Raw genomic sequence first — 144,179 nt, forward strand, 5'->3', positions numbered from 1 at the left:
ACTGTGTAGAGTTTTTTGTCCTCCAAGATTATCAATAGCTGTCTCCCTAAAATCATCATATAAGGTACATTCGAAGAAGAAATGGAATGAATTTTCACAAGGAGCATGCAACAAGGAGGATGAGATAAATTCATGCTATCATCGTTATTTGACATGGAAAACAAATTTCTTCTATGTATTTATATTTTTCTTATTTTTCTTGTTTTAATTGAATTATAACAAAAATGAAAATGATCACACCACTTGACTTGATTGAAAGAAACTAAAGTTCTAAAGATTGTTAACAATAGTAAAATATTACATCATAACAATATAATTATTGCAAAATGACACAGGAAGCACAACTATATTCTTACATATAAATTGATATGATTAATAATCAATAATACATGGCAATTGCTTGCACAAAAGAAATCTTTTTTGTTTTAAAAGTTTCAAAACATGTTTGCGGACATAAAACCAGATGGGTTTCACAATTAAACAAAGGGAATAAACAAGTTATGATTGCAATACGCATGGGAATTAAAAATAATTCTGTTTATACTTTAAGTTTTTAGTATTGTCAATATCAATTTATTCATTTGAAATATTTGAATACAAACTGTTAAAGAGTTATCTGTTTCTGTAAATTATATAAAGATAACATGTAGATTGAACATTTACTGGACATTAATTAGTTGGGGTTTTGTTCATTTCATGACATGATTAAATTGGTACAGTAAAGTAAATATCATTTTGGTAGAAATATTAATTGTTACCAAAATTGCAGATCAAACTGTACTTTACTTCAAATATTCTACACACCCTTTATGTAATAATTCAGTTGAAAAAATACACCTCATGCTATCTAATCTGTCAACATTGACAATCAAAATAACAACTGTTCACAATCACAACAGCACAAGTAGATATAGAGGTCTAATATTTTATTGGAATGCATTTGAGTACATTACAATTTACATCAAATACGATGCAAATACTGATGCAAAATTCTGATTTGTTACGATTGTAAATTCTCAGTAGGTTACAATTTGATACATTATATCAACATATCAATTTAGTTAGTTTCCGACATATATGGTCAAAAGGTCAATATTTCGACTTCAAATACAACCCGCAAAGTTATTTAAACTCACAATAAATAGTGTGGCTTAATGGTGTGTAAACAATGAATTATTCTTTACTAGACCTCAGTAGCATTTGTATTAAGTCTGTTCAGCTGCCATAAACTGCACTGGGAGTTACCAGGTGGTCATGGATATTTTAAATTGAAATCACAACAGAACGGCCAGACTTAAATTTATATCGGTAAGGAGACCAGATAACAGTAGAATAGTTTGTCAATGATAAGAATAAGAATAATGTTCAATACTTACGATAAATGTACCGGGATGGTTAAATTGTCACAGTTTGTCCGGATTGCGTGCCTTGTTGACATCTCCATGTGTTTCATGTGCTATCTAGCGTTCACCTTCTGCTCTCCAAGCCTCGCTTTCAAACCGGAAGTAGCGAAGTGTGAAAAAGGTCAATATGCAGTGTCTTTAGTGTGAAAAATTCCGCTAACAGCTTCAGTAGCAGAGCCATTAGTGATGTCATTTGATTGTGACGTCATTTAACCAATGACGTCACAATGGTCTGCAATGGTCTGCATCACCCAAGCGATATCTCCTGTGGGAGCCAGTTTTGGATGAAAAAGGTTACTATTCGATAGTGATTTATGAACACATGCTCATGACATGGTCGGAATCGTACAATTGACTCTGCTTTATGCAGAGATTTCTATTGGAAAGGGTTTTGTGGGGGATATGGAAAGGGTTTTGTCGCTTTATTTACAAAGTAATTAACAATGATTAATCTTTGTGCTCATAGAAAACAATTGATTAAACAGGAGCAAGCAGGATTCAGATCTGGATTTTAAAGTAAAGATTTGTATGCTCCAATCCTGTGACGTCATCTTTTGTTCTTTGGGGGTTATTGGTATTGACCTGAATAAACTTTGCTGATCTTTTGTACTGAATACTCAATGCTCAATGACAGAATAAAGTTCACGTCAGCGCTGATGTTTCTTTTTTAATCTTTATAATAAACTGTGCCCCTACTGACATGGGTATTATATACTTCATAACAATCTGTGTCCCTGCTGACATAGGTGTTATATACTTCATAACAACCTGTGCCCCTACTGACATGGGTATGATGTACTTCATAACAAACTGTGCCCCTACTGACATGGGTATTATATACTTCATAGCAATCTGTACCCCTACTGACATAGGTATAATTATTTTGGTATTATATAATTCATAACAACATGTGCCTCTACTGACATGGGTATTATATACTTCATAACAATCTGTGCCCCTACTGACATGGGTATTATATACTTCATAACAACCTTACCCCTACAGACACAGATATTATAGGTTTAATAGTAACATGTACCTCCACTGAAGTATGTCTTTACAAACATTGTAATAACCGTAATTTGTGAACTATTTGTTCTCTGATAAGCTCTTAAAAGCATCTGCATTGTACCTCCATGGCATAACATGTCATACCTGAATAAACTTTACCTAATATAGTTCCATATCGTTGGATTCGAACCCACATACCGCGTGTCATTTCGTTAGTGTGTAGGAAAATGTGCAAGCTTTTGGATAACAACTAGTGTTTCATTGCATTAGCAACGTTTTGATGTATATTCTTACACCCTTCTCAAGCTCCATTACAACCAAGTCATAAGAGGTATACATGCATGAAATGTTGTGATAAGCAGCAGATTAATAATAACAACAACAGGTACTTGATAACAAATAACACAGTGATATTTTGAAGAGGCAAGATGTACATTAAGAATTAGGGTTACGATGTTGTTATAAGCCTAATAGTTCTTATCCTTACGGTTGTACGTTTTCTGATTTACTCACCGTATTCAAGAATGTCAGTCAACTCGGACACCAATTCTGCATCAAGCACAGAAGGTAAACATTTTGATGTCATCCTTTACAAATATTAGACATCATTCCTTAGAATATGTAATAATGTTGTTGTGTCCACTTCTTTATAAGTGGGCAATAGAGCCAATATTTGCTTTTGCTCGATATTTGAAATATATTCTTGATTTGTTCTGACATTTGTTATCCTTGTTTGTCGGTATCTAAGTCAGATAAATCGCTCCTCCTCGGGGATGCTTGGGACTGTGAGATCAGGGGAAAGGGTCGCCCACAGTCATACTTTCCCTTACCTTTTTTCCCAGGTCTTACAATCGCAAGCATAACCGAGGGGTCGTGTCATATCCAAGAAATAAATACGTAGCACTGTTTAAGGCAGACTGTGCATTTACTGACCTGAAAGCTGTCATTGGTTCTGTTGATGGATGGGAAACTTTCAATGGGAAGTATGATATGAAAAGCGTTTTTAAATACGTTATTAAAAAGATATTTATCAAATGTAAGTAAAAGCCGCAAAACCCTTTCGACATTCATTAAACAAATCTACAATTTAGATTAGCAAGTCTGATGCACGTCTCTCATTGTTGCATATATTGGAGCCATCTGTATTTAACCTAATATTGTTGCTATGACGACAAGGTAAACCGTTGGGGTTCGGAACGTTTCTGTTGTTGGTCAGCATTTAGGAGATTAGTCGGTTGTTCGAACCTTACCAGCCGGATTGTGTTAGTTGTGCAGAGTTGGGTTTGTCAAGGAGATGCTATCGACTATATGTAAAGGGTGTTGACAGGATCAGCAACCCTGAAGAGTCCTTTGCTTGGATGAAGTCGGCTGGCCTGAAACGTGAAACAGAACTTCAAGGTTTTCTGTTTGCTGCTCAGGACCAGTCACTTCCCACTCGAAACCGTCAATCTGTGATTTTGTATCAAAATGGAAATATGTAGATTATGCAATCAATGTAACGTTACTGTCCAGTGGATGCTCAGATTTGGCACAAACACAGATTCTTAAGTGACATGATTGAATGGCTCGATTCTTTATACCGTCTACGCCATGATTGTGGTTTTGACACATGTAACGACCCAGAATATGTAGAGGGCGTCATGGGAAATTATAAATACAAAATTCTTTTGGAAAGGCCCGTACACAGCCTCAGGCCTATCCAGGCCAACAAACCTGTTCTTATTCTTTTTTATAAATCTAATGAAATCATTTATGTCATTGAATTTTCTGTTCCTTTTGACACCAATGTGCAAATATGCGGACCTCGATTCTGAAATGTCACGATTGCATCCCAAGAAACAACTTGTCCGACTCCCATTTCTCGGTGCCAGAGCAGCTCTTCCTTGGAGAAGGCCCTGTCTGGGCTGCGTGTAGAGGGCACTGACCTGATGTCGAGCGTAAACCAGCCTGATTGTGCTATCACCCAAACCCTCACACAACGAGACATGCACGGACGCACACACGCACGTCGCTATGCAGTAATCTTGAAAGCGACGTTAAAACCCATTTCACAGATTAAACTTGAAGAAATAACCTGAAATAGAAAACCGAGCTTAATAGACCGTTACGAGACAAATTGTACAAAATCACAATTCCAAAACTGAAAAGGACCTTTCATATATAGGACTGATTTTATTCTTTATGTTGACAATTAAACATCTGTATGTAATTTTAAACATAGCCATCCAAAGATGCTACTAAGTATCATTCAACCTACCTGTGGGAATTCTGGGTAAAAACAAACGGCCCAAGGAAACTATACTTCCCGTAAGAGGTGATAAAATGGATCGGTGGACAAGCTCGGTTACATCGCTGATTGCATGTCATCGTATCCCAATTTCGTGGATTGATGCTGATGATGATTATTATTATTGTTAGTCTGGAACTACACTCTTTGATTCAAAGGGTTACGAAAATATAATATTGTCTAAACAAATGCATGATGACCGCTACATTAGTACTGCAATACTTTCTGTTTGAGTGAACTCAATCAGACAATCCTGGTGTGAATGTGTCCCAAGCCACAGATGTTATCATACGAGGCAACTAACTGAATCTGGTGGTAAGGTTTTGTGACTTGGATGACTCTCATTTTACATGAATCGAGACAGCGTGAGATGTTATTTATGGCATTAAACATTGGTGTGTCTGGTCCATGCACGATTATGTAAACACAGCCATGATAAAGCTAAAATGTGTGTCAACAACAAATAAAACTGAACGGTAACATTGGGGTTACATGAAGCGCATGTCACACACATATCTATAGTCTGGACGTTAATTTAAGGTACCGACGTTTACTACAATATCTGCAAAACTATTGGACCTACTCCAGTCAAAGTTGGTATGAGATTATCAAACAGTCATACATAACTGGATATTACATTTAAAGACATTCGGTGCATGAATAAAAAATCTGTCTATTTACCTATCATTATATTTCATCAACAACCAGACCTGTTCGTCACAGGTGAAACGAGCATTTATTGAAACAGCCATCTGCATAATGCTACCCCTGAGTCACAGGGCCATATGACACAGTTGAACCAATCAACTCAACTCGAAAGGTTGCACGGGCATCACGCACGCACGAAAACGGTGTTAGCGTTGGGCGTCTTCCAGACTATATATGGGATGAATATATAAACATTCAGAAACCATTCTGAAGTCTCCACTTTCATCTGACGAACTTAAAACCTTTGACTAAAAGAGAACACGGTAGATCTCTATTGGTTATCAAGTAACAAAGATGAAACTATTGTCACAAGCACTGAGTCATAACAAGATATGCAAACAAAATCAAAACAGTATATAAATTACCATCTGCCGTTGATCAGTCAGAATATGGGTCAGGATATCAGAAATACCTCTTTCTTTTAATGATATCATTTTTATTAAACTGTACATGACACACTTTCTGAGGTTTGCAGCTTGATCATTTTAGAATACCATCGTTGAACATAGTTTTTACTGCTATTCACAATAGTGGGATGGAAAGTGGTCCTCACATTCAAGACTCTTTGCAATCTGAGGCAAAAGACACACACATGTCATTGTCTCATAATGGATTGTCCTTATCAAAGTATTAGAACTGATATAGCTGATAAGCTCCAGTCCTGCATAGAGTCTGTTGTCATAAGCAATCATCCTTCTTGAGGAGTAATCATTTTGTTTGAACAACCTGCTGGTGTTGGTGCTGGTCTTCGACAATGGCCTCATCATGATGTCTGTCTCAATGGTAAAGTAAAGTACATCGCTGGTTGGGAAAGGTACAAATCTTGTTAGGGAACCATGCAGGTTCCCCAATTTTTATATCGTGTCGTTGTCCAATAATCCTCTGCCCAAAATGCGTTCTAACATTGTCTGGGCGGTATAGGAAGTAAGACTACATCTTCACATCTTTGTGTCTCTGGATTACATTGGCGAAAACACTAACATATCGTGTCTGTCTTTTATGAACCACATATGTGCATTTTGTTTCCATACTCCGACCCGTTAGGTCAGCCACGTCTTCCTGTATGATGTAAACTCGTGTCACCTAATGTATCCCATACTGCCTGCCAGTGTAAGATTTCGGGTGTATTTGATTTATTTTTGTAATAGAAAGAGTGTGATAATAATGATCGGTTTGTACAAGTCATAGGTGGAGAACCTTTTACAATGAGTTGTGTTTTACGCTGCTTTGACCTTTTGCAGTTGTAATAGGTCGCGACAGCTTCATGTGAGAGGAAAGCGCAAGTTTAGACAACAAACCAACTATCATCATGTCTGATATCTAGAAAGTGCAATATGCCAGTGTAATTTATTGTTAGACGATGATTGTAACTGTATTATTCGTTTCTGTTGAGATTCAGTAGAAGTTCATTGCATTGTATTTGGACAATGATTAGTTGTCAGAAATGTAGTACTATTTAATGTTAGCAGTGGTGAGGTTCTTTCAGTGGCATTTAGAAGTTGTAGTGATGAAGTAAGACGAGTTCTATGGATGATCAACTTCTTTATTACAATATGTACGACGTTTCGGTGCGCTGCTAGGCAATATGAAGTATATACCCATATTTGATGGAGGCTAATAATGACACGAAGAAATGTGATTCGATGATGCTATATTTGACATTGGTATCATAGTTGTCTTTTGGGCCTTATGTTTGCAGTATATCGGCGACTGTGTTCATCCTAGTAACATTGTCACATGCGAATTATATTGGGTCATATATCCCTATTCCCGTTTTACCAATCACCAATAATCTTTGCCCATCAATGTTGCAAGTTCCTCGTTATGTGGTTTATAGAACCTGTCCAGGGTGACACGTGTCCCTGCCATCATGTCCCCAACTGTCCGTCCATACTTCCTTGGACCCGCTGTTTTCAGTGTCGTGATCTTGCTCAGAGCCGCGTCAGGCAGAGATTCTGGAAGTACATAGTTACAGGGAGTCATGACAGAGCCTGTCATTCATGAGGTTCTAGAATACAGCGAGTCATGACGAAGACCGATAGGAGGGTCTGGAAATAAATATACTGAACCGCAATAGAAACATCCCCATGGATAGATATATGAGAAACCTTATTCGTCCAAACACTGTAATCATACTTTGAGACATATTAAAAAGATGAAACTTGGCAGAACTGATCTTCAAGTTTGAAATTAAAGTGTCAAATGTTCTTAAAGTGAAGCACTACACTAGTCTCTGAGAAAATGGCATCACAAGTCGGTATCTCGTGTGTCCGACAAGTGCATTCATGACAGCCGTGCAACGTCGATACATGGAATAGAATAGGCGGTTGATGAAGGTTATATGCACTTGAGCCCACACTCTGAGGAACGCCTAACGCAGTTCAGCTGCAGTTGTCGGCCTTGATTGGACGTCATTCAGCCGACTTTGAATCTGGTCACACAGGTGCTCAATGGGATTTAAATCGGGACTGAGGGCAGGACACTGCATGGTTCTGATGCCATTCTGCTGGAGGAAGTCCCTTGTTGCTCTCGCAGGGGGTGGGGGGGGAGGGCGTTATCATGTTGAAACTCGTGGTTGCGGTACCGAGCTACTGTGACACCATTGCCTCTCCCTGGACCGATGTTCTGGCACACCACAGGGCCGACCCTCTGTGCAAGACTAATTCCACCCCATACCATAATACTCGGACCACCCCACGAGTCTCTCTCAACAACACAAGCATCCGAATAACGCTCCCAACGGCGTCGCCAGACTCTCTCTCTCTCTCTCTCTCTCTCTCTCTCTCTCTCTCTCTCTCTCTCTCTCTCTCTCTCTCTCTCTGCTGTTGAGATACAGTAACGGCTCTCATCTGTGAAGAGGACTCTTCTCCACTGCTGGTGGCGTCAATGGTGGGGCTGTGTTGCCCACTGAAGACGGTCCCAGCGATGACATGGCGTCAGAACGGGTCCTCGGTGTGGCCTGTGACAATGGAGGTGTCTTCTCGTCAAACGTCGACGCACGGTGTCCACATTAATGTGTCGCTGGTGTGTCCCCATTAATGTGTCGCTGGTGTGTCCCCATGGTACGTCGAGCAGTTTCCGCAGCAGTAACAAAGCGATCTTGAAGATGCTGTCGCACAATCTGAGGATCCTTACGTCGGGTGGTGGTCGGTAATCTGTAGTGTTGGTGGTCTTGTACCGTTGCTGCAGCGGTTTGTCCAGCTTGCAATCGTCCAATGGCTTGGTGTCGTTGTTTTCTTGTCAATCTTGGCTTGTGGTAGCAATTCAATAACGAATGAATGTTATCCAATCTGGGTGGATTTTCATAGGGCAAGAAATGGGGGAACGCATGTGCATTTCAGTTTTCACGGAACTCACGTGCATTGGGTTACCATGGCCGTAGCCGTGATGCGTTTGGGCGATCGGTTTTATTGTCATCTGCTTTGTTTTTTTATCATCAAATTTCATTTTTCCGGACAAGGCAAGTTAAATTTTAGAAACTTTGACAAAAATTACCCAGATATTTCAATGACAATTTTTTATGCAATGTTACTTGGGGTGACGTTTCTTTTGCGGTTCAGTATAGTTACAGCAAGTCATGACGAAGACCAACAGGAGGTTCTGGAAGTAAATATTTAGAGCGCGTCATTAAACAGACATGAGGATCTGGAAGTGTACAGTTACAGCAAGTCATGACGAAGACCGACAGGAGGTTCTGGAAGTATATAGTAACAACGAGTCATGACGAAGACCAACAGGAGGTTCTGGAAGTAAACAGTTACAGCGAGTCATGGCACAGACTGACAGGCGGTTCTGGAAGTAAGTAGTTACAGGGAAGCATGACGAAGACCGACAAGAGGTTCTGCAAGCATACAGTTACAGCGAGTCATGAAGAAGACCGACAGGCGGTTCTGGAAGTGAATAGTTACAGCAAGTCATGACGAAGACCGACAGGAGGTTCTGCAAGCATACAGTTACAGCAAGTCATGACGAAGACCGACAGGAGGTTCTGCAAGCATACAGTTACAGCAAGTCATGACGAAGACCGACAGGAGGTTCTGCCAGCATACAGTAACAGCGAATAAGGACGAAGACCGACAGGAGGTTCTGCAAGCATACAGTTACATCGAGTCATGACGAAGACCGAGAGGAGGTTCTGCAAGCATACATTTACAGCGAGTCATGAAGAAGACCGACAGGAGGTTCTGCAAGCATACAGTTACAGCAAGTCATGACGAAGACCAATAGGAGGTTCTGCAAGCATACAGTTACAACGAGTCATGACGAAGACCGACGGGAGGTTCTGCAAGCATACAGTTACAGCGAATCAAGACGAAGACCGACAGGAGGTTCTGCAAGCATACAGTTACAGCGAGTCATGACGAAGACCGACAGGAGGTTCTGCAAGCATACAGTTACAGCGAGTCATGACGAAGACTGACAGGAGGTTCTGCAAGCATACAGTTACAGCGAGTCATGACGAAGACCAATAGGAGGTTCTGCAAGCATACAGTAACAGCGAGTCATGACGAAGACCAACAGGAGGTTCTGCAAGCATACAGTTACAGCGAGTCATGACGAAGACCGACAGGAGGTTCTGCAAGCATACAGTTACAGCGAGTCATGACGAAGACCGACAGGAGGTTCTGCAAGCATACAGTTACAGCGAATCAAGACGAAGACCGACAGGAGGTTCTGCAAGCATACAGTTACAGCGAGTCATGACGAAGACCGACAGGAGGTTCTGCAAGCATACAGTTACAGCGAGTCATGACGAAGACTGACAGGAGGTACTGCAAGCATACAGATACAGCGAGTCATGACGAAGACCAATAGGAGGTTCTGCAAGCATACAGTTACAGCGAGTCATGACGAGGACTGACAGGAGGTACTGCAAGCATACAGATACAGCGAGTCATGACGAAGACCGACAGGAGGTCCTGCAAGCATACAGTTACAGCAAGTCACGACGAAGACTGACAGGAGGTTCTGCAAGCATACAGTTACAGCGAGTCATGACGAAGACTGACAGGAGGTTCTGCAAGCATACAGTTACAGCAAGTCACGACGAAGACCGACAGGAGGTTCTGCAAGCATACAGTTACAGCGAGTCATGACGAAGACTGACAGGAGGTTCTGCAAGCATACAGTTACAGCAAGTCATGACGAAGACCGACAGGAGGTTCTGCAAGCATACAGTTACAGCGAGTCATGACGAAGACTGACAGGAGGTTCTGCAAGCATACAGTTACAGCGAGTCATGACGAAGACCAATAGGAGGTTCTGCAAGCATTCAGTTACAGCGAGTCATGACGAGGACTGACAGGAGGTTCTGCAAGCATACAGTTACAGCAAGTCACGACGAAGACCGACAGGAGGTCCTGCAAGCATACAGTTAAAGCGAGTCATGACGAAGACTGACAGGAGGTTCTGCAAGCATACAGTTACAGCAAGTCATGACGAAGACCGACAGGAGGTTCTGCAAGCATACAGTTACAGCGAGTCATGACGAAGACCGACAGGAGGTTCTGCAAGCATACAGTTACAGCAAGTCATGACGAAGACCGACAGGAGGTTCTGCAAGCATACAGTTACAGCGAGTCATGACGAAGACCGACAGGAGGTTCTGCAAGCATACAGTTTCGGCGAGTCATGACGAAGACTGACAGGCGGTTCTGGAAGTAAATAGTTACAGCGACTCATGACGAAGAACGACAGGACGTTCTGCAAGTAAACAGTCACAGCGAGTCATGACGAAGACCAACGGGTGGTTCTGGAAGTATATCGTTACAGGGAGGCATGACAAAGTATATATATGCATTATCGGTATCATGACAAGGAGCAGTTCGGTAGCTCTATGGATGAGGTGTTCGCCCGCCATGCTGAACACTGACCAGCCTACCAGAACGCTGTATTTTATGACTCCGATAAAGATAAATGTTCATTAAGGTAATGTTACGGGCTATTTACATCTAATGGCATTTGTACTGGTTATGGCCATTATTTTTTCTTGTCACTCACTCAAGTCATAGACATCCGCATCCTTCTGTACGAAACAATAAATCTATAGCACTGCGGCTTGTAGGGGCGGTCGGGTAGCCTAGTGGTTAAAGCGTTCGCTCGTCACGCCGAAGACCCGGGTTCGATTCCCGACATGGGTACAATGTGTGAAGCCCATTTCTGGTGTTCCCCGCCGTGATATTGCTGGAATATTGCTAAACGCGGCGTAAACCCATACTCACTCACTCACTCACTGCGGCTTGTAACAATCGAGTCTGGACTAGACCATTGGACCATTGGTTGACACTATGAGCAACGTGCCTTCCAGTCGGGGTACAATGACGTGCAAACAAGAAATTCACCTAGCCTGACAATCCATCCAGTTTTGTCTCGTGTTACAGGTCAATGCATGTTGGGGACATGTTCTAACCAGAGTTCTCATTGGGTCGGTCAGCTAGCAGATCTGTTACGAGCTATAGAGTACTAGCGACCTGTTCTAACCTAGATCCACACTGGGTCGACAAGCTATCAGATCAGTGTTGCGATATAGATTTCGATTTGATTTCTATCCTGGGTCTCCACGGGGTCGGCCAGCCAGTTCTATTCTATCATTGGTCCCCACAGGTTCCACAGGCATGTGGATGTCTATTAAATTCCTGTGACGAAAGTAGATAGCAAAATACTCACTGAGATTCAGAAAATTGAAGATTTCTGCGAGATGTTTTGTTTCATTACTCGTGTAGTCCTCGAACGTTTGGACGTGGATCTGGTTGCTAGGGAACACTTTCATCCAATCCATCAGAAACACGTGGTAGATCCCGCGTCGTAGATCAAGCTGGCGAAACAAAGTCAGTTTTAATCATTCAGCATAATTTAACATATTTGCAGCTAACACGAAGTCGACACATTGGTGGAAATGTGAGCGGTCTTATGTCACTTGCGCGTGCGTGCCTGCGTGCGTGCCTGTGCACGTGTTAACAGACAAGACAACAAAGGTAAATTACTGGCACTGGTGGAAAAAATATGTCACAGAGTGATTGTGGCTATCCATGTGCATCACGTCCTGTGATGAGTGGTCACATAATCAAACTAACGGAAACAGTGTACATATTGTACACATTGTACACATGTTTGTTTGTGTGGACTGATGGGATTGGTTGTGTACACGGGTGCTGATGGACTGTATGGGGCATCGAGTATTCTTCACAGCGTACACAGGTTGATGGTAACTTGAATTAAGGGTCACGATATCTTTGACAACGAATAAAAATACATAGGCAGCATAACACGCATCGTATCTGACAACAGGTGACGTGCAAAGATGTCTCAAAGAACGCGGGGTCGCACTTTCACAGTACCCTCTTATGAGCAAAGCGAGGCAGGTGTTTGCTTCACAGATACCAGATATTCTCAAAAGCGAATTTGACCACCACGTTATATGAACCCTGTACCACTGTGATTGGTCTTGTATTACAACTGTCTATGTACTCCTCTGAGAAGTCTTGTATTACAACTGTCTATGTACTCCTCTGAGAAGTCTTCTATTACAACTGTCTATGGACTCCTCTGAGAAGTCTTGTATTACAACTGTCTATGTACTCCTCTGAGAAGTCTTGTATTACAACTGTCTATGTACTCCTCTGAGAAGTCTTGTATTACAACTGTCTATGTACTCCTCTGAGAAGTATTGTATTACAACTATCTATGTACTCCTCTAACGAGTATTGTAATATAACTATCTATGTACTCCTCTGAGGAGTATTGTATTACAACTATCTATGTACTCCTCTAAGAAGTATTGTATTACAACTGTCTATGTACTCCTCTGAGGAGTATTGTATTACAACTGTCTATGTACTCCTCTGAGGATTATTGTATTACAACTGTCTATGTACTCCTCTGAGAAGTATTGTATTACAACTATCTATGTACTCCTCTAAGAAGTATTGTATTACAACTGTCTATGTACTCCTCTGAGGAGTATTGTATTACAACTGTCTATGTACTCCTCTGAGAAGTATTGTATTACAACTGTCTATGTACTCCTCTGAGAAGTCTTGTATTACAACTGTCTATGTACTCCTCTGAGAAGTCTTCTATTACAACTGTCTATGGACTCCTCTGAGAAGTCTTGTATTACAACTGTCTATGTACTCCTCTGAGAAGTCTTGTATTACAACTGTCTATGTACTCCTCTGAGAAGTCTTGTATTACAACTGTCTATGTACTCCTCTGAGAAGTATTGTATTACAACTATCTATGTACTCCTCTAACGAGTATTGTAATATAACTATCTATGTACTCCTCTGAGGAGTATTGTATTACAACTATCTATGTACTCCTCTAAGAAGTATTGTATTACAACTGTCTATGTACTCCTCTGAGGAGTATTGTATTACAACTGTCTATGTACTCCTCTGAGGATTATTGTATTACAACTGTCTATGTACTCCTCTGAGAAGTATTGTATTACAACTATCTATGTACTCCTCTAAGAAGTATTGTATTACAACTGTCTATGTACTCCTCTGAGGAGTATTGTATTACAACTGTCTATGTACTCCTCTGAGAAGTATTGTATTACAACTGTCTATGTACTCCTCTGAGAAGTATTGTATTACAACTATCTATGTACTCCTCTTAGAAGTATTGTATGACAACTATCTATGTACTCCTCTGAGGAGTATTGTATTACAACTGTCTATGTATTCCTCTGAGAAGTATTGTATTACAACTGTCTATGTACTCCTCTGAGGAGTATTGTATTACAACTATCTATGTACTCCTCTGAGGAGTCTTGTATTACAACTATCTATGTACTCCTCTGAGAAGTATTGTATTACAACTGTCTATGTACTCCTCTGAGAAGTATTGTATTACAACTGTCTATGTACTCCTCTGAGAAGTATTGTATTACAACTGTCTATGTACTCCTCTGAGAAGTCTTGTATTACAACTGTCTATGTAATCCTCTGAGGAGTATTGTATTACAACTGTCTATGTACTCCTCTGAGAAGTCTTGTATTACAACTGTCTATGTACTCCTCTGAGAAGTCTTGTATTACAACTATCTATGTATTCCTCTGAGAAGTCTTGTATTACAACTATCTATGTACTCCTCGAAGGAGTATTGTATTACAACTGTCTATGTACTCCTCTGAGAAGTATTGTATTACAACTATCTATGTACTCCTCAAAGGAGTATTGTATTACAACTATCTATGTACTCCTCTGAGAAGTCTTGTATTACAACTGTCTATGTACTCCTCTGAGAAGTATTGTATTACAACTATCTATGTACTCCTCTGAGAAGTATTGTATTACAACTGTCTATGTACTCCTCTGAGAAGTGTTCTATTACAACTATCTATGTACTCCTCTGAGAAGTCTTGTATAACAACTATCTATGTACTCCTCTGAGAAGTATTGTATTACAACTGTCTATGTACTCCTCTGAGAAGTATTGTATTACAACTATCTATATACTCCTCTAAGGAGTATTGTAATATAACTATCTATGTACTCCTCTCAGGAGTATTGTATTACAACTGTCTATGTACTCCTCTAAGAAGTATTGTATTACAACTGTCTATGTACTCCTCTGAGGAGTATTGTATTACAACTGTCTATGTACTCCTCTGAGGAGTATTGTATTACAACTGTCTATGTACTCCTCTGAGAAGTATTGTATTACAACTATCTATGTACTCCTCTAAGAAGTATTGTATTACAACAGTCTATGTACTCCTCTGAGGAGTATTGTATTACAACTGTCTATGTACTCCTCTGAGAAGTATTGTATTACAACTGTCTATGTACTCCTCTGAGAAGTATTGTATTACAACTATCTATGTACTCCTCTTAGAAGTATTGTATTACAACTGTCTATGTACTCCTCTGAGGAGTATTGTATTACAACTGGCTATGTACTCCTCTGAGGAGTATTGTATTACAACTATCTATGTACTCCTCTGAGGAGTCTTGTATTACAACTATCTATGTACTCCTCTGAGAAGTATTGTATTACAACTGTCTATGTACTTCTCTGAGAAGTATTGTATTACAACTGTCTATGTACTCCTTTGAGAAGTATTGTATTACAACAGTCTATGTACTCCTCTGAGAAGTCTTGTATTACAACTATCTATGTACTCCTCTGAGGAGTATTGTATTACAACTGTCTATGTACTCCTCTGAGAAGTCTTGTATTACAACTGTCTATGTACTCCTCTGAGAAGTATTGTATTACAACTGTCTATGTACTCCTCGGAGGAGTATTGTATTACAACTATCTATGTACTCCTCTGAGGAGTCTTGTATTACAACTATCTATGTACTCCTCTGAGAAGTATTGTATTACAACTGTCTATGTACTCCTCTGAGAAGTATTGTATTACAACTGTCTATGTACTCCTCTGAGAAGTATTGTATTACAACTGTCTATGTACTCCTCTGAGGAGTATTGTATTACAACTGTCTATGTACTCCTCTGAGAAGTCTTGTATTACAACTGTCTATGTACTCCTCTGAGAAGTATTGTATTACAACTGTCTATGTACTCCTCTGAGAAGTCTTGTATTACAATTATCTATGTACTCCTCTGAGAAGTCTTGTATTACAATTATCTATGTACTCCTCTAAGAAGTATTGTATTACAACTATCTATGTACTCCTCTGAGAAGTCTTGTATTACAACTATCTATGTACTCCTCTGAGAATTCTTGTATTACAACTATCTATGTACTCCTCTAAGAAGTATTGTATTACAACTATCTATGTACTCCTCTGAGAAGTATTGTATTACAACTATCTATGTACTCCTCTGAGAAGTATTGTATTACAACTGTCTATGTACTCCTCTGAGAAGTATTGTATTACAACTATCTATGTACTCCTCTAAGAAGTCTTGTATTACAACTATCTATGTACTCCTCTAAGAAGTATTGTATTACAACTATCTATGTACTCCTCTAAGAAGTCTTGTATTACAACTATCTATGTACTCCTCTAAGAAGTATTGTATTACATCTATCTATGTACTCCTCTGAGAAGTATTGTATTACAACTGTCTATGTACTCCTCTGAGAAGTATTGTATTACAACTGTCTATGTACTCCTCTGAGAAGTGTTGTATTACAACTATCTTTTTACTCCTCTAAGAAGTCTTGTATTACAACTATCTATGTACTCCTCTAAGAAGTATTGTATTACAACTATCTATGTACTCCTCTAAGAAGTCTTGTATTACAACTATCTATGTACTCCTCTAAGAAGTATTGTATTACATCTATCTATGTACTCCTCTGAGAAGTATTGTATTACAACTGTCTATGTACTCCTCTGAGAAGTATTGTATTACAACTGTCTATGTACTCCTCTGAGAAGTGTTGTATTACAACTATCTTTTTACTCCTCTAAGAAGTCTTGTATTACAACTATCTATGTACTCCTCTAAAAAGTCTTGTATTACAACTATCTATGTACTCCTCTAAGAAGTCTTGTATTACAACTGTCTATGTACTCCTCTGAAAGGTCTTGTATTACAACTATCTATGTACTCCTCTGAGGAGTATTGTATTACAACTGTCTATGTACTCCTCTGAAAGGTCTTGTATTACAACTATCAATGTACTCCTCTGAGGAGTATTGTATTACAACTGTCTATGTACTCCTCTGAGAAGTGTTGTATTACAACTATCTATGTACTCCTCTGAGAAGTGTTGTATTACAGCTATCTATGTACTCCTCTGAGAAGTATTGTATTACAACTGTCTATGTACTCCTCTGAGAAGTGTTGTATTACAACTATCTATGTACTCCTCTGAGGAGTGTTGTATTACAACTGTCTATGTACTCCTCTGAGAAGTATAGTATTACAACTATCTTCGTACTCCTCTGAGAAGTCTTGTATTACAACTATGTATGTACTCCTCTAAGAAGTCTTGTATTACAACTATCTATGTACTCCTCTGGGAAGAATTGTATTACAACTATCTATGTACTCCTCTAAGAAGTCTTGTATTACAACTATCTATGTACTCCTCTGGGAAGAATTGTATTACAACTATCTATGTACTCCTCTGAGAAGTGTTCTATTACAACTATCTATGTACTCCTCTGAGAAGTCTTGTATTACAACTGTCTATGTACTCCTCTGAGAAGTGTTGTATTACAACTATCTATGTACTCCTCTAAGAAGTCTTGTATTACAACTATCTATGTACTCCTCTAAGAAGTCTTGTATTACAACTATCTATGTACTCCTCTAAGAAGTCTTGTATTACAACTGTCTATGTACTCCTCTGAAAGGTCTTGTATTACAACTATCTATGTACTCCTCTGAGGAGTATTGTATTACAACTGTCTTTGTACTCCTCTGAGAAGTGTTGTATTACAACTATCTATGTACTCCTCTGAGAAGTGTTGTATTACAGCTATCTATGTACTCCTCTGAGAAGTATTGTATTACAACTGTCTATGTACTCCTCTGAGAAGTGTTGTATTACAACTATCTATGTACTCCTCTGATGAGTGTTGTATTACAACTGTCTATGTACTCCTCTGAGAAGTATTGTATTACAACTGTCTATGTACTCCTCTGAGAAGTCTTGTATTACAACTATCTATGTACTCCTCTAAGAAGTCTTGTATTACAACTATCTATGTACTCCTCTGGGAAGTATTGTATTACAACCTCTCTATGTACTCCTCTGAGAAGTGTTCTATTACAACTATCTATGTACTCCTCTGAGAAGTATTGTATTACAACTGTCTATGTACTCCTCTGAGAAGTATTGTATTACAACTGTCTATGTACTCCTCTGAGGAGTATTGTATTACAACTATCTATGTACTCCTCTGAGACGTGTTGTATTACAACTATCTATGTACTCCTCTGAGACGTGTTGTATTACAACTGTCTATGTACTCCTCTGAGAAGTATTGTATTACAACTGTCTATGTACTCCTCTGAGAAATCTTGTATTACAACTATCTATGTACTCCTCTGAGAAGTGTTGTATTACAACTATCTATGTACTCCTCTGAGAAGTGTTGTATTACAACTATCTATGTAGTCCTCTGAGAAGTATTGTATTACAACTATCTATGTACTCCTCTGAGAAGTCTTGTATTACAACTATCTATGTACTCCTCTGGGAAGTATTGTATTACAACTATCTATGTACTCCTGTGAGAAGTGTTGTATTACAACTATCTATGTACTCCTCTGAGAATTCTTGTATTACAACTATCTATGTACTCCTCTGAGAAGTCTTGTATTACAACTATCTATGTACTCCTCTGGGAAGTATTGTATTACAACTATCTATGTACTCCTCTGAGAAGTGTTCTATTACAACTATCTATGTACTCCTCTGAGAAGTATTGTATTACAACTATCTATGTACTCCTCTGAGGAGTATTGTATTACAACTATCTATGTACTCCTCTGAGACGTGTTGTATTACAACTATCTATGTACTCCTCTGAGACGTGTTGTATTACAACTGTCTATGTACTCCTCTGAGAAGTCTTGTATTACAAGTATCTATGTACTCCTCTGAGAAGTGTTGTATTACAACTATCTATGTACTCCTCTGAGAATTCTTGTATTACAACTATCTATGTACTCCTCTGAGAAGTATTGTATTACAACTGTCTATGTACTCCTCTGAGAAGTCTTGTATTGCAACTATCTATGTACTCCTCTAAGAAGTCTTGTATTACAACTATCTATGTACTCCTCTGAGAAGTCTTGTATTACAACTATCTATGTACTCCTCTGAGAATTCTTGTATTACAACTTTCTATGTACTCCTCTGAGAAGTGTTGAATTACAACTATCTATGTACTCCTCTGAGAAGTATTGTATTACAACTATCTATGTACTCCTCTGAGAAGTATTGTATTACAACTGTCTATGTACTCCTCTGAGAAGTATTGTATTACAACTATCTATGTACTCCTCTGAGAAGTCTTGTATTACAACTGTCTATGTACTCCTCTGAGAAGTATTGTATTGCAACTGTCTATATACTCCTCACTGAAGTATTGTATTACAACTATCTGTGTACCACTGCCACTTGTTTTATGGGAAGATAATGTCTAAACACCCTCTCGTACCTCTTCCGTCAGGGAATTAGCGATCGTGTAGTTGTAACAACATCCCCGGAGAGACTGCGACGCCAGACAGTTGTTGAATTTACCGATTTCTCTGTTGACCAGGTCGTGGAAGTCTTGTTTTGACACCATCCTTCCTAATATAGCCGACTTAAAAAAGTAGTAGGAGTAGAGTCTGAAACAAAGATGTTCATATTGTCTCTCATTTTTTCTCTCGTAGTGTCTTGTTGTCTCTCTCAGAATCGCTTATTGTCTTGCATAGTATCTAGGTGATTCTCTCAGAGTCGCTTATTTTCTTGCATAGTCTCTAGGTGTTTCTCTCAGAGTCGCTTATTTTCTTGCATTGTCTCTTGTTGTCTCTCTCAGAGTCGCTTATTGTCTTGCATAGTCTCTTGTTGTTTCTCTCAGAGTCGCTTATTGTCTTGCATAGTCTCTAGGTGTTTCTCTCAGAGTCGCTTATTGTCTTGCATAGTCTCTAGGTGTTTCTCTCAGAGTCGCTTATTGTCTTGCATAGTCTCTAGGTGTTTCTCAGTGTTTCTCACAGTCCTTCATTGTATCAGAGTCTCTCATATTTTCTCTGTCTTGCATAGTCTTTCTATCATCGTCTATCATAAACTAGCATTATTTGTCTGTATCTCGGCCAGAGTTTCATCGTCTACAGTGTGAACTATGTCTTGTAACTGAATTCTACATGTATATTTTACCAGTCTGTACCTGTCTGTAGGGTTCGTGACTTGCCTGGTGTATGTATACACTGGACTGTACCTGTCTGCAGGGCTCTTGACTTGCTTGGTATGTATATATTTTACCAGACTGTACCTGTCTGCAGGGCTCTTGACTTGCTTGGTGTATGTATACACTGGACTGTACCTGTCTGCAGGGCTCATGACCTGCTTGGTGTGTGTATATTTTACCAGACTGTACCTGTCTGTAGGGTTCGTGACTTGCTTGGTGTATGTATACACTGGACTGTACCTGTCTGCAGGGCTCATGACCTGCTTGGTGTGTGTATATTTTACCAGACTGTACCTGTCTGCAGGGCTCATGACCTGCTTGGTGTGTGTATATTTTACCAGACTGTACCTGTCTGCAGGGCTCATGACCTGCTTGGTGTATGTATACACTGGACTGTACCTGTCTGCAGGGCTCATGACCTGCTTGGTGTGTGTATATTTTACCAGACTGTACCTGTCTGTAGGGTTCGTGACTTGCTTGGTGTATGTATACACTGGACTGTACCTGTCTGCAGGGCTCATGACCTGCTTGGTGTGTGTATATTTTACCAGACTGTACCTGTCTGCGGGGCTCATGACTTGCTTGGCGTGTGTATATTTTACCAGACCGTACCTGTCTGTGGGGTTCCTGAGTGACAGGATGATCTTGGCCCGAGGGTTCAGATGGTGAATGATGTCAGCATTGGTCACACAAGGCTCGGTACACCCTTCGTTGCCAGGCAACATATCCCAAAAGTCAATGTAGGAGAAATATCCCGGGGTGGCATCACCTGTACAAACATATGTATATGTATCCATATTTAGACTGGTAGGTACAGTTTCAAAAATATTTCTATTAAACTGAGTGTTGTAAATGGCAATGAAAGGTTACAATGTATCTATCAACATATATATTGTATCTATCAGAGTGACAGTTCTGACGAACTGTGTATCTATCACTATAAGAGTTGTAATTACCTGTGTATCTAGCAACATATAAATTGTAATAAACTGTATATCTATAAATATCAGAGATGTTTTGAACCATGTATCGATCAATATAAGAATGGCCATGAACCATGTATCGATCAATATAAGAGTTGTTATAAACTATGTGTCTATCAATGTAAGAGTTGTTGTGAACTGTGGATCTATCAATATAAGAGTTGTTGTGAACTATGGATCTATCAATATAAGAGATCTTGTGAACGATGGATCTATCAGTATAAGAGTTGTTGTGAACTATGTATCTATCACTATAGGAGTTGTAATAACCTGTGTATCTAGTCACATATAAATTGTAATAAACTGTATATCTATCAATATCAGAGATGTTTTGAACCATGTATCGATCAATATAAGAATAGCCATGAGCCATGTATCGATCAATATAAGAGTTGTTATAAACTATGTGTCTATCAATGTAAGAGTTGTTGTGAACTATGGATCTATCAATATAAGAGTTGTTGTGAACTATGTATCTATCAATATAAGAGTTGTTGTGAACTATGGATCTATCAATATAAGAGATCTTGTGAACGATGGATCTATCACTATAAGAGTTGTTATAAACTATGTGTCTATCAATGTAAGAGTTGCTGTGAACTGTGGATCTATCAATATAAGAGTTGTTGTGAACTATGGATCTATCAATATAAGAGATCTTGTGAACGATGGATCTATCACTATAAGAGTTGTTGTGAACTATGTATCTATCACTACAAGAGTTGTAATATATAACCTGTGTATCTAGCAACATATAAATTGTAATAAACTGTATATCTATTAATATCAGAGATGTTTTGAACCATGTATCGATCAATATAAGAATGGCCATGAGCCATGTATCGATCAATATAAGAGTTGTTATAAACTATGTGTCTATCAATGTAAGAGTTGTTGTGAACTATGGATCTATCAATATAAGAGTTGTTGTGAACTATGGATCATAACAATATAAGAGATCTTGTGAACGATGGATCTATCAATATAAGAGTTGTTGTGAACTATGTATCTATCACTATAAGAGTTGTAATTACCTGTGTATCTAGCAACATATAAATTGTAATAAACTGTATATCTATAAATATCAGAGATGTTTTGAACCATGTATCGATCAATATAAGAATGGCCATGAGCCATGTATCGATCAATATAAGAGTTGTTATAAACTATGTGTCTATCAATATAAGAGTTGTTGTGAACTATGTATCTATCAATATAAGAGTTGTTGTGAACTATGGATCTATCAATATAAGAGATCTTGTGAACGATGGATCTATCACTATAAGAGTTGTTATAAACTATGTGTCTATCAATGTAAGAGTTGTTGTGAACTGTGGATCTATCAATATAAGAGTTGTTGTGAACTATGGATCTATCAATATAAGAGATCTTGTGAACGATGGATCTATCACTATAAGAGTTGTTGTGAACTATGTATCTATCACTATAAGAGTTGTAATATATAACCTGTGTATCTAGCAACATATAAATTGTAATAAACTGTATATCTATTAATATCAGAGATGTTTTGAACCATGTATCGATCAATATAAGAATGGCCATGAGCCATGTATCGATCAATATAAGAGTTGTTATAAACTATGTGTCTATCAATGTAAGAGTTGTTGTGAACTATGGATCTATCAATATAAGAGTTGTTGTGAACTATGGATCATAACAATATAAGAGATCTTGTGAACGATGGATCTATCAATATAAGAGTTGTTGTGAACTATGTATCTATCACTATAAGAGTTGTAATTACCTGTGTATCTAGCAACATATAAATTGTAATAAACTGTATATCTATAAATATCAGAGATGTTTTGAACCATGTATCGATCAATATAAGAATGGCCATGAGCCATGTATCGATCAATATAAGAGTTGTTATAAACTATGTGTCTATCAATGTAAGAGTTGTTGTGAACTATGGATCTATCAATATAAGAGTTGTTGTGAACTATGGATCTATCAATATAAGAGATCTTGTGAACGATGGATCTATCACTATAAGAGTTGTTGTGAACTATGTATCTATCACTATAAGAGTTGTAATATATAACCTGTGTATCTAGCAACATATAAATTGTAATAAACTGTATATCTATTAATATCAGAGATGTTTTGAACCATGTATCGATCAATATAAGAATGGCCATGAGCCATGTATCGATCAATATAAGAGTTGTTATAAACTATGTGTCTATCAATGTAAGAGTTGTTGTGAACTATGGATCTATCAATATAAGAGTTGTTGTGAACTATGGATCATAACAATATAAGAGATCTTGTGAACGATGGATCTATCAATATAAGAGTTGTTGTGAACTATGTATCTATCACTATAAGAGTTGTAATAACCTGTGTATCTAGCAACATATAAATTGTAATAAACTGTATATCTATCAATATCAGAGATGTTTTGAACCATGTATCGATCAATATAAGAGTGGCCATGAGCCATGTATCGATCAATATAAGAGTTGTTATAAACTATGTGTCTATCAATGTAAGAGTTGTTGTGAACTATTGATCTATCAATATAAGAGTTGTTGTGAACTATGTATCTATCAGTATAAGAGTTGTTGTGAACTATGGATCTATCAGTATAAGAGTTGTTGTGAACTATGGATCTCTCAATATAAGAGATCTTGTGAACGGCTATCAATATGAGAGTTGTTATAAACTATGTATCTATCAATATAAGAGTTGTTATAAACTATGGATCTATCAATATAAGAGTTGTTATAAACTATGTGTCTATCAATGTAAGAGTTGTTGTGAACTGTGGATCTATCAATATAAGAGTTGTTGTGAACTATGGATCTATCAATATAAGAGATCTTGTGAACGATGGATCTATCACTATAAGAGTTGTTGTGAACTATGTATCTATCACTATAAGAGTTGTAATATATAACCTGTGTATCTAGCAACATATAAATTGTAATAAACTGTATATCTATTAATATCAGAGATGTTTTGAACCATGTATCGATCAATATAAGAATGGCCATGAGCCATGTATCGATCAATATAAGAGTTGTTATAAACTATGTGTCTATCAATGTAAGAGTTGTTGTGAACTATGGATCTATCAATATAAGAGTTGTTGTGAACTATGGATCATAACAATATAAGAGATCTTGTGAACGATGGATCTATCAATATAAGAGTTGTTGTGAACTATGTATCTATCACTATAAGAGTTGTAATAACCTGTGTATCTAGCAACATATAAATTGTAATAAACTGTATATCTATCAATATCAGAGATGTTTTGAACCATGTATCGATCAATATAAGAGTGGCCATGAGCCATGTATCGATCAATATAAGAGTTGTTATAAACTATGTGTCTATCAATGTAAGAGTTGTTGTGAACTATTGATCTATCAATATAAGAGTTGTTGTGAACTATGTATCTATCAGTATAAGAGTTGTTGTGAACTATGTATCTATCAGTATAAGAGTTGTTGTGAACTATGTATCTATCAATATAAGAGTTGTTGTGAACTATGTATCTATCACTATAAGAGTTGTTGTGAACTATGTATCTATCAATATAAGAGTTGTTGTGAACTATGGATCTATCACTATATGAGTTGTTGTGAACTATGTATCTATCACTATAAGAGTTGTTGTGAACTATGTATCTATCAGTATAAGAGTTGTTGTGAACTATGGATCTATCACTATAAGAGTTGTTGTGAACTATGTATCTATCAATATAAGAGTTGTTATAAACTATGTATCTATCAGTATAAGAGTTGTTGTGAACTATGTGTCTATCAGTATAAGAGTTGTTGTGAACTATGGATCTATCAATATAAGAGATCTTGTGAACGGCTATCAATATGAGAGTTGTTATAAACTATGTATCTATCAATATAAGAGTTGTTATAAACTATGGATCTATCAATATAAGAGTTGTTATAAACTATGTGTCTATCAATGTAAGAGTTGTTGTGAACTATGGATCTATCAATATAAGAGTTGTTGTGAACTATGGATCTATCAATATAAGAGTTGTTGTGAACTATGGATCTATCAATATAAGAGATCTTGTGAACGGCTATCAATATGAGAGTTGTTATAAACTATGTATCTATCAATATAAGAGTTGTTATAAACTATGTGTCTATCAATATAAGAGTTGTTATAAACTATGTGTCTATCAATGTAAGAGTTGTTGTGAACTATGGATCTATCAATATAAGAGTTGTTGTGAACTATGGATCTATCAATATAAGAGTTGTTGTGAACTATGGATCTATCAATATAAGAGATCTTGTGAACGATGGATCTATCAATATAAGAGTTGTTGTGAACTATGTATCTATCAATATAAGAGTTGTTATAAACTATGTATCTATCAGTATAAGAGTTGTTGTGAACTATGTATCTATCAATATAATAGTTCTTGTGAACTATGTATTCATCAATATAAGAGTTATCCTAAACTATGTATCTACCAATGTAAGAATTGTTGTGAACTACACTAAATGCCATTATAGTGAGACGATACATTAGCGATAGGGCCGTGAAAGTACAGCGAAAGAAGTGCGGTAAAAATGGCTCGTAAACTGCACGATGTATCGAGTTATTGGCGCATACACTGGGCATTAGTGGCGTACGAGTGATGCGAATGTGACGTCTTAGTGGCCCGATAATTGTACAAAAGTTGTACACAACAGTTGAGATGTGTGCGTGTTTGTTGGAAGCATGACACTGACACACGTGGTTTTTCGAATATGAAAAGGAAACAGCTCACATCTGTAACTATTATGCTCACACAAAAACATTTTTGTATAATGTAATAACGCTTGCAGTGGTACGGTTTGTAAAGCAACGTCTACGGGCCGTGGGAAGGCTGCATACTGGAATGCTGCCAGACATTTTGGTGTTAATCAAAACATCGACAATTCCTGGGTTGAGACTAATTAGTCGTTGAACCGTAGTCTAGCGATACGCCAAATCTTGCTTCTACGGCAACGTCAGGCACGCCTAACTAGAGTAGACAGCATCTGAGGTTCTGAAGACAAGATTGGAACAGGATGCTGTTCACAGATGAGTCCAGGATTCAACTGGACAACTCTGATGGAGCACCGTTACGTTTTTCCGTTAGTATATATACGGGCGTAGGCGATATACCAATGTATGGCTGCCCTTTTGCTCAGTTTAGCTACAGAAGCAGTTATCTCTCCTTGTACCACTCTAAGAATTGCACCTAGCTTGTTGACATGGGTAACGACCGTAACTTATACAGGCTATACAAAACTGACTGCAATCATAAAGAAACGATAGTTATAGACGATGATAAACCACAACAATATTTTTTGAAAATAAGCAAGATAATTCATGCTCGCTGTATAACACACGTGGTTTTTTTAAATGTGAACAGCAAACATCTCACATTTGTTACTATAATGCTCATGCAAAAACAGTTTTGTATAACGCTCATGCAGTGGTACGGCGCCGTCTACGTCAACGTCTACGCGCCGCGGGAATGTTGCGTACGGGAATGTTGCCAATTGTAATAACGGTCGTTGTATAAAACAGTGAGTGAGGGAGTCTGGTTTTACACGGCTTTTATCAATATTCCAGCAATATCCCCATAAATGGGCGTCACGCATTGTACCCATGTGGGGAATCGAACCCAGGTCATCGGCGTGTCGATGCGAACGCTTTTACCACTAGGCTACCCCTCCGCCCCCGCGGTATAACATCTGACGTGAGTCGCATAAAAAACCACGTATTTCACTCGCGATACAAGAGATAAGGTACAAGCAACAAACTCACTTGTGATATAAGGATTCACAGTGTTGTGTTTGTGCTTCTTCTGTATGAAGTTGGCGCTCTTCTGCAGCAGATTCAGATACGTCTCGAAGGAAGAACACGATTCCCCTGAGATAAAAGACGACATGAATTGACAACAGATCTACGTGGCCTATACTACAGTTACAGTTAAAGCCAATACTAGAATTCTACATTTACGACAAACATGAAAAGAATAGCAATCATGAATTGCCTTTCACAAAAAAGAACATCTAGTTTGTAATTACAAACATTGAATATTTGAATATTTCAAAGTAATTTCTCTTTAAAAAGTTTACTGAAGATACATCCCTTATGACGATCTTTTTCCCCCAAACAAAGAATGAGTGGGCCAAACTCGCTATGGTGAAGACACACATAACCATGCACAACCGGGACACAGCCTTGAACATAGCTAAACTAGCTATAGTCAATACACAACAGACATACCCGACCCGTGAAGATCCGGGGTTGAATAAGTCTTCAGCAACCCATGCTAGCCGTAAAAGGCGACTTCGCTTGTCGTAAGAGGCGACTGACGGAGTCGGGTGGTCAGGCTCGCTGACTTGGATGATGCATGTCATCCCAATTACGAGGATCGATGCTCATGATATTACTAACTAGATTCTCTGGTCAAGACTCGATTATTTACAGACCGATATCATACAGCTGGAATATTGGTGAGTGCGGCGTTAAACACTAAACCAAACAACCATAGACATAACCATTCCTGACAATGAAGGGAACACAGCCCACCTCGCTCTCGTCAAAACACACATGGATATACCTAGTCGTGATATGAAGCGAACACAGCCCACCTCGCTCTCGTCAAAACACACATGGACATACCTAGTCGTGACATGAAGGGAACACAGCCCACCTCGCTCTCGTCAAAACACACATGGATATACCTAGTCGTGATATGAAGCGAACACAGTCCACCTCTCTCTCGTCAAAACACACATGGATATACCTAGTCGTGATATGAAGGGAACACAGCCCACCTCGCTCTCGTCAAAACACACATGGATATACCTAGTCGTGATATAAAGGGAACACAGCCAACCTCGCTCTCGTCAAAACACACATGGATATACCTAGTCGTGATATGAAGCAAACACAGCCCACCTCGCTCTCGTCAAAACACACATCGATATACCTAGTCGTGATATCAAGGGAACACAGCCCACCTCGCTCTCGTCAAAACACACATGGATAAACCTAGTCGTGATATGAAGGGAACACAGCCCACCTCGCTCTCGTCAAAACACACATGGATATACCTAGTCGCGATATGAAGGGAACACAGCCCACCTCGCTCTCGTCAAAACACACATGGATATACCTAGTCGTGATATGAAGCAAACACAGTCCACCTCGCTCTCGTCAAAACACACATGGATAAACCTAGTCGTGATATGAAGGGAACACAGCCAACCTCGCTCTCGTCAAAACACACATGGATATACCTAGTCCTGATATGAAGGGAACACAGCCCCAACTCGCTCTCGTCAAAACACACATGGATATACCTAGTCGTGATATGAAGGGAACACAGCCCACCTCGCTCTCGTCAAAACACACATGGATATACCTAGTGGTGATATGAAGCGAACACAGCCCACCTCGCTCTCGTCAAAACACACATGGACATACCTAGTCGTGACATGAAGGGAACACAGCCCACCTCGCTCTCATCAAAACACACATGGATATACCTAGTCGTGATATGAAGCGAACACAGTCCACCTCTCTCTCGTCAAAACACACATGGATATACCTAGTCGTGATATGAAGGGAACACAGCCCACCTCGCTCTCGTCAAAACACACATGGATATACCTAGTCGTGATATAAAGGGAACACAGCCAACCTCGCTCTCGTCAAAACACACATGGATATACCTAGTCGGGATATGAAGCGAACACAGCCCACCTCGCTCTCGTCAAAACACACATCGATATACCTAGTCGTGATATCAAGGGAACACAGCCCACCTCGCTCTCGTCAAAACACACATGGATATACCTAGTCGTGATATGAAGGGAACACAGCCCACCTCGCTCTCGTCAAAACACACATGGATAAACCTAGTCGTGATATGAAGGGAACACAGCCCACCTCGCTCTCGTCAAAACACACATGGATATACCTAGTCGCGATATGAAGGGAACACAGTCCACCTCGCTCTCGTCAAAACACACATGGATATACCTAGTCGTGATATGAAGCAAACACAGTCCACCTCGCTCTCGTCAAAACACACATGGATAAACCTAGTCGTGATATGAAGGGAACACAGCCAACCTCGCTCTCGTCAAAACACACATGGATATACCTAGTCCTGATATGAAGGGAACACAGCCCCAACTCGCTCTCGTCAAAACACACATGGATATACCTAGTCGTGATATGAAGGGAACACAGGCCCACCTCGCTCTCGTCAAAACACACTTGGATATACCTAGTCTTGATATGAAGCGAACACAACCCACCTCGCTCTCGTCAAAACACATGGCTATACCTAGTCGGGATATGAAGCGAACACAACCCACCTCGCTCTGGTCAAAACACACATGGATATACCTAGTCGTGATATCAAGGGAACACAGCCCACCTCGCTCTCGTCAAAACACACATGGATATACCTAGTCGCGATATGAAGGGAACACAGCCCACCTCGCTCTCGTCAAAACACACATGGATATAGCTAGTCGTGATATGAAGCGAACACAGTCCACCTCGCTCTCGTCAAAACACACATGGATATACCTAGTCGTGATATGAAGGGAACACAGCCAACCTCGCTTTCGTCAAAACACACATGGATATACCTAGTCGTGATATGAAGGGAACACAGCCCCAACTCGCTCTCGTCAAAACACACATGGATATACCTAGTCGTGATATGAAGGGAACACAGCCCCACCTCGCTCTCGTCAAAACACACTTGGATATACCGAGTCGTGATATTAAGCGAACACAACCCACCTCGCTCTCGTCAAAACACATGGATATACCTAGTCGGGATATGAAGCGAACACAACCCACCTCGCTCTGGTCAAAACACACATGGATATACCTAGTCGGGATATCAAGGGAACACAGCCAACCTCGCTCTCGTCAAAACACAGATGGATATACCTAGTCGTGATATGAAGGGAACACAGCCCACCTCGCTCTCGTCAAAACACACATGGATATACCTAGTCGTGATATGAAGGGAACACAGCCCACCTCGCTCTCGTCAAAACACACATGGATATACCTAGTGGTGATATGAAGCGAACACAGCCCACCTCGCTCTCGTCAAAACACACATGGACATACCTAGTCGTGACATGAAGGGAACACAGCCCACCTCGCTCTCATCAAAACACACATGGATATACCTAGTCGTGATATGAAGCGAACACAGTCCACCTCTCTCTCGTCAAAACACACATGGATATACCTAGTCGTGATATGAAGGGAACACAGCCCACCTCGCTCTCGTCAAAACACACATGGATATACCTAGTCGTGATATAAAGGGAACACAGCCAACCTCGCTCTCGTCAAAACACACATGGATATACCTAGTCGGGATATGAAGCGAACACAGCCCACCTCGCTCTCGTCAAAACACACATCGATATACCTAGTCGTGATATCAAGGGAACACAGCCCACCTCGCTCTCGTCAAAACACACATGGATATACCTAGTCGTGATATGAAGGGAACACAGCCCACCTCGCTCTCGTCAAAACACACATGGATAAACCTAGTCGTGATATGAAGGGAACACAGCCCACCTCGCTCTCGTCAAAACACACATGGATATACCTAGTCGCGATATGAAGGGAACACAGTCCACCTCGCTCTCGTCAAAACACACATGGATATACCTAGTCGTGATATGAAGCAAACACAGTCCACCTCGCTCTCGTCAAAACACACATGGATAAACCTAGTCGTGATATGAAGGGAACACAGCCAACCTCGCTCTCGTCAAAACACACATGGATATACCTAGTCCTGATATGAAGGGAACACAGCCCCAACTCGCTCTCGTCAAAACACACATGGATATACCTAGTCGTGATATGAAGGGAACACAGGCCCACCTCGCTCTCGTCAAAACACACTTGGATATACCTAGTCTTGATATGAAGCGAACACAACCCACCTCGCTCTCGTCAAAACACATGGCTATACCTAGTCGGGATATGAAGCGAACACAACCCACCTCGCTCTGGTCAAAACACACATGGATATACCTAGTCGTGATATCAAGGGAACACAGCCCACCTCGCTCTCGTCAAAACACACATGGATATACCTAGTCGCGATATGAAGGGAACACAGCCCACCTCGCTCTCGTCAAAACACACATGGATATAGCTAGTCGTGATATGAAGCGAACACAGTCCACCTCGCTCTCGTCAAAACACACATGGATATACCTAGTCGTGATATGAAGGGAACACAGCCAACCTCGCTTTCGTCAAAACACACATGGATATACCTAGTCGTGATATGAAGGGAACACAGCCCCAACTCGCTCTCGTCAAAACACACATGGATATACCTAGTCGTGATATGAAGGGAACACAGCCCCACCTCGCTCTCGTCAAAACACACTTGGATATACCGAGTCGTGATATTAAGCGAACACAACCCACCTCGCTCTCGTCAAAACACATGGATATACCTAGTCGGGATATGAAGCGAACACAACCCACCTCGCTCTGGTCAAAACACACATGGATATACCTAGTCGGGATATCAAGGGAACACAGCCAACCTCGCTCTCGTCAAAACACAGATGGATATACCTAGTCGTGATATGAAGGGAACACAGCCCACCTCGCTCTCGTCAAAACACACATGGATATACCTAGTCGTGATATGAAGGGAACACAGCCCACCTCGCTCTCGTCAAAACACACATGGATATACCTAGTCGTGATATGAAGGGAACACAGCCCACCTCGCTCTCGTCAAAACACACATGGACATACCTAGTCGTGACATGAAGGGAACACAGCCCACCTCGCTCTCGTCAAAACACACATGGATATACCTAGTCGTGATATGAAGGGAACACAGCCCACCTCGCTCTCGTCAAAACACACATGGATATACCTAGTCGCGATATGAAGGGAACACAGCCCACCTCGCTCTCGTCAAAACACACATGGATATACCTAGTCGTGATATGAAGCAAACACAGTCCACCTCGCTCTCGTCAAAACACACATGGATATACCTAGTCGTGATATGAAGGGAACACAGCCAACCTCGCTCTCGTCAAAACACACATGGATATACCTAGTCCTGATATGAAGGGAACACAGCCCCAACTCGCTCTCGTCAAAACACACATGGATGTACCTAGTCGTGATATGAAGGGAACACAGCCCCACCTCGCTCTCGTCAAAACACAGATGGATATACCTAGTCTTGATATGAAGCGAACACAACCCACCTCGCTCTCGTCAAAACACATGGCTATACCTAGTCGGGATATGAAGCGAACACAACCCACCTCGCTCTGGTCAAAACACACATGGATATACCTAGTCGTGATATCAAGGGAACACAGCCCACCTCGCTCTCGTCAAAACACACATGGATATACCTTGTGGTGATATCAAGGGAACACAGCCCACCTCACTCCCGTCAAAACACACATGGATATACCTAGTCCCGATATGAAGGGAACACAGCCCACCTCGCTCTCGTCAAAACACACATGGATATAGCTAGTCGTGATATGAAGCGAACACAGTCCACCTCGCTCTCGTCAAAACACACATGGATATACCTAGTCGTGATATGAAGGGAACACAGCCAACCTCGCTTTCGTCAAAACACACATGGATATACCTAGTCGTGATATGAAGGGAACACAGCCCCAACTCGCTCTCGTCAAAACACACATGGATATACCTAGTCGTGATATGAAGGGAACACAGCCCCACCTCGCTCTCGTCAAAACAAACTTGGATATACCGAGTCGTGATATTAAGCGAACACAACCCACCTCGCTCTCGTCAAAACACATGGATATACCTAGTCGGGATATGAAGCGAACACAACCCACCTCGCTCTGGTCAAAACACATGGATATACCTAGTCGTGATATCAAGGGAACACAGCCAACCTCGCTCTCGTCAAAACACAGATGGATATACCTAGTCGTGATATGAAGGGAACACAGCCCACCTCGCTCTCGTCAAAACACACATGGATATACCTAGTCGTGATATGAAGGGAACACAGCCCACCTCGCTCTCGTCAAAACACACATGGATATACCTAGTCGTGATATGAAGCGAACACAGCCCACCTCGCTCTCGTCAAAACACACATGGATATACCTAGTCTAGATATGAAGGGAACACAGCCCACCTCGCTCTCATCAAAACACACATGGATATACCTAGTCGTGATATGAGGGAACACAGCCCACCTCGCTCTCGTCAAAACACACATGGATATACACAGTCGTGATATGAAGGGAACACAGCCCACCTCGCTCTCGTCAAAACACACTTGGATATACCTAGTCGTGATATGAAGCGAACACAACCCACCTCGCTCTCGTCAAAACACACATGGATATACCTAGTCGTGATATGAAGGGAACACAGCCAACTTCGCTTTCGTCAAAACACACATGGATATACCTAGTCGTGATATGAAGGGAACACAGCCCCAACTCGCTCTCGTCAAAACACACATGGATATACCTAGTCGTGATATGAAGGGAACACAGCCCCACCTCGCTCTCGTCAAAACACACTTGGATATACCTAGTCGTGATATTAAGCGAACACAACCCACCTCGCTCTCGTCAAAACACATGGATATACCTAGTCGGGATATGAAGCGAACACAACCCACCTCGCTCTGGTCAAAACACACATGGATATACCTAGTCGTGATATCAAGGGAACACAGCCAACCTCGCTCTCGTCAAAACACAGATGGATATACCTAGTCGTGATATGAAGGGAACACAGCCCACCTCGCTCTCGTCAAAACACACATGGATATACCTAGTCGTGATATGAAGGGAACACAGCCCACCTCGCTCTCGTCAAAACACACATGGATATACCTAGTCGTGATATGAAGGGAACACAGCCCACCTCGCTCTCGTCAAAACACACATGGATATACCTAGTCGTGATATGAAGCGAACATAGCCCACCTCGCTCTCGTCAAAACACACATGGATATACCTAGTCGTGATATGAAGGGAACACAGCCCACCTCGCTCTCATCAAAACACACATGGATATACCTAGTCGTGATATGAGGGAACACAGCCCACCTCGCTCTCGTCAAAACACACATGGATATACACAGTCGTGATATGAAGGGAACACAGCCCACCTCGCTCTCGTCAAAACACACTTGGATATACCTAGTCGTGATATGAAGCGAACACAACCCACCTCGCCCTCGTCAAAACACATGGATATACCTAGTCGGGATATGAAGCGAACACAACCCACCTCGCTCTGGTCAAAACACACATGGATATACCTAGTCGTGATATCAAGGGAACACAGCCCACCTCGCTCTCGTCAAAACACACATGGATATACCTTGTGGTGATATCAAGGGAACACAGCCCACCTCGCTCTCGTCAAAACACACATGGATATACCTAGTCGTGATATGAAGGGAACACAGCCCCACCTCGCTCTCGTCAAAACACACATGGATAAACCTAGTCGTGATATGAAGGGAACACAGCCCACCTCGCTCTCGTCAAAACACACATGGATATACCTAGTCGCGATATGAAGGGAACACAGCCCACCTCGCTCTCGTCAAAACACACATGGATATACCTAGTCCTGATATGAAGGGAACACAGCCCCAACTCGCTCTCGTCAAAACACACATGGATATACCTAGTCGTGATATGAAGGGAACACAGCCCCACCTCGCTCTCGTCAAAACACACTTGGATATACCTAGTCGTGATATGAAGCGAACACAACCCACCTCGCTCTCATCAAAACACATGGATATACCTAGTCGTGATATGAAGCGAACACAACCCACCTCGCTCTCGTCAAAACACACATGGATATACCTAGTCGTGATATCAAGGGAACACAGCCCACCTCGCTCTCGTCAAAACACAGATGGATATACCTAGTCGTGATATCAAGGGAACACAGCCCACCTCGCTCTCGTCAAAACACACATGGATATACCTAGTCGTGATATCAAGGGAACACAGCCCACCTCGCTCTCGTCAAAACACACATGGATATACCTAGTCGTGATATGAAGGGAACACAGCCCACCTCGCTCTCGTCAAAACACACATGGATATACCTAGTCGTGATATGAAAGGAACACAGCCCACCTCGCTCTCGTCAAAACACACATGGATATACCTAGTCGTGATATAAAGGGAACACAGCCCACCTCGCTCTCGTCAAAACACAGATGGATATATCTAGTCGTGATATGAAGGGAACACAGCCCACCTCGCTCTCATCAAAACACACATGGATATACCTTGTCGTGATATGAGGAACACAGCCAACCTCGCTCTCGTCAAAACACACATGGATATACCTAGTCGTGATATGAAGGGAACACAGCCCACCTCGCTCTCGTCAAAACACACATGGATATACCTAGTCGTGATATGAAGCGAACACAGCCCACCTCGCTCTTGTCAAAACACACATGGATATACACAGTCGTGATATGAGGGAACACAGCCCCCCTCGCTCTCGTCAAAACACACATAGATATACCTAGTCGTGAAATGAAGCGAACACAACCCACCTCGCTCTCGTCAAAACACATGGATATACCTAGTCGCGATATGAAGGGAACACAGCCCACCTCGCTCTCGTCAAAACACACATGGATATACCTAGTCGTGAAATGAAGGGAACACAGCCCACCTCGCTCTCGTCAAAACACACATGGATATACCTTGTCGTGATATGAAGGGAACACAGCCCACCTCGCTCTCGTCAAAACACACATGGACATACCTAGTCGTGACATGAAGGGAACACAGCCCACCTCGCTCTCGTCAAAACACACATGGATATACCTAGTCGTGATATCAAGGGAACACAGCCCACCTCGCTCTCGTCAAAACACAGATGGATATACCAAGTCGTGATATCAAGGGAACACAGCCCACCTCGCTCTCGTCAAAACACACATGGATATACCTAGTCGTGATATCAAGGGAACACAGCCCACCTCGCTCTCGTCAAAACACACATGGATATACCTAGTCGTGATATGAAGGGAACACAGCCCACCTCGCTCTCGTCAAAACACACATGGATATACCTAGTCGTGATATGAAAGGAACACAGCCCACCTCGCTCTCGTCAAAACACACATGGATATACCTAGTCGTGATATAAAGGGAACACAGCCCACCTCGCTCTCGTCAAAACACAGATGGATATATCTAGTCGTGATATGAAGGGAACACAGCCCACCTCGCTCTCATCAAAACACACATGGATATACCTTGTCGTGATATGAGGAACACAGCCAACCTCGCTCTCGTCAAAACACACATGGATATACCTAGTCGTGATATGAAGGGAACACAGCCCACCTCGCTCTCGTCAAAACACACATGGATATACCTAGTCGTGATATGAAGCGAACACAGCCCACCTCGCTCTTGTCAAAACACACATGGATATACACAGTCGTGATATGAGGGAACACAGCCCCCCTCGCTCTCGTCAAAACACACATAGATATACCTAGTCGTGAAATGAAGCGAACACAACCCACCTCGCTCTCGTCAAAACACATGGATATACCTAGTCGCGATATGAAGGGAACACAGCCCACCTCGCTCTCGTCAAAACACACATGGATATACCTAGTCGTGAAATGAAGGGAACACAGCCCACCTCGCTCTCGTCAAAACACACATGGATATACCTTGTCGTGATATGAAGGGAACACAGCCCACCTCGCTCTCGTCAAAACACACATGGACATACCTAGTCGTGACATGAAGGGAACACTGCCCACCTCGCTCTCGTCAAAACACACATGGATATACCTAGTCGTGATATGAAGGGAACACAGCCCACCTCGCTCTCGTCAAAACACACATGGACATACCTAGTCGTGACATGAAGGGAACACAGCCCCAACTCGCTCTCGTCAAAACACACATGGATATACCTAGTCGTGATATGAAGGGAACACAGCCCCACCTCGCTCTCGTCAAAACACACTTGGATATACCTAGTCGTGATATGAAGCGAACACAACCCACCTCGCTCTCATCAAAACACATGGATATACCTAGTCGTGATATGAAGCGAACACAACCCACCTCGCTCTCGTCAAAACACACATGGATATACCTAGTCGTGATATCAAGGGAACACAGCCCACCTCGCTCTCGTCAAAACACAGATGGATATACCTAGTCGTGATATCAAGGGAACACAGCCCACCTCGCTCTCGTCAAAACACACATGGATATACCTAGTCGTGATATCAAGGGAACACAGCCCACCTCGCTCTCGTCAAAACACACATGGATATACCTAGTCGTGATATGAAGGGAACACAGCCCACCTCGCTCTCGTCAAAACACACATGGATATACCTAGTCGTGATATGAAAGGAACACAGCCCACCTCGCTCTCGTCAAAACACACATGGATATACCTAGTCGTGATATAAAGGGAACACAGCCCACCTCGCTCTCGTCAAAACACAGATGGATATATCTAGTCGTGATATGAAGGGAACACAGCCCACCTCGCTCTCATCAAAACACACATGGATATACCTTGTCGTGATATGAGGAACACAGCCAACCTCGCTCTCGTCAAAACACACATGGATATACCTAGTCGTGATATGAAGGGAACACAGCCCACCTCGCTCTCGTCAAAACACACATGGATATACCTAGTCGTGATATGAAGCGAACACAGCCCACCTCGCTCTTGTCAAAACACACATGGATATACACAGTCGTGATATGAGGGAACACAGCCCCCCTCGCTCTCGTCAAAACACACATAGATATACCTAGTCGTGAAATGAAGCGAACACAACCCACCTCGCTCTCGTCAAAACACATGGATATACCTAGTCGCGATATGAAGGGAACACAGCCCACCTCGCTCTCGTCAAAACACACATGGATATACCTAGTCGTGAAATGAAGGGAACACAGCCCACCTCGCTCTCGTCAAAACACACATGGATATACCTTGTCGTGATATGAAGGGAACACAGCCCACCTCGCTCTCGTCAAAACACACATGGACATACCTAGTCGTGACATGAAGGGAACACAGCCCACCTCGCTCTCGTCAAAACACACATGGATATACCTAGTCGTGATATCAAGGGAACACAGCCCACCTCGCTCTCGTCAAAACACACATGGACATACCTAGTCGTGACATGAAGGGAACACAGCCCACCTCGCTCTCGTCAAAACACACATGGATATACCTAGTCGTGATATGCAGCGAACACAGTCCACCTGGCTCTCGTCAAAACACACATGGATATACCTAGTCGTGATATGAAGGGAACACAGCCCACCTCGCTCTCGTCAAAACACACATGGATATACGTAGTCGTGATATAAAGGGAACACAGCCCACCTCGCTCTCGTCAAAACACACATGGATATACCTAGTCGTGATATGAAGGGAACACAGCCCACCTCGCTCTTGTCAAAACACACATGGATATACACAGTCGTGATATGAGGGAACACAGCCCCCCTCGCTTTCGTCAAAACACACATAGATATACCTAGTCGTGAAATGAAGCGAACACAACCCACCTCGCTCTCGTCAAAACACATGGATATACCTAGTCGCGATATGAAGGGAACACAGCCCCAACTCGCTCTCGTCAAAACACACATGGATATACCTAGTCGTGATATGAAGGGAACACAGCCCACCTCGCTCTCGTCAAAACACACTTGGATATACCGAGTCGTGATATTAAGCGAACACAACCCACCTCGCTCTCGTCAAAACACATGGATATACCTAGTCGGGATATGAAGCGAACACAACCCACCTCGCTCTGGTCAAAACACACATGGATATACCTAGTCGTGATATCAAGGGAACACAGCCAACCTAGCTCTCGTCAAAACACAGATGGATATACCTAGTCGTGATATGAAGGGAACACAGCCCACCTCGCTCTCGTCAAAACACACATGGATATACCTAGTCGTGATATCAAGGGAACACAGCCCACCTCGCTCTCGTCAAAACACACATGGATATACCTAGTCGTGATATGAAGGGAACACAGCCCACCTCGCTCTCGTCAAAACACACATGGACATACCTAGTCGTGACATGAAGGGAACACAGCCCACCTCGCTCTCGTCAAAACACACATGGATATACCTAGTCGTGATATGAAGGGAACACAGCCCACCTCGCTCTCGTCAAAACACACATGGATATAGCTAGTCGTGATATGAAGGGAACACAGCCCACCTCGCTCTCGTCAAAACACACATGGATATACCTAGTCGTGATATGAAGCGAACACAGCCCACCTCGCTCTCGTCAAAACACACATGGATATACCTAGTCGTGATATGAAGGGAACACAGCCCACCTCGCTCTCATCAAAACACACATGGATATACCTAGTCGTGATATGAGGGAACACAGCCCACCTCGCTCTCGTCAAAACACACATGGATATACACAGTCGTGATATGAAGGGAACACAGCCCACCTCGCTCTCGTCAAAACACACTTGGATATACCTAGTCGTGATATGAAGCGAACACAACCCACCTCGCTCTCGTCAAAACACATGGATATACCTAGTCGGGATATGAAGCGAACACAACCCACCTCGCTCTGGTCAAAACACACATGGATATACCTTGTCGTGATATCAAGGGAACACAGCCCACCTCGCTCTCGTCAAAACACACATGGATATACCTTGTGGTGATATCAAGGGAACACAGCCCACCTCGCTCTCGTCAAAACACACATGGATATACCTAGTCGTGATATGAAGGGAACACAGCCCACCTCGCTCTCGTCAAAACACACATGGATAAACCTAGTCGTGATATGAAGGGAACACAGCCCCCCTCGCTCTCGTCAAAACACACATGGATATACCTAGTCGCGATATGAAGGGAACACAGCCCACCTCGCTCTCGTCAAAACACACATGGATATACCTAGTCCTGATATGAAGGGAACACAGCCCCAACTCGCTCTCGTCAAAACACACATGGATATACCTAGTCGTGATATGAAGGGAACACAGCCCCACCTCGCTCTCGTCAAAACACACTTGGATATACCTAGTCGTGATATGAAGCGAACACAACCCACCTCGCTCTCATCAAAACACATGGATATACCTAGTCGTGATATGAAGCGAACACAACCCACCTCGCTCTCGTCAAAACACACATGGATATACCTAGTCGTGATATCAAGGGAACACAGCCCACCTCGCTCTCGTCAAAACACAGATGGATATACCTAGTCGTGATATCAAGGGAACACAGCCCACCTCGCTCTCGTCAAAACACACATGGATATACCTAGTCGTGATATCAAGGGAACACAGCCCACCTCGCTCTCGTCAAAACACACATGGATATACCTAGTCGTGATATGAAGGGAACACAGCCCACCTCGCTCTCGTCAAAACACACATGGATATACACAGTCGTGATATGAAAGGAACACAGCCCACCTCGCTCTCGTCAAAACACACATGGATATACCTAGTCGTGATATAAAGGGAACACAGCCCACCTCGCTCTCGTCAAAACACACATGGATATATCTAGTCGTGATATGAAGGGAACACAGCCCACCTCGCTCTCATCAAAACACACATGGATATACCTTGTCGTGATATGAGGAACACAGCCAACCTCGCTCTCGTCAAAACACACATGGATATACCTAGTCGTGATATGAAGGGAACACAGCCCACCTCGCTCTCGTCAAAACACACATGGATATACCTAGTCGTGATATGAAGCGAACACAGCCCACCTCGCTCTTGTCAAAACACACATGGATATACACAGTCGTGATATGAGGGAACACAGCCCCCCTCGCTCTCGTCAAAACACACATAGATATACCTAGTCGTGAAATGAAGCGAACACAACCCACCTCGCTCTCGTCAAAACACATGGATATACCTAGTCGCGATATGAAGGGAACACAGCCCACCTCGCTCTCGTCAAAACACACATGGATATACCTAGTCGTGAAATGAAGGGAACACAGCCCACCTCGCTCTCGTCAAAACACACATGGATATACCTTGTCGTGATATGAAGGGAACACAGCCCACCTCGCTCTCGTCAAAACACACATGGACATACCTAGTCGTGACATGAAGGGAACACAGCCCACCTCGCTCTCGTCAAAACACACATGGATATACCTAGTCGTGATATGAAGGGAACACAGCCCACCTCGCTCTCGTCAAAACACACATGGACATACCTAGTCGTGACATGAAGGGAACACAGCCCACCTCGCTCTCGTCAAAACACACATGGATATACCTAGTCGTGATATGCAGCGAACACAGTCCACCTGGCTCTCGTCAAAACACACATGGATATACCTAGTCGTGATATGAAGGGAACACAGCCCACCTCGCTCTCGTCAAAACACACATGGATATACCTAGTCGTGATATAAAGGGAACACAGCCCACCTCGCTCTCGTCAAAACACACATGGATATACCTAGTCGTGATATGAAGGGAACACAGCCCACCTCGCTCTCGTCAAAACACACATGGATATACCTAGTCGTGATATGAAGCGAACACAGCCCACGTCGCTCTTGTCAAAACACACATGGATATACACAGTCGTGATATGAGGGAACACAGCCCCCCTCGCTTTCGTCAAAACACACATAGATATACCTAGTCGTGAAATGAAGCGAACACAACCCACCTCGCTCTCGTCAAAACACATGGATATACCTAGTCGTGATATGAAGGGAACACAGCCCACCTCGCTCTCGTCAAAACACACATGGATATACCTTGTCGTGATATGAAGCGAACACAGCCCACCTCGCTCTCGTCAAAACACATGGATATACCTAGTCGCGATATGAAGGGAACACAGCCCACCTCGCTCTCGTCAAAACACACATGGATATACCTAGTCGTGAAATGAAGGGAACACAGCCCACCTCGCTCTCATCAAAACACACATGGATATACCTTGTCGTGGTATGAAGCGAACACAGCCCACCTCGCTCTCGTCAAAACACACATGGACATACCTAGTCGTGACATGAAGGGAACACAGCCCACCTCGCTCTCGTCAAAACACACATGGATATACCTAGTCGTGACATGAAGGGAACACAGCCCACCTCGCTCTCGTCAAAACACATATGGATATACCTAGTCGGGATACGAAGCGAACACAGCCCACCTCGCTCTCGTCAAAACACACATGGATATACCTAGTCGTGATATGAAGGGAACACAGCCCACCTCGCTCTCGTCAAAACACTCATGGATATACCTAGTCGTGATATGAAGGGAACACAGCCCACCTCGCTCTCGTCAAAACACACATGGATATACCTTGTCGTGATATGAAGCGAACACAGCCCACCTCGCTCTTGTCAAAACACACATGGATATACCTAGTCGTGATATGAAGGGAACACAGCCCACCTCGCTCTCGTCAAAACACATATGGATATACCTAGTCGTGATATGAAGCGAACACAGCCCACCTTGCTCTCGTCAAAACACACATGGATATACCTAGTCGGGATATAAAGCGAACACAGCCCACCTCGCTCTCGTCAAAACACACATGGATATACCTAGTCGTGATATGAAGCGAACACAGCCAACCTCGCTCTCGTCAAAACACACATGGATATACCTAGTCGTGATATGAAGCGAACACAGCCAACCTCGCTCTCGTCAAAACACACATGGATATACCTTGTCGTGATATGAAGCGAACACAGCCCACCTCGCTCTCGTCAAAACACACATGGATATACCTAGTCGTGATATGAAGGGAACACAGCCCACCTCGCTCTCATCAAAACACACATGGATATACCTAGTCGTGATATGAGGGAACACAGCCCACCTCGCTCTCGTCAAAACACACATGGATATACACAGTCGTGATATGAAGGGAACACAGCCCACCTCGCTCTCGTCAAAACACACTTGGAAATACCTAGTCGTGATATGAAGCGAACACAACCCACCTCGCTCTCGTCAAAACACATGGATATACCTAGTCGGGATATGAAGCGAACACAACCCACCTCGCTCTGGTCAAAACACACATGGATATACCTAGTCGTGATATCAAGGGAACACAGCCCACCTCGCTCTCGTCAAAACACACATGGATATACCTTGTGGTGATATCAAGGGAACACAGCCCACCTCGCTCTCGTCAAAACACACATGGATATACCTAGTCGTGATATGAAGGGAACACAGCCCACCTCGCTCTCGTCAAAACACACATGGATAAACCTAGTCGTGATATGAAGGGAACACAGCCCCCCTCGCTCTCGTCAAAACACACATGGATATACCTAGTCGCGATATGAAGGGAACACAGCCCACCTCGCTCTCGTCAAAACACACATGGATATACCTAGTCCTGATATGAAGGGAACACAGCCCCAACTCGCTCTCGTCAAAACACACATGGATATACCTAGTCGTGATATGAAGGGAACACAGCCCCACCTCGCTCTCGTCAAAACACACTTGGATATACCTAGTCGTGATATGAAGCGAACACAACCCACCTCGCTCTCATCAAAACACATGGATATACCTAGTCGTGATATGAAGCGAACACAACCCACCTCGCTCTCGTCAAAACACACATGGATATACCTAGTCGTGATATCAAGGGAACACAGCCCACCTCGCTCTCGTCAAAACACAGATGGATATACCTAGTCGTGATATCAAGGGAACACAGCCCACCTCGCTCTCGTCAAAACACACATGGATATACCTAGTCGTGATATCAAGGGAACACAGCCCACCTCGCTCTCGTCAAAACACACATGGATATACCTAGTCGTGATATGAAGGGAACACAGCCCACCTCGCTCTCGTCAAAACACACATGGATATACCTAGTCGTGATATGAAAGGAACACAGCCCACCTCGCTCTCGTCAAAACACACATGGATATACCTAGTCGTGATATAAAGGGAACACAGCCCACCTCGCTCTCGTCAAAACACACATGGATATATCTAGTCGTGATATGAAGGGAACACAGCCCACCTCCCTCTCATCAAAACACACATGGATATACCTTGTCGTGATATGAGGAACACAGCCAACCTCGCTCTCGTCAAAACACACATGGATATACCTAGTCGTGATATGAAGGGAACACAGCCCACCTCGCTCTCGTCAAAACACACATGGATATACCTAGTCGTGATATGAAGCGAACACAGCCCACCTCGCTCTTGTCAAAACACACATGGATATACACAGTCGTGATATGAGGGAACACAGCCCCCCTCGCTCTCGTCAAAACACACATAGATATACCTAGTCGTGAAATGAAGCGAACACAACCCACCTCGCTCTCGTCAAAACACATGGATATACCTAGTCGCGATATGAAGGGAACACAGCCCACCTCGCTCTCGTCAAAACACACATGGATATACCTAGTCGTGATATAAAGGGAACACAGCCCACCTCGCTCTCGTCAAAACACACATGGATATACCTAGTCGTGATATGAAGGGAACACAGCCCACCTCGCTCTCGTCAAAACACACATGGATATACCTAGTCGTGATATGAAGCGAACACAGCCCACCTCGCTCTTGTCAAAACACACATGGATATACACAGTCGTGATATGAGGGAACACAGCCCCCCTCGCTTTCGTCAAAACACACATAGATATACCTAGTCGTGAAATGAAGCGAACACAACCCACCTCGCTCTCGTCAAAACACATGGATATACCTAGTCGCGATATGAAGGGAACACAGCCCACCTCGCTCTCGTCAAAACACACATGGATATACCTAGTCGTGAAATGAAGGGAACACAGCCCACCTCGCTCTCATCAAAACACACATGGATATACCTTGTCGTGGTATGAAGCGAACACAGCCCACCTCGCTCTCGTCAAAACACACATGGACATACCTATTCGTGACATGAAGGGAACACAGCCCACCTCGCTCTCGTCAAAACACACATGGATATACCTAGTCGTGACATGAAGGGAACACAGCCCACCTCGCTCTCGTCAAAACACATATGGATATACCTAGTCGGGATACGAAGCGAACACAGCCCACCTCGCTCTCGTCAAAACACACATGGATATACCTAGTCGTGATATGAAGGGAACACAGCCCACCTCGCTCTCGTCAAAACACTCATGGATATACCTAGTCGTGATATGAAGGGAACACAGCCCACCTCGCTCTCGTCAAAACACACATGGATATACCTTGTCGTGATATGAAGCGAACACAGCCCACCTCGCTCTTGTCAAAACACACATGGATATACCTAGTCGTGATATGAAGGGAACACAGCCCACCTCGCTCTCGTCAAAACACATATGGATATACCTAGTCGTGATATGAAGCGAACACAGCCCACCTTGCTCTCGTCAAAACACACATGGATATACCTAGTCGGGATATAAAGCGAACACAGCCCACCTCGCTCTCGTCAAAACACACATGGATATACCTAGTCGTGATATGAAGCGAACACAGCCAACCTCGCTCTCGTCAAAACACACATGGATATACCTAGTCGTGATATGAAGCGAACACAGCCAACCTCGCTCTCGTCAAAACACACATGGATATACCTTGTCGTGATATGAAGCGAACACAGCCCACCTCGCTCTCGTCAAAACACATGGATATACCTAGTCGCGATATGAAGGGAACACAGCCCACCTCGCTCTCGTCAAAACACACATGGATATACCTAGTCGTGAAATGAAGGGAACACAGCCCACCTCGCTCTCATCAAAACACACATGGATATACCTTGTCGTGGTATGAAGCGAACACAGCCCACCTCGCTCTCGTCAAAACACACATGGACATACCTAGTCGTGACATGAAGGGAACACAGCCCACCTCGCTCTCGTCAAAACACACATGGATATACCTAGTCGTGACATGAAGGGAACACAGCCCACCTCGCTCTCGTCAAAACACATATGGATATACCTAGTCGGGATACGAAGCGAACACAGCCCACCTCGCTCTCGTCAAAACACACATGGATATACCTAGTCGTGATATGAAGGGAACACAGCCCACCTCGCTCTCGTCAAAACACTCATGGATATACCTAGTCGTGATATGAAGGGAACACAGCCCACCTCGCTCTCGTCAAAACACACATGGATATACCTTGTCGTGATATGAAGCGAACACAGCCCACCTCGCTCTTGTCAAAACACACATGGATATACCTAGTCGTGATATGAAGGGAACACAGCCCACCTCGCTCTCGTCAAAACACATATGGATATACCTAGTCGTGATATGAAGGGAACACAGCCCACCTTGCTCTCGTCAAAACACACATGGATATACCTAGTCGGGATATAAAGCGAACACAGCCCACCTCGCTCTCGTCAAAACACACATGGATATACCTAGTCGTGATATGAAGCGAACACAGCCAACCTCGCTCTCGTCAAAACACACATGGATATACCTAGTCGTGATATGAAGCGAACACAGCCAACCTCGCTCTCGTCAAAACACACATGGATATACCTTGTCGTGATATGAAGCGAACACAGCCCACCTCGCTCTCGTCAAAACACACATGGATATACCTAGTCGTGATATGAAGGGAACACAGCCCACCTCGCTCTCATCAAAACACACATGGATATACCTAGTCGTGATATGAGGGAACACAGCCCACCTCGCTCTCGTCAAAACACACATGGATATACACAGTCGTGATATGAAGGGAACACAGCCCACCTCGCTCTCGTCAAAACACACTTGGATATACCTAGTCGTGATATGAAGCGAACACAACCCACCTCGCTCTCGTCAAAACACATGGATATACCTAGTCGGGATATGAAGCGAACACAACCCACCTCGCTCTGGTCAAAACACACATGGATATACCTAGTCGTGATATCAAGGGAACACAGCCCACCTCGCTCTCGTCAAAACACACATGGATATACCTTGTGGTGATATCAAGGGAACACAGCCCACCTCGCTCTCGTCAAAACACACATGGATATACCTAGTCGTGATATGAAGGGAACACAGCCCACCTCGCTCTCGTCAAAACACACATGGATAAACCTAGTCGTGATATGAAGGGAACACAGCCCCCCTCGCTCTCGTCAAAACACACATGGATATACCTAGTCGCGATATGAAGGGAACACAGCCCACCTCGCTCTCGTCAAAACACACATGGATATACCTAGTCCTGATATGAAGGGAACACAGCCCCAACTCGCTCTTGTCAAAACACACATGGATATACCTAGTCGTGATATGAAGGGAACACAGCCCCACCTCGCTCTCGTCAAAACACACTTGGATATACCTAGTCGTGATATGAAGCGAACACAACCCACCTCGCTCTCATCAAAACACATGGATATACCTAGTCGTGATATGAAGCGAACACAACCCACCTCGCTCTCGTCAAAACACACATGGATATACCTAGTCGTGATATCAAGGGAACACAGCCCACCTCGCTCTCGTCAAAACACAGATGGATATACCTAGTCGTGATATCAAGGGAACACAGCCCACCTCGCTCTCGTCAAAACACACATGGATATACCTAGTCGTGATATCAAGGGAACACAGCCCACCTCGCTCTCGTCAAAACACACATGGATATACCTAGTCGTGATATGAAGGGAACACAGCCCACCTCGCTCTCGTCAAAACACACATGGATATACCTAGTCGTGATATGAAAGGAACACAGCCCACCTCGCTCTCGTCAAAACACACATGGATATACCTAGTCGTGATATAAAGGGAACACAGCCCACCTCGCTCTCGTCAAAACACACATGGATATATCTAGTCGTGATATGAAGGGAACACAGCCCACCTCCCTCTCATCAAAACACACATGGATATACCTTGTCGTGATATGAGGAACACAGCCAACCTCGCTCTCGTCAAAACACACATGGATATACCTAGTCGTGATATGAAGGGAACACAGCCCACCTCGCTCTCGTCAAAACACACATGGATATACCTAGTCGTGATATGAAGCGAACACAGCCCACCTCGCTCTTGTCAAAACACACATGGATATACACAGTCGTGATATGAGGGAACACAGCCCCCCTCGCTCTCGTCAAAACACACATAGATATACCTAGTCGTGAAATGAAGCGAACACAACCCACCTCGCTCTCGTCAAAACACATGGATATACCTAGTCGCGATATGAAGGGAACACAGCCCACCTCGCTCTCGTCAAAACACACATGGATATACCTAGTCGTGAAATGAAGGGAACACAGCCCACCTCGCTCTCGTCAAAACACACATGGATATACCTTGTCGTGATATGAAGGGAACACAGCCCACCTCGCTCTCGTCAAAACACACATGGACATACCTAGTCGTGACATGAAGGGAACACAGCCCACCTCGCTCTCGTCAAAACACACATGGATATACCTAGTCGTGATATGAAGGGAACACAGCCCACCTCGCTCTCGTCAAAACACACATGGACATACCTAGTCGTGACATGAAGGGAACACAGCCCACCTCGCTCTGGTCAAAACACACATGGATATACCTAGTCGTGATATGCAGCGAACACAGTCCACCTGGCTCTCGTCAAAACACACATGGATATACCTAGTCGTGATATGAAGGGAACACAGCCCACCTCGCTCTCGTCAAAACACACATGGATATACCTAGTCGTGATATAAAGGGAACACAGCCCACCTCGCTCTCGTCAAAACACACATGGATATACCTAGTCGTGATATGAAGGGAACACAGCCCACCTCGCTCTCGTCAAAACACACATGGATATACCTAGTCGTGATATGAAGCGAACACAGCCCACCTCGCTCTTGTCAAAACACACATGGATATACACAGTCGTGATATGAGGGAACACAGCCCACCTCGCTTTCGTCAAAACACACATAGATATACCTAGTCGTGAAATGAAGCGAACACAACCCACCTCGCTGTCGTCAAAACACATGGATATACCTAGTCGCGATATGAAGGGAACACAGCCCACCTCGCTCTCGTCAAAACACACATGGATATACCTAGTCGTGAAATGAAGGGAACACAGCCCACCTCGCTCTCATCAAAACACACATGGATATACCTTGTCGTGGTATGAAGCGAACACAGCCCACCTCGCTCTCGTCAAAACACACATGGACATACCTAGTCGTGACATGAAGGGAACACAGCCCACCTCGCTCTCGTCAAAACACACATGGATATACCTAGTCGTGACATGAAGGGAACACAGCCCACCTCGCTCTCGTCAAAACACATATGGATATACCTAGTCGGGATACGAAGCGAACACAGCCCACCTCGCTCTCGTCAAAACACACATGGATATACCTAGTCGTGATATGAAGGGAACACAGCCCACCTCGCTCTCGTCAAAACACTCATGGATATACCTAGTCGTGATATGAAGGGAACACAGCCCACCTCGCTCTCGTCAAAACACACATGGATATACCTTGTCGTGATATGAAGCGAACACAGCCCACCTCGCTCTTGTCAAAACACACATGGATATACCTAGTCGTGATATGAAGCGAACACAGCCCACCTCGCTCTCGTCAAAATACATATGGATATACCTAGTCGTGATATGAAGCGAACACAGCCCACCTTGCTCTCGTCAAAACACACATGGATATACCTAGTCGGGATATAAAGCGAACACAGCCCACCTCGCTCTCGTCAAAACACACATGGATATACCTAGTCGTGATATGAAGCGAACACAGCCAACCTCGCTCTCGTCAAAACACACATGGATATACCTTGTCGTGATATGAAGCGAACACAGCCCACCTCGCTCTCGTCAAAACACACATGGATATACCTAGTCGTGATATGAAGGGAACACAGCCCACCTCGCTCTCGTCAAAACACATATGGATATACCTAGTCGTGATATGAAGCGAACACAGCCCACCTTGCTCTCGTCAAAACACACATGGATATACCTAGTCGGGATATAAAGCGAACACAGCCCACCTCGCTCTCGTCAAAACACACATGGATATACCTAGTCGTGATATGAAGCGAACACAGCCAACCTCGCTCTCGTCAAAACACACATGGATATACCTAGTCGTGATATGAAGCGAACACAGCCAACCTCGCTCTCGTCAAAACACACATGGATATACCTTGTCGTGATATGAAGCGAACACAGCCCACCTCGCTCTCGTCAAAACACACATGGATATACCTAGTCGTGATATGAAGGGAACACAGCCCACCTCGCTCTCGTCAAAACAAACATGGATATACCTAGTCGTGATATGAAGCGAACACAGCCCACCTCGCTCTCGTCAAAACACACATGGATATACCTAGTCGTGATATGAAGGGAACACAGCCCACCTCGCTCTCGTCAAAACACACATGGATATACCTAGTCGTGATATGAAGGGAACACAGCCCACCTCGCTCTCGTCAAAACACTCATGGATATACCTAGTCATGATATGAAGCGAACACAGCTAACCTCGCTCTAGTCAAAACACACATGGATATACCTAGTCGTGATATGAAAGGAACACAGCCCACCTCGCTCTCGTCAAAACACACATGGATATACGTAGTCGTGACATGAAGGGAACACAGCCCACCTCGCTCTCGACAAAACACACATGGATATACACAGTCGTGATATGAAGGGAACACAGCCCACCTCGCTCTCGTCAAAACACACATGGACGTACCTAGTCGTGACATGAAGGGAACCCAGCCCACCTCGCTCTCGTCAAAACACACATGGATATACCTAGTCGTGATATGAAGGGAACACAGCCCACCTCGCTCTCGTCAAAACACATATGGATATACCTAGTCGGGATATGAAGCGAACACAGCCCACCTCGCTTTCGTCAAAACACACATGGATATACCTAGTCGTGATATCAAGGGAACACAGCCCACCTCGCTCTCGTCAAAACACACATGGATATACCTAGTCGTGATATGAAGCGAACACAGCCCACCTTGCTCTGGTCAAAACACACATGGATATACCTAGTCGGGATATAAAGCGAACACAGCCCACCTCGCTCTCGTCAAAACACACATGGATATACCTAGTCGTGATATGAAGCGAACACAGCCAACCTCGCTCTCGTCAAAACACACATGGATATACCTAGTCGTGATATGAAGCGAACACAGCCAACCTCGCTCTCGTCAAAACACACATGGATATACCTTGTCGTGATATGAAGCGAACACAGCCCATCTCGCTCTCGTCAAAACACACATGGATATACCTAGTCGTGATATGAAGGGAACACAGCCCACCTCGCTCTCGTCAAAACAAACATGGATATACCTAGTCGTGATATGAAGCGAACACAGCCCACCTCGCTCTCGTCAAAACACACATGGATATACCTAGTCGTGATATGAAGGGAACACAGCCCACCTCGCTCTCGTCAAAACACACATGGATATACCTAGTCGTGATATGAAGGGAACACAGCCCACCTCGCTCTCGTCAAAACACACATGGATATACCTAGTCATGATATGAAGCGAACACAGCCCACCTCGCTCTCGTCAAAACACACATGGATATACCTAGTCGTGATATGAAAGGAACACAGCCCACCTCGCTCTCGTCAAAACACACATGGATATACGTAGTCGTGACATGAAGGGAACACAGCCCACCTCGCTCTCGACAAAACACACATGGATATACACAGTCGTGATATGAAGGGAACACAGCCCACCTCGCTCTCGTCAAAACACACATGGACGTACCTAGTCGTGACATGAAGGGAACCCAGCCCACCTCGCTCTCGTCAAAACACACATGGATATACCTAGTCGTGATATGAAGGGAACACAGCCCACCTCGCTCTCGTCAAAACACATATGGATATACCTAGTCGGGATATGAAGCGAACACAGCCCACCTCGCTTTCGTCAAAACACACATGGATATACCTAGTCGTGATATCAAGGGAACACAGCCCACCTCGCTCTCGTCAAAACACACATGGATATACCTAGTCGTGATATGAAGCGAACACAGCCCACCTCGCTCTCGTCAAAACACACATGGATATACACAGTCGTGATATGAGGGAACACAGCCCACCTCGCTCTCGTCAAAACACACATAGATATACCTAGTCGTGAAATGAAGCGAACACAACCCACCTCGCTCTCGTCAAAACACATGGATATACCTAATCGCGATATGAAGGGAACACAGCCCACCTCGCTCTCGTCAAAACACACATGGATATACACAGTCGTGATATGAGGGAACACAGCCCCCCTCGCTCTCGTCAAAACACACATAGATATACCTAGTCGTGAAATGAAGCGAACACAACCCACCTCGCTCTCGTCAAAACACATGGATATACCTAGTCGCGATATGAAGGGAACACAGCCCACCTCGCTCTCGTCAAAACACACATGGATATACCTAGTCGTGAAATGAAGGGAACACAGCCCACCTCGCTCTCGTCAAAACACACATGGATATACCTTCTCGTGATATGAAGGGAACACAGCCCACCTCGCTCTCGTCAAAACACACATGGACATACCTAGTCGTGACATGAAGGGAACACAGCCCACCTCGCTCTCGTCAAAACAAACATGGATATACCTAGTCGTGATATGAAGGGAACACAGCCCACCTCGCTCTCGTCAAAACACACATGGACATACCTAGTCGTGACATGAAGGGAACACAGCCCACCTCGCTCTCGTCAAAACACACATGGATATACCTAGTCGTGATATGCAGCGAACACAGTCCACCTCGCTCTCGTCAAAACACACATGGATATACCTAGTCGTGATATGAAGGGAACACAGCCCACCTCGCTCTCGTCAAAACACACATGGATATACCTAGCCGTGATATAAAGGGAACACAGCCCACCTCGCTCTCGTCAACACACACATGGATATACCTAGTCGTGATATGAAGGGAACACAGCCCACCTCGCTCTCATCAAAACACACATGGATATACCTAGTCGTGATATGAGGGAACACAGCCCACCTCGCTCTCGTCAAAACACACATGGATATACCTAGTCGTGAAATGAAGGGAACACAGCCCACCTCGCTCTCGTCAAAACACACATGGATATACCTTGTCGTGATATGAAGGGAACACAGCCCACCTCGCTCTCGTCAAAACACACATGGACATACCTAGTCGTGACATGAAGGGAACACAGCCCACCTCGCTCTCGTCAAAACACACATGGATATACCTAGTCGTGACATGAAGGCAACACAGCCCACCTCGCTCTCGTCAAAACACATATGGATATACCTAGTCGGGATACGAAGCGAACACAGCCCACCTCGCTCTCGTCAAAACACACATGGATAAACCTAGTCGTGATATGAAGGGAACACAGCCCACCTCGCTCTCGTCAAAACACACATGGATATACCTAGTCGTGATATGAAGGTAACACAGCCCACCTCGCTCTCGTCAAAACAAACATGGATATACCTAGTCGTGATATAAAGCGAACACAGCCCACCTCGCTCTCGTCAAAACACACATGGATATACCTAGTCGTGATATGAAGAAAACACAGCCAACCTCGCTCTCGTCAAAACACACATGGATATACCTAGTCGTGATATGAAGGGAACACAGCCCACCTCGCTCTCGTCAAAACACACATGGATATACCTTGTCGTGATATGAAGGGAACACAGCCCACCTCGCTCTCGTCAAAACACACATAGATATACCTAGTCGTGAAATGTAGCGAACACAACCCATCTCGCTCTCGTCAAAACACACATGGACATACCTAGTCGTGACATGAAGGGAACACAGCCCACCTCGCTCTCGTCAAAACACACATGGATATACCTAGTCGTGATATGAAGGGAACACAGCCCACCTCGCTCTCGTCAAAACACACATGGATATACCTAGTCGTGATATGAAGGGAACACAGCCCACCTCGCTCTCGTCAAAACACACATGGATATACCTAGTCGTGATATGAAGCGAACACAGCCCACCTCGCTCTCGTCAAAACACACATGGATATACCTAGTCGTGATATGAAGGGAACACAGCCCACCTCGCTCTCATCAAAACACACATGGATATACCTAGTCGTGATATGAGGGAACACAGCCCACCTCGCTCTCGTCAAAACACACATGGATATACACAGTCGTGATATGAAGGGAACACAGCCCACCTCGCTCTCGTCAAAACACACTTGGATATACCTAGTCGTGATATGAAGCGAACACAACCCACCTCGCTCTCGTCAAAACACATGGATATACCTAGTCGGGATATGAAGCGAACACAACCCACCTCGCTCTGGTCAAAACACACATGGATATACCTAGTCGTGATATCAAGGGAACACAGCCCACCTCGCTCTCGTCAAAACACACATGGATATACCTTGTGGTGATATCAAGGGAACACAGCCCACCTCGCTCTCGTCAAAACACACATGGATATACCTAGTCGTGATATGAAGCGAACACAGCCCACCTCGCTCTCATCAAAACACACATGGATATACCTAGTCGTGATATGAAGGGAACACAGCCCACCTCGCTCTCGTCAAAACACACATGGATAAACCTAGTCGTGATATGAAGGGAACAAAGCCCACCTCGCTCTCGTCAAAACACACATGGATATACCTAGTCGCGATATGAAGGGAACACAGCCCACCTCGCTCTCGTCAAAACACACATGGATATACCTAGTCCTGATATGAAGGGAACACAGCCCCAACTCGCTCTCGTCAAAACACACATGGATATACCTAGTCGTGATATGAAGGGAACACAGCCCCACCTCGCTCTCGTCAAAACACACATGGATATACCTAGTCGTGATATGAAGCGAACACAACCCACCTCGCTCTCATCAAAACACATGGATATACCTAGTCGTGATATGAAGGGAACACAACCCACCTCGCTCTGGTCAAAACACACATGGATATACCTAGTCGTGATATCAAGGGAACACAGCCCACCTCGCTCTCGTCAAAACACAGATGGATATACCTAGTCGTGATATGAAGGGAACACAGCCCACCTCGCTCTCGTCAAAACACACATGGATATACCTAGTCGTGATATCAAGGGAACACAGCCCACCTCGCTCTCGTCAAAACACACATGGATATACCTAGTCGTGATATGAAGGGAACACAGCCCACCTCGCTCTCGTCAAAACACACATGGATATACCTAGTCGTGATATGAAAGGAACACAGCCCACCTCGCTCTCGTCAAAACACACATGGATATACCTAGTCGTGATATAAAGGGAACACAGCCCACCTCGCTCTCGTCAAAACACACATGGATATACCTAGTCGTGATATGAAGGGAACACAGCCCACCTCGCTCTCATCAAAACACACATGGATATACCTTGTCGTGATATGAGGAACACAGCCAACCTCGCTCTCGTCAAAACACACATGGATATACCTAGTCGTGATATGAAGGGAACACAGCCCACCTCGCTCTCGTCAAAACACACATGGATATACCTAGTCGTGATATGAAGCGAACACAGCCCACCTCGCTCTTGTCAAAACACACATGGATATACACAGTCGTGATATGAGGGAAGACAGCCCCCCTCGCTCTCGTCAAAACACACATAGATATACCTAGTCGTGAAATGAAGCGAACACAACCCACCTCGCTCTCGTCAAAACACATGGATATACCTAGTCGCGATATGAAGGGAACACAGCCCACCTCGCTCTCGTCAAAACACACATGGATATACCTAGTCGTGAAATGAAGGGAACACAGCCCACCTCGCTCTCGTCAAAACACACATGGATATACCTTGTCGTGATATGAAGGGAACACAGCCCACCTCGCTCTCGTCAAAACACACATGGACATACCTAGTCGTGACATGAAGGGAACACAGCCCACCTCGCTCTCGTCAAAACACACATGGATATACCTAGTCGTGATATGAAGGGAACACAGCCCACCTCGCTCTCGTCAAAACACACATGGACATACCTAGTCGTGACATGAAGGGAACACAGCCCACCTCGCTCTCGTCAAAACACACATGGATATACCTAGTCGTGATATGCAGCGAACACAGTCCACCTGGCTCTCGTCAAAACACACATGGATATACCTAGTCGTGATATGAAGGGAACACAGCCCACCTCGCTCTCGTCAAAACACACATGGATATACCTAGTCGTGATATAAAGGGAACACAGCCCACCTCGCTCTCGTCAAAACACACATGGATATACCTAGTCGTGATATGAAGGGAACACAGCCCACCTCGCTCTCGTCAAAACACACATGGATATACCTAGTCGTGATATGAAGCGAACACAGCCCCCCTCGCTTTCGTCAAAACACACATAGATATACCTAGTCGTGAAATGAAGCGAACACAACCCACCTCGCTCTCGTCAAAACACATGGATATACCTAGTCGCGATATGAAGGGAACACAGCCCACCTCGCTCTCGTCAAAACACACATGGATATACCTAGTCGTGAAATGAAGGGAACACAGCCCACCTCGCTCTCATCAAAACACACATGGATATACCTTGTCGTGGTATGAAGCGAACACAGCCCACCTCGCTCTCGTCAAAACACACATGGACATACCTAGTCGTGACATGAAGGGAACACAGCCCACCTCGCTCTCGTCAAAACACACATGGATATACCTAGTCGTGACAAGAAGGGAACACAGCCCACCTCGCTCTCGTCAAAACACATATGGATATACCTAGTCGGGATACGAAGCGAACACAGCCCACCTCGCTCTCGTCAAAACACACATGGATATACCTAGTCGTGATATAAAGGGAACACAGCCCACCTCGCTCTCGTCAAAACACTCATGGATATACCTAGTCGTGATATGAAGGGAACACAGCCCACCTCGCTCTCGTCAAAACACACATGGATATACCTTGTCGTGATATGAAGCGAACACAGCCCACCTCGCTCTCGTCAAAACACACATGGATATACCTAGTCGTGATATGAAGGGAACACAGCCCACCTCGCTCTCGTCAAAACACATATGGATATACCTAGTCGTGATATGAAGCGAACACAGCCCACCTTGCTCTCGTCAAAACACACATGGATATACCTAGTCGTGATATAAAGCGAACACAGCCCACCTCGCTCTCGTCAAAACACACATGGATATACCTAGTCGTGATATGAAGCGAACACAGCCAACCTCGCTCTCGTCAAAACACACATGGATATACCTAGTCGTGATATGAAGCGAACACAGCCAACCTCGCTCTCGTCAAAACACACATGGATATACCTTGTCGTGATATGAAGCGAACACAGCCCACCTCGCTCTCGTCAAAACACACATGGATATACCTAGTCGTGATATGAAGGGAACACATCCCACCTCGCTCTCGTCAAAACAAACATGGATATACCTAGTCGTGATATGAAGCGAACACAGCCCACCTCGCTCTCGTCAAAACACACATGGATATACCTAGTCGTGATATGAAGGGAACACAGCCAACCTCGCTCTCGTCAAAACACACATGGATATACCTAGTCGTGATATGAAGGGAACACAGCCCACCTCGCTCTCGTCAAAACACTCATGGATATACCTAGTCATGATATGAAGCGAACACAGCCCACCTCGCTCTCGTCAAAACACACATGGATATACCTAGTCGTGATATGAAAGGAACACAGCCCACCTCGATCTTGTCAAAACACACATGGATATACGTAGTCGTGACATGAAGGGAACACAGCCCACCTCGCTCTCGACAAAACACACATGGATATACACAGTCGTGATATGAAGGGAACACAGCCCACCTCGCTCTCGTCAAAACACACATGGATATACCTAGTCGTGATATGAAGGGAACACAGCCCACCTCGCTCTCGTCAAAACACATATGGATATACCTAGTCGGGATATGAAGCGAACACAGCCCACCTCGCTTTCGTCAAAACACACATGGATATACCTAGTCGTGATATCAAGGGAACACAGCCCACCTCGCTCTCGTCAAAACACACATGGATATACCTAGTCGTGATATGAAGCGAACACAGCCCACCTTGCTCTCGTCAAAACACACATGGATATACCTAGTCGGGATATAAAGCGAACACAGCCCACCTCGCTCTCGTCAAAACACACATGGATATACCTAGTCGTGATATGAAGCGAACACAGCCAACCTCGCTCTCGTCAAAACACACATGGATATACCTAGTCGTGATATGAAGCGAACACAGCCAACCTCGCTCTCGTCAAAACACACATGGATATACCTTGTCGTGATATGAAGCGAACACAGCCCACCTCGCTCTCGTCAAAACACACATGGATATACCTAGTCGTGATATGAAGGGAACACAGCCCACCTCGCTCTCGTCAAAACAAACATGGATATACCTAGTCGTGATATGAAGCGAACACAGCCCACCTCGCTCTCGCCAAAACACACATGGATATACCTAGTCGTGATATGAAGGGAACACAGCCCACCTCGCTCTCGTCAAAACACACATGGATATACCTAGTCGTGATATGAAGGGAACACAGCCCACCTCGCTCTCGTCAAAACACACATGGATATACCTTGTCGTGATATGAAGGGAACACAGCCCACCTCGCTCTCGTCAAAACACACATGGACATACCTAGTCGTGACATGAAGGGAACACAGCCCACCTCGCTCTCGTCAAAACACACATGGATATACCTAGTCGTGATATGAAGGGAACACAGCCCACCTCGCTCTCGTCAAAACACACATGGACATACCTAGTCGTGACATGAAGGGAACACAGCCCACCTCGCTCTCGTCCAAACACACATGGATATACCTAGTCGTGATATGCAGCGAACACAGTCCACCTGGCTCTCGTCAAAACACACATGGATATACCTAGTCGTGATATGAAGGGAACACAGCCCACCTCGCTCTCGTCAAAACACACATGGATATACCTAGTCGTGATATAAAGGGAACACAGCCCACCTCGCTCTCGTCAAAACACACATGGATATACCTAGTCGTGATATGAAGGGAACACAGCCCACCTCGCTCTCGTCAAAACACACATGGATATACCTAGTCGTGATATGAAGCGAACACAGCCCACCTCGCTCTTGTCAAAACACACATGGATATACACAGTCGTGATATGAGGGAACACAGCCCCCCTCGCTTTCGTCAAAACACACATAGATATACCTAGTCGTGAAATGAAGGGAACACAGCCCACCTCGCTCTCGTCAAAACACACATGGATATACCTAGTCGTGACAAGAAGGGAACACAACCCACCTCGCTCTCGTCAAAACACATATGGATATACCTAGTCGGGATACGAAGCGAACAGAGCCCACCTCGCTCTCGTCAAAACACACATGGATATACCTAGTCATGATATGAAGGGAACACAGCCCACCTCGCTCTCGTCAAAACACTCATGGATATACCTAGTCGTGATATGAAGGGAACACAGCCCACCTCGCTCTCGTCAAAACACACATGGATATACCTTGTCGTGATATGAAGCGAACACAGCCCACCTCGCTCTCGTCAAAACACACATGGATATACCTAGTCGTGATATGAAGGGAACACAGCCCACCTCGCTCTCGTCAAAACACATATGGATATACCTAGTCGTGATATGAAGCGAACACAGCCCACCTTGCTCTCGTCAAAACACACATGGATATACCTAGTCGGGATATAAAGCGAACACAGCCCACCTCGCTCTCGTCAAAACACACATGGATATACCTAGTCGTGATATGAAGCGAACACAGCCAACCTCGCTCTCGTCAAAACACACATGGATATACCTTGTCGTGATATGAAGCGAACACAGCCAACCTCGCTCTCGTCAAAACACACATGGATATACCTAGTCGTGATATGAAGGGAACACAGCCCACCTCGCTCTCGTCAAAACAAACATGGATATACCTAGTCGTGATATGAAGCGAACACAGCCCACCTCGCTCTCGTCAAAACACACATGGATATACCTAGTCGTGATATGAAGGGAACACAGCCCACCTCGCTCTCGTCAAAACACACATGGATATACCTAGTCGTGATATGAAGGGAACACAGCCCACCTCGCTCTCGTCAAAACACTCATGGATATACCTAGTCATGATATGAAGCGAACACAGCCCACCTCGCTCTCGTCAAAACACACATGGATATACCTAGTCGTGATATGAAAGGAACACAGCCCACCTCGCTCTTGTCAAAACACACATGGATATACGTAGTCGTGACATGAAGGGAACACAGCCCACCTCGCTCTCGACAAAACACACATGGATATACACAGTCGTGATATGAAGGGAACACAGCCCACCTCGCTCTCGTCAAAACACACATGGACGTACCTAGTCGTGACATGAAGGGAACCCAGCCCACCTCGCTCTCGTCAAAACACACATGGATATACCTAGTCGTGATATGAAGGGAACACAGCCCACCTCGCTCTCGTCAAAACACATATGGATATACCTAGTCGGGATATGAAGCGAACACAGCCCACCTCGCTTTCGTCAAAACACACATGGATATACCTAGTCGTGATATCAAGGGAACACAGCCCACCTCGCTCTCGTCAAAACACACATGGATATACCTAGTCGTGATATGAAGCGAACACAGCCCACCTTGCTCTCGTCAAAACACACATGGATATACCTAGTCGGGATATAAAGCGAACACAGCCCACCTCGCTCTCGTCAAAACACACATGGATATACCTAGTCGTGATATGAAGCGAACACAGCCAACCTCGCTCTCGTCAAAACACACATGGATATACCTTGTCGTGATATGAAGCGAACACAGCCCACCTCGCTCTCGTCAAAACACACATGGATATACCTAGTCGTGATATGAAGGGAACACAGCCCACCTCGCTCTCGTCAAAACAAACATGGATATACCTAGTCGTGATATGAAGCGAACACAGCCCACCTCGCTCTCGTCAAAACACACATGGATATACCTAGTCGTGATATGAAGGGAACACAGCCCACCTCGCTCTCGTCAAAACACACATGGATATACCTAGTCGTGATATGAAGGGAACACAGCCCACCTCGCTCTCGTCAAAACACACATGGATATACCTAGTCGCGATATGAAGCGAACACAGCCCACCTCGCTCTCGTCAAAACACACATGGATATACCTAGTCGTGATATGAAAGGAACACAGCCCACCTCGCTCTCGTCAAAACACACATGGATATACGTAGTCGTGACATGAAGGGAACACAGCCCACCTCGCTCTCGACAAAACACACATGGATATACACAGTCGTGATATGAAGGGAACACAGCCCACCTCGCTCTCGTCAAAACACACATGGACGTACCTAGTCGTGACATGAAGGGAACACAGCCCACCTCGCTCTCGTCAAAACACACATGGATATACCTAGTCGTGATATGAAGGGAACACAGCCCACCTCGCTCTCGTCAAAACACATATGGATATACCTAGTCGGGATATGAAGCGAACACAGCCCACCTCGCTTTCGTCAAAACACACATGGATATACCTAGTCGTGATATCAAGGGAACACAGCCCACCTCGCTCTCGTCAAAACACACATGGATATACCTTGTCGTGATATGAAGCGAACACAGCCCACCTCGCTCTCGTCAAAACACACATGGATATACCTAGTCGTGATATGAAGGGAACACAGCCCACCTCGCTCTCGTCAAAACACATATGGATATACCTAGTCGTGATATGAAGCGAACACAGCCCACCTTGCTCTCGTCAAAACACACATGGATATACCTAGTCGGGATATAAAGCGAACACAGCCCACCTCGCTCTCGTCAAAACACACATGGATATACCTAGTCGTGATATGAAGCGAACACAGCCCACCTCGCTCTCGTCAAAACACACATGGATATACCTAGTCGTGATATGAAGCGAACACAGCCAACCTCGCTCTCGTCAAAACACACATGGATATACCTTGTCGTGATATGAAGCGAACACAGCCCACCTCGCTCTCGTCAAAACACACATGGATATACCTAGTCGTGATATGAAGGGAACACAGCCCACCTCGCTCTCGTCAAAACAAACATGGATATACCTAGTCGTGATATGAAGCGAACACAGCCCACCTCGCTCTCTTCAAAACACACATGGATATACCTAGTCGTGATATGAAGGGAACACAGCCAACCTCGCTCTCGTCAAAACACACATGGATATACCTAGTCGTGATATGAAGGGAACACAGCCCACCTCGCTCTCGTCAAAACACTCATGGATATAACTAGTCATGATATGAAGCGAACACAGCCCACCTCGCTCTCGTCAAAACACACATGGATATACCTAGTCGTGATATGAAAGGAACACAGCCCACCTCGATCTTGTCAAAACACACATGGATATACGTAGTCGTGACATGAAGGGAACACAGCCCACCTCGCTCTCGACAAAACACACATGGATATACACAGTCGTGATATGAAGGGAACACAGCCCACCTCGCTCTCGTCAAAACACACATGGACGTACCTAGTCGTGACATGAAGGGAACCCAGCCCACCTCGCTCTCGTCAAAACACACATGGATATACCTAGTCGTGATATGAAGGGAACACAGCCCACCTCGCTCTCGTCAAAACACATATGGATATACCTAGTCGGGATATGAAGCGAACACAGCCCACCTCGCTTTCTTCAAAACACACATGGATATACCTAGTCGTGATATCAAGGGAACACAGCCCACCTCGCTCTCGTCAAAACACACATGGATATACCTAGTCGTGATATGAAGCGAACACAGCCCACCTTGCTCTCGTCAAAACACACATGGATATACCTAGTCGGGATATAAAGCGAACACAGCCCACCTCGCTCTCGTCAAAACACACATGGATATACCTAGTCGTGATATGAAGCGAACACAGCCAACCTCGCTCTCGTCAAAACACACATGGATATACCTAGTCGTGATATGAAGCGAACACAGCCAACCTCGCTCTCGTCAAAACACACATGGATATACCTTGTCGTGATATGAAGCGAACACAGCCCACCTCGCTCTCGTCAAAACACACATGGATATACCTAGTCGTGATATGAAGGGAACACAGCCCACCTCGCTCTCGTCAAAACAAACATGGATATACCTAGTCGTGATATGAAGCGAACACAGCCCACCTCGCTCTCGTCAAAACACACATGGATATACCTAGTCGTGATATGAAGGGAACACAGCCCACCTCGCTCTCGTCAAAACACACATGGATATACCTAGTCGTGATATGAAGGGAACACAGCCCACCTCGCTCTCGTCAAAACACACATGGATATACCTTGTCGTGATATGAAGGGAACACAGCCCACCTCGCTCTCGTCAAAACACACATGGACATACCTAGTCGTGACATGAAGGGAACACAGCCCACCTCGCTCTCGTCAAAACACACATGGATATACCTAGTCGTGATATGAAGGGAACACAGCCCACCTCGCTCTCGTCAAAACACACATGGACATACCTAGTCGTGACATGAAGGGAACACAGCCCACCTCGCTCTCGTCAAAACACACATGGATATACCTAGTCGTGATATGCAGCGAACACAGTCCACCTGGCTCTCGTCAAAACACACATGGATATACCTAGTCGTGATATGAAGGGAACACAGCCCACCTCGCTCTCGTCAAAACACACATGGATATACCTAGTCGTGATATAAAGGGAACACAGCCCACCTCGCTCTCGTCAAAACACACATGGATATACCTAGTCGTGACAAGAAGGGAACACAGCCCACCTCGCTCTCGTCAAAACACATATGGATATACCTAGTCGGGATACGAAGCGAACACAGCCCACCTCGCTCTCGTCAAAACACACATGGATATACCTAGTCGTGATATGAAGGGAACACAGCCCACCTTGCTCTCGTCAAAACACACATGGATATACCTAGTCGGGATATAAAGCGAACACAGCCCACCTCGCTCTCGTCAAAACACACATGGATATACCTAGTCGTGATATGAAGCGAACACAGCCCACCTCGCTCTCGTCAAAACACACATGGATATACCTAGTCGTGATATGAAGCGAACACAGCCAACCTCGCTCTCGTCAAAACACACATGGATATACCTTGTCGTGATATGAAGCGAACACAGCCCACCTCGCTCTCGTCAAAACACACATGGATATACCTAGTCGTGATATGAAGGGAACACAGCCCACCTCGCTCTCGTCAAAACAAACATGGATATACCTAGTCGTGATATGAAGCGAACACAGCCCACCTCGCTCTCGTCAAAACACACATGGATATACCTAGTCGTGATATGAAGGGAACACAGCCCACCTCGCTCTCGTCAAAACACACATGGATATACCTAGTCGTGATATGAAGGGAACACAGCCCACCTCGCTCTCGTCAAAACACTCATGGATATACCTAGTCATGATATGAAGCGAACACAGCCCACCTCGCTCTCGTCAAAACACACATGGATATACCTAGTCGTGATATGAAAGGAACACAGCCCACCTCGCTCTTGTCAAAACACACATGGATATACGTAGTCGTGACATGAAGGGAACACAGCCCACCTCGCTCTCGACAAAACACACATGGATATACACAGTCGTGATATGAAGGGAACACAGCCCACCTCGCTCTCGTCAAAACACACATGGACGTACCTAGTCGTGACATGAAGGGAACCCAGCCCACCTCGCTCTCGTCAAAACACACATGGATATACCTAGTCGTGATATGAAGGGAACACAGCCCACCTCGCTCTCGTCAAAACACATATGGATATACCTAGTCGGGATATGAAGCGAACACAGCCCACCTCGCTTTCGTCAAAACACACATGGATATACCTAGTCGTGATATCAAGGGAACACAGCCCACCTCGCTCTCGTCAAAACACACATGGATATACCTAGTCGTGATATGAAGCGAACACAGCCCACCTTGCTCTCGTCAAAACACACATGGATATACCTAGTCGGGATATAAAGCGAACACAGCCCACCTCGCTCTCGTCAAAACACACATGGATATACCTAGTCGTGATATGAAGCGAACACAGCCAACCTCGCTCTCGTCAAAACACACATGGATATACCTTGTCGTGATATGAAGCGAACACAGCCCACCTCGCTCTCGTCAAAACACACATGGATATACCTAGTCGTGATATGAAGGGAACACAGCCCACCTCGCTCTCGTCAAAACAAACATGGATATACCTAGTCGTGATATGAAGGGAACACAGCCCACCTCGCTCTCGTCAAAACACATATGGATATACCTAGTCGGGATATGAAGCGAACACAGCCCACCTCGCTTTCGTCAAAACACACATGGATATACCTAGTCGTGATATCAAGGGAACACAGCCCACCTCGCTCTCGTCAAAACACACATGGATATACCTAGTCGTGATATGAAGCGAACACAGCCCACCTCGCTCTTGTCAAAACACACATGGATATACACAGTCGTGATATGAGGGAACACAGCCCACCTCGCTCTCGTCAAAACACACATAGATATACCTAGTCGTGAAATGAAGCGAACACAACCCACCTCGCTCTCGTCAAAACACATGGATATACCTAATCGCGATATGAAGGGAACACAGCCCACCTCACTCTCGTCAAAACACACATGGATATACACAGTCGTGATATGAGGGAACACAGCCCCCCTCGCTCTCGTCAAAACACACATAGATATACCTAGTCGTGAAATGAAGCGAACACAACCCACCTCGCTCTCGTCAAAACACATGGATATACCTAGTCGCGATATGAAGGGAACACAGCCCACCTCGCTCTCGTCAAAACACACATGGATATACCTAGTCGTGAAATGAAGGGAACACAGCCCACCTCGCTCTCGTCAAAACACACATGGATATACCTTGTCGTGATATGAAGGGAACACAGCCCACCTCGCTCTCGTCAAAACACACATGGACATACCTAGTCGTGACATGAAGGGAACACAGCCCACCTCGCTCTCGTCAAAACAAACATGGATATACCTAGTCGTGATATGAAGGGAACACAGCCCACCTCGCTCTCGTCAAAACACACATGGACATACCTAGTCGTGACATGAAGGGAACACAGCCCACCTCGCTCTCGTCAAAACACACATGGATATACCTAGTCGTGATATGCAGCGAACACAGTCCACCTCGCTCTCGTCAAAACACACATGGATATACCTAGTCGTGATATGAAGGGAACACAGCCCACCTCGCTCTCGTCAAAACACACATGGATATACCTAGTCGTGATATAAAGGGAACACAGCCCACCTCGCTCTCGTCAACACACACATGGATATACCTAGTCGTGATATGAAGGGAACACAGCCCACCTCGCTCTCATCAAAACACACATGGATATACCTTGTCGTGATATGAGGGAACACAGCCCACCTCGCTCTCGTCAAAACACACATGGATATACCTAGTCGTGAAATGAAGGGAACACAGCCCACCTCGCTCTCGTCAAAACACACATGGATATACCTTGTCGTGATATGAAGGGAACACAGCCCACCTCGCTCTCGTCAAAACACACATGGACATACCTAGTCGTGACATGAAGGGAACACAGCCCACCTCGCTCTCGTCAAAACACACATGGATATACCTAGTCGTGACATGAAGGGAACACAGCCCACCTCGCTCTGGTCAAAACACATATGGATATACCTAGTCGGGATACGAAGCGAACACAGCCCACCTCGCTCTCGTCAAAACACACATGGATATACCTAGTCGTGATTTGAAGGGAACACAGGCCACCTCGCTCTCGTCAAAACACACATGGATATACCTAGTCGTGATATGAAGGTAACACAGCCCACCTCGCTCTCGTCAAAACAAACATGGATATACCTAGTCGTGATATGAAGGGAACACAGCCAACCTCGCTCTCGTCAAAACACACATGGATATACCTTGTCGTGATATGAAGCGAACACAGCCCACCTCGCTCTCGTCAAAACACACATGGATATACCTAGTCGTGATATGAAGCGAACACAGCCCACCTCGCTCTCGTCAAAACACACATGGATATACCTAGTCGGGATATAAAGCGAACACAGCCCACCTCGCTCTCGTCAAAACACACATGGATATACCTAGTCGTGATATGAAGAAAACACAGCCAACCTCGCTCTCGTCAAAACACACATGGATATACCTAGTCGTGATATGAAGCGAACACAGCCCACCTCGCTCTCGTTAAAACACACATGGATATACCTTGTCGTGATATGAAGGGAACACAGCCCACCTCGCTCTCGTCAAAACACACATGGATATACCTTGTCGTAATATGAAGGGAACACAGCCAACCTCGCTCTCGTCAAAACACACATGGATATACCTAGTCGTGATATGAAGCGAACACAGCCCACCTCGCTCTCGTCAAAACACACATGGATATACCTAGTCGTGATATGAAGGGAACACAGCCCACCTCGCTCTCGTCAAAACACACATGGATATACCTAGTCGTGATATGAAGGTAACACAGCCCACCTCGCTCTCGTCAACACACACATGGATATACCTAGTCGTGATATGAAGGGAACACAGCCCACCTCGCTCTCATCAAAACACACATGGATATACCTTGTCGTGATATGAGGGAACACAGCCCACCTCGCTCTCGTCAAAACACATGGATATACCTTGTCGTGATATGAAGGGAACACAGCCCACCTCGCTCTCGTCAAAACACACATGGACATACCTAGTCGTGACATGAAGGGAACACAGCCCACCACGCTCTCGTCAAAACACACATGGATATACCTAGTCGTGATATGAAGCGAACACAGCCCACCTCGCTCTCGTCAAAACAAACATGGATATACCTAGTCGTGATATGAAGCGAACACAGCCCACCTCGCTCTCGTCAAAACACACATGGATATACCTAGTCGTGATATGAAGGGAACACAGCCCACCTCGCTCTCGTCAAATCACACATGGATATACCTAGTCGTGATATGAAGGTAACACAGCCCACCTCGCTCTCGTCAAAACACACATGGATATACCTAGTCGTGATATGAAGCGAACACAGCCCACCTCGCTCTCGTCAAAACACACATGGATATACCTAGTCGTGATATGAAAGGAACACAGCCCACCTCGCTCTCGTCAAAACACACATGGATATACCTAGTCGTGACATGAAGGGAACACAGCCCACCTCGCTTTCGTCAAAACACGCATGGATATACCTAGTCGTGACATGAAGGGAACACAGCCCACCTCGCTCTCGTCAAAACACACATGGATATACCTAGTCGTGATATGAAGGGAACACAGCCCACCTCGCTCTCGTCAAAACACACATGGATATACCTAGTCGTGATATGAAGGGAACACAGCCCACCTCGCTCTCGTCAAAACACATATGGATATACCTAGTCGGGATATGAAGGGAACACAGCCCACCTCGCTTTCGTCAAAACACACATGGATATACCTAGTCGTGATATCAAGGGAACACAGCCCACCTCGCTCTCGTCAAAACACACATGGATATACCTAGTCGTAATATCAAGGGAACACAGCCCACCTCGCTCTCGTCAAAACACACATGGATATACCTAGTCGTGATATGAAGCGAACACAGCCCACCTCGCTCTCGTCAAAACACTCATGGATATACCTAGTCGTGATATGAAGGGAACACAGTCCACCTCGCTCTCGTCAAAACACTCATGGATATACCTAGTCGTGATATGAAGCGAACACAGCCAACCTCGCTCTCGTCAAAACACACATGGATATACCTAGTCGTGATATGAAGGGAACACAGCCCACCTCGCTCTCGTCAAAACACACATGGATATACCTAGTCGTGATATGAAGCGAACACAGCCCACCTTGCTCTCGTCAAAACACACATGGATATACCTAGTCGTGATATGAGCGAACACAGCCCACCTCGCTCTAGTCAAAACACACATGGATATACCTAGTCGTGATATGAAGCGAACACAGCCAACCTCGCTCTTGTCAAAACACACATGGATATACACAGTCGTGATATGAGGGAACACAGCCCCCCTCGCTCTCGTCAAAACACACATAGATATACCTAGTCGTGAAATGAAGCGCACACAACCCACCTCGCTCTCGTCAAAACACATGGATATACCTAGTCGCGATATGAAGGGAACACAGCCCACCTCGCTCTCGTCAAAACTAACATGGATATACCTAGTCGTGACATGAAGGGAACACAGCCCACCTCGCTCTCGTCAAAACACACATGGATATACCTTGTCGTGATATCAAGGGAACACAGCCCACCTCGCTCTCGTCAAAACACACATGGACATACCTAGTCGTGACATGAAGCGAACACAGCCCACCTCGCTCTCGTCAAAACACACATGGATATACCTAGTCGTGACATGAAGGGAACACAGCCCACCTCGCTCTCGTCAAAACACATATGGATATACCTAGTCGGGATACGAAGCGAACACAGCCCACCTCGCTCTCGTCAAAACACACATGGATATACCTAGTCGTGATATGAAGGGAACACAGCCCACCTCGCTCTCGTCAAAACACACATGGATATACCTAGTCGTGATATGAAGGGAACACAGCCCACCTCGCTCTCGTCAAAACACACATGGATATACCTTGTCGTGATATCAAGCGAACACAGCCCACCTCGCTCTCGTCAAAACACACATGGATATACCTAGTCGTGATATGAAGAGAACACAGCCCAACCTCGCTCTCGTCAAAACACATATGGATATACCTAGTCGTGATATGAAGCGAACACAGCCCACCTCGCTCTCGTCAAAACACACATGGATATACCTAGTCGGGATATAAAGCGAACACAGCCCACCTCGCTCTCGTCAAAACACACATGGATATACCTAGTCGTGATATGAAGAGAACACAGCCAACCTCGCTCTCGTCAAAACACACATGGATATACCTAGTCGTGATATGAAGCGAACACAGCCCACCTCGCTCTCGTCAAAACTAACATGGATATACCTTGTCGTGATATGAAGCGAACACAGCCCACGTCGCTCTCGTCAAAACACATATGGATATACCTAGTCGTTATATGAAGGGAACACAGCCCACCTCGCTCTCGTCAAAACACACATGGATATACCTAGTCGTGATATGAAGGTAACACAGCCCACCTCGCTCTCGTCAAAACACACATGGATATACCTAGTCATGATATGAAGCGAACACAGCCCACCTCGCTCTCGTCAAAACACACATGGATATACCTAGTCGTGATATGAAAGCAACACAGCCCACCTCGCTCTCGTCAAAACACACATGGATATACCTAGTCGTGACATGAAGGGAACACAGCCCACCTCGCTCTCGACAAAACACACATGGATATACACAGTCGTGATATGAAGGGAACACAGCCCACCTCGCTCTCGTCAAAACACACATGGACGTACCTAGTCGTGACATGAAGGGAACCCAGCCCACCTCGCTCTCGTCAAAACACACATGGATATACCTAGTCGTGATATGAAGGGAACACAGCCCACCTCGCTCTCGTCAAAACAAACATGGATATACCTAGTCGTGATATGAAGCGAACACAGCCCACCTCGCTCTCGTCAAAACACACATGGATATACCTAGTCGTGATATGAAGGGAACACAGCCCACCTCGCTCTCGTCAAAACACACATGGATATACCTAGTCGTGATATGAAGGTAACACAGCCCACCTCGCTCTCGTCAAAACACACATGGATATACCTAGTCATGATATGAAGCGAACACAGCCCACCTCGCTCTCGTCAAAACACACATGGATATACCTAGTCGTGATATGAAAGGAACACAGCCCACCTCGCTCTCGTCAAAACACACATGGATATACCTAGTCGTGACATGAAGGGAACGCAGCCCACCTCGCTCTCGACAAAACACACATGGATATACACAGTCGTGATATGAAGGGAACACAGCCCACCTCGCTCTCGTCAAAACACACATGGACGTACCTAGTCGTGACATGAAGGGAACCCAGCCCACCTCGCTCTCGTCAAAACACACATGGATATACCTAGTCGTGATATGAAGGGAACACAGCCCACCTCGCTCTCATCAAAACACATATGGATATACCTAGTCGGGATATGAAGCGAACACAGCCCACCTCGCTTTCGTCAAAACACACATGGATATACCTAGTCGTGATATCAAGGGAACACAGCCCACCACGCTCTCGTCAAAACACACATGGATATACCTAGTCGTGATATGAAGGGAACACAGCCCACCTCGCTCTCGTCAAAACAAACATGGATATACCTAGTCGTGACATGAAGGGAACACAGCCCACCTCGCTCTCGTCAAAACACACATGGATATACCTAGTCGTGATATGAAGAGAACACAGCCCAAACTCGCTCTCGTCAAAACACATATGGATATACCTAGTCGTGATATGAAGCGAACACAGCCCACCTCGCTCTCGTCAAAACACACATGGATATACCTAGTCGGGATATAAAGCGAACACAGCCCACCTCGCTCTCGTCAAAACACACATGGATATACCTAGTCGTGATATGAAGAGAACACAGCCAACCTCGCTCTCGTCAAAACACACATGGATATACCTAGTCGTGATATGAAGCGAACACAGCCCACCTCGCTCTCGTCAAAACTAACATGGATATACCTTGTCGTGATATGAAGCGAACACAGCCCACGTCGCTCTCGTCAAAACACATATGGATATACCTAGTCGTTATATGAAGGGAACACAGCCCACCTCGCTCTCGTCAAAACACACATGGATATACCTAGTCGTGATATGAAGGTAACACAGCCCACCTCGCTCTCGTCAAAACACACATGGATATACCTAGTCATGATATGAAGCGAACACAGCCCACCTCGCTCTCGTCAAAACACACATGGATATACCTAGTCGTGATATGAAAGCAACACAGCCCACCTCGCTCTCGTCAAAACACACATGGATATACCTAGTCGTGACATGAAGGGAACACAGCCCACCTCGCTCTCGACAAAACACACATGGATATACACAGTCGTGATATGAAGGGAACACAGCCCACCTCGCTCTCGTCAAAACACACATGGACGTACCTAGTCGTGACATGAAGGGAACCCAGCCCACCTCGCTCTCGTCAAAACAAACATGGATATACCTAGTCGTGATATGAAGCGAACACAGCCCACCTCGCTCTCGTCAAAACACACATGGATATACCTAGTCGTGATATGAAGGGAACACAGCCCACCTCGCTCTCGTCAAAACACACATGGATATACCTAGTCGTGATATGAAGGTAACACAGCCCACCTCGCTCTCGTCAAAACACACATGGATATACCTAGTCATGATATGAAGCGAACACAGCCCACCTCGCTCTCGTCAAAACACACATGGATATACCTAGTCGTGATATGAAAGGAACACAGCCCACCTCGCTCTCGTCAAAACACACATGGATATACCTAGTCGTGACATGAAGGGAACACAGCCCACCTCGCTCTCGACAAAACACACATGGATATACACAGTCGTGATATGAAGGGAACACAGCCCACCTCGCTCTCGTCAAAACACACATGGACGTACCTAGTCGTGACATGAAGGGAACCCAGCCCACCTCGCTCTCGTCAAAACACACATGGATATACCTAGTCGTGATATGAAGGGAACACAGCCCACCTCGCTCTCATCAAAACACATATGGATATACCTAGTCGGGATATGAAGCGAACACAGCCCACCTCGCTTTCGTCAAAACACACATGGATATACCTAGTCGTGATATCAAGGGAACACAGCCCACCTCGCTCTCGTCAAAACACACATGGATATACCTAGTCGTGATATGAAGGGAACACAGCCCACCTCGCTCTCGTCAAAACAAACATGGATATACCTAGTCGTGATATGAAGCGAACACAGCCCAACTCGCTCTCGTCAAAACACACATGGATATACCTAGTCGTGATATGAAAGGAACACAGCCCACTTCGCTCTCGTCAAAACACACATGGATATACCTAATCGTGATATGAAGCGAACACAGCCCACCTCGCTCTCGTCAAAACACACATGGATATACCTAGTCGTGATATGAAGGGAACACAGTCAGCCCACCTCGCTCTCGTCAAAACACACATGGATATACCTAGTCGTGACATGAAGGGAACACAGCCCACCTTGCTCTCGTCAAAACACACATGGATATACCTAGTCGTGACATGAAGCGAACACAGCCCACCTCGCTCTCGTCAAAACACACATGGATATACCTAGTCGTGACATGAAGGGAACAGAGCCCACCTCGCTCTCGTCAAAACACACATAGATATACCTAGTCGTGATATGAAGCGAACACAGCCCACCTCGCTCTCGTCAAAACACACATGGATATACCTAGTCGTGATATGAAGGGAACACAGCCCACCTCGCTCTCGTCAAAACACATATGGATATACCTAGTCGGGATATGAAGGGAACACAGCCCACCTCGCTTTCGTCAAAACACACATGGATATACCTAGTCGTGATATCAAGGGAACACAGCCCACCTCGCTCTCGTCAAAACACACATGGATATACCTAGTCGTGATATGAAGCGAACACAGCCCACCTCGCTCTCGTCAAAACACACATGGATATACCTAGTCGTGATATGAAGCGAACACAGCCCACCTCGCTCTCGTCAAAACACTCATGGATATACCTAGTCGTGATATGAAGGGAACACAGTCCACCTCGCTCTCGTCAAAACACTCATGGATATACCTAGTCGTGATATGAAGCGAACACAGCCAACCTCGCTCTCGTCAAAACACACATGGATATACCTAGTCGTGATATGAAGGGAACACAGCCCACCTCGCTCTCGTCAAAACACACATGGATATACCTAGTCGTGATATGAAGCGAACACAGCCCACCTTGCTCTCGTCAAAACACACATGGATATACCTAGTCGTGATATGAAGCGAACACAGCCCACCTCGCTCTGGTCAAAACACACATGGATATACCTAGTCGTGATATGAAGGGAACACAGCCCACCTCGCTCTTGTCAAAACACATGGAAATACCTAGTCGCGATATGAAGGGAACACAGCCCACCTCGCTCTCGTCAAAACACACATGGATATACCTAGTCGTGACATGAAGGGAACACAGCCCACCTCGCTCTCGTCAAAACACACATGGATATACCTTGTGATATCAAGGGAACACAGCCCACCTCGCTCTCGTCAAAACACACATGGACATACCTAGTCCTGACATGAAGGGAACACAGCCCACCTCGCTCTCGTCAAAACACACATGGATATACCTAGTCGTGACATGAAGGGAACACATCCCACCTCGCTCTCGTCAAAACACATATGGATATACCTAGTCGGGATACGAAGCGAACACAACCCACCTCGCTCTCGTCAAAACACACATGGATATACCTAGTCGTGATATGAAGGGAACACAGCCCACTTCGCTCTCGTCAAAACACACATGGATATACCTAGTCGTGATATGAAGGGAACACAGCCCACCTCGCTCTCGTCAAAACACATATGGATATACCTAGTCGTGATATGAAGCGAACACAGCCCACCTCGCTCTCGTCAAAACACACATGGATATACCTAGTCGGGATATAAAGCGAACACAGCCCACCTCGCTCTCGTCAAAACACACATGGATATACCTAGTCGTGATATGAAGAGAACACAGCCAACCTCGCTCTCGTCAAAACACACATGGATATACCTAGTCGTGATATGAAGCGAACACAGCCCACCTCGCTCTCGTCAAAACTAACACGGATATACCTTGTCGTGATATGAAGCGAACACAGCCCACGTCGCTCTCGTCAAAACACATATGGATATACCTAGTCGGGATATGAAGGGAACACAGCCCACCTCGCTCTCGTCAAAACACACATGGATATACCTAGTCGTGATATGAAGGTAACACAGCCCACCTCGCTCTCGTCAAAACACACATGGATATACCTAGTCATGATGTGAAGCGAACACAGCCCACCTCGCTCTCGTCAAAACACACATGGATATACCTAGTCGTGATATGAAAGGAACACAGCCCACCTCGCTCTCGTCAAAACACACATGGATATACCTAGTCGTGACATGAAGGGAACACAGCCCACCTCGCTCTCGACAAAACACACATGGATATACACAGTCGTGATATGAAGGGAACACAGCCCACCTCGCTCTCGTCAAAACACACATGGACGTACCTAGTCGTGACATGAAGGGAACCCAGCCCACCTCGCTCTCGTCAAAACACACATGGATATACCTAGTCGTGATATGAAGGGAACACAGCCCACCTCGCTCTCGTCAAAACACATATGGATATACCTAGTCGGGATATGAAGCGAACACAGCCCACCTCGCTTTCGTCAAAACACACATGGACATACCTAGTCGTGATATCAAGGGAACACAGCCCACCTCGCTCTCGTCAAAACACACATGGATATACCTAGTCGTGATATGAAGGGAACACAGCCCACCTCGCTCTCGTCAAAACAAACATGGATATACCTAGTCGTGATATGAAGCGAACACAGCCCACCTCGCTCTCGTCAAAACACACATGGATATACCTAGTCGTGATATGAAAGGAACACAGCCCACCTCGCTCTCGTGAAAACACACATGGATATACCTAGTCGTGATATGAAGCGAACACAGCCCACCTCGCTCTCGTCAAAACACACATGGATATACCTAGTCGTGATATGAAGGGAACACAGTCAGCCCACCTCGCTCTCGTCAAAACACACATGGATATACCTAGTCGTGACATGAAGGGAACACAGCCCACCTCGCTCTCGTCAAAACACACATGGATATACCTAGTCGTGACATGAAGGGAACACAGCCCACCTCGCTCTCGTCAAAACACACATGGATATACCTAGTCGTCACATGAAGGGAACACAGCCCACCTCACTCTCGTCAAAACACACATGGATATACCTATTCGTGATATGAAGGGAACACAGCCCACCTCGCTCTCGTCAAAACACATATGGATATACCTAGTCGGGATATGAAGCGAACACAGCCCACCTCGCTCTCGTCAAAACACACATGGATATACCTAGTCGTGATATGAAGGGAACACAGCCCACCTCGCTCTCGTCAAAACACACATGGATATACCTATTCGTGATATGAAGCGAACACAGCCAACCTCGCTCTCGTCAAAACACACATGGATATACCTATTCGTGATATGAAGGGAACACAGCCCACCTCGCTCTCGTCAAAACACACATGGATATACCTAGTCGTGATATGAAGCGAACACAGCCCACCTTGCTCTCGTCAAAACACACATGGATATACCTAGTCGTGATATGAAGCGAACACAGCCCACCTCGCTCTCGTCAAAACACACATGGATATACCTAGTCGTGATATGAAGCGAACACAGCCCACCTCGCTCTCGTCAAAACACACATGGATATACCTAGTCGTGATATGAAGCGAACACAGCCCACCTCGCTCTCGTCAAAACACACATGGATATACCTAGTCGTGATATGAAGGGAACACAGCCCACCTCGCTCTCGTCAAAACACACATGGATATACCTAGTCGTGATATGAAAGGAACACAGTCAAACTCGCTCTGGATAACACACATTTAGACATACCCAGCCGTGATGTGACTGGAACACATCCAAACTCCTCCGGTCAATACACACGTATACATACTTAGTCTTGCTCGACACACCCACTGAGTCTCCTTCATAGCGTGGGGCGCAACGTCGGGATGTTTTGTCAGTCTGTTGAACAGGTCGGTGGTCCCACTCTTGCCCTGCCCTATGATGTAGAAGTAGGGCAGGCAACGCAGCACCCTCGTCTCCCCCGATCCCTTCCTGCTGGCTATCTCCGCCAGGGGGGCCCTGCTTGGTTCCATGCCCCAAGGGCAGTGGTTCTGTGTAACGTTGTGCACCCACCAACAGGGGCTGGTAAACTCTGACAGAGGCTGTGGTACTTGCTGTGGATAATAACGTCACACATTGTACACGGTAGAACCCTCATCGTGATATCAGGAACATTGTGTTGTCCATACTCACCAACATCGCTGTCAACGTTGATTAGTTTGTTGTTTAACGCCCCACTCAGCAATATTCCAGCTATATGACGGCGGTCTGTAAATAATCGAGTCTGGACCAGACAACCCAGTGATTAATATCATGAGCATCGATCCACGCAATTGGGATCGATGACATGCATCAACCAAGTCAGCGAGCCTGACCACCCGATCCCGTTAGTCGCCTTTTACGACAAGCATAGTCGCCTTTTACGGCTAGCACGGGTTGCTGAAGACCTGTTCTACCTAGGATCTTCACGGGTCCGCTGTCAACGATGATCCCTTTGGCCAAATATATTTGCATAATTTACGAAATAAGCATATTTTGAGAAATTGGAACAAACGTTATCAGGTAAGGGTGACTTTTTTAACAGTTTAACACAACACAACTAAGTTATGACGATGAGACCAACGACATTACCATTAAACCAGAAGAATAGTACAAGAGAAATACCACGGAATTGGGTGAGTGAGAGCATGTTGTTTAGCTCCGCAGTCGTCTGTATTCCAGCCATATGATCGCGACCTGTAACTGTTCGAGTCTGGACCAAGAAAATCCAAATCAACGGTCCCTTGAAGATTCCAGATTAGAATTGGTCTTCAGCTACCGGTGCTTGTCGCGACTAACGGGATCGGGTGGTCAGGCTCGCTTAATTGGTTGGTGCATGTCATCGTATCCCAATTACGTAGACCGATGCTCATGATGTCAATCACTCGACTTTCTGGTCCAGATTCGATTATGTACAGACCGCCGTCATATAGCTGGAATATTGCTGAGTGCGGCGTTATACAACAAACAAACAAACAAATCTCAATCAACCACCACTGACACGATCTGTTTTGTTGCCTCTGGTAAGCATAGATTGCTGGGACCCTACACATGTGTATCGGCTATTTTAAAATTATTAAAAGGTTCAGTTGTCTACGATTTTCAGCTTATCGCCGAGTTTCGGACGTACTCAAATAATTACCTTGTGTTCCTATGCTGACATTGACAGTGGTAGTGTTAGACCCTCCGAGAACTTGTATCATAGGCAGTTTGGCAGGGTATATAGGTTTTAACAGGGAGTCTATATATTTTAACAGGGAGTGTATATACGTTTTATATATTCCCTTAATTAAGTAAGTTGATTATATCTATTTAAATAAACAGAGTGCTGCTAATACAAATTATAACAGCAGCTGGGGTATCATTACCATGGCCAGCAGCACAGAGTCATGTGCGGGTCAGCGGGTTGTAGTTAATGCCAGAGAATGGCCGGTTGGCCACTGAAGCTTAACTTTGTGGAAGAGGTGCGGGATACTGCAGGCTGACCATGTATGTAACGTAACACGATACATTGCAGTCTGACAGTGAGGGTTAAAGATAGTACGCTTTCTGTTAGTCGGGACGTGACCCTCGGACAGCGGCTAGGCAGATTGGCTCTCTTACGCCTCAGAGATCCTGCTTGGCCATACTTCTATGTAGTTATATAGACATATTAAGATCACGAATAAACGTTGTGGACCCACAGACGGACTTGTGTGTTGTCATAAGAGAAATATCCGGTAGAGCACCAACGTCTACCTAGGATATATTGGTGGAGCTTCGATCCTCGGTACCCCAAACCCAATGCAACAAGATAAAGAAGTTTGTCAACACAAAGTGAATCGTTATTTCGTCTGGGGTCCACAACAATCACGACAACAACCAACAACCAGCATTCTGGTTCGTCTATCCTCAAGCTATTCTGTGCTCATCATTATTGTCATCATTGTTCTTACTCGGAGACATTGTTACCACCCTAAAAGGCCAACCCCTTCAGCCGTCCCGGGGACCAGCAACTTTTCCAGGATACAACAGAAAAAGAACCCAGGATTCCTTGTTTCGTCACACCCCTCCCTCAACCATCAAGAGGTGATTTCGAAGACTGACATTTTCATCGACGACCACTGTGTTAACAACATCAAGTTCCACTTAACCAAGACATTTGTTTCATTCCGGTAATTCCTGTGTGTTAGTGCCAGCCACTATCTCAAAAGAAACAGTCCTCAAAGGCATTGTGATTTGCAGTGAATATTTGTTGTAATTAATGTGCTATAACCCTTCATATTTGTGACATTCGTAGGAACAGTTTTGGTAAGCATTATTTCATATATTGTATTACAATCAACAAGAATGACTTTTTACGCTCTGAAACCCCTCAATGCCAATGAACGTCTTCCCCTAGCCTCCCCCGAAGAAACTATTTTCACTCCCCGATGGGAAACCTTGTATGCAACCGGGTCACCACGACCTCGTTCACCACAGCCTCAACACCCCCAGGACCCCCAACAAACTCCCCCATCTTACTTGCCTCCTCCATCACAGTGTACCTCCCTCTCCTCCCCACCCCCCTCCCAATCTGAAATACCTGAAACATGTCAGCTGACCAATCGCCCGAGACCACACGCTGATAAACCTTCGTCCACTGATGATCGCACCTCTTTATTAAGACTCATTAACTGCTCCCGCCTCCCGCTCTCCATGTATGATGGCAAGGATTCCATTGCTGCTGTTTCATGGCTGAAACGCTTTGAAAACTTTGCTTCAGTACAAAAGTATTCTGAGGAAGACCAAACAAAAATATTCCCCCTTTATTTAACTGATCTCGCAGCTGAATGGTACGATGGTATCAACAATATTTCACTTATGTCTTGGTCTGAGTTGAGACAAGCCTTTTTACGGAGATATGCACCTTCCGCAGTAGGTCTTGTAACTCGACAAAATGATTTATTGGACAGAAAACAGAGGGAAGGTGAACCTTTCCGATCATTCCTCCAGTCCATAAGACATGAGGCAGAGCTTCTACAAAGAAATGAAGACATGTACATCAAAGATCTTATTCTCCGTAATGCTCTTCCCAATATCCGCATGTTCATCCTGACACGCCCCCTCACCTCCTTAGAACAGGTCACAGATAGTGCGGAGATAGCCGAGGCCATGTCAGGGTGGACTGACTCCAGATCTGATGAAACCATGACCGCTATAAATGAACTCACAGTTAAAGTCAATACTCTCAACACCCATCATGTCAATGCAATAGGATCAGATACTGGGCCAAAGAAAGAGCATTCATGTCAGTCAGGATCCATTCCATCACCATATCCCCAAGCACAAAATGTGAACCACGGGTCTCAGTCCCCAACTCATCAACCCAGGTCATCACAATACCGACCTTGCATGTATAATCAAGGACCCCAATCTGTGCCCTTTAACGACTCCATGGGATTCCAATGTGAAGATAACGCTCGTTCTCTTGACCAGTTCATGTGGTATCATCAAAACCTCTTGCTACGATGTCTTAGTATTGCTCATATGTTCACCACCCTCATTTTGACCATGTACCCTTTTGTAAACCTGGTGCTAACGAAACTCAACCCATACCTATCAACAGTCTATTAACGCTCATAGGATTTAATGTTCTTGTATTAAAGTGTACCCTTGGTGCGAGTGTGTGACAATGATGTCGAATTGTTTGAAGTTAATTACATCATTAAAAACAGTGTATTTTATGCAAGATGTCTGATTTTTTACGTAATATATGGATTATGACTGTGGAATAGTGCATCATTTTGTGAGTGTTCAAATATCATTATGTAATGTTCACATGTCTACTAGCCATTAACAGGTGTTCAGACGTATCATCTTTCATTATCTTTCATTTGGTGTTCCTTAGTAACTGCTCTTACCCATTATAGGCCTTTGCTAGCGGGGGTTGGAAATGAGTAGTTACGATTATCTGTCCCTATGTGATTCTTAATACATCATTGAAAATGAATGCATATATATTCCCTATGTGAGCTGTTGTCTATTGATGAAAAATGTCAATCCTGTTTGAAGTATAAATGTGTGTTGAAAGTAGGTTTAGAATAGGCTTGTCTTATGTACTGTAAAGTGGAGAGAGAGAGTGAAGGAGTAAGATAGCTGCTGATAGGATAAATGAACAAAGAGATGACAGAATACAAAAGAAAAACTGACATGTATGGTAGATAGGGTGGGTCAGAGAGAGAGAGAGAAAGGAAAGGAGAGAGAGAGTAACAGAGAGTGAGAGGGGTGTAGTGTGGGTGCGAGAGAGAGAGAGAGGAGGGAGAGAGAGAAAGGAAAGGAGAGAGTGAGAAGATATAGCGTGGTTGCGAAACAGAGACAGAGAGAGGTGAAGTGTAAGCGCGAGAGGACAGATGTAGAATTGGGTGAATGAAGTGTTTGTCCGCATGGGAATTATGAACTGACAAGAAAAATAGAATGAAAGAAAGTGAGTGAAGCAGAGCATAAGTGAAAGCGTTGTTTGTGAGGAATGGAAATAACGAGAAGAGGGAATAAGAACAAGACAGAGCAACCGCTGTTATAGTCATCAATGTCTTTGTTCATTTTTTTAATTGTACATATTCATGTATTGGTATATTTGTAACGTGTAACTTCCTTGTCTGTATGAATAGCAATGCATCGATGTAACCACTGTATTCATTGTACGTATGTAGTCATATTGTCGTTACTGGAAATATTTCTGTGTGAAATTGTATCCAGTTCGACAGCAGTGTTTGTAGATAAAAAAAAAAATCGTGGTCCACACACAAAATGATGTACATTACATCAAATTCTCAGTTTCAATTTTGTCCAGTTAAAAAAGGAAAGAAAAATTGCTTTATGTACTTTTTGCTTGTTTATACATTTCATATTGTTTTAAATATGTGGTTATATTGATTGATTGTCCACCGTTCCTCATTCCCAATTCCTTATAAGGACGTGGGACACGTCCTTCTTTACAGAAATGGCATATATCATAGGCAGTTTGGCAGGGTATATAGGTTTTAACAGGGAGTCTATATATTTTAACAGGGAGTGTATATACGTTTTATATATTCCCTTAATTAAGTAAGTTGATTATATCTATTTAAATAAACAGAGTGCTGCTAATACAAATTATAACAGCAGCTGGGGTATCATTACCATGGCCAGCAGCACAGAGTCATGTGCGGGTCAGCGGGTTGTAGTTAATGCCAGAGAATGGCCGGTTGGCCACTGAAGCTTAACTTTGTGGAAGAGGTGCGGGATACTGCAGGCTGACCATGTATGTAACGTAACACGATACATTGCAGTCTGACAGTGAGGGTTAAAGATAGTACGCTTTCTGTTAGTCGGGACGTGACCCTCGGACAGCGGCTAGGCAGATTGGCTCTCTTACGCCTCAGAGATCCTGCTTGGCCATACTTCTATGTAGCTATATAGACATATTAAGATCACGAATAAACGTTGTGGACCCACAGACGGACTTGTGTGTTGTCATAAGAGAATTATCCGGTAGAGCACCAACGTCTACCTAGGATACTTGTGTTGAATTTGAATCAAACAGATACTATTTCAACATTATTATTGTAGGCAAAGTTCCACAATATTGACAATTTATATATAATTTATTAAAATACGACAGTGCGACAACATGTGTCTCATGTGTCTCTGGGTTTGATATCGTAATTTGAAACCTCTGACAGACAAATGCGAATCGATTATCTTGTTTATTATGTTACATACGTTTGTGGTGACTTATGGATCCTTTCGCTAAACGATGATGGTTGCTATATGTGGCCATAGTTTACTTTATATGAAAGGATATATTTTTTCATAATAATTTACTTTTGTTTTAAAATGAAGATCTTTCTGTTTGTCTTTCTTGTTTGATATTGAAAACTTTTCAATTGCGTTTCTTTCCAGATTTTCCCTGTGGGGATTCCAGGTTAGAATAGTTCCCCAGCAGCCTGGCTAGTCCTGAGAGGCCACCAAACAGATCTGGTGGTCAGGCTCCGTGACTTGTGAGGGAGTGAGTGAATGAGTTGGGTTTAACGCCCTATTAACATTATTCCAGTTATATCGCGGCGTGTCAGCTTAATGTGGGAGGAAAGCCCAAAGTGATGCAGGTCTCAAACGTTTACCACTTCGGTGAAACCCACGATCACGGGTATGGTGCTGACAAAGCTAGAAACATAATTGGGGTGAACCGGGATTCGAACCCACAATCACAAGTCTCTGGCGTGCCCAAGGGACGCAACTCTGCAAAGCGAATCGCGGCGCCTTAGACGAGGGTCATCTCCAAATTCGAAGAACCGCCTCCGTGGTCTAATGGTAGATCCCCAGCCGCGTCATACCAAAAGACGTTAAAAGATGGTACTTGTTGTTACCTTGTCTGGCGCTAGGTATTAAGGGGCTAAAACAAGGACTGGTCGGCTCGGAGTCAGTATACTGTGTCTGAGTGGGGTATTCATGTTAAACTGCGGCTTGGTATCTGTGTGCTAGCACTATAAATCGGCATCAGTCCGGACTAGTACAAGCAGTCACACACACACACACACACACACACACACACACACACACACACACACACACACACACACACACACACACACACATACACATTCATGCACGTCGCTAAATAAGTGCAATAATCTTGGACGCGACGTTAAACCCGATTTCACCTCACCTCACCTAATTCGAAGACAGCGGGCGGGAGAAAGACCTAGCAGCATGCAGACGACCAGTGGATCAGCGTAAAAACAGTGAGGTTGCAGGATTGATTCTCGTCATGGAAATCCATGGCACAAACCAACATTAGATGCAAATTTAAAGGATGTTTCTCAGCATGCCTCTCAAGTATTGCGTCGCACAAGGTTACAGCGAGATAGCAAGATATATGCAGTAATATAAACAAGTGGCAGTAGGTTCCTAAGGTAAGATAGAACAAAGTGAAGTAGGTGACTGGTTGATTTGCCAGATTGTCTGAAGTACAGGGAATTGTTGCCATCTTGACTTATCATGACTCACGTTTTATGTGATGTCATGTGCAAATAAAGACTAGATTCATGTCAAATGACTCATCTAAGTTTCCAGTTTCATCTTATGGACATTTCACGTAACACTTGTATGACGACTACTACTCACCAGTTTCATGAGGTCAAGGTCGCGCCACAAGGTCATGTTGTGGCGAGCGTGTATCAGGTACTTTACCGCAGCGAGGAAAGCATCATCCCTTGCATGGTATCCCCAAGGACGGCCGGAGTTGTTGGGTCGGTTCTGCAGGTGTGACGGCACTCTGTGTTCAGCTCTCTGCATGTGTGAGACTAACTGTAACATTTGTCGGTGTATCACTTGAGCCTGTTCCAGTTTGAAAGGGTGCAGCATTTCCATCACGATGTTCCTAATGCAGGACAAAAGAAAGACAACTCCAAGAAATGTTGCCACGATGGTCAGCTTATTCCTTCCTTTGAGCTTCATGCTGGAATGACAGAGCGTTCATACATTTACGTCTGTAATTTTACAGAATCAGTCACATATGCTTTATCTGTCACCAGACACTAGTGTTTCACTCCACGGCGCGCAACAGACTTGTAATTGCACCACAGCTGCGTAGCCAGATATTGGGAAGGTCATATATTGAAACAATTGATATTTATATATTAATATAATATAATTATATGTGCTATCATATAACCAATATTTCTTGATGGAGCACCAAATTAACGAAGCCACAATTTAATAAAAGTAACTGTATCATTGGTGGGAGCTTTGTCGCCAAATGACACGGGTCCAGTGTACGAAAACACGCACGTCAATACAGATAAGAGGCCGCAGATATGACTAAACCTCATTTCAAGTCTTATTTTTCTCAAACTTGTTGTTCTACGAAAAAAATAGAGAATTATAAGAAATACGTTTAGACTTTCAACGAACCTGTGAACAAAGGACCGTACAATAACTAGAGTATCACAGACACATTAAAACTAGCATGAAACCATAAACATGAATCAGTATACGTCACAATTCACGATAAAAACGATCTAGAAATCGCCAGCAACCAACAATACTAGGCACCAAAGGGGATCCGGACATACAGGATCTCTGCAACCTGCACGGTTTCACAGCAGCATTTACACTAACCCTTCAGCTGCCGGCGATTGTTGTCAATTTTAGCCATCAATTAAAATTATGAATATACGATTATCACAAATGTGGTAGGCCTAAATTTCTCTTTGAACGATGTGGAACTTAGGTTCTCTCTCAGGGGGACAATAACTTCACAGTGCATTTACCCCTTTTGAGGAAACATCCACTGACAATTTCAGTTGCTAATTTAATCTAGCAATTTTATAACATCTATTTTATGACAAAATATCTTAATCAGAATTTTGCAAAAAACTGTTTTCCTTAAGTATAGGAGAAACCATTTCTACGAGGGATTACCAGCGATTGTAAACCCTGACATGAGGTAACATACCGAGGGGGACGTAGGCCGTAGGCCCCCAAGGTATGTCACCGAATGTCAGGGTTTACAATCGCTGGTAATCCCTCGTAGAAATGGTTTGTTTAACTTATAAACCGACTCATCGCATAGACAACGTTTTATAACTATTTTATAAATAACTGCAATAAAAACTCTCAAATGTATAACCTGTATCGGAGATGAAATATCGCCTGCAGTCGTGAACTCGGTTCAATGAAACCGGTGACCTCAGCACGGTGCGAAATCTGCACGTGCGTCTCGTAGGCTGAGACTATTACACGTTTTGCTTTGACTGACGTTCATTAATTGGATCCCAGGAGAAAGACCTGGATGATTTTCAACTTCGTTTTGGGGAACCAATGACGGAGGAGATCATGGGAGAGAAGATGAAAAGTACTGTTTCTAAGCAAACTGGAATGAAAAATGACTGGGCTGTGGGTATTTTCAAGCATGGCAACAGGAGAGAATGCAACGCTCAGTCATTCTGCAACCTTTTTGATGACGACAAATTTAAAGAAGCGAGAAAATCTCTCGATGCAGTAATGAAAGAAAGGAGTGGTCAGGGATTCGGCGCGTCAACACGCAAGTCGACAGAAGTTATGTCCGAGGAGGAGGAACAGCAATTGTGGGAGAAGGGTATGCTTTGAGACTCTACTCCCCAGACACTACTGGATACAGTTTTGTACCTAACTGGTGAGTGTTTATATCGTACTAAAGGGCAACGAACATCTCTGCTCAGCTGAGTCGAAAATAGGCTATATGTCTGTCAATTCCGAATATGTATTTATTTATTGAAATAAAATTGAGTGGTTAATTTGAAATTTGTTTTAGGTCTCAATTTTGCATTGCGGGGAGGAGAGGAGCACCGCAATTTGAGGATGTTTAACATCATTAAGTTGTACAATCAAGAAGCTGTGTGTCAAGGCTGGCATCGTTGGGAAGAAAACTAACCACTCGCTTCACGAGACTGCTGCCACTCTACCAAGCTAACATAGATGAGCAGACCATTTGTGACCAAACTGGGCATCGAAGCGAAACCGTACGTGTGTACAAGCGTGCAAGGGAAGATCAGAAAGCGGTTGTTTCCGAAATTCTGTCGAAGGCCTGTAAAACGGAGTCAGCTTCCTGCACAGCATCTTCTACTGTTTCTTGTGGTGTTGACCTGGGTGAACCAACCACAGCCGGCGTAAAACCTGGAATCTCTCTGACATTCAACTCTCTGAAGTGAAATAAAGCTTGGCATCTCTTGTTGTAGTTTTTGTTCTATCAAGGGTTTACAATGATTGTAGGCCCTCCTGCGAGATGTAACAATCGTTGTAATACCTCCTACGAGGTGTTACCACAATTTCAAAAACTCCATATCGAGTTACACAAACAGCCAGAAGGTTTATAACAGATAATATTTAAAATATTGATCTCGTGTGATCCATACTGCGAAGATAATTTAACCCAATGTTGTTTAAGGGACTACTCACCAGCCTCTACATACACACTTCAAAATTGGAGGCTCCAAGTCAAAGCCTCATTTAATCTAAAAAAAAATTCATATTGCTTTTACAAGCCCTGCTCTGGCGGACATCGTGGACCTGATTATCATGAGCAAACAGGGTAGAACCCGTGCGCACCTGAAGTGCCTGTCAGTTAAAACCAGGGATAAAAACTGAGCCAAAAAGTCTCGCAATCTAAAGTCATGAAAATCTTTTGAAATATAGAGTTTCCATGCAGTGTCATATATCCTTTTTCTAGATAAAAAAAGATAAACACTGCCCAGTGCTTGTTTATGACTAAATGGCTAGTGGTACTGCGATTTTAACTTAAACCACATTGAATATTTTTGAATAGTTTCTTAATGTGAAGTTTTACACGATATACGACTTTTCCACTGGACGACAAACTGACGTTTATATGTGTGTAACGACACATTTTGACGTTCATACGTTATTCACAAGACTGCATTCTTTAAATGACGTAAACACTGACAAACTACTTACACATACCTGGGAAAACCTCTGGGAATTCCTTTGCATACATACAGAATCGTTGTTTCTGAGCATTTTTACCCTTTTATCTTGAACGATGCGTTTTAGCATTCATTGAGAAAAGTAGGACAGTTTGACTGCTTGAACGTGCACAAATACCCTCGCTATGACCGATCCTGGTGAAGAAAATGAAGCAATGCACATCCAAACTATTGTATCGACTCGATTCTCGTCCAGACTGTGAGTGAAAGTCTTCAGCAATCTATGTTGTTGTTTGTTTGTTTTTTTTGTTTTTTTTTGGGGGGGGGGTTCCTACTGTTTTGAGCATTTTTTATTACTGAGATAAATAGTTAGATGTAAAAGAATGTTTAACCAGGGTTTCACCAAGTATATTTGCAATATTCGATTTATCAGGTTACAATTGATCCCTATTTATGAGGTTGTGTGTGCTACATTTCGAACACTTACCCTTAATTTCCTGAGTCATACCATCTGTTTCATGCCATCGACGTGGGCGTACGTGAATGTATTTCCGACACATAGTTTTGCCAAGACGTATTTGTTTTGTTTCAATGTACGCTGGGCTTTATCATTGACAATTTTCAATGTATTTAGATTATGTACCATTGGATGGCGTCGGGAGTACTGTTCAGACTTTTCCTTTGCTCTCATAGCTTGTTTGCATTGTGTACGTATATGAAGCTTTACAGGGGACTTCGGAATACATTCATCAGCTATTTTATGATGTTTGTATAGGGTCGGGAACATAAGGTTTTAGCTTGTTAGTGCAAAGGATTTCACATAACACCAAGCTGGCTTCAGCAAAATTCCATCTTGATGATGGAGGAGCAACAGATGGTGTCACATATTTTAATATAACAGGAAGAGGGTCACTTCCACAGAGTTCATTGTGGACTGACCAATCAAATTCGCCTAGTTATTTAATATCTACAACTGACAAGAGTACGTTCCAGTTGCAGGATATAGATATGCGTTTGAACCATCATTTAAAATGCGTAAATCGTAAGTTACCCTTTGTATTGCTTTCATCATTACCCAGAAGTGGGTTATGGTCATTTAACGATTTAATGATCACACGTGGCATAGGGAACTGAACATGCAGTTCCTGAAGATCAGGCTGCCGACGAGAATGCGATGTAAGAACAATATGCAATGTTATACGTCTTGCAACAGCCTGAAGAGGAGCATTTAGAGGAACAGGCACCCTGCCTTACTACAACCGCAGATTCCCCAATAACTTGATCACCTGGTGGAATGTGTCACCAACACCCCATTCCTTGCCGTAAAAGGCGAGTAAATTAGGCAACCCGTTTAACGTGGGTTGCGAACCTGTGTCGGTGGAGGATGGGAGTCTCGTGGTTGAGGGCACTGGAGCCAGTTACAGGTGTCCCTATTACCCAACATACCACTTACTTCACCTAGACGGGTTGTAGAATGGGCCAGCTTCTATCAATCAGCTGGTCGAACAATGCCCTGTACATCGACATTTGAATTTTTCAAAACATTATTATCATAACAATTGCTTTTATTTATGATATATCAATTCTGATATTATACATTTTGCCTATGCCAGAAGGCAGTAGCTCGTGGGCCAATCTGGTTATATAAACCTCTAAATGTTGTGTTCTCTAGAAATGTGGCATGGACCGAACCAGCCTGGCACTTATTCATTAAGATATTATGGCTGTTCATGTTTGTGTGGAACCTTTGTAGCCGTGGTGCTGCAGTCAGGATTTCGCTCCAACATCGTCCTTCGATAGCTTGTGGGGAGCAAGGGTCCTGAATTATATTATTACACAATGTTTCAACACACTCAATCATGTTCATGTAAGTATTACGAACCTATACACAGAACTGCATTTCTTAGTTCTCTTAGCTCCTCCAAATACTGTTTTGGGCCTCGGTTTATTGTTACTGCATCAGCATATGGCATTTCAATGAAATTAAACCCGTTTGCTATCTCCAAGGACATTGAAAGTGTCTGCGGAGAAGAAACAACATGGTAACGTAGACACAATATATCGATAACAACTTCTTTAAAGACTGGGAAGGCAACGTTTCACTATAGATTCCCTTATACCGTGGTCAAGCAAGACTGAATGCTGAACAACGTGCAGAATCTATATAGTAGGTGGAGGATTAACAGTAACAACAATTACATTTATGAGTGGGACAACATGAGTAGGTTAAGTAATGACAACAGAAGGTTGATTGGTTGGTTGTTTAACGCCGCACTCTGCAATATTCCAGCTATATGACGGTGGTCTGTAAATAATCGAGTCTGGACCAGACAATCCAGTGATTGATATCATGAGCATGACAAGCATCAACCAAGTCAGCGAGCCTGACCGACAGATCCCGTAAGTCGTCTTTTGCGACAAGACAACAGAAGGATAATACTGTAACAACATGATGGACACACCTTTGAAAAGGTTCACTCCTGGTTGAATATACACAGAGGCAACAATATGTTAACTTCCTGTGAAGCAGTACGTTAACAACGAGGTTGTTGTCTCGGTGCACAAGACACTGAACTCCTGTCAACCTATCATTGGTGACTATGCAGTGTGTGCGTCTGTTGTTGTGGAGCTCACGAGTGCTCAGAGTGCAGGAATGAGTCCATCAAATGTGCAAACTGCGTTGGTGACCATGCTGCTTCAAAAGTCTGCACAGTATATGCCTATGAATCCCAAATTCTTAAAATAAAATATACACACAATATATCTTATCACGAAGCAAAGAAACTAGTTCAACCTCCATCCGAAACTACTGCTGCCAAAACATATTCTGCTCCTGTTAACAAAGTTATTCGTTTCAACGTGTTGGCAGATAATCCGTGACCACATATCTCAACGTGAGTTTCACAGGCCGACCAAGAACCAGAAAAAAAAAGAACCATAAAGCAGAGGCGATATTACGATTCCGACTATGTCATGAGCCTGTGTTTATGAATCACTATCAATAAACACTATCTTTATAAAGAAGTATACAATGAAGAATCGTCTCGTATTTCGTCATTTGGAATACGAATACAATCTGACATTTCTGCTGATACAATCAATCTTGAAAATATAGATCCAGCTCAGCTCTTGTCTTCTCCAACATGGCAGTTGTGGCAGAAAACAGGTGGACCTAACATTAACTGATCTAAACAAATAAATTAACTCATCAACAGGAATAGGTTGAATCAAGAAACACATATAATACTTACAAATCAATATTTACAGATGGATCCAAGGATAGTGATGCAGTTGCCTGTGCCACCGTCTTTGGATCCAGGACTATCTCTTCCAGATTACTTGGTAACTCCCATTTTCTCAGCAGAAGCAAATGTCATTTCAACAGCTGTTCAACATATCAGTAAACAGTCAAAGTACAAGCAGATTACACAATTTTCAGATTTTCTTTAGGTATCCAGGCTATTAACATATCATATGAAGATCCACTTTTAAATGATATTGTTGAATTGCATATGAACTTGCTACTGGCCAATACCACATGGTCTTTTGTTGGTTACAAGGCCGTGTTGAAATCAGTGGGAACACAATGGCTGATGCTACAGCTAAAGCACCACTCAACAAATCTGTGACACCACTTCTAGATCCATACAGAGATATATCAACCCTCTGATCAGCGATTTAATGCAGAAGTTGTGGGACACCCAGGTAATTACACCGACATTTAAACTTTTTTTACCACACACCAAACATCTTAAAGTTATCTTTCTTGAACAATCAACGAATATTTCACCGTGAGGCAATACAGCACTGACACTAGTGAGTGAGTGAGTGAGTGAGTGAGTGAGTGAGTGAGTGAGTGAGTTAAAATTTATCTTCACGTCGGTAATATTTCAGTTACATCGTGATGAGGGAAAGGGATACATTAATAATTCAAAAATTTAGATTCTATAAAACCTGTTGACAAATAACAGTACACTAACTAGACTATCACATATATAGATTTAAAACTAGCATTTAACCATAGAAATATGACTGTTCACAACACTACATTATAAAATTACCTACAGATCACCAACAACCAAATTTAGGCCAACATACTAGGAACCATGAAGATTTACCGGACTTCTGCACACCTACAGGATTTACACCATCTGTCTGGCTACCCAGCGATTTGTAGAATGTTTAACGAAATAGTTGAAATCAACTCGTATACTACGATTAAAACCATGGGGGATGGAAACTGCTTTGAATGATTTGGAAACTTCCGTATCCTCGCAGGGGAACAATTATTTTACGTAACTTCAAACCGATTACAATTTGAACACTTTCCCTGGGCTTGCCAGAAACGTATGGTTGTGAGTTCAGGTCCCAGTTCGCTCCGATTATGTTTCTAGGTTTGTCAGCACCATCCCGGTGCTCGACGGTTTCACCAAGATGGTGAACGTATGAGACCTGCATCTTCTCTGGCTTTTAAAAGAAGCATTAAACCAAACTCACTCACTCTCTCGCTTTCATTAGCGCAGAGAGGTTGTTGGAGTATATGTCATCATTTCGGTCAAGCCTTTCAAAAGCTTGTGAAGTTGGTAAGGACAATTTGAAGGAATCCCATGACAAAATATACGTGCATTATGACAAAAAGTCTCAAGAGAGAAATTTCAGTCTTGGCGATTATTAATCTCTGGTCGACCATAACGTGCTAGGTACCACGGTCCATATGTTATTGACAGAAACGTCTGGCTATGACTAAAGATACTGACTATCATCATAAAAAGACACAGATTTGCCATTTCAATGGGATTAGAAAGTATCATGAAAGAAATAGTGTAGCGCTATGAGCATCCACTTGGTGAATGGAATCTGGCGCATTATAAATGCACTTATATTATTAATGATACCGTACCTGTTCAGATCCGTGACTTTGTTCAGTTTGATGGCTTTGCTGATTATGCTTGTCTTAAACTAAACTATTCTGAAGTCCTAGCTAACTAGGATGCTCTATTAGGTCATCTCATAGGCCAAGGTCATGTATAGCCCGTACAAGTAAGGGTGGAAGCTATTTCAAAATTCCAAGTTCCTCCAAACAAAAAGGAACTTATGATGAGATTTCTTGGTTTCCTCATATCGAGGAAATATGGTACATTTTATATCGATTTGATAATACGATTTTGTAGTTTTAGGTCGTAGCTCGGACTGCATCAATGATGAGATTACAAGACTTAACGAAGTCAATGTCGTTTACATACAAATGAAAGTTTATGAATCTGACAGGGACATGTTTGCTGTCGTCCAATGCTGGCTCCTCTGCAGCCTAAAAAGCGGCTGTTCAATCATACCCCATTTCCATTGGCAATCACCCAATCAAAGGGAGGTTGCATATTTCATTTCCCAAATATGACTTGGTGCGTCCAGACGATGCAAAACACGTTTGTTTGTTTTTCAACTTATTTTAGAAAAATCATGTTTTGAACCCTTTTTGAACGAGTCAAGATTATGTTATTTTGAACTTTAGTTATATTTATTACATTTATAACAAACTGTGACCCCTTTTTGGAATGTTCTAAGAAGGCTGACACCTGTGTAGGTAAGCATTGCAAGAGAGCCCTGTTTTCAGAACGCCCTTGTCGTCCTGGTAGAATTGAGATACACCTATTGTGTTTTGAAATGTGATGTAGTCCCACTGTAGAGTAGATACTTCTTATTAATACATTTCAACCCTCACGTTAAAGCTTTCGATTCCAAATCGAAAAAGAGATGTCTACTCTTCAGTGGGACTACATTGAAATGTCAAAACACAGTAATGTTTTTTAATCATCAATCAATAATCAGGCTACAATGTGTAGATCTGCTACACACAGGATATTTATGTCCTTCTGAAATACTCTTTGTTACTGGAATTCGAATTATTATTTGATAGAATGTATCTTAAAATTTGGAAAAATATTGTATTTCAAATTTTCATTTTTAAAACGGCGTATCAGCTTGTTTTTGATGGAAAGTCCAGAGTGGTGCAGGCCTTAGACATTTACAAGCGAGCACGGGGTTGGTAATGAAAAAGCCAGAAGACCTAGAAAACTAATCAGGGTAAATGATGGATTCGTACCAGCGGTCACAGGTTTATGGCAAATAGGGACGCAACCCTGAATAACGAATCGCAGCATCTTATATTCAACGACAACCCCATCCCCAAACGCTATATACCGCCCATACCCACACCTCTACTCCAACCCCAAACACAGCCCGCCACAATCAAACCTCAACCTGACTCTTACCTCTACTCAATAAAAAAAGAATTAACAGCGTGACTGTGTGTTCCTAGCTTATCACAACGTTATATATGGCACAGTACAGATTTGCAAGACAATTGGACCACATCTGAGATTCAACGACCTGCCAAAATTCTGTCGTTGATTTGGAGACCCTTATTTGCTTATGGGGCGGTCGGGTAGCCTAGTGGTTAAAGCTTTCGCTCGTCACGCCAAAGACCCGGGTTCGATTCCCGACGTGGGTACAATGTGTGAAGCCCATTTCTGGTCACCCCCGCTTGATATTGCTGGAATATTGCTAAAAGCGGCGTAAAACCATACTCACTCACTCACTCATTATTTGCTAATGATTTCTAGTCTGAGTGAAAAGCTGAGAACTTTCAACATTGAACTTTACATGCTCAAGGGAAATTCACTGGAAAAACAGGTCCAATAGGATCAGATCTGTATTAATAAATACAAGGTTTTTTGGGAAACTATTGAAACAGGAATTTGTTGGACAAATGATGACATGTCCTGCATATGTGTATTTGGGAGGGTAATAAAGTGCTTATAGAATTGCGGTGTATTTGTGTTCTTACCGGGAAGTCAATATTACACATTTTCTTGTGTTGGAAAATGAAGATGAAATATGAAAGTATGTATAACTGCATTCTTGCTTATTCTAGTTATTCAACTGGAAACAGCTGTTACACATCCTGACTCAGGTTTAACTCTAAAATGTAATTCCTCAGTAATTATAATGTATGTCCTGGAGAAAAAATGTAGCTACATGAAACTTGTTATAGAAAAAAGGGCATTATGTCTTGTACAAAAAATTGGTTTGATTGGTTTGCACTCAGCAATTTACCAGCTATATGACGGCGGTCTGTAAATAATCGAGTCTGGACCAGACAATCCAGTGATTGATATCATGAGCATCGATCCACGCAATTGGGATCGATGACATGCACCAACCAAGTCAGCGAGCCTGACCACCCAATCCCGTTAGTCGCCTTTGACGACAAGCATAGTCGCCTTTTACGGCAAGCATGGGTTGCTGAAGACCTATTCTACCCCGGAATCTTCACGGGTCCCGAGATTGAGACAAACATAATGAGCCTTAATGATTTAAATAAAAGGTGAATGAGCCAAGCCAAGACCCGACCCACTCCCATTTATTGTTGGATGACAGCTCAAGTGGACGTATGTCATATATATTTAGTCCTATATATATGTTTAAGTTTAGAGCATAGCGCTGATAGCCACTTGCTGAAGATTTGTTTTCAGAAACTGGTATCCCACAATGGGATGTATATTTAATGTGTATATGTTCGTTTTTACAGACGAATTCCTGCTTACTCAGTTAGACGTTTATTTTCCTGCATTGGGGAGTTCGGAATGGCTATATTCCTCCGTCTTGTCTCCAGTACAGTGACACAAATGTAACTCATTGTTGAAGATTCAGTTACATTGGATGAGATGAAGGGTGTACAAGGACTGAAGGAGCCTGGGCACTTTGATTGGAATAATGATGGTACAACTGTCTTTGCCATGTCTGCTAGGAAGTTATATTTCATCAGGTATTACAATGATGAGGAACAAGTGCTCGCTGAAATACAGCATGAATGGAGGGGACCATTTGCCCCTGTGTGGGCGAACACATCCATTTTGGTCCATGACGCAATATACTGGGGTAAATTGGTGAGCATAAGGTTTCTCAGATTATAATTAATATTGTGAAATGAAATGACTGTAGCTGGCATATTTTCATGATACGTATTATGTTATCAACAAATAAATAACACATCAAAGCACGGGTTGCAGTATTTCATTTATTAAATCTTTGTTGACCCATCAATTGACGTATTTAGCCTACACCAGGTTACAACTCAGTGACTTGAACTACTGCATAATATGGCATTGCAGTTTGTCATTTCTAAACACATATGATTCGGGTTTTTGTTGCTATATTTATGTATTACATGCACTATGCAGTGTATCACGTGCAGAATACATTATGTCAGGTGTTGTATACAGCACACCACATGCGGTGTACGCCTGTCGATCTTGACGCTGGGCAGAGGCACACATGTTCCACCTCCCTCTCCCCTCAGGCAAACACATCCTTGGGTGTTAGGAGGTCACATATCAAGCACCCCTGTGACGATCCCGGTTCGATTCTGCCTTCAGGAACTCATTCTTTTAAGAGGCGACCAACTAGATCGGGTGGTCCATACTCGATTGGTTACAGACCGACGTTAACAAACACATGACAATCATACACTGGTCAGCTGTTTGTCCGTTGTCTGTTAGGGGGATGTCAGCATGCATCGGCCATGCTCTTGGAGTTCTAAGACTGAACGTCATGCAGTAAGGTTTTAAGGTAAAATATAATATCCCCCTGATGGAATGTATAAGCATGTAGACCTGCGAGAACTTTGGCAGTTGGAGCTGAGAATTGAGTGCTGAATGTCTTGATATGAAGGCATCAGATAAACGTTTAGGACCAACAGACGAGCTTTGGTGTTGCTGTGTATGTATCCGGAAAACCAATGTCAATATATATATATTGGTTGAAATTTCATCTACAGTACATCCATGCAACAAGACTAACAGGTACAACGCGGATGTCGGTATTGTATAGTCGTGATCCGGTCATCGTAATTGTATAGAATCCTTGTTGTCACAACCGCCCCTCTGTGCCCGTGGCACCTGTTCGGGATGCAGTTATCTCTGTTAAAAAACGCAAACGTATATGTCCAGTATTATCTCAAAAGAATCATCCTCAAGAATATTGGTTTTCTTCTTCTGAATGTTAAATTTATTGGAATATTTTTGGGCAAGAATGATTATATATTCCCCTGTTTGTATCAAACAAATTTATATAACACCATGAATGTTCTTTGACCTTCACAGCCCGCTAGTATCTCAAACTTTTCCTCACCTCATCTTTAACGCCCACCACTCACAAATCAACCTACGTTCTGTACACACTACCCCACCGTCATGTCCATGTTGCACTTGTTGCTGTGTTTATTTACTTTTTTTCACAGTGAGTGGATGAGCCAGCCAGCCACCCACCCACTGAAGGGAGATCACCATACTGGGGACCATGGGGACTTACAGTACCTTTGCTACCTGTATGGACCCCCAGCAGTATTTACGTCATCCCTTCAAGTGTTGGCGATTATTGGCAGAGTTAGCCTGATGACATCTTACAATGACACATACTCTACGCTAAAGCATGGTAGTTCTAAATTTACTTTGAAAGAAGTGGCACTTACGTACCCTCTCAGGAGGACAATCATTTTACAGTACTTTAACCGCCCTCGAGGATACAAACACTAACAATCTCAGTTGCTAATTTAATCTAACAATCATAAAACATTTATATTTAACAAGACACAATCACAATTTTGCAAACAACTCTATTTCCTTAAAAAAGCAATGATTAAACGAGAATTGATACTGTTAAAAAGATCCTTAATAGATGTCGATTTGAAATATTTATCCCTTGTGATGGCAAAATCAAAACAGTCAAGCAGGATATGCTTATCTGTGATTCTCTCATCACAAGGGATATAAAATGGAAGATCCTCACCTTTTAATAGATATTCATGTGTATACCTGCAATGGCCAATACGACATCGTCGTGTTATGACCTCTTCAAATATGGACTGACAACCCGAGTAGGTGTAACCAATAGTTGGTTATATTTCATGTAATTTATTGATACCTACTTGGGTGTCCCACTTCTTTTGCATCTTGTAATCAGTGTATGGGAGCAATGTATGTCACAGATTTGTTGACCGCTGCTTTAGCTGCAGCATCAGCCATTGTGTTACCATTGATTCCAACATGGCTGGGTAACCAACAAAAGACGATGTCGTAATGGCCAGTAGCAAGTTCATAAAATAATTCAATCATTTTGATTTAAAAGTGGATGATGGCATGATAAGTTATGGATAGCCTGCAAGCAAGAGAGAGACTCGGAAAATATGATAAACTTCTTAAATTTTGATTGTATACTGATATATCGTAAAGCTGTTAAAATGGTATTGGCTTCTGCTGTGAAAAAAGAACTATTATCGGGTAATCTGGAGGAGATAGTCCTGGATCCAACGACAGTGGCGCTAGCAACAGCGCCACTATTCTTGGATCCATCTGTAAATATAGATTTCTAAGTATCATATGTATGTAATTCATCATATTGTTGTTAATAAATAAGTTGATTTGTTTTGGATTTCTTTAGTTTAGTTAATATCTGCTTGAACGTACGTACGCATGTGCGTGCATGCACCTCACCTCACATATGCCAGCTAACTATATTTAGCAGTTCCACCAGATAACGTCTTTAATCTATGCAAAGTGTACTTCTTAAATGTTTATTGAATTAAGGTAAACAATATTTTGATCATACCTCGCTTTAGGTGTAAATGTATGTATATCAGCGGGAAGACAATTCCCGTGCACCATAAATAATCGCATAAAAATAAAATTGCCTTAATTTTCAGAATCGTGCATCATAGTAATCACATGTGCAAACACTTTGAAATGATAACCCATGATCACCCTGAAATTGCACGTGCATCCTGGATAATGCATCCATTTGGGGAAAATCGTCACGCTTTCATGAATGTTTTGTAAACTTATCGGTGTCATCTGTTCATACAGTTCTATAATGACTGGCCGTGTGTTAGATATTTGGTCTTGTAGGTGACGTCTGATACAGAATGTAGAATGACATTGTGCATTCACCGCCAAATAATTGCATACTTTAAAGTTTACACTGTTTATGTCATGCTGATTGGCTGCATGGGTAATAATAATAATAATAATAATAATAATAATAATAATAACAACTGATATTTGAATTTGTTTTGAAATTATTTGTATGAACTTTCACTGAAACTTCTTTCCCGGGTTCTCTGGGTGTTTGCAATCAACTCAGTTTTATGGTGTTTTACATTTTTACTCCTTGTATTTGTCAACATTTGTTTACAATCATAAGTGAAGGCCAATAATGTATCTTGAATTAATCTGCCAACTATTAACCTGAGATCTAGATAAATTTGAAAAACCCTACCACAAAATAATGTGTTGTTCGATCATTACATTTGCACCTTATATGTAATCATGTTCGAAAAGCCCAAAGTGGCTTTTTAAACCCACCCAACCATCCTCTGCGTCCGTAATGATTTCGTTTCCGGAACGCAACTGAACAACTGTTCGATATTTGTCAAAAGAGATATCAAACAGACACTGAAGAGGTGCTTTTTGCTATTTACGGATTTGGGGCATTTTTACTTTTTCTTGATTTCAATGGAAATAATTTGTGCCTTTGACTCATAAGGGAATGGATTGCGTTTTCAGAGCATAACTCAAAGACTTTTCTGTATCTTTCTACAAAACTTGGCAGATATCTTAAACAGATCCTGAAGTGGTGTCTTTTGCTATTTTCGGAGTTTGGGCATTTTTTTCTCGATTTCCATGGATATAATTTGGACTTAATCTTAAAAGAGGGTGGTGGATTTCGTTTCTGGAGTACAACGTCAAAACCTCGAAAGTCTTTTCATCCAAACCCGGTACATGTATTAATCAATGGCTGATGAGGTGCCTTTTGCTATTTAGGATTTTTTCAAAATTTGATTTTTTCCCTGTTTCCGTGGAAACAATTTATCAGGCTGAAGTAAAATACATGTTTATATCAGTAATGATGGGAAACAAGTTTATCTATTCAGTAATTCTAACTCACATTTAGACCTACACGTTCATAATTCACATATAGTTTGTTATTGTATTGAGATAAACAATAAATAATATATTTACCACTGTTGATATGACTTTGTCACATCTCACTAAACACACAGAATGGTGACGTATACTCTCCAAAAAGAAACACAGAAGTGATTTTAGATGTGTATAGTATATATCATATAAATAATCAACAGCTGGTAATTGATTGTTAAAAATGTGCACACATAATTGTAATTGACCCAGGTCCACAAGGCACACATGGAACTGTAGATTTTCCAGATAAAGGTCGTTTGATCTCAATATCTTGTCTGGCTACTATTTCAGTCCAAAACTACCTGGCATCGTCGTCCCATGGAAGCTGTCAGATCCCTAATTGTGGCCCGGGGAATGCTCACCTAATCTGTATGCAGTGCTTGTGCCAATTGTCGGGGGTTATGTGGTTGTTGCTGACGTGCTCGCAGTCGTTGGTCCGGTCGTTGATCCGTTGCGATAAATGTTTGAGTTGGTTTAAATCTGGAGACTTGGATGGCCATGATAGGACCTAGATGTTGTGATTGCTGAAAAAAAGACTGTTGTCTGTCTTGACGTGTGAGGTCGGGTGTTGTCTTGTTGGAAAATAACGTTCACCTTTTGCATAATGGGAAGGACGTGTGCCCAAGAATCTAATCCAAGTGACGTTGTGCTGTTAAATGCCCCAGAAGATGCACCAAGGCTTTTCAAACAGTGGAGGAGATGGCCGCCCACATCATCACACTACCACCACTAAATCTGCCCACTTCCTGTTTGCAGTTTCGTGCATAACGTTTCCCGCGACGCCTGTAAACACGACGTCTACCATCAGCACGGCGAAGCATAAAACGTACCTCGTCACTAAAACAAACTTGTCTCCATCCCAGTTGTGGTCATACTCTGTTGGATTGACACCATTGAGGTAGAACAGCAACTACGTTTTGTATAGAGATATATATGTCCAAATGGTATCCAGGCGGTTAATGGAGTGTTCACAAGATTTCTTGCTAGAACGATATTCAGGTTGCTCTCTCGAGGGCATTAGCTCTTAGGAGGAATGAAGAAGAACATTGACATCACGTTTCCAGGACATTTAATAATGAGTGAGTACTGTTTACGCCACTTTTAGCAATTTTCAAGCAATAAAACGGCGGCTGACACCAGAACTGGGCTTTCCACATTGTACCCATCTGGGTAATCGAACTCGGGTCATCGGTGTAACAAACGGATGCTTTACCCACTAGGCTAAACCACCACCCCAGGGCATTTAATAAAAACATTAAGTCAAGATGATATAAAATACACAATGAGAAGAATAACAGCTCCACATCACAATAACCATGATGAGCGGAGAAATACATGAGGTGAGCGGAGATCCAGCTCAGAAGTGCATGAGATAGTGGAGATCCCGGCCAGACATAAACAAGGTGAGTGGAGATCCAGCCTAGACATACACGAGGTGAGCGAAGTTTCAGCTCAGTCATTCGCGAGGTAGGCAGAGTTCCAGTTCAGACATAAATTGGGTGTGCAGAGCACCAGCTATGGCATACATGACATAGCGTCGCCGCAGCTCAGACATACATATGAGATCAACAGAGATCCAGGTCAGACATATATGAGGTAGGGTCCAGATCACCCCACTGGGCATTTCCTCTGAATTGCACTCCTACACGCGTTCTTTCACAGGCGGCCGTACAACCACAAGACATACGGATCTACCTTTATACAGTCACATATAGGATACAATTACTCATTAAACGGGCGCAGAATGTGAAGATGTTGAGGAAGGTCCCTGTTGACTTGAGCTATTGTTTGCTAATGGTTGCGTGAGATTGAGGTGATTGACAATCTTCCCCAGCTATATCGTATATTGCACTTAATAAAAACTATCAAAAAATATACAGATCAGATAAGTCAAACAAAGTAAACATATAAACAAGTGGGAGAGTCAAGTAAACGATTGTGTACTCTGATCTTGGCGATAGGCAAATCCCCAACACGCGTTAATGTACTTACTGAAGCCATGTACGAAGAGCGTACAATAAGTCTGGGCTGTAGAGTTAAATCACCCACCCTACAGCCCAGACTTAGCCCCCAGTGACTATTTCCTGTTCCGGCAAATGAAATCTGCCCAACGTGGAAGACGCTTCCTGGATGATGAGGACATAAAGGCTGCCACAGAGGCGTGGTTAGAGGGCTAATCTACGGATTTCTATAAAAGTGGTATTCAAAGCTTGAAGGACAAATGGAATAAGTGTATTGAGGTGAATGGAGATTATATTGAAAAATAAAAGTGCAAAAGATATTCTGCGACTTGGTCTTATATTGAAGTTGCAAAACTTATTGAACGCCCCTCGTAGCACGTAAAGTTGTCTCAAGGGGAGCGTCATTTATGAAGTAATACAGCTTGACAAAGGGCTTGGCATTGCCAGACAATATAAAGAACAGGGAAAGTTTCATAACCCTTCTGTGTGACGTAAGGGTAGTAGTGGTGTATTGGGCGAAGTAACGCTGTTCCTGGTCCAGATCTCCATCTTCCATCAACACAATGGCTCCATCCATGGTTGCCAAAGTTACCAAAGCCTCTTAAGACCAGCAGTGGGGAGCTTGGGACAAAATCTACCCCTCGTCCCCACATGGTGCTGATACAACATCATTGTTTAACATACAACAACACGGGAAACTGATACAAACGTCTTTTATAAAAAAAGGGAACGATTGTGTTTTTTGCGTCGTTTCGACTGTGGCAATAAAACACCTATCGGGCTATATTTTCTGGTTATTCAGGTCCTACTCAACAGTTTCTATTGTCCCCAAAACGATTTGCATGTATTTATCATTAATGGGAAGCCATTTTCGTCTTGCTTGGCAATCGTGATTGCTTCACGAGGTGCTGTTTCATATTTTATTCACTGTACTTGCAAGTAAACTGAATCATTATCTTTGGATATGTATACGTGCATGTTGGAGAGTCTATGTTTCTCAACAAGAAGAGAATCGTGTTTGTGTCTTTGTAGAAGGCACCCACGGGGACCCGGGTAGAATGTGTCCCAAGCATCACATTGCTGGTCACAAATGACAAACGAATTGGGCAGCCTATTTACCATGGGTTGCGCCCATGGGGCTCGTGAAGGTAGCAGAGGTACTATAAGTCGATATTGTCCCCAGTATGGCGATCTCTCTTCAGTTGTTGCCGATCTATAGCCTGCATTCATAATGTATTGTTATGAATAGTCCTATTTCATGCTCAAGTATGGGTTGCTCAAGAACAATTCTAACCTGTAAACCATTTTATTGACGGATCATAGGATGACTAATGTTGTTGCCAACAGTGATGTAAAATCACCACCTCTACGTTTTACATAATGACTGAATAAATATTGCAAGTAGACGGTTTGTGCTAGAGGTAATGCGTTAGTGTTTCTCCTTTATCAATTATCGTCATTGCGACATTAATTGTGAATGGATATAGGAGTTTATACCGTCAATGTTGAAAAAGCCATAAAGTTCCTTTATGAGCAAACGACATCAATACTTTAAATATAACAAAACATTACCTAGTATGAGGATTGAATTTCCACGATTTTGTTTCTCACAAACTTAACTTCTTCCTTTTGAAATGCTATTTAAACTTCCATGAAACCAAACAGGAACGTTCTAATACATCATACTGAAATGAGGCGGGTCAGGTCAACCGACGAAGATGGTAAATGTCCATGCGTTGTCACAGAAATAAACGCAGGAACGTCCAAATACACCCTATTCAATTGAGGTAGGTCAGGTTAACCCCAGAGAATTGTAAAGGTTCCAAATATCATAATTTATGGTATTCATATATTTGAATGAAGACAGAATTGACTGAGCAAGTCAAAGTAAAGCAAGTAATATATGTACGGGAAGCTGTATCGAAATACGTCGCATAGAAAGAATAAAGAAGTTCTAAATACCGTCATAGTGCCAACCAAATGGAAACATCCATTTTCAGGCATAAGTTTGATTCTTGTTTATATCCTCACTCGGCAATAATCTAGTATTTGCATGATCGAGAACATAATTGAGTCGGCACCGGACAATTCATCAACCAACTCCCGAGCCTGACCATCCGATCCCGTTAGTCGCCTCTTACGATAAGCATTGGCTGCTGAAGACCAATTCTAACCAGATCTTCAGGGGTTGCAGCCATAAGCAGGCAATTTCGTTGAAGGATCGTAGGATGACTTTTGTCGTTGATTGAAATGTGTTCATCGGATTCGAATCCGAATTTTAAGTATGGCCACGTCGTAATCCAATGTTTTCCACTGTGGTTCAAAGCATGGTAATATTCAGATATTTAATTTGAAGATAATGAATACAGCTTGCGTTAATATTCCAGCTTTGGGAATAATTAGGGTACTACATTTTTAGAAGCTGCCTAATACTAATGCCTAATGCCTAATACAGATGTCAATCATATTGCAAGCAAGACTTATGATATCATGCAACAATAAAAACATAATATTGTTTGGTCCCTCTATGTGGTACGGACAACCGTTATTTGCGGGGTTTGGCCCATGGACTAAAGGTAGTATAGGTGCCATATGTTGTGTCTTTTGTTACAGACGTTAAAAGATGGTATTTGTTGTTACCATGTCTGGCGCTCGGCATTAAGGAGCTAAAACAAGGCCTGGTCGGCTCGGAGTCATTAGACTGTGTCTTAGTGGGGTATCCATGTTAAACTGCGGCATGGTGTCGCAGTTGGCTAGCACTATAAAATCGACATTAGCCCGGACTAATACAAGCAACCACACACACAAGTGTATGCACGTCGCTATTTAAGGGACATGGTTAGTTGTGGTATTGAAGACCCTTGTGTCACGAAATTGACGCTCTCTAAAGGACAGACTATCGCTTCTTCCTCTGAAAGAAAACACTGGACCCTTATGAAGAAGTTCAGCATTTCTCATATTGTTTTATCAGGAAACTTCAAATGACATTTTCTTTCATTGTTCCACAATGTTCTTTGCTATATTGATCTCGCATTTAACATGTAGAGCAATAACGTGTTCTGTCACATGACGTCTATATTACAGCTGGTAGAAGGCATAGTCCACACACGATCAGCGGATGTGGTTGGTGTATCCCGCGATCCTCTGTGAACACTTGAAGATGACACCACTGTGGTCAGGGATCTGTCAGGACCTGCTTCTTGTATCAGTAGTTGTTCACTCAATGCTTTTATGTTCCGCGGTCGGTCAGAAACAATCTGGAGTTCAACAAACAGAGAAAGAGACGGAGACTTCCGTCACTATCAGGGACATTGGCATCAGTCTGTGCCAAGCAAGATGTATTGAAACTGGCGGCTGTTTGAGATTCCTATACAATTACAAAACGTTAACCTGTCGTCTACCACTTGGTGAATCAAATCGAGTTGAAGTGATTGAAGGATTCATTGTACTTCAAAAGAGTCATTTAGACGTAAGTTGAATATATTTGTGCATACGTTTGTCCTATCTAAAATCATTAGCGGTTGCTTTTATTTTGTTTAATTCAATTCAAGAACATTTAGATGGTTATAGTGTATACAATTTGTATTATTTGGTTCCCACCTTTAACCCAGCTGAATTTAGAATTAGGTGCAATGATGTGCAATTTACTTATGTCTTTAACTATATATTCCTACATGTATATGTTATCTGTCGAATATAAAGAGTGAGTGGGTTGTATTTTATCGTTCATATTTTGCCTGTTTAAAGGCACACCATGTCCCCTGCACATCCACTGACACGCACATACCCGTTCGTATTTTGCCTCTGTTTAAAGGCACACCATGTCCCCTGCACATCTACTGGCACGCACATACCCGTACTTATTTTGCCTCTGTTTAAAGTCATACCATGTTCCCTGCACATCCACTGGCACGCACATACCCGTACTTATTTTGCCTCTGTTTAAAGGCACACCATGTCCCCTGCACATCCACTGGCACGCACATACCCGTTCGTATTTTGCCTCTATTTAAAGGCACTCAGCGGTCTCGGCAGATCCACTGACACACACATACCCATTCACATTTTATTGGCAATAACACCTATGAAGCTATATTTTCTGAAGTCTTTGATGGGGATTTAGAAGTTCGGAGAACATGAATACATTACACTTTTTTATGGTTATGTCTTTGTTTAAGAAAGAGTAATGTATTCTTTATTTTCTTGTTATTCAAGTCATAAGTACTTATCTTTCTATTAGTAACTGATATCCCATGAAAGATTTGCATGTATTTATCGTTAATGGGAAGCAATTTTCTACTGGCTTGGCAATTGTGATTTCTGAACGAGGTGCTGTTTCATTGTTTATTCACTGTAATTGTAAGTGAGGTTGAATAACATTTTCCCCTGTGTTTTCTTTGGATATGTGTCCATGCATGCTGGCGAGTCTATGTGTCTCAATAAGAAGAGAAACGTGTCTGTGTCTTGGTAGAAGGTCCCCGTGGTGATCAGGGGTAGAATGTGTCCTCAGCATCACATTGCTGGTCACAAATGACGAAGGAATTGAGAAACCTTTTTTTACCGTGGGTTGTCTCTCACAGACTCAAATCTACTGCACGGAATTCAATGGTCATTCCACAATAACCTTTGTGGAAGTGACCATTTCCTCACTATCATTTCAGCAGTAATTCTATCTGGTACCCTGCCTTCAACAAGATGAAAGATTTAAAAGATAAACTGATCCTTGTTTTAAACTCGATGCACAATTGAACTAAAAGCTGAATGTTTCGATGATGTTACTGATCCTATTCAGGTTTATTGTGGCCTTTTGAATGAATTTGATGAAGAATGCATACCAAAGTCCCCCACAACTCCACATATAGTTAAACAATGGTTTAACACCGATTGTAAACAAGCTAAGAAACCTAGGAAGAAATCAGAGAAATATTCCCGCCTTCACCAAACTGTCAATAACATCAATAAATTCAAAATTCAGCCGTACGTTCAAACAAAATAAATGTCAAACTTGGTGAAACTATTTTTCTAAAATAACTTCATTTTGACCAATGTCTAAGGTTTTGAATATGAGTGCAGGGAAAGGCTCCAAATCTGGTATTCACCTTAAGGAAGGTTGACCAATGTGACATAGCAAATATACAAGGAGGATCTTTAGCAAAACGTTCTTCATCATCACATTATATACCGACATTTCAGAGATTTAAAGGGGGCACGGGTGGCCCAGTTGTCTAAGGCGCCGCGATTCGCTGTGCAGAGTTGCGTCCCTTGGGCACACCAGAAACCTATGATTGTGGGTTCGAATCCCGGTTCGCCCCGATTATGTACTTTCTTTAAACTATGGTTCAAAGCAAAGTAATATTCAGTTATTTAATTTGAAGAGGGGGCACGGGTGGCCCAGTCGTCTAAGGCGCCACGATTCGATGTGCATAGTTGCTTCCTTTGGGCACGCCAGAAACCTAGTTCGAATCCCGGTTCGCCCCGATTATGTTTCTAGGTTTGTCAGCACCATACCCGTGCTCGTGGGTTTCATCGAAGTGGTAAACGTCTGAGACCTGCATAACTTCGGGCTTTCCTCCCACATTAAGCTGACACGCCGTGATATAACTGGAATACTGTTTAAAGCGGAGTAAAACCCACTCACTCACTAATTTGAAGATAATGAATACAGCTGCACTATTATTTCAAGTTTGGGAGAGAAAAGACTGCGTTGCAATAATTATATATTACGACTACATTTCTTTTAAATGCTGTCGGTACACGGGTGGCCCAGTCGTCTAAGGCGGCGCGATTCGCTGTGCAGAGTTGCGTCCCTTTGGAACGCCAGAAACCTATGATTGTAGGTTCGAATCCCGGTTCGCCCCGATTATGTTTCAAGGTTTGTCAGCACCATACCCGTGATAGTGGGTTTCACCGAAATGGTAAACGACTGAGACCTGCATCACTTCGGGCTTTCCTCCCACATTAAGCTGACACGCCGTGATATAACTGGAATAATGTTAAAATTGGCGTTAAACCCAACTCACTCACTCAATTTAAATGTTGTCTAATACAGATGTCTGTCATATTGCAAACAAAACTTATCATATCATACTACAATAAAAACATGATACTGTTTGGCCCCTCCGTGTGTTACCGACAAACGCTATTTGAGGGGTTTAGCCAATGGACAAACGGTAGCATAGATGCCGTATGTTTTTTCTTTCGTAAAAGACGTTAAAAGATGGTATTTGTTTTTTACCCTGTCTGGCGCTCTGCATTAAGGTGCAAAAACAAGGACTGGTCGGCGAGGATTCAGTTTACTGTGTCTGAGTGGGGTATCCAATGTTTTATCCCCAAACTTCACGCAGCATGTTCAGCATTTCACATATTGTTTTCTCAGTAAACCTCACATGACATTTTCTTTCATTCTTCCACAATACACATCCACGGGAACACACATACATGTTCACATGTTGCCTCTGTTTAAAGATATTAATTGGTCCCTGCACATCCACGGACACGCACATACCCGTTCACATTTTGCTTCTGTTGACAGGTACCCCCTGGTCCCTGCACATCCACGGACACGCACATACCCGTTCACATTTTGCTTCTGTTGACAGGTACCCCCTGGTCCCTGCACATCCACGGACACGCACATAGCCGTTCACATTTTGCTTCTGCTCAAAGGCATTCCATGATCCCTGCACATCCACGGGCACCCACATACCCGTTCACATTTTGCTTCTGCTCAAAGGCACTCCATGATCCCTGCACATCCAAGGGCACACACATACATGTTCACATTTTGCTTCTAGTTAAAGACACTCCATGGTCCCTGCACATCCACGGGCACACACATAGCCGTTCACATTTTGCTTCTGCTCAAAGGCATTCCATGGTCCCTGCACATCCACGGGCACACACATAGCCGTTCACATTTTGCTTCAATTTAAAGACACTCCATGGTCCCTGCACATCCACGGACACGCACATAGCCGTTCACATTTTGCTTCAATTTAAAGACACTCCATGGTCCCTGCATATCCACGGGCACACACATACATGTTCACATTTTGCTTCAATTTAAAGACACTCCATGGTCCCTGCACATCCACGGACACGCACATAGCCGTTCACATTTTGCTTCTGTTGAAAGGTACCCGCTGGTCCCTGCGCAGGCATGTCTTGCAGTCTCGGATCTAGATGTTTGGAGGGTCGATCTGGAAAAGCTGTCTGTGTAAAAGGTAATTGCCTTTGCGCTTGGTTTACAAGTTACTGTACTATTTACTTCAGGGTGGGAGTGGAAAGAGAAGATTGTTCTATATTTACCCATGTCACAGAATATGTTGTAGAAGTTTACACATTCTACATTTCAAATATCAGTTGAGTTTACACGGGGTTCTACTTTCCTGAAGAACTGAGACAATATAAGAAACACTTTTTGCGGATATGACTGTGATGGGCTATTTTTAACGGATTTCTTTGATGTTTGATGTTGGGCTGTTTCTGTCGAAATAGCAGACAGAGTATTGCAAACTGATGGAACGCGTATGGAGGGAGATATGTCGAGAATGAATATAATTTTTTATTAATTGTGTAACGCTTATGATGAACTTCGTCTTCAGTATTTACCACAGAAGTATTTTGTACATCCTACTCTTGCTAAATTCAATTTGCTTATGGCGGTAAACAATGAAACTGTTATTAGAAATGTTGCAACTTTTATATACCATGCTATGAATGTTAGACTCCAAACACTAAGCCTATAAATGTTAATGATGGACCAAATATTGTACCATGGGCCGCTGGCCTACATATGTACATGAATAAAGAATTGAAGTACGGAGGGGGTTGGACTGGTTCTTTCAAGATTGAACCTTGAGCATGGTGTCCAACTGATGGAACACATATGGGGGATGTTGTTCTTTTTCTGTGTGTCAAAACTATATATGTATATATATACAGAGCGACTTATTGTTATACTCATGTCTTTAATGAATTGCTGATCAAATCAACTTGAGATGTATTTGCAGGGACAAGTGGTGCCTTCGGAACCCATTTCTACGAGAAGATGAATATTTCAGGGCGATTCTTTTCGTCCTTTGCTTTTCTGTCTGGCACTAATTCCGTCAAGCTTTTTGCTAAGCAAAGAGGGAGGGTATCATCCTGGACCTCCTCAGCAGCACAGATCCCCATCACCTTCTTTACATGGATGACCTTGAACTTATTGCCAATGGAGGATTCACACTAAAAAACAGATTCTCCTTGTCGAGTCCTTTTCATATGAGATCAGCATGTCCTTTGGACTCGACAAATGCAACATTCTATATGTGAAACGTGGCAAGGTAGAAGAGGGAGGATCAGTCAGTTTGCTTGGGGGAATTATTGACCATCTCGTGGAATGTCAGGCCTACTCGTACTTAGTGATGCAGGTTAGGGACAAACTCCAGAATGTCCCTAGGACAAGGACAAACTTCGGGCAGAGTACAAATGTAGACTTAAAAAATCTGCAGTTCAGAGGTGAACGCTCACAATAATGGTACAGCTACAAATACTTATGCCGTACCCGTCCATTCATATTTTGTTGATGTTGTTGATTGGATGAAACAAGAAATTCAGGGTATTGACATCCTTACACGAAGAATCGTGAAAGAAATAAGATCTCACCACCCTCGTTCTTTTCTTCCCTCAGTCGCTTATATTTACCGCATCAAAAATTAATGTTGGACGGTACAGAAATGAGTGTCAACCAAGTAAAATGCACTATCAAATCGGTCCATACTCAGTTTTTCACGGAGAGGCTATCTGAACGACCATTGCATAGAGTTTATTGCAGTGTGTTGAAAAGATCAGCAACCCTGCAGAGTTATTCGCTTGTTTGAGGTCGACTGGTTTTAAAAGGGAAACAGAAGGCTTTATGGTTGTTACTCAGGACTTCCCTCTCGAAACCGTCAGTGTGTGATTTTGCACAAAAATGTAAATATGAAACGTAGATTATGCAATCAATGTAATGAGACTGCCTAACACATTGTCAGTAGATGCCCAGCTTTGGCACAAACACTGTATCTTAAGAAACATGATGGTGTGACTCTATCATTTTATTACCGCCTCCGCCATGCTTGTGGTTTTGACACAGAGGTCCATCCATGGTACGACCCAGAATATGTAGAGGGCGTCATCGAAAATGATAAATACAAAATTCTGTGGAATAGTCCCTTTTACGGCCTCAGGCCAACAAACCTGATCTAGTCCTTTTTGAAAAATCATTAAATGAATGTAATGAAATCATTTATATTATTGAAATTTCTGTCCCTTTTGATACTAATGTGATTAACAAGATTCAAGAAAAAACTTGGCAAATATGCGAACCTCGCTTTCGAAATGTCATGCTTGCATCCCATGTACAAAGTTGTCCGACTCCCAATTGTTCTCGGTGCCTTAGGTTTGGTACTTCCAAATCTGTTGACTGACATTGGGGAGAGTACCCGGGTTTGCTACCAGGATTACAGCCATTCTGCCAATCTGAGTAATGCACAAGGATGCAGTGTCGGGGAGTCTTCACATTCTCCAAAAAGCTCTGGGTTCGTTTGCCTTGGTAGCGCTTCCTGGGAGAGGTCCCATTCGCTGTCCGGGCTGCGTGTAGAGGGGGCAAGGGCCCTGAGCTGAGCTGAGCCCTAACCAACCTGACTGTGCCATCATCACCCTAACCTTCTTTGCTGCATTTTATTATTTTAATCTGTACATTATAATAATATTATTTCACAGATTATGATTCTGGGGTGTATTATTAGACAATGACACAATAATATCAGATTTTAGATTACCAGCAAACAAAGTTAGGTCACCATACACAGGAGTATGGAGACTTGGGTTCCTCTGCTATAAGAATGGTACCCGACAGGATGTGCACCATCCAAGAAGCTACTAGCGGCTGTTTGCAAGTTACGCTGACAATATGCTGAAATCCTAAAGTATATAGAGAATCAAATATATCAACAAGAGTTGATAAAAGTGGAAAAATTCCGAGGCTTGCCGAGGATTTTTGCCACTTTTATCAACGAGTGTTGATAGATTTTATATCAAAAGACACGAGGGTGAGATTTTATTTATCATCCAACATCATCCTTTTTAAACTTTTTCAATTTGTAGACAGTAATTAGCAGTGTCTTCAGTGTAAAAAGTACTGCAAACAGCTTCAGTAGCAGAGCCATTAGTGATGTCATTTTATTGTGACGTCACGGTAACCAGTGACGTCACAATGGTCTGCAAAGCATTGTGATGTTATTTCATTGCAACGACATCTACAGTGTAGATATCGCTTGATCTCATTCAATTCTACCAGGTTATAGTATTTATTGTGTGGCCAATGTGACTTCTTCAAATCTGACCAAACATCCGATGTAGATATAAGGTATGGATGGTTCGACGTCATATTGTTTGTTAATACATACTTGTGTGTCTCACTTGTCTGGCATTAAATGGCTGTAGCTTGTAATCGTTGTATGGTACAAGAGTGAGTGAGTGAGTATGGTTTTACGCCGCTTTTAGCAATATTCCAGCAATATCACGGCGGGGGACACCAGAAATGGGCTTCACACATTGTACCCATGTCGGGAATCGAACCCGGGTCTTTGGCGTGACGAGCGAACGCTTTAACCACTAGGCTACCCGTCCGCCCCGTATGGTATAAGAAGTGTCACAGTCACAGATCTATTGAGTGCTGCCTTTGATCCAGCATCAGTTGTTGTATTATCAACGATTTCAACATAGCTGGCTTACCAACCATGCAAGCATTGCTCTGTCAGAAATTCCAGGTTTTCTGTGTCGCATTCCGGAAGCAGTGATAATAAAAGTGACCTTTTTTCAACTTCAGAAATATTATGTATTCACGGGACAATGTTTAATTCAAGTATGGACTTTATGATGCGAGTGTGGATGTTAGACCATCATATTTATTCCATGATATGAACTCTTCTTTTCCATCAATTTTCACGTTTCCATCAGCAGCCACTAGCACCACGACTCCACCAACTCCGACTACTGCTCTGCTATTTCCTACCACTGCTAATCACTCAAAAGGTAGGTGAAGCTGTTATATGGGGGATACCTTTTGCAAACTATACAGAAACAAACAAAATAGCAACGTATGCCCTGATTGGAATTGAATTTGTCCCTTGTCGAATTCTGGAAGCGGTGAAAATAATAGTAAACTTTTTCAAACATAATGTATTCTTGGAAAAGCGGTTCAATTTATACATTGCCTTCTGGCATGGCGTGGGTACCGAAATTAGATCATGGTATTCTACTATTGATATCAAGTGTTTTTGTTATTTTTCATGTTGATCACGCATGTAATCAACATGATTTGCATGTACCGTATTCGACGAAATAAGTGCTCCGCTCTAATAAGCTAATAAGACATTTGCTGAGATATTGGCCAGTGAACAATACCACTTGGCACCCCTTCCGTTCGATCAATTTACACAAGACTTATTTATTCACGTATAATAAGCACTCGTGTGTTATATGCACCCTTAATTGTGGGCATATAATTCTGGGAAAATATATCTGTCGTACATAAACATTTCAAGCTGTCAGCATAAACCACGGAATTTATCTTTCAACTCTGTTTTTTCTCCAAAATAATATTCAAATTAGAGCCCCCTATTTCTAATTTTGAGAGCTCCCTGAGCGTTTACTACGTCGAATACGGTATTTCATAACTAACTACTATCGGCTTATCGTATCAAATGATCTGTTTATGTCATCATTATTACCCTTACAGTTCTGCAAACATTCGTTGGGTGTTACAACACTTACATGGCAACTTTCCTTTCACACGGCTCGAAGATTACTAGAACAGACCTGACAACTGAAATATGCAAATTTCACTGCCTTCGAAAAAACTTCACCTACTTTGGAACTCAGGTAGACAGTGATGCAATTTAATATACCGTTTTCGGCGTAATAAGCGCCCACAGCGATATTTGCTATTTTAACTTGTGAACAATCCCAATTAGCACCCCTTCCGATTGATCAATGTTTCGATTCATCAGACTTATTTATACGCACTCGTGTGTTATATGCACCCTTAATTATGGGCAATTAAATTCTGGAAAAATATATCGGTCGTATATAAACATTTCAGGCTGTCAGCATACCCCAGGAAATTTATAATCTTTCAACTTTTCACAAAAATAATATTCAAATAAGAGCCCCCTATTTCTAATTTTGAGAGCGCCCTGGGCGCTTATTACGTCAAATACGGTAATACTTTCCATAACAGTCAGCAATACCATTACGTACCATTAATGAAATACAACAAAGAGGAACATCATTGTCACATTATCAAATCCATGATTCCATGCAATTCTTGGCCTTGGCCGAACGCATCGATCGAGCGACGGTACCTAGCAAGATATTGAGACTAGGGTGTGACAGTATTTTTTGTCTAAATTTAATTCTAATTAATTTAATTGTTAGAGAAAACTAGTTATATTTATCATCTATTTCCAACGAAAACACCATCTATGTAGACCAACACACGTGGAATTGTTATGAAGCCAACTCTATTGAGGCGCTAACTTAATTGACACAAGCCTCATTACTTCGCTACCCTTGAGGATAATGTGTTAGATTAAGCCCCCATTGCGTGTCGTATGATGAGATCAAATGGATGTTCAGTTGTGGTACACCAGAGCAATGTATCTGACCAGTACATAAGACCAATACATCTGTCCAGGACACCAGACCAAGGTTTCCAACCAGTACATAAGACCAATACATCTGTCCAGGACACCAGACCAAGGTGTCCAACCAGTACATAAGACCAATACATATATCCAGTACACCAGACCAATGTGACTGTCTAGTACATCTGACCAGTCCACCAGACCAAGGTTTCCAACCAGTACATGAGACCTATACATCTATCCAGTACACCAGACCAATGTGTCTGTCTAGTACATCTGACCAGTACACCAGACCAATGTGTCTGTCTAGTACATCTGACCAGTACACCAGACCAAGGGTTCCAAACAGTAGATAAGACCAATACATCTATCCAGTACACCAGACCAATGTGACTGTCTAGTACATCTGACCAATACACCTGACCAAGGTGTCCAACCAGTACATAAGACCAATACATCTATCCAGTACACCAGACCAATGTGACTGTCTAGTACATCTGATCAGTACACCAGACCAAGGTTTCCAAGCAGTACATAAGACCAATACATCTATCCAGTACACCAGACCAAGGTTTCCAGAGAGTACATAAGACCAATACATCTATTCAGTACACCAGACCAAGGTTTCCAACCAGTACATAAGACCAATACATCTATCCAGTACACCAGACCAATGTGTCTGTCTAGTACATGAGACCAGTACACCTGACCAATGGGTCCAACCAGTACATAAGACCAATACATCTATCCAGTACACCAGACCAAGGTTTCCAACCAGTACATAAGACCAATACATCTGTCCAGGACACCAGACCAAGGTTTCCAACCAGTACATAAGACCAATACATCTGTCCAGGACACCAGACCAAGGTTTCAAACCAGTACATACGACCAAGACATCTATCCAGTACACCAGACCAAGGTTTCCAACCAGTACATAAGACCAATACATCTATCCAGTACACCAGACCAGTGTGTCTGTCTAGTACATCTGTCCAGTACACCAGACCAAGGTTTCCAACCAGTAGATAAGACCAATACATCTATCCAGTACACCAGACCAGTGTGTCTGTCTAGTACATCTATCCAGTACACCAGACAAATGTGACTCTCTAGTACATCTGACCAGTACACCAGACCAATGTGTCTCTCTAGTACATCTGACCAGTACACCTGACCAAGGTGTCCAACCAGTACATAAAACCAATACATCTATCCAGTACACCAGACCAAGGTGTCCAACCAGTACATAAGACCAATACATCTATCCAGTACACCAGACCAAGGTGTCCAACCAGTACATAAGACCAATGCATCTATCCAGTACACCAGACCAATGTGACTGTCCAGTACATCTGACCAATACACCAGACCAATGTATCTAACCAGAACAGTTTCTGCTGAATCGTAACATGATTTATATGTCATTGTGAAAAGCCCATGTCTGGTGTGTCTATCTATTCCCTTCTTTTAGAATTACAGGTTCAGACATACACATCAAGTTATACAATCACATATAATATTGCACATGCGGCTTCTCATTACAGAATGGAAAAATATGCCTCTGCGATAATGCGGTCTTGAGGACATACCAAAAGATTTTCGACAGCAAATGCGACGTCCCATGTTATGGTGACAGGAGCACCATGTGTGGAGGAGCGATGAGAATCTCCATCTATAAGATATGCTAGTGTACAACGTATGTTTTAACTGGCCACTAGTTCCGTGATGCACAGTATGTAGACATTCAACCTTGAATATGATGAGTAACATAATGACACCGTGTCTTCAGCGTGATGAGCGAACGCTTTAACCACTAGACTAACCCATCGCCCCAACCTACGAAGGAAGATATCGTCACCTTCTTTGTCTGATGTTGCTAAGCGCCCTGTACCTGCACTTGTTTCTATGTTGTCTGATATTGTTTCATTGGTATTTTACTCGATTATCAACATCACAATTTACATGTATCTATACATATGTCAGAAGTTTGTTGGTTTTATCAACGTAACAAAAAATGTGAAATAAAGATATGATATAATCTTAGATTGAGTGCTTCCATTGCAGGTACCAAGGGTGTCTCAACTAGAGAATCGCAAAGAATAGTTCTTCACATGGATGAGTACAGTGACACACATATATGACAACAACGACAAACACACACATAGATGAGAATAGTAACACACACATTGATGGGTACAGTGCGACACATATATGACAACAACGACAACACACATATAGCTATAGACGAGAATAGTAACACATACTGATGGGTTCAGTGCTACACATATATGACAACAACGACACACACACATAGATGAGAATAGAAACATACATTGATGGATACAGTGCCAGACATATATGACAACAGCGACAAACACACACATAGGTGAGAATAGTAACACACACATTGATGGGTACAGTGCTACACGTATATGACAACAACGACAAATTCACACATAGATGAGTATAGTAACACACTTTGATGGGTACAGTGCTACACATATATGACAACAACGACAAATACACACATAGGTGAGAATAGTAACACACATTGTTCGGTACAGTGCTACACATATATGACAACAACGACAAACACACACATAGATGAGAAAAGTATTTCCTGTAAATGTGTGTTAGTTCCAATACCATGTTTACAAAATTACAGATTTGAGAAGATGAATATATCTGAACCAGATGTTTAAAATGCTCTACAGTAAAACACCTCTAAATTTATCACGTGACGACATATAAAATGAGTTGGTAAAACGTAAGTGTATTGCACAATGGTCCTTTGAGAGAAAAGCTATGCTAGCAATGCACTTATGTAGAAATATTGAACCACAGGGCTAAGGGTCGACACCGAGGCCGCCTCTGAAGACTACGAGAGCGACACCACCATGGAACACTAAATGCTCCATCACCTGACATCTCTTTTTCTTCAGTATCAAGACCAAAAGCTCTTGTCAGAGCTACACAAATATCACAAAAGAATGCTATGAACATGAACTGCTTCTTTCCAGACGTCCCGTTCAACATCAAAGCTATCAGCTCTCACCACCTTCCCACAGAAGCATTTTGCAAGCTGACAACACAGTCTATTCTCATCTGCATTCTTTCAAAACAAACACAGATCTTTTCAAATACACAAGTAACTTATATTCATTGGGGACGTTTATTCATTCCCAAAGTAACTCACTTCTAACAATCCATGTACACACATAAATATCTTTATTTGAGTAACCAATTAAAACCACACGTTTCATCACGTCCTATAGAAATAAGTGACATACCAATACTAAATCGGTAATATTGACCACGAATAAAGCTGACAATGCTCTAGAGTTGCAACGAGTTTCAACATTATGAATAGACGTTTAGAGTTTCAAAGAGCGCCAAAGCGTAATGCTTCTTCAAGTAAGACACAACTACTGTCTGAAAAGGCATTTGGAGAAGTCGACGCTATTGAATAGATCTGGCAGTAATATTACGTAGACGGAGAGGGCGGTTTCTTTTGAGCTCTGGCTTCGGTCTTTGCAGCTTATGAAAATAGGGAAAGTCATGTTTGTTTTGCTGTTAGAGGGTTCATCTGTCTGTAAGAAATTATTGGTAGAAATGTAGCTGTGCAGAAAGAACACCGACGCCTTTTCCTTAGCATTATTAGCCGTTCGAATTGAAAATAGAAGCCCTATTCTCTTCAGACTGTATCCAATGGTATGCATCTATTAGTGGGTTTTCGAGGTATAGTCTTTGTACCTTGACCAAACTGTTGGATTTAATTACAATGTAGATTAATGCGAAAGGACAACACTGTTCCTTGTCGCATAGGAATGGAAGTGTGTTTCTTGTAAAAACAGAAGATGGCTCTACGTTGTACTGTCTCACTTTCCAGATTGATGGTAGACACTGAGAACGTAGTGTCTGCTTATCCATCAGCACAACAATAGCTTTGAACAAACAACAACCGACTCAATCAGTACCACTCAGAAGATCTACTACGCACAGTACAGTCTAAACACGCACAACTGTTCTTAAATACAGCAATTCTGACAGCTCAGCTGGCATGAGTTATCATTGCTTGTCAAAACACCTAATCGACATGCAAATTGAAGCAGCTTGTGACACGGATTTGCAGATGGGCGTGTCATCACAAGCGTATAAAACAGCCTTGTCCCCTGGATTAGACATCAGTTTTCTGAAATCAACCTACTATCAACATTATGGAAAAGTTTGCCCTTTACGCTGAACTGTACGAGGCCGAGAGCCGTTTCAAGAAAGCATGTGAGCAGGTTGTCTTGTTGAATGACAAGCTTGAAGGACTGCAGCATCGATATGACAAGGCCCGTCAAGAAAACCACCGTTCATTCCGTTACAACCTCCGTCTCCGAATGGCCAGTGTGGAAGGCGTTCGCAATGCATACTACGAGTATGCTTGTGAAAAGGCCGAGAAAATAGCTGAGCTGAGATATTATGTCGCTGTCGACACCGAGGCCGCCTCTGAAGACTACGAGAGCGACACCACCATGGAACACTAAATGCTCCATCACCTGACATCTCCTTTCTCTTCAGTATCAAGACCAAAAGCTCTTGTCAGAGCTACACAAATATCACAAAAGAATGCTATGAACATGAACTGCTTCATTCCAAACGTCCCGTTCAACATCAAAGCTATCAGCTCTCACCACCTTCCCACAGAAGCATTTTGCAAGCTGACAACACAGTCTATTCTCATCTGCATTCTTTCAAAACAAACACAGGTCTTTTCAAATACACAAGTAGCTTATATTCATTGGGGACGTTTATTCATTCCCAAAGTAACTCACTTCTAACAATCCATGTACACACATAAATATCTTTATTTGAGTAACCAATTTAACCACACGTTTCATCACGTCCTATAGAAATAAGTGACACACCAATACTAATTCGGTAATACTGACCACGAATAAAGCTGACAATGCTCTAGAGTTGCAACGAGTTTCAACATTATGAATAGACGTTTAGAGTTTCAAAGAGCGCCAAAGCGTAATGCTTCTTCAAGTAAGACACAACTACTGTCTGAAAAGGCATTTGGAGAAGTCGACGCTATTGAATAGATCTGGCAGTAATATTACGTAGACGGAGAGGGCGGTTTCTTTTGAGCTCTGGCTTCGGTCTTTGCAGCTTATGAAAATAGGGAAAGTCATGTTTGTTTTGCTGTTAGAGGGTTCATCTGTCTGTAAGAAATTATTGGTAGAAATGTAGCTGTGCAGAAAGAACACCGACGCCTTTTCCTTAGCATTATTAGCCGTTCGAATTGAAAATAGAAGCCCTATTCTCTTCAGACTGTATCCAATGGTATGCATCTATTAGTGGGTTTTCGAGGTATAGTCTTTGTACCTTGACCAAACTGTTGGATTTAATTACAATGTAGATTAATGCGAAAGGACAACACTGTTCCTTGTCGCATAGGAATGGAAGTGTGTTTCTTGTAAAAACAGAAGATGGCTCTACGTTGTACTGTCTCACTTTCCAGATTGATGGTAGACACTGAGAACGTAGTGTCTGCTTATCCATCAGCACAACAATAGCTTTGAACAAACGACAACCGACTCAATCAGTACCACTCAGAAGATCTACTACGCACAGTACAGTCTAAACACGCACAACTGTTCTTAAATACAGCAATTCTGACAGCTCAGCTGGCATGAGTTATCATTGCTTGTCAAAACACCTAATCGACATGCAAATTGAAGCAGCTTGTGACACGGATTTGCAGATGGGCGTGTCATCACAAGCGTATAAAACAGCCTTGTCCCCTGGATTAGACATCAGTTTTCTGAAATCAACCTACTATCAACATTATGGAAAAGTTTGCCCTTTACGCTGAACTGTACGAGGCCGAGAGCCGTTTCAAGAAAGCATGTGAGCAGGTTGTCTTGTTGAATGACAAGCTTGAAGGACTGCAGCATCGATATGACAAGGCCCGTCAAGAAAACCACCGTTCATTCCGTTACAACCTCCGTCTCCGAATGGCCAGTGTGGAAGGCGTTCGCAATGCATACTACGAGTATGCTTGTGAAAAGGCCGAGAAAATAGCTGAGCTGAGATATTATGTCGCTGTCGACACCGAGGCCGCCTCTGAAGACTACGAGAGCGACACCACCATGGAACACTAAATGCTCCATCACCTGACATCTCCTTTCTCTTCAGTATCAAGACCAAAAGCTCTTGTCAGAGCTACACAAATATCACAAAAGAATGCTATGAACATGAACTGCTTCATTCCAAACGTCCCGTTCAACATCAAAGCTATCAGCTCTCACCACCTTCCCACAGAAGCATTTTGCAAGCTGACAACACAGTCTATTCTCATCTGCATTCTTTCAAAACAAACACAGGTCTTTTCAAATACACAAGTAGCTTATATTCATTGGGGACGTTTATTCATTCCCAAAGTAACTCACTTCTAACAATCCATGTACACACATAAATATCTTTATTTGAGTAACCAATTTAACCACACGTTTCATCACGTCCTATAGAAATAAGTGACACACCAATACTAATTCGGTAATACTGACCACGAATAAAGCTGACAATGCTCTAGAGTTGCAACGAGTTTCAACATTATGAATAGACGTTTAGAGTTTCAAAGAGCGCCAAAGCGTAATGCTTCTTCAAGTAAGACACAACTACTGTCTGAAAAGGCATTTGGAGAAGTCGACGCTATTGAATAGATCTGGCAGTAATATTACGTAGACGGAGAGGGCGGTTTCTTTTGAGCTCTGGCTTCGGTCTTTGCAGCTTATGAAAATAGGGAAAGTCATGTTTGTTTTGCTGTTAGAGGGTTCATCTGTCTGTAAGAAATTATTGGTAGAAATGTAGCTGTGCAGAAAGAACACCGACGCCTTTTCCTTAGCATTATTAGCCGTTCGAATTGAAAATAGAAGCCCTATTCTCTTCAGACTGTATCCAATGGTATGCATCTATTAGTGGGTTTTCGAGGTATAGTCTTTGTACCTTGACCAAACTGTTGGATTTAATTACAATGTAGATTAATGCGAAAGGACAACACTGTTCCTTGTCGCATAGGAATGGAAGTGTGTTTCTTGTAAAAACAGAAGATGGCTCTACGTTGTACTGTCTCACTTTCCAGATTGATGGTAGACACTGAGAACGTAGTGTCTGCTTATCCATCAGCACAACAATAGCTTTGAACAAACGACAACCGACTCAATCAGTACCACTCAGAAGATCTACTACGCACAGTACAGTCTAAACACGCACAACTGTTCTTAAATACAGCAATTCTGACAGCTCAGCTGGCATGAGTTATCATTGCTTGTCAAAACACCTAATCGACATGCAAATTGAAGCAGCTTGTGACACGGATTTGCAGATGGGCGTGTCATCACAAGCGTATAAAACAGCCTTGTCCCCTGGATTAGACATCAGTTTTCTGAAATCAACCTACTATCAACATTATGGAAAAGTTTGCCCTTTACGCTGAACTGTACGAGGCCGAGAGCCGTTTCAAGAAAGCATGTGAGCAGGTTGTCTTGTTGAATGACAAGCTTGAAGGACTGCAGCATCGATATGACAAGGCCCGTCAAGAAAACCACCGTTCATTCCGTTACAACCTCCGTCTCCGAATGGCCAGTGTGGAAGGCGTTCGCAATGCATACTACGAGTATGCTTGTGAAAAGGCCGAGAAAATAGCTGAGCTGAGATATTATGTCGCTGTCGACACCGAGGCCGCCTCTGAAGACTACGAGAGCGACACCACCATGGAACACTAAATGCTCCATCACCTGACATCTCCTTTCTCTTCAGTATCAAGACCAAAAGCTCTTGTCAGAGCTACACAAATATCACAAAAGAATGCTATGAACATGAACTGCTTCATTCCAAACGTCCCGTTCAACATCAAAGCTATCAGCTCTCACCACCTTCCCACAGAAGCATTTTGCAAGCTGACAACACAGTCTATTCTCATCTGCATTCTTTCAAAACAAACACAGGTCTTTTCAAATACACAAGTAGCTTATATTCATTGGGGACGTTTATTCATTCCCAAAGTAACTCACTTCTAACAATCCATGTACACACATAAATATCTTTATTTGAGTAACCAATTTAACCACACGTTTCATCACGTCCTATAGAAATAAGTGACACACCAATACTAATTCGGTAATACTGACCACGAATAAAGCTGACAATGCTCTAGAGTTGCAACGAGTTTCAACATTATGAATAGACGTTTAGAGTTTCAAAGAGCGCCAAAGCGTAATGCTTCTTCAAGTAAGACACAACTACTGTCTGAAAAGGCATTTGGAGAAGTCGACGCTATTGAATAGATCTGGCAGTAATATTACGTAGACGGAGAGGGCGGTTTCTTTTGAGCTCTGGCTTCGGTCTTTGCAGCTTATGAAAATAGGGAAAGTCATGTTTGTTTTGCTGTTAGAGGGTTCATCTGTCTGTAAGAAATTATTGGTAGAAATGTAGCTGTGCAGAAAGAACACCGACGCCTTTTCCTTAGCATTATTAGCCGTTCGAATTGAAAATAGAAGCCCTATTCTCTTCAGACTGTATCCAATGGTATGCATCTATTAGTGGGTTTTCGAGGTATAGTCTTTGTACCTTGACCAAACTGTTGGATTTAATTACAATGTAGATTAATGCGAAAGGACAACACTGTTCCTTGTCGCATAGGAATGGAAGTGTGTTTCTTGTAAAAACAGAAGATGGCTCTACGTTGTACTGTCTCACTTTCCAGATTGATGGTAGACACTGAGAACGTAGTGTCTGCTTATCCATCAGCACAACAATAGCTTTGAACAAACAACAACCGACTCAATCAGTACCACTCAGAAGATCTACTACCCACAGTACAGTCTAAACACGCACAACTGTTCTTAAATACAGCAATTTTGACAGCTCAGCTGGCATGAGTTATCATTGCTTGTCAAAACACCTAATCGACATGCAAATTGAAGCAGCTTGTGACACGGATTTGCAGATGGGCGTGTCATCACAAGCGTATAAAACAGCTTTGTCCCCTGGATTAGACATCAGTTTTCTGAAATCAACCTACTATCAACATTATGGAAAAGTTTGCCCTTTACGCTGAACTGTACGAGGCCGAGAGCCGTTTCAAGAAAGCATGTGAGCAGGTTGTCTTGTTGAATGACAAGCTTGAAGGACTGCAGCATCGATATGACAAGGCCCGTCAAGAAAACCACCGTTCATTCCGTTACAACCTCCGTCTCCGAATGGCCAGTGTGGAAGGCGTTCGCAATGCATACTACGAGTATGCTTGTGAAAAGGCCGAGAAAATAGCTGAGCTCAGATATTACGTCGCTGTCGACACCGAGGCCGCCTCTGAAGACTACGAGAGCGACACCACCATGGAACACTAAATGCTCCATCACCTGACATCTCCTTTCTCTTCAGTATCAAGACCAAAAGCTCTTGTCAGAGCTACACAAATATCACAAAAGAATGCTATGAACATGAACTGCTTCATTCCAAACGTCCCGTTCAACATCAAAGCTATCAGCTCTCACCACCTTCCCACAGAAGCATTTTGCAAGCTGACAACACAGTCTATTCTCATCTGCATTCTTTCAAAACAAACACAGGTCTTTTCAAATACACAAGTAGCTTATATTCATTGGGGACGTTTATTCATTCCCAAAGTAACTCACTTCTAACAATCCATGTACACACATAAATATCTTTATTTGAGTAACCAATTTAACCACACGTTTCATCACGTCCTATAGAAATAAGTGACACACCAATACTAATTCGGTAATACTGACCACGAATAAAGCTGACAATGCTCTAGAGTTGCAACGAGTTTCAACATTATGAATAGACGTTTAGAGTTTCAAAGAGCGCCAAAGCGTAATGCTTCTTCAAGTAAGACACAACTACTGTCTGAAAAGGCATTTGGAGAAGTCGACGCTATTGAATAGATCTGGCAGTAATATTACGTAGACGGAGAGGGCGGTTTCTTTTGAGCTCTGGCTTCGGTCTTTGCAGCTTATGAAAATAGGGAAAGTCATGTTTGTTTTGCTGTTAGAGGGTTCATCTGTCTGTAAGAAATTATTTGTAGAAATGTAGCTGTGCAGAAAGAACACCGACGCCTTTTCCTTAGCATTATTAGCCGTTCGAATTGAAAATAGAAGCCCTATTCTCTTCAGACTGTATCCAATGGTATGCATCTATTAGTGGGTTTTCGGGGTATAGTCTTTGTACCTTGACCAAACTGTTGGATTTAATTACAATGTAGATTAATGCGAAAGGACAACACTGTTCCTTGTCGCATAGGAATGGAAGTGTGTTTCTTGTAAAAACAGAAGATGGCTCTACGTTGTACTGTCTCACTTTCCAGATTGATGGTAGACACTGAGAACGTAGTGTCTGCTTATCCATCAGCACAACAATAGCTTTGAACAAACAACAACCGACTCAATCAGTACCACTCAGAAGATCTACTACGCACAGTACAGTCTAAACACGCACAACTGTTCTTAAATACAGCAATTTTGACAGCTCAGCTGGCATGAGTTATCATTGCTTGTCAAAACACCTAATCGACATGCAAATTGAAGCAGCTTGTGACACGGATTTGCAGATGGGCGTGTCATCACAAGCGTATAAAACAGCCTTGTCCCCTGGATTAGACATCAGTTTTCTGAAATCAACCTACTATCAACATTATGGAAAAGTTTGCCCTTTACGCTGAACTGTACGAGGCCGAGAGCCGTTTCAAGAAAGCATGTGAGCAGGTTGTCTTGTTGAATGACAAGCTTGAAGGACTGCAGCATCGATATGACAAGGCCCGTCAAGAAAACCACCGTTCATTCCGTTACAACCTCCGTCTCCGAATGGCCAGTGTGGAAGGCGTTCGCAATGCATACTACGAGTATGCTTGTGAAAAGGCCGAGAAAATAGCTGAGCTCAGATATTACGTCGCTGTCGACACCGAGGCCGCCTCTGAAGACTACGAGAGCGACACCACCATGGAACACTAAATGCTCCATCACCTGACATCTCCTTTCTCTTCAGTATCAAGACCAAAAGCTCTTGTCAGAGCTACACAAATATCACAAAAGAATGCTATGAACATGAACTGCTTCATTCCAAACGTCCCGTTCAACATCAAAGCTCTCAGCTCTCACCACCTTCCCACAGAAGCATTTTGCAAGCTGACAACACAGTCTATTCTCATCTGCATTCTTTCAAAACAAACACAGGTCTTTTCAAATACACAAGTAGCTTATATTCATTGGGGACGTTTATTCATTCCCAAAGTAACTCACTTCTAACAATCCATGTACACACATAAATATCTTTATTTGAGTAACCAATTTAACCACACGTTTCATCACGTCCTATAGAAATAAGTGACACACCAATACTAATTCGGTAATACTGACCACGAATAAAGCTGACAATGCTCTAGAGTTGCAACGAGTTTCAACATTATGAATAGACGTTTAGAGTTTCAAAGAGCGCCAAAGCGTAATGCTTCTTCAAGTAAGACACAACTACTGTCTGAAAAGGCATTTGGAGAAGTCGACGCTATTGAATAGATCTGGCAGTAATATTACGTAGACGGAGAGGGCGGTTTCTTTTGAGCTCTGGCTTCGGTCTTTGCAGCTTATGAAAATAGGGAAAGTCATGTTTGTTTTGCTGTTAGAGGGTTCATCTGTCTGTAAGAAATTATTGGTAGAAATGTAGCTGTGCAGAAAGAACACCGACGCCTTTTCCTTAGCATTATTAGCCGTTCGAATTGAAAATAGAAGCCCTATTCTCTTCAGACTGTATCCAATGGTATGCATCTATTAGTGGGTTTTCGAGGTATAGTCTTTGTACCTTGACCAAACTGTTGGATTTAATTACAATGTAGATTAATGCGAAAGGACAACACTGTTCCTTGTCGCATAGGAATGGAAGTGTGTTTCTTGTAAAAACAGAAGATGGCTCTACGTTGTACTGTCTCACTTTCCAGATTGATGGTAGACACTGAGAACGTAGTGTCTGCTTATCCATCAGCACAACAATAGCTTTGAACAAACGACAACCGACTCAATCAGTACCACTCAGAAGATCTACTACGCACAGTACAGTCTAAACACGCACAACTGTTCTTAAATACAGCAATTCTGACAGCTCAGCTGGCATGAGTTATCATTGCTTGTCAAAACACCTAATCGACATGCAAATTGAAGCAGCTTGTGACACGGATTTGCAGATGGGCGTGTCATCACAAGCGTATAAAACAGCCTTGTCCCCTGGATTAGACATCAGTTTTCTGAAATCAACCTACTATCAACATTATGGAAAAGTTTGCCCTTTACGCTGAACTGTACGAGGCCGAGAGCCGTTTCAAGAAAGCATGTGAGCAGGTTGTCTTGTTGAATGACAAGCTTGAAGGACTGCAGCATCGATATGACAAGGCCCGTCAAGAAAACCACCGTTCATTCCGTTACAACCTCCGTCTCCGAATGGCCAGTGTGGAAGGCGTTCGCAATGCATACTACGAGTATGCTTGTGAAAAGGCCGAGAAAATAGCTGAGCTGAGATATTATGTCGCTGTCGACACCGAGGCCGCCTCTGAAGACTACGAGAGCGACACCACCATGGAACACTAAATGCTCCATCACCTGACATCTCCTTTCTCTTCAGTATCAAGACCAAAAGCTCTTGTCAGAGCTACACAAATATCACAAAAGAATGCTATGAACATGAACTGCTTCATTCCAAACGTCCCGTTCAACATCAAAGCTATCAGCTCTCACCACCTTCCCACAGAAGCATTTTGCAAGCTGACAACACAGTCTATTCTCATCTGCATTCTTTCAAAACAAACACAGGTCTTTTCAAATACACAAGTAGCTTATATTCATTGGGGACGTTTATTCATTCCCAAAGTAACTCACTTCTAACAATCCATGTACACACATAAATATCTTTATTTGAGTAACCAATTTAACCACACGTTTCATCACGTCCTATAGAAATAAGTGACACACCAATACTAATTCGGTAATACTGACCACGAATAAAGCTGACAATGCTCTAGAGTTGCAACGAGTTTCAACATTATGAATAGACGTTTAGAGTTTCAAAGAGCGCCAAAGCGTAATGCTTCTTCAAGTAAGACACAACTACTGTCTGAAAAGGCATTTGGAGAAGTCGACGCTATTGAATAGATCTGGCAGTAATATTACGTAGACGGAGAGGGCGGTTTCTTTTGAGCTCTGGCTTCGGTCTTTGCAGCTTATGAAAATAGGGAAAGTCATGTTTGTTTTGCTGTTAGAGGGTTCATCTGTCTGTAAGAAATTATTGGTAGAAATGTAGCTGTGCAGAAAGAACACCGACGCCTTTTCCTTAGCATTATTAGCCGTTCGAATTGAAAATAGAAGCCCTATTCTCTTCAGACTGTATCCAATGGTATGCATCTATTAGTGGGTTTTCGAGGTATAGTCTTTGTACCTTGACCAAACTGTTGGATTTAATTACAATGTAGATTAATGCGAAAGGACAACACTGTTCCTTGTCGCATAGGAATGGAAGTGTGTTTCTTGTAAAAACAGAAGATGGCTCTACGTTGTACTGTCTCACTTTCCAGATTGATGGTAGACACTGAGAACGTAGTGTCTGCTTATCCATCAGCACAACAATAGCTTTGAACAAACGACAACCGACTCAATCAGTACCACTCAGAAGATCTACTACGCACAGTACAGTCTAAACACGCACAACTGTTCTTAAATACAGCAATTCTGACAGCTCAGCTGGCATGAGTTATCATTGCTTGTCAAAACACCTAATCGACATGCAAATTGAAGCAGCTTGTGACACGGATTTGCAGATGGGCGTGTCATCACAAGCGTATAAAACAGCCTTGTCCCCTGGATTAGACATCAGTTTTCTGAAATCAACCTACTATCAACATTATGGAAAAGTTTGCCCTTTACGCTGAACTGTACGAGGCCGAGAGCCGTTTCAAGAAAGCATGTGAGCAGGTTGTCTTGTTGAATGACAAGCTTGAAGGACTGCAGCATCGATATGACAAGGCCCGTCAAGAAAACCACCGTTCATTCCGTTACAACCTCCGTCTCCGAATGGCCAGTGTGGAAGGCGTTCGCAATGCATACTACGAGTATGCTTGTGAAAAGGCCGAGAAAATAGCTGAGCTGAGATATTATGTCGCTGTCGACACCGAGGCCGCCTCTGAAGACTACGAGAGCGACACCACCATGGAACACTAAATGCTCCATCACCTGACATCTCCTTTCTCTTCAGTATCAAGACCAAAAGCTCTTGTCAGAGCTACACAAATATCACAAAAGAATGCTATGAACATGAACTGCTTCATTCCAAACGTCCCGTTCAACATCAAAGCTCTCAGCTCTCACCACCTTCCCACAGAAGCATTTTGCAAGCTGACAACACAGTCTATTCTCATCTGCATTCTTTCAAAACAAACACAGGTCTTTTCAAATACACAAGTAGCTTATATTCATTGGGGACGTTTATTCATTCCCAAAGTAACTCACTTCTAACAATCCATGTACACACATAAATATCTTTATTTGAGTAACCAATTTAACCACACGTTTCATCACGTCCTATAGAAATAAGTGACACACCAATACTAATTCGGTAATACTGACCACGAATAAAGCTGACAATGCTCTAGAGTTGCAACGAGTTTCAACATTATGAATAGACGTTTAGAGTTTCAAAGAGCGCCAAAGCGTAATGCTTCTTCAAGTAAGACACAACTACTGTCTGAAAAGGCATTTGGAGAAGTCGACGCTATTGAATAGATCTGGCAGTAATATTACGTAGACGGAGAGGGCGGTTTCTTTTGAGCTCTGGCTTCGGTCTTTGCAGCTTATGAAAATAGGGAAAGTCATGTTTGTTTTGCTGTTAGAGGGTTCATCTGTCTGTAAGAAATTATTGGTAGAAATGTAGCTGTGCAGAAAGAACACCGACGCCTTTTCCTTAGCATTATTAGCCGTTCGAATTGAAAATAGAAGCCCTATTCTCTTCAGACTGTATCCAATGGTATGCATCTATTAGTGGGTTTTCGAGGTATAGTCTTTGTACCTTGACCAAACTGTTGGATTTAATTACAATGTAGATTAATGCGAAAGGACAACACTGTTCCTTGTCGCATAGGAATGGAAGTGTGTTTCTTGTAAAAACAGAAGATGGCTCTACGTTGTACTGTCTCACTTTCCAGATTGATGGTAGACACTGAGAACGTAGTGTCTGCTTATCCATCAGCACAACAATAGCTTTGAACAAACAACAACCGACTCAATCAGTACCACTCAGAAGATCTACTACCCACAGTACAGTCTAAACACGCACAACTGTTCTTAAATACAGCAATTTTGACAGCTCAGCTGGCATGAGTTATCATTGCTTGTCAAAACACCTAATCGACATGCAAATTGAAGCAGCTTGTGACACGGATTTGCAGATGGGCGTGTCATCACAAGCGTATAAAACAGCTTTGTCCCCTGGATTAGACATCAGTTTTCTGAAATCAACCTACTATCAACATTATGGAAAAGTTTGCCCTTTACGCTGAACTGTACGAGGCCGAGAGCCGTTTCAAGAAAGCATGTGAGCAGGTTGTCTTGTTGAATGACAAGCTTGAAGGACTGCAGCATCGATATGACAAGGCCCGTCAAGAAAACCACCGTTCATTCCGTTACAACCTCCGTCTCCGAATGGCCAGTGTGGAAGGCGTTCGCAATGCATACTACGAGTATGCTTGTGAAAAGGCCGAGAAAATAGCTGAGCTCAGATATTACGTCGCTGTCGACACCGAGGCCGCCTCTGAAGACTACGAGAGCGACACCACCATGGAACACTAAATGCTCCATCACCTGACATCTCCTTTCTCTTCAGTATCAAGACCAAAAGCTCTTGTCAGAGCTACACAAATATCACAAAAGAATGCTATGAACATGAACTGCTTCATTCCAAACGTCCCGTTCAACATCAAAGCTATCAGCTCTCACCACCTTCCCACAGAAGCATTTTGCAAGCTGACAACACAGTCTATTCTCATCTGCATTCTTTCAAAACAAACACAGGTCTTTTCAAATACACAAGTAGCTTATATTCATTGGGGACGTTTATTCATTCCCAAAGTAACTCACTTCTAACAATCCATGTACACACATAAATATCTTTATTTGAGTAACCAATTTAACCACACGTTTCATCACGTCCTATAGAAATAAGTGACACACCAATACTAATTCGGTAATACTGACCACGAATAAAGCTGACAATGCTCTAGAGTTGCAACGAGTTTCAACATTATGAATAGACGTTTAGAGTTTCAAAGAGCGCCAAAGCGTAATGCTTCTTCAAGTAAGACACAACTACTGTCTGAAAAGGCATTTGGAGAAGTCGACGCTATTGAATAGATCTGGCAGTAATATTACGTAGACGGAGAGGGCGGTTTCTTTTGAGCTCTGGCTTCGGTCTTTGCAGCTTATGAAAATAGGGAAAGTCATGTTTGTTTTGCTGTTAGAGGGTTCATCTGTCTGTAAGAAATTATTGGTAGAAATGTAGCTGTGCAGAAAGAACACCGACGCCTTTTCCTTAGCATTATTAGCCGTTCGAATTGAAAATAGAAGCCCTATTCTCTTCAGACTGTATCCAATGGTATGCATCTATTAGTGGGTTTTCGGGGTATAGTCTTTGTACCTTGACCAAACTGTTGGATTTAATTACAATGTAGATTAATGCGAAAGGACAACACTGTTCCTTGTCGCATAGGAATGGAAGTGTGTTTCTTGTAAAAACAGAAGATGGCTCTACGTTGTACTGTCTCACTTTCCAGATTGATGGTAGACACTGAGAACGTAGTGTCTGCTTATCCATCAGCACAACAATAGCTTTGAACAAACAACAACCGACTCAATCAGTACCACTCAGAAGATCTACTACGCACAGTACAGTCTAAACACGCACAACTGTTCTTAAATACAGCAATTTTGACAGCTCAGCTGGCATGAGTTATCATTGCTTGTCAAAACACCTAATCGACATGCAAATTGAAGCAGCTTGTGACACGGATTTGCAGATGGGCGTGTCATCACAAGCGTATAAAACAGCCTTGTCCCCTGGATTAGACATCAGTTTTCTGAAATCAACCTACTATCAACATTATGGAAAAGTTTGCCCTTTACGCTGAACTGTACGAGGCCGAGAGCCGTTTCAAGAAAGCATGTGAGCAGGTTGTCTTGTTGAATGACAAGCTTGAAGGACTGCAGCATCGATATGACAAGGCCCGTCAAGAAAACCACCGTTCATTCCGTTACAACCTCCGTCTCCGAATGGCCAGTGTGGAAGGCGTTCGCAATGCATACTACGAGTATGCTTGTGAAAAGGCCGAGAAAATAGCTGAGCTCAGATATTACGTCGCTGTCGACACCGAGGCCGCCTCTGAAGACTACGAGAGCGACACCACCATGGAACACTAAATGCTCCATCACCTGACATCTCCTTTCTCTTCAGTATCAAGACCAAAAGCTCTTGTCAGAGCTACACAAATATCACAAAAGAATGCTATGAACATGAACTGCTTCATTCCAAACGTCCCGTTCAACATCAAAGCTCTCAGCTCTCACCACCTTCCCACAGAAGCATTTTGCAAGCTGACAACACAGTCTATTCTCATCTGCATTCTTTCAAAACAAACACAGGTCTTTTCAAATACACAAGTAGCTTATATTCATTGGGGACGTTTATTCATTCCCAAAGTAACTCACTTCTAACAATCCATGTACACACATAAATATCTTTATTTGAGTAACCAATTTAACCACACGTTTCATCACGTCCTATAGAAATAAGTGACACACCAATACTAATTCGGTAATACTGACCACGAATAAAGCTGACAATGCTCTAGAGTTGCAACGAGTTTCAACATTATGAATAGACGTTTAGAGTTTCAAAGAGCGCCAAAGCGTAATGCTTCTTCAAGTAAGACACAACTACTGTCTGAAAAGGCATTTGGAGAAGTCGACGCTATTGAATAGATCTGGCAGTAATATTACGTAGACGGAGAGGGCGGTTTCTTTTGAGCTCTGGCTTCGGTCTTTGCAGCTTATGAAAATAGGGAAAGTCATGTTTGTTTTGCTGTTAGAGGGTTCATCTGTCTGTAAGAAATTATTGGTAGAAATGTAGCTGTGCAGAAAGAACACCGACGCCTTTTCCTTAGCATTATTAGCCGTTCGAATTGAAAATAGAAGCCCTATTCTCTTCAGACTGTATCCAATGGTATGCATCTATTAGTGGGTTTTCGAGGTATAGTCTTTGTACCTTGACCAAACTGTTGGATTTAATTACAATGTAGATTAATGCGAAAGGACAACACTGTTCCTTGTCGCATAGGAATGGAAGTGTGTTTCTTGTAAAAACAGAAGATGGCTCTACGTTGTACTGTCTCACTTTCCAGATTGATGGTAGACACTGAGAACGTAGTGTCTGCTTATCCATCAGCACAACAATAGCTTTGAACAAACAACAACCGACTCAATCAGTACCACTCAGAAGATCTACTACGCACAGTACAGTCTAAACACGCACAACTGTTCTTAAATACAGCAATTTTGACAGCTCAGCTGGCATGAGTTATCATTGCTTGTCAAAACACCTAATCGACATGCAAATTGAAGCAGCTTGTGACACGGATTTGCAGATGGGCGTGTCATCACAAGCGTATAAAACAGCCTTGTCCCCTGGATTAGACATCAGTTTTCTGAAATCAACCTACTATCAACATTATGGAAAAGTTTGCCCTTTACGCTGAACTGTACGAGGCCGAGAGCCGTTTCAAGAAAGCATGTGAGCAGGTTGTCTTGTTGAATGACAAGCTTGAAGGACTGCAGCATCGATATGACAAGGCCCGTCAAGAAAACCACCGTTCATTCCGTTACAACCTCCGTCTCCGAATGGCCAGTGTGGAAGGCGTTCGCAATGCATACTACGAGTATGCTTGTGAAAAGGCCGAGAAAATAGCTGAGCTCAGATATTACGTCGCTGTCGACACCGAGGCCGCCTCTGAAGACTACGAGAGCGACACCACCATGGAACACTAAATGCTCCATCACCTGACATCTCCTTTCTCTTCAGTATCAAGACCAAAAGCTCTTGTCAGAGCTACACAAATATCACAAAAGAATGCTATGAACATGAACTGCTTCATTCCAAACGTCCCGTTCAACATCAAAGCTATCAGCTCTCACCACCTTCCCACAGAAGCATTTTGCAAGCTGACAACACAGTCTATTCTCATCTGCATTCTTTCAAAACAAACACAGGTCTTTTCAAATACACAAGTAGCTTATATTCATTGGGGACGTTTATTCATTCCCAAAGTAACTCACTTCTAACAATCCATGTACACACATAAATATCTTTATTTGAGTAACCAATTTAACCACACGTTTCATCACGTCCTATAGAAATAAGTGACACACCAATACTAATTCGGTAATACTGACCACGAATAAAGCTGACAATGCTCTAGAGTTGCAACGAGTTTCAACATTATGAATAGACGTTTAGAGTTTCAAAGAGCGCCAAAGCGTAATGCTTCTTCAAGTAAGACACAACTACTGTCTGAAAAGGCATTTGGAGAAGTCGACGCTATTGAATAGATCTGGCAGTAATATTACGTAGACGGAGAGGGCGGTTTCTTTTGAGCTCTGGCTTCGGTCTTTGCAGCTTATGAAAATAGGGAAAGTCATGTTTGTTTTGCTGTTAGAGGGTTCATCTGTCTGTAAGAAATTATTGGTAGAAATGTAGCTGTGCAGAAAGAACACCGACGCCTTTTCCTTAGCATTATTAGCCGTTCGAATTGAAAATAGAAGCCCTATTCTCTTCAGACTGTATCCAATGGTATGCATCTATTAGTGGGTTTTCGAGGTATAGTCTTTGTACCTTGACCAAACTGTTGGATTTAATTACAATGTAGATTAATGCGAAAGGACAACACTGTTCCTTGTCGCATAGGAATGGAAGTGTGTTTCTTGTAAAAACAGAAGATGGCTCTACGTTGTACTGTCTCACTTTCCAGATTGATGGTAGACACTGAGAACGTAGTGTCTGCTTATCCATCAGCACAACAATAGCTTTGAACAAACAACAACCGACTCAATCAGTACCACTCAGAAGATCTACTACGCACAGTACAGTCTAAACACGCACAACTGTTCTTAAATACAGCAATTTTGACAGCTCAGCTGGCATGAGTTATCATTGCTTGTCAAAACACCTAATCGACATGCAAATTGAAGCAGCTTGTGACACGGATTTGCAGATGGGCGTGTCATCACAAGCGTATAAAACAGCCTTGTCCCCTGGATTAGACATCAGTTTTCTGAAATCAACCTACTATCAACATTATGGAAAAGTTTGCCCTTTACGCTGAACTGTACGAGGCCGAGAGCCGTTTCAAGAAAGCATGTGAGCAGGTTGTCTTGTTGAATGACAAGCTTGAAGGACTGCAGCATCGATATGACAAGGCCCGTCAAGAAAACCACCGTTCATTCCGTTACAACCTCCGTCTCCGAATGGCCAGTGTGGAAGGCGTTCGCAATGCATACTACGAGTATGCTTGTGAAAAGGCCGAGAAAATAGCTGAGCTCAGATATTACGTCGCTGTCGACACCGAGGCCGCCTCTGAAGACTACGAGAGCGACACCACCATGGAACACTAAATGCTCCATCACCTGACATCTCCTTTCTCTTCAGTATCAAGACCAAAAGCTCTTGTCAGAGCTACACAAATATCACAAAAGAATGCTATGAACATGAACTGCTTCATTCCAAACGTCCCGTTCAACATCAAAGCTATCAGCTCTCACCACCTTCCCACAGAAGCATTTTGCAAGCTGACAACACAGTCTATTCTCATCTGCATTCTTTCAAAACAAACACAGATCTTTTCAAATACACAAGTAACTTATATTCATTGGGGACGTTTATTCATTCCCAAAGTAACTCACTTCTAACAATCCATGTACACACACAAATATCTTTATTTGAATAAACAATTTAACCACACGTTTCATCACGTCCTATAGAAATAAGTGACATACCAATACTAAATCGGTAATATTGACCACGAATAAAGCTGACAATGCTCTTGAGTTGCAACGAGTTTCAACATTATGAATAGACGTTTAGAGTTTCAAAGAGCGCCAAAGCGTAATGCTTCTTCAAGTAAGACACAACTACTGTCTGAAAAGGCATTTGGAGAAGTCGACGCTATTGAATAGATCTGGCAGTAATATTACGTAGACGGAGAGGGCGGTTTCTTTTGAGCTCTGGCTTCGGTCTTTGCAGCTTATGAAAATAGGGAAAGTCATGTTTGTTTTGCTGTTAGAGGGTTCATCTGTCTGTAAGAAATTATTGGTAGAAATGTAGCTGTGCAGAAAGAACACCGACGCCTTTTCCTTAGCATTATTAGCCGTTCGAATTGAAAATAGAAGCCCTATTCTCTTCAGACTGTATCCAATGGTATGCATCTATTAGTGGGTTTTCGAGGTATAGTCTTTGTACCTTGACCAAACTGTTGGATTTAATTACAATGTAGATTAATGCGAAAGGACAACACTGTTCCTTGTCGCATAGGAATGGAAGTGTGTTTCTTGTAAAAACAGAAGATGGCTCTACGTTGTACTGTCTCACTTTCCAGATTGATGGTAGACACTGAGAACGTAGTGTCTGCTTATCCATCAGCACAACAATAGCTTTGAACAAACAACAACCGACTCAATCAGTACCACTCAGAAGATCTACTACGCACAGTACAGTCTAAACACGCACAACTGTTCTTAAATACAGCAATTTTGACAGCTCAGCTGGCATGAGTTATCATTGCTTGTCAAAACACCTAATCGACATGCAAATTGAAGCAGCTTGTGACACGGATTTGCAGATGGGCGTGTCATCACAAGCGTATAAAACAGCCTTGTCCCCTGGATTAGACATCAGTTTTCTGAAATCAACCTACTATCAACATTATGGAAAAGTTTGCCCTTTACGCTGAACTGTACGAGGCCGAGAGCCGTTTCAAGAAAGCATGTGAGCAGGTTGTCTTGTTGAATGACAAGCTTGAAGGACTGCAGCATCGATATGACAAGGCCCGTCAAGAAAACCACCGTTCATTCCGTTACAACCTCCGTCTCCGAATGGCCAGTGTGGAAGGCGTTCGCAATGCATACTACGAGTATGCTTGTGAAAAGGCCGAGAAAATAGCTGAGCTCAGATATTACGTCGCTGTCGACACCGAGGCCGCCTCTGAAGACTACGAGAGCGACACCACCATGGAACACTAAATGCTCCATCACCTGACATCTCCTTTCTCTTCAGTATCAAGTCCAAAAGCTCTTGTCAGAGCTACACAAATATCACAAAAGAATGCTATGAACATGAACTGCTTCATTCCAAACGTCCCGTTCAACATCAAAGCTATCAGCTCTCACCACCTTCCCACAGAAGCATTTTGCAAGCTGACAACACAGTCTATTCTCATCTGCATTCTTTCAAAACAAACACAGATCTTTTCAAATACACAAGTAACTTATATTCATTGGGGACGTTTATTCATTCCCAAAGTAACTCACTTCTAACAATCCATGTACACACACAAATATCTTTATTTGAATAAACAATTTAACCACACGTTTCATCACGTCCTATAGAAATAAGTGACATACCAATACTAAATCGGTAATATTGACCACGAATAAAGCTGACAATGCTCTAGAGTTGCAACGAGTTTCAACATTATGAATAGACGTTTAGAGTTTCAAAGAGCGCCAAAGCGTAATGCTTCTTCAAGTAAGACACAACTACTGTCTGAAAAGGCATTTGGAGAAGTCGACGCTATTGAATAGATCTGGCAGTAATATTACGTAGACGGAGAGGGCGGTTTCTTTTGAGCTCTGGCTTCGGTCTTTGCAGCTTATGAAAATAGGGAAAGTCATGTTTGTTTTGCTGTTAGAGGGTTCATCTGTCTGTAAGAAATTATTGGTAGAAATGTAGCTGTGCAGAAAGAACACCGACGCCTTTTCCTTAGCATTATTAGCCGTTCGAATTGAAAATAGAAGCCCTATTCTCTTCAGACTGTATCCAATGGTATGCATCTATTAGTGGGTTTTCGAGGTATAGTCTTTGTACCTTGACCAAACTGTTGGATTTAATTACAATGTAGATTAATGCGAAAGGACAACACTGTTCCTTGTCGCATAGGAATGGAAGTGTGTTTCTTGTAAAAACAGAAGATGGCTCTACGTTGTACTGTCTCACTTTCCAGATTGATGGTAGACACTGAGAACGTAGTGTCTGCTTATCCATCAGCACAACAATAGCTTTGAACAAACGACAACCGACTCAATCAGTACCACTCAGAAGATCTACTACGCACAGTACAGTCTAAACACGCACAACTGTTCTTAAATACAGCAATTTTGACAGCTCAGCTGGCATGAGTTATCATTGCTTGTCAAAACACCTAATCGACATGCAAATTGAAGCAGCTTGTGACACGGATTTGCAGATGGGCGTGTCATCACAAGCGTATAAAACAGCCTTGTCCCCTGGATTAGACATCAGTTTTCTGAAATCAACCTACTATCAACATTATGGAAAAGTTTGCCCTTTACGCTGAACTGTACGAGGCCGAGAGCCGTTTCAAGAAAGCATGTGAGCAGGTTGTCTTGTTGAATGACAAGCTTGAAGGACTGCAGCATCGATATGACAAGGCCCGTCAAGAAAACCACCGTTCATTCCGTTACAACCTCCGTCTCCGAATGGCCAGTGTGGAAGGCGTTCGCAATGCATACTACGAGTATGCTTGTGAAAAGGCCGAGAAAATAGCTGAGCTCAGATATTACGTCGCTGTCGACACCGAGGCCGCCTCTGAAGACTACGAGAGCGACACCACCATGGAACACTAAATGCTCCATCACCTGACATCTCCTTTCTCTTCAGTATCAAGACCAAAAGCTCTTGTCAGAGCTACACAAATATCACAAAAGAATGCTATGAACATGAACTGCTTCATTCCAAACGTCCCGTTCAACATCAAAGCTATCAGCTCTCACCACCTTCCCACAGAAGCATTTTGCAAGCTGACAACACAGTCTATTCTCATCTGCATTCTTTCAAAACAAACACAGGTCTTTTCAAATACACAAGTAGCTTATATTCATTGGGGACGTTTATTCATTCCCAAAGTAACTCACTTCTAACAATCCATGTACACACATAAATATCTTTATTTGAGTAACCAATTTAACCACACGTTTCATCACGTCCTATAGAAATAAGTGACACACCAATACTAATTCGGTAATACTGACCACGAATAAAGCTGACAATGCTCTAGAGTTGCAACGAGTTTCAACATTATGAATAGACGTTTAGAGTTTCAAAGAGCGCCAAAGCGTAATGCTTCTTCAAGTAAGACACAACTACTGTCTGAAAAGGCATTTGGAGAAGTCGACGCTATTGAATAGATCTGGCAGTAATATTACGTAGACGGAGAGGGCGGTTTCTTTTGAGCTCTGGCTTCGGTCTTTGCAGCTTATGAAAATAGGGAAAGTCATGTTTGTTTTGCTGTTAGAGGGTTCATCTGTCTGTAAGAAATTATTGGTAGAAATGTAGCTGTGCAGAAAGAACACCGACGCCTTTTCCTTAGCATTATTAGCCGTTCGAATTGAAAATAGAAGCCCTATTCTCTTCAGACTGTATCCAATGGTATGCATCTATTAGTGGGTTTTCGAGGTATAGTCTTTGTACCTTGACCAAACTGTTGGATTTAATTACAATGTAGATTAATGCGAAAGGACAACACTGTTCCTTGTCGCATAGGAATGGAAGTGTGTTTCTTGTAAAAACAGAAGATGGCTCTACGTTGTACTGTCTCACTTTCCAGATTGATGGTAGACACTGAGAACGTAGTGTCTGCTTATCCATCAGCACAACAATAGCTTTGAACAAACAACAACCGACTCAATCAGTACCACTCAGAAGATCTACTACGCACAGTACAGTCTAAACACGCACAACTGTTCTTAAATACAGCAATTTTGACAGCTCAGCTGGCATGAGTTATCATTGCTTGTCAAAACACCTAATCGACATGCAAATTGAAGCAGCTTGTGACACGGATTTGCAGATGGGCGTGTCATCACAAGCGTATAAAACAGCCTTGTCCCCTGGATTAGACATCAGTTTTCTGAAATCAACCTACTATCAACATTATGGAAAAGTTTGCCCTTTACGCTGAACTGTACGAGGCCGAGAGCCGTTTCAAGAAAGCATGTGAGCAGGTTGTCTTGTTGAATGACAAGCTTGAAGGACTGCAGCATCGATATGACAAGGCCCGTCAAGAAAACCACCGTTCATTCCGTTACAACCTCCGTCTCCGAATGGCCAGTGTGGAAGGCGTTCGCAATGCATACTACGAGTATGCTTGTGAAAAGGCCGAGAAAATAGCTGAGCTCAGATATTACGTCGCTGTCGACACCGAGGCCGCCTCTGAAGACTACGAGAGCGACACCACCATGGAACACTAAATGCTCCATCACCTGACATCTCCTTTCTCTTCAGTATCAAGACCAAAAGCTCTTGTCAGAGCTACACAAATATCACAAAAGAATGCTATGAACATGAACTGCTTCATTCCAAACGTCCCGTTCAACATCAAAGCTCTCAGCTCTCACCACCTTCCCACAGAAGCATTTTGCAAGCTGACAACACAGTCTATTCTCATCTGCATTCTTTCAAAACAAACACAGGTCTTTTCAAATACACAAGTAGCTTATATTCATTGGGGACGTTTATTCATTCCCAAAGTAACTCACTTCTAACAATCCATGTACACACATAAATATCTTTATTTGAGTAACCAATTTAACCACACGTTTCATCACGTCCTATAGAAATAAGTGACACACCAATACTAATTCGGTAATACTGACCACGAATAAAGCTGACAATGCTCTAGAGTTGCAACGAGTTTCAACATTATGAATAGACGTTTAGAGTTTCAAAGAGCGCCAAAGCGTAATGCTTCTTCAAGTAAGACACAACTACTGTCTGAAAAGGCATTTGGAGAAGTCGACGCTATTGAATAGATCTGGCAGTAATATTACGTAGACGGAGAGGGCGGTTTCTTTTGAGCTCTGGCTTCGGTCTTTGCAGCTTATGAAAATAGGGAAAGTCATGTTTGTTTTGCTGTTAGAGGGTTCATCTGTCTGTAAGAAATTATTGGTAGAAATGTAGCTGTGCAGAAAGAACACCGACGCCTTTTCCTTAGCATTATTAGCCGTTCGAATTGAAAATAGAAGCCCTATTCTCTTCAGACTGTATCCAATGGTATGCATCTATTAGTGGGTTTTCGAGGTATAGTCTTTGTACCTTGACCAAACTGTTGGATTTAATTACAATGTAGATTAATGCGAAAGGACAACACTGTTCCTTGTCGCATAGGAATGGAAGTGTGTTTCTTGTAAAAACAGAAGATGGCTCTACGTTGTACTGTCTCACTTTCCAGATTGATGGTAGACACTGAGAACGTAGTGTCTGCTTATCCATCAGCACAACAATAGCTTTGAACAAACAACAACCGACTCAATCAGTACCACTCAGAAGATCTACTACGCACAGTACAGTCTAAACACGCACAACTGTTCTTAAATACAGCAATTTTGACAGCTCAGCTGGCATGAGTTATCATTGCTTGTCAAAACACCTAATCGACATGCAAATTGAAGCAGCTTGTGACACGGATTTGCAGATGGGCGTGTCATCACAAGCGTATAAAACAGCCTTGTCCCCTGGATTAGACATCAGTTTTCTGAAATCAACCTACTATCAACATTATGGAAAAGTTTGCCCTTTACGCTGAACTGTACGAGGCCAAGGGTTTCAAGAAAGCATGTGAGCAGGTTGTCTTGTTGAATGACAAGCTTGAAGGACTGCAGCATCGATATGACAAGGCCCGTCAAGAAAACCACCGTTCATTCCGTTACAACCTCCGTCTCCGAATGGCCAGTGTGGAAGGCGTTCGCAATGCATACTACGAGTATGCTTGTGAAAAGGCCGAGAAAATAGCTGAGCTCAGATATTACGTCGCTGTCGACACCGAGGCCGCCTCTGAAGACTACGAGAGCGACACCACCATGGAACACTAAATGCTCCATCACCTGACATCTCCTTTCTCTTCAGTATCAAGACCAAAAGCTCTTGTCAGAGCTACACAAATATCACAAAAGAATGCTATGAACATGAACTGCTTCATTCCAAACGTCCCGTTCAACATCAAAGCTCTCAGCTCTCACCACCTTCCCACAGAAGCATTTTGCAAGCTGACAACACAGTCTATTCTCATCTGCATTCTTTCAAAACAAACACAGGTCTTTTCAAATACACAAGTAGCTTATATTCATTGGGGACGTTTATTCATTCCCAAAGTAACTCACTTCTAACAATCCATGTACACACATAAATATCTTTATTTGAGTAACCAATTTAACCACACGTTTCATCACGTCCTATAGAAATAAGTGACACACCAATACTAATTCGGTAATACTGACCACGAATAAAGCTGACAATGCTCTAGAGTTGCAACGAGTTTCAACATTATGAATAGACGTTTAGAGTTTCAAAGAGCGCCAAAGCGTAATGCTTCTTCAAGTAAGACACAACTACTGTCTGAAAAGGCATTTGGAGAAGTCGACGCTATTGAATAGATCTGGCAGTAATATTACGTAGACGGAGAGGGCGGTTTCTTTTGAGCTCTGGCTTCGGTCTTTGCAGCTTATGAAAATAGGGAAAGTCATGTTTGTTTTGCTGTTAGAGGGTTCATCTGTCTGTAAGAAATTATTGGTAGAAATGTAGCTGTGCAGAAAGAACACCGACGCCTTTTCCTTAGCATTATTAGCCGTTCGAATTGAAAATAGAAGCCCTATTCTCTTCAGACTGTATCCAATGGTATGCATCTATTAGTGGGTTTTCGAGGTATAGTCTTTGTACCTTGACCAAACTGTTGGATTTAATTACAATGTAGATTAATGCGAAAGGACAACACTGTTCCTTGTCGCATAGGAATGGAAGTGTGTTTCTTGTAAAAACAGAAGATGGCTCTACGTTGTACTGTCTCACTTTCCAGATTGATGGTAGACACTGAGAACGTAGTGTCTGCTTATCCATCAGTACAACAATAGCTTTGAACAAACAACAACCGACTCAATCAGTACCACTCAGAAGATCTACTACGCACAGTACAGTCTAAACACGCACAACTGTTCTTAAATACAGCAATTCTGACAGCTCAGCTGGCATGAGTTATCATTGCTTGTCAAAACACCTAATCGACATGCAAATTGAAGCAGCTTGTGACACGGATTTGCAGATGGGCGTGTCATCACAAGCGTATAAAACAGCCTTGTCCCCTGGATTAGACATCAGTTTTCTGAAATCAACCTACTATCAACATTATGGAAAAGTTTGCCCTTTACGCTGAACTGTACGAGGCCGAGAGCCGTTTCAAGAAAGCATGTGAGCAGGTTGTCTTGTTGAATGACAAGCTTGAAGGACTGCAGCATCGATATGACAAGGCCCGTCAAGAAAACCACCGTTCATTCCGTTACAACCTCCGTCTCCGAATGGCCAGTGTGGAAGGCGTTCGCAATGCATACTACGAGTATGCTTGTGAAAAGGCCGAGAAAATAGCTGAGCTCAGATATTACGTCGCTGTCGACACCGAGGCCGCCTCTGAAGACTACGAGAGCGACACCACCATGGAACACTAAATGCTCCATCACCTGACATCTCCTTTCTCTTCAGTATCAAGACCAAAAGCTCTTGTCAGAGCTACACAAATATCACAAAAGAATGCTATGAACATGAACTGCTTCATTCCAAACGTCCCGTTCAACATCAAAGCTATCAGCTCTCACCACCTTCCCACAGAAGCATTTTGCAAGCTGACAACACAGTCTATTCTCATCTGCATTCTTTCAAAACAAACACAGGTCTTTTCAAATACACAAGTAGCTTATATTCATTGGGGACGTTTATTCATTCCCAAAGTAACTCACTTCTAACAATCCATGTACACACATAAATATCTTTATTTGAGTAACCAATTTAACCACACGTTTCATCACGTCCTATAGAAATAAGTGACACACCAATACTAATTCGGTAATACTGACCACGAATAAAGCTGACAATGCTCTAGAGTTGCAACGAGTTTCAACATTATGAATAGACGTTTAGAGTTTCAAAGAGCGCCAAAGCGTAATGCTTCTTCAAGTAAGACACAACTACTGTCTGAAAAGGCATTTGGAGAAGTCGACGCTATTGAATAGATCTGGCAGTAATATTACGTAGACGGAGAGGGCGGTTTCTTTTGAGCTCTGGCTTCGGTCTTTGCAACTTATGAAAATAGGGAAAGTCATGTTTGTTTTGCTGTTAGAGGGTTCATCTGTCTGTAAGAAATTATTGGTAGAAATGTAGCTGTGCAGA

The 144,179-nt window shown here is 42.9% G+C and overlaps 1 protein-coding gene across 1 annotated transcript; it reads right to left on the reverse strand.

Annotated features, from left to right (window-relative positions):
• Positions 1-6,942: 6,942 nt before the first annotated feature.
• On the reverse strand, positions 6,943-84,989 carry LOC124149678 (carbohydrate sulfotransferase 15-like). The gene is made up of 7 exons (XM_048398169.1): positions 84,619-84,989; positions 77,285-77,570; positions 27,033-27,137; positions 20,857-21,013; positions 19,513-19,684; positions 12,076-12,223; positions 6,943-7,364 (listed from the first exon to the last, which is right to left on the reverse strand). The coding sequence occupies exons 1-7, from the start codon at positions 84,949-84,951 to the stop codon at positions 7,192-7,194; spliced, it is 1,374 nt and encodes a 457-aa protein (XP_048254126.1). The 5' UTR covers positions 84,952-84,989; the 3' UTR covers positions 6,943-7,191.
• Positions 84,990-144,179: the final 59,190 nt, after the last annotated feature.

The sequence above is a fragment of the Haliotis rufescens genome, unplaced genomic scaffold, assembly GCF_023055435.1.
Source record: "Haliotis rufescens isolate VD_foot unplaced genomic scaffold, xgHalRufe1.0.p SCAF_18, whole genome shotgun sequence".
Lineage (NCBI taxonomy): Eukaryota > Metazoa > Mollusca > Gastropoda > Lepetellida > Haliotidae > Haliotis > Haliotis rufescens.

Excerpts from the sequence above, each read along its gene's own strand:
- LOC124149678 (XM_048398169.1), bottom strand. The coding sequence starts at position 84,951 with ATGAAGCTCAAAGGAAGGAATAAGCTGACCATCGTGGCAACATTTCTT. Across the intron at positions 21,014-27,032 it reads TGTGAATCCTTATATCACAA|GTGATGCCACCCCGGGATAT; the intron begins GTGAGTTTGTTG and ends ATGTTTGTACAG. Across the intron at positions 19,685-20,856 it reads CTCAGGAACCCCACAGACAG|ACTCTACTCCTACTACTTTT; the intron begins GTACGGTCTGGT and ends TCTTTGTTTCAG.